Source organism: Leptosomus discolor, chromosome 4 (genome assembly GCF_034619465.1).
Source record: "Leptosomus discolor isolate bLepDis1 chromosome 4, bLepDis1.hap2, whole genome shotgun sequence".
Lineage (NCBI taxonomy): Eukaryota > Metazoa > Chordata > Aves > Leptosomiformes > Leptosomidae > Leptosomus > Leptosomus discolor.
This window is the reverse complement of record NC_141394.1, coordinates 14,935,904-15,080,082: the sequence shown is the minus strand read 5'-3', so window position 1 is coordinate 15,080,082 and position 144,179 is coordinate 14,935,904.

Below are 144,179 nucleotides of genomic sequence, written 5' to 3'. Positions count from 1 at the left end.
TGCTACAACGGGCACCTCCTGCCCCTGGGTGAGCAGCCGTGAGAGCAGCGATCGGCCTCACCCTTCCTCTGAAGACGGTAACGCCAGGCACAGCGCCCACCGAGCGGCATGGTTTTGCACACCGTGGTGTTTTGCACATAGCAGAACTTCAAATGAAAACCCGAAGAGGCTTACTGCTGAGAGAGTGTAACAAGATCGTGAAAACACCTCTTCAGAGCAGTTTTTTCATCCTCCTCACACGGTTTCTCACAGATAGGCTGCCCTTTATCTTCAAGGATACATCTTCTAACCCCTTTAAAAACGCAAGCAGCACATCCACCAGCACTATATGCAGTAGGTGTATTTAAGTAAATGGATTTGACCTTTTGCCCATTTTAACAGATGCTGCTCCTGACCATCCCAAAAAGCTTGTTTAAAGTTAACAACATTAAGCATTGGAGGTCACAAGGCCAATTCAAGGTCATTTTAATACTGGCTAAAGGTTAATTAGATCACTGCATTAAAGCAAGAATAGACTATACTCAACTTTACTCTAATGAGGATGGACAGGGTTGGGTTTTTTTTTTTTTTTTTATATACCTCTTAACTGCTCCCTTTATGATGAGGATATAGGGTATATATCAGGGAAAAAATCTTGCTATCAGTTCCACAAATCGGGTTACAGGAGCTCCTCTGGCTTTACACTGGTAAGGCATAAATGCAGCACTTGGTCCATTTTAATACTTTTTTCATTTGTGAGGTTGGGCATCTGGGTCTCCTGTTACTCTTTTCCCTGTCGTCCCTCCCCTGCAGAGAGCCTGGGGTTGCTCTGCTCCACTTTGAGGGACACCGGTCTCAATGTCTGAACGTGCACAATAGAGGTGTGATCATCGGAACCACCTGGACAGTGAGGCATTTGCCCGGGGGTGATACTCAGATGCCAGCTTACAGAGACAACAAGCCTCATTTGAAAAAAAATCACAATATTGTGCTTGCAAGTGCTGAACTAAATGGGAAAGTAGTTTCTGATCTGGCAAGTGTTACTGAGCTTTCATAATAAACCCTGCACGAGGGCAAATCCAATTTTTTTTGGAGAGTTTATTTAGGAAAAAAAAAAAAAAATCCAGATAGAAGAGTCCAAGGAAATGAGAGACTCTAGTCCAAGCCTGATTATCCGTTCTGAGGAAAAGCAAGGACCTCTACCTGTGTCTCCTTCCTCCCGAGCAAACCTCCTGCTGCTGGGCTGCAGATTGCTCTGGTGTGGACTTCTCTCTGGATGGAGCTGTTCAGCTTTGAGTCAGTAACTACATCAGAGCTGAGCAGAGGCCAGACATCCCTTTTTTTAGGTAAATACCCTCGCTGCTGGGCCTCTAGTTAAACACGACTCTTATTCCTCATCTCTTCCTAAACTGGATGTGTAATTCCAATCTCCTTTGGAGAAACTTGCTAGGGGAGAACTTAATCCAAATTACGGTTTCTAGAGGAAAGATGTGGCTTGACAGATATTTTTCCAGAAAAAATCTGTTTTGTAAGGAAAATTCCTAATCAGTTCAACATTTAAAATCATGCCATAACATCAGGCTAGAAATAAGGGTTCCTGTTGATTATTAGACTGTGGGTATTGGATGAACAACTGACACACAGGGATAATGGTCTAACTTACTTTCCCAATACTATTGGTCCACCAGAACAATTGCCCAAGGCCATCAGGGTTGGCCATGCTCTAAATCTCCCATGATTTGCTGCAGGACCGTGACTGGAGTCACTGGGAAAGGCAAGCCATCCCAGGGCTGAGAGATATGGAGACACAGCAAGGTGTTGATGTGCCAGGCAAGTCACTGGAGGGAAAGAAGCGAAGAAGACAGAGCTGGCAAATTTATGTGCCAGACAGAACAATGGTTCGCAGCATTCGGGCACTAACATTATTTTCAGCTTAACAGCAGGGACCGTGAACTGCACAATAATACCTAGTGAGGTACCCACAAAAGGAACAGCCTGAAAACAGCCCCTTCTTCACATACTTCTGGGTACTAAAGACATCTATTGAAATCTGGATCAGTTTGTTGGCTATTTATGATCAGTGAAAGGGCTACATTTATTGGATAATTTATTTATAATGAATAATTCAACGAGTTTAATGTGGAAGAGTTTCATTTGCTGGAGCTGTTCACTTGGGAGTCAGTGAGGCTGCATCACCACATGTTTTTCATAGAGACTTCACTTCCTAAATTTGTTTGTTCTGCTACTGAAGTTACCACACAATCACCAAGTTCAAAGCTATTTATCTTTTTTGTTTTGTTTTGTTTTTGGTCTCAATACAATGATTTCAGACACTCATGGCTTCCAGACCACAGCACAAAGCATCAGTAGGAGACAGAATTGCTCTTGTAGCATTTTTGAGTTTTGCCCTGTGTTTTTAAATGTATTGCTTTATTAAAACAGTATGATTCTCAGTACAGGCTGCTTGCCTCCTGCCACTACTGCATGCTACATCACTATTTCCTTGCGCTCTCCTCCAAAAAACACCCATTGGATCTCACCCTGAGACTGCCCGCACAGCCTGCAACTGTGTATAGACCCTTTGCAGAGCAGCATTAGCTCCTGACTTGGCCAGCCACTATCTTCCCCAGTACTTCCATCAGGACTACTTCAGATAAACACTTTCTCTTTCTGCTTTCCCTATAGTGCAGGTGGTTCAGCCATAAGCCACAGATTGCACCTTCACTGGACTTTCTCTCCCCAGTCGCCTTAGCTTATCAAGAAACTCACTTCAATATTTATTTTTTTAGTGATACCATGTTCCGAGGCAATGGCCCTCTGGAAGAGGAGCTCTGTGGACCATCTTCTTGCTCACAACCTGAGGAGGCACTTGTAGAAGACTATTACTCCATTTCTCTCTTGGTTTTAAGCACTTTTTTCACGGTGCATGCTTTTCCAAAACCTCACTAACTCCCATACTTTAAAAAAAATATGATAAAATTAATACTTATAATGGACAATTGTACAATACATTAACAAGCTAAGCAGTAACGAACCTGATTTTTTTTCTAGGAGAAACCACCCTTGCTTTGTCAGGTCACCTGCTGAGTATCTTGGCAAGTGTCCTCTCTCCAGGGCTGACAAGCTCCTAACCAGATACTCCCACAACATCTTTCTAATTCTGGCAGAACTGTGTCTTCCACTGTAAAAAAAAAAAAAAGCCCGTGTATGTAAAATAAACCTTTACCTATCTAGGCATATCCCCATATGCATCTTTATTTGAATAGCTGTTAATTGCTGACATTCCCCAAGGAGGCCACCAGAAAGAATGTCAGGGGCCCTGCTCATAACCCAGCTGAATACCTGACTATTTAAGGTACTCTGGAGCTACATGAATCAGAAGGAAAACAGCTCCCCCTACCCATTTTATTAGAAGGCAATAAAATCTGGTGGTGTCTCATTAAATTTAATGAGCCTTCATAAAATAACCATTACACTGTGGAGGTAATGAAAAGAATAACTGTGATGGTTAGTAAATAAACCAGCAAGGGTGATACTATTAGATATCCTGGATACCTACCAGGTATCAAACAGGTAAATGACTCTCAGAATTAATTACGCCACCTTACACCCCTTTGCACCCATTGATATCTTCTTCTATATTGGTTTTGAGGAATTTCTTTCCCCTCTTCACATATGACATCAGTGTGTTCGATGCAATGCCATTTGTTTTTATAGGGCTAGGCTGTATGGGTAAAACCCTGAACAAATCAGTGCATAGATAACCTTGACACTAGATGCAAATTTACATGAGTGGCCACAGGTTCTGTGTCTCCCCATTTCTGAAGTTTCTTTTAAACTAGCCATCACTTCTGAAAAGGTCACTGCAGAAGTTTCTGGGATGAAATCCTCATTTGGTATAAATCAGCACCATCCCATTCTCCACATGCTCTAATTGCAGCGACAGCTGCAGGCACTAAGATTTAAAAAGGTGGCCCAAAGTCGAAGTCTTTCTTACCTGGCTCATGTATGCCACAGAAATAAAAGAGTTAAGCTAATTATGGGATCAACTCCACTGAGAGTTTAAGATTGCCCACAAAAAAAACAAGATGAAAGACCGGGCAGAGGCTAGCATAAAACTCCAGAAGGTTGCTCTGGGAAATGCGACTTTTGCATTTCCCATTTCACCCGAAAGGGCACAAGGAAAGGTATCAGCACAGTGGGACTATTCATGGGAGCAAACAAGGAAGATCTGCAGGCTTATTTCTATACCCATGCTTCCTTCTGAGACTCCTCTTGCTCCTGCCAAGGTCACCTGTAGGATTATTACTACTTCAGTTGCTAAACAGACATTACATCTTGGTATGATGACTCAGAGCTATATTACAATATCCACAGTGTTTATTTCTGGATTTAATTGTGAAACCCAAATGCAAATACTGAAGCCTAATCTTTGTCTTAGTTTTTCTTTTTCTTTTTTTTTTTTTTTTTCCATGAATGCATCATACAGGATCCAAAAGAGGCTGAGTAATAACCGGGCAGAAGTTGTACTCTTCCATGTATACCATTTGTGGAGAGATGACCCATCCTGAAACTCACAGTTTTCACCTCCTGAAATGACTTAAAACATGTGTGTGTGCTTTTCTTTTGGGTCATGCCATGTACAAAACTGGACTGTGAGATTAGTAATTTTTATTTATTGCTATATTTTATTTCCTTAAACAAGCACAGTGGCCAACTTCCCAGATGTCTTCTAATCCAGAGATCTCGTACTGCTCTATGCAAATCAGGGGCAGTACACGTCTAACCCAAAAACTTCTTGAGAAGGTGATGTCCAAAACACTTCACTGGATCTTATTCCCCACCTCTGCCTGGCTGCTTCTCTCCTGCCCCAGCTGAAGGGAACACAAACCTTCCTTCGGTTGCTGTTTTGCCACTCCCTTACTGAAGAGAAAGATGAACAGAACTGGACTGTCCCATGGTCCTACTCTCTCTGCAGTCTTGCATGTGTGGCTGTCACTTGCTCTAGGGTGGGACTCAACATGGGAGTATAGCACCATACACCTCTGGGCACAGACTTGTCCTTTCTGAGAGGAGATCTTTGTACCAATGTGGTACATGGGAAGCGGTGACATGGAAAGTGTTCTTAACAGCAAGCCCTTTGGCTCACCCAGAAGCCATTTCTTACCAATTCACAGTCATTATTGTTATTTTATGGTAGAAGCAGTGCAATTTTTGTGGAATTATAAATATTTTTCCCTCCCCCATCTCCCCAGCAGTTCCCGAAGACATGTAAACCCATAGTGTGATTGCTCCCTAATCTAGTTGAGGTGATGAAACGGTGCCAAAACTCTCATTGCAATTTCATTAGCATATTCATGAGTCGCACTTTTGCAGTGTTGCAGAAACAACACAAATTGGTTTGTGAATTGTGAACTCCCCCTTCTTTGCCGTCGTCGTCGTCTTTTTCTTTAGAATCACAAATCACGGATTAGCAAGGCAAGTGTGCTTGGGTGACTTTGGGACTCGACCACTGAAGTTTGTTAATGTTCCTCTCTGGTTTTCACTGTAGTTCTCCCCCTTGTCTGGCATTCGTGTGTGTGCGCTCTGTTAACGGAGAAGTGAGAAGCAGGGCAGCCACAGGGTTGCTGGCTCTGCCATCCTGGCCAGCCTGCTTTGTTATTGTAGCTCCGTTTCCTCACCAATAACAGTGGTAACCAAGTTACTTGCAAAAAGGATTAAATGCAATGGGCAGTTCCAATTTTTGGATGAAAGGTACTAAAGAACACAAATTGTTCTTAACCAGTTTGAAAGTTAACGTGTCCTGCCTAAGAGTGCAGCAGGGTTGGCAGAACGCTCCCACAGCGAGGTCTCCCTCCCCTCCCCTGCCAGCTACTACAAATTTCTGAAGCTGTTGTTAGAAATGGTGTCAGCGTACTGGGAGAGATCCCCCCTTTCAAGTTTGAAAGGCAGGTGGGTACAGGTCCGTTATAAAGACAGCAGCTGTTGTGGAAAAGGCAGCGGTCTCTACAGGGCCATTGCTGGGCTCCTTGGAGCGATTACTCGGCACAGTCACCTCGTAGCTTCCGGAGGTGCGAATGTCTGTACTGGCCACCCGTTCACTATATGGGTGGTAGGACGCCACACAGGGGACGTGGTTTGAAATGAAAGTTACCTGAAGCAATGGGAAACATTATTCCACTTCACTCTAGGATTGTATAAAACAGTAACGAAAAAAACACATCATAAGAACACAAAGAGGTTGCATCAGATGAGGATGATTATGTCATCCTGTATGCAACATGATGTTAACAACACAGGAGATCCTGACTGGAATGAGAGCTTGAGAACCACATAGGGCACGGGGTGTTGCACACACCTCTGCCTCCGTCACTGCACATCTGTGACCGGCCCATCCTGAGAGCCTGGCACTAGCTGGGGCTACCAGAGCCCAGCAGCTGGGACGCGCTCCTGAAAGGTCTTCTCTGACCCCCCAGTAAGGTGTCTGACACTTAGGGGGCACATCTGCAGGTCACAGCTCATGGGAAGGTTTGTTCATAAACTGCAACAGAGCTTGAGGTATGGGTCTCCCTGTGGCTTGATGGCAGGTTTGGATGCTGTAACCTAAACATTGCCGGTTAGAGGGGGAAACATGTTTGCAGATGACACACCAGCCCCTGCCTCCCGCTGAGTCACTCCAGCAGTACAGTCACTAAAGCACATTGTAGTATGGCACCCACTCCCTGAGTATAGGTGCCTGCAGCTGAATTTCACAATAAGCCAGCAGCTTTTAAATAGGTTCCACTCTAACTAAACATCCAAAGAGACCTCTTCGTTTACTTAGCACAGGCTGTAATTACATCTCTTACAAGGATATCACTCCTGTATCCATGAGATGTTATTCTGGTACTGTGTTTGGAAAGCTCGAGGAGCTCCTGATCTCCATGGCTGGCCCTGGTGAGAAGGGGAAGTGGGAATGCTGTTTCTGGGGGGGGCTTCTCACAGCCAGTGGTCCTCTTCCGTGCAACCCAAACCTGTTATGAAATACATTTGAAATGGCAGACTTTCACATGGAGCTTGATTTAATTTTTCTGTGGAAAGACCACTTTAGACTCGCATTGTTCACATGAAATAATGAAATGTTACTGATTTAATTAGAGTTCAGTTTTTCAGTCTGTGCTTTCTATATTGTTGAAATTACATGTAGCATGGGACAAAACTATCAATAGATAAAGCAATTTAAAAGACACAGCTATAGAATATATTCTCTTCCCTTTTTCCTTTGCCAGTTTCAATTCATTGCTCAATTTAAGTATGGAAATAATGTTTGTCAAAGATTTCCTGACACATGAATTCCACCACAAAAAAAAAAAAAAAAAAAAAAAAAGGCAGAGAAAGAAAGATTAAAAAAAAAGATCAGGGCATCTGCTGCTTGTACTCCTAACCCATTTATGGTACAATATACAGATAATCCAATCTACTGCTGAAAACAAGGCTTGTGCAGTTATGCTCCACTACTTCACAATGCTTCACTTAAAACTTGATAGTTTTCTCATATTTTCGTTCTCCTTGAACCGACAAAGGGGATTGGGCAGGTCCTAGCTGACGGAAATAACTGTTGACTCCTGAGCATCAGCTGTCCAAGGTTTTACATGGGGGCTGTGAATTAATTTTAGGAAAAACAGGGGGGGGGCTTGTGAGATCACCACATGTCCCTGAGGGCAGGGCAGCAAGTCCTGCTGCTGGACCCCAGAGCCGGACAGTAATGGGTCAGGGGTCTGACAGCTGGGGTCCACTCGCTCCAGGCAACACTCCCACCGAAAAGCCAAATGAACACAATCAGAATCATGACCTCTGGCTTTTGCTTATTCAGGAAAAAGCCTAAAATACAGTTTTTGCCATTCAGTTAATGTCTAGTATTTTCATTGCTAGTGTAGGTGGGGAATAGCTGCAGTGCACTAGCAACCCAGGAATGGATGCTCAGCTCTGTGCTAAGACTGCTGGCAGCAGGGCCAGTGATTTCGACTCACAAGCCCTACCAGACAACCAAAACAATTCTGTCAATTTTGTAGCACGTATTTAGGCATAAAGTGTGTTACATCCTGATTTGAGGCACATGGGGTGAAAAACGGAAATTATCCCACTAACTTCACTAGTCTAATGTGAATAGTGAAGTGAGTCCAAATGAGGAAAAAAACCCAAGATGTAAAATCCTTGAAAACTTACACCTTTGATTCAAGAGTGTAATCTGGTCATATAGCACATCATCTACAGTGTCACTGCTGGCGAAGTCAGCTTGTTTTGACAATAATTTATCTTGATACCAGTATTTGTGCAAGAATGATGGCACCAGTTGTGTTTTGCTGGCAGAGCCACAGGATTTTTCTGTGGGCATCCAAAAGGATTAAGAGGAGTTTTCCCTAGAGTAAGGTTTTTTCCTTGTCTTGTTTGCAGTAAAGAAGCCTTTCCAAGCAAGCTGACATCGACCTTTAAATTACTTCCCCATGCAGAGTGTCTGTGTCTGTGCTGTATAGTAGGAGACTGCTCATTTCTCATATTGATTTACACAAGGCAGGGTAGTGAACATACAATTAATAGTTGACTTCATTGGAAGCCAGCTGTTAGCCCCATAATTTACAATGGGAACAGTTTAAGAATAAGAAGAATTATTCTTGTAGAAACTGTATTTCGGGGTTTTAAAGGTCAAGTCCATCTTCTACTAAGGTTCTGAGAGACCCTAATGGTCTGAAAATGATGTTATGTGCTGATGCGCAAAGCCATGGGTTTCACATCTTACTGAAATAATTACTTTTATGGGACACATGATCCTTAGCATAGGAACAGGTACCTTCTCCAGGCCAAATCAGAAATGGTACTGTCAAATCTGCACATCTGTGCAGCTTGCTCCTGAAATAGGTCTGAATTACCATGGCACCACTCCAAAAAAGTTTTCTTTCAGAAAAACACTGATGTCTACATCTAAATCCTGCTGGAGTTCAGCACCTGCTTAGCTGCTTCTGCTTTCCTGCAAGGAGAGCATGCAGGGGCATACCAGAGGAATGGTAATGGGAAACTCAGCAGTCCAATCTCTATCCGAACTGAGTTTCAGACATGTGACTTCATGCAAGAACAAAGTTGCAGAAACTTCTGTTCAGAGACAATGAGCAACTGCAAACAAGCAAAGCTCCTTCTTTTAACTTTTTCTTTTACAGGATCTAAGGGAAATATTTTTAAGAACATCCAGGTCTTGATGTAAACAACAGTCTCCCCAGATCTTCAGCACAGCTGAAAACCCTCTGCCCAGCTCTGGACTCCAGGCCAGGGTGTGAGGCTCCAGGTGCAGCATTGCTCCCTGCACTGCTGTTTCTGTAGGAAGAAACACGACACACGGGCCAGAAAGATGTTCATGGATCCCAGTGCAGAGGCTTCATCACCCAGCACCGCTCAGGCACCCCCTGTAAAAGCAGCATAATGACTTTTCAGTGACCTGTCAGTTAGAGTTGTCTATCCTTGGGTATAACTGAAATTCCACCCAGATGTGATACAAGTACTGTATTTTTGTGAAGAAACTTAAGTGCTAATTCTGCATTTCATTATTCTCACAATTATTTTTCCATATATGCAAAGAAATACTGAAATGTATCCTATGTACAGCAGAAGCTATATGTGTGTGCTTACACAAGCATGCATTTGTACGCTAACAAAGATATTTACATTCACATATGCATACCTACATACATGTACGCAAAAGAAACAAAGGGAGAAAATTTCAGGAAATTATTAGCAAGCACAGTAGAAATGGCTGGTTGAACACAGAATAGTGCCACGTGTGATGTCTCCATGCTGATCCCAAACCAAGACACAAGGTCAGACTCAGATGCCAAAGCGCTTTGCAAATACCAGCTACTAACTGTGAACATACTTACTGCAATAGGTAACTAGTATTATATTACGGTTTAGATAGATGCAGGCAGATGAAATGAGATTAAACACTATGCTTCCAAAGGTGTGCACATGAAGGTGTGCTCTTCAAACCCTCTCTTCAAGCCCTGCTTACAGGAGGAAGCAAGTTGGAGGCCTTGCTGGAAATACTGGGTATTCCTTTGCTGTCTGCACAACATAAGCAAATACTTCCCAACTATTAAAGCAAGATGTTTTGAGCGCTTCATTTCTGGGCTACTAAGCTAAAAGAATGCATACTTTGTATTGCTTCTGTTTAAATATTGTTTGTGTGTATGTGCTGAAATAAATCCATGCAACACACCTTAGCTTCACAACAGACAGATTAATTTATCGACAGAGCCTTCCTCAATAATATTGTGTCAAATATCAAACAGCATTTAATTCACTAATTTCCTTGAAGTGAAAACATTATTTCCATGTGTTGTCATATCAGGAATTCATCCTAGAGGATTAATACTTTCTGTATGTTTCGAACATGCCTTCTTCAGTCTCTGTAAACATAAGTGTTAGAAAGTTAAATGCTCTGCACTGCAAATAAACTGGTGTCTGTTCCCAGGTCTGATAACCTAAAGGGTGCCATTACTTCACACATTCTTTTTCCTGGTGTCACATACACTGCAGGGAATATTGAAAAGAAGATAAGAGAAGAATGCACCTTTTGCAGGACCGAAGGCAAACACCCTACACATAGGAAATGAAACCTGGGAGAGTTTCATGAGTTGGCAAAGAAAATCCAATGAACCCAAGTTACCTAACATAAAAAGCCTGTTCCTACACAACTTTTCACTCCAGGATTTTCAGCATGAAAGGTAGGATGTCTGCAACCTCCTGAAGGACCTGACATGCACAGCAGCGAATCAAGGTCAGGCTTTGATGTTCCCTGAAGCAGCTGGTTGTTTAAACAATTTCTTCGTGCGGCTATTTCTGGAGGTGGGTTGGGAAGAAGATGAAGCCCTGCCAAGGAGGACTGAGGAGCACCTGAAGATTTTTAGCCTTATGTGGTAGACTCAAAAGCACTGGAAATCTTGCAGGAGGTTGGGATCAGTGTCTGTGTTTCATGGCTCACCCAATCTAGGTTTGAACCCACGGGACATTGTTCGGCTTGTCCGTGGGCAGGTTGCCTCCAAGGGCAGCATTTGTTAGCAGTGTTGGGGGAGATGTCTACTCCCTTTTGTCTGCATGTACCATCAGATGTTTTCAGTACTAAACCGACTGCAGTGTTTTCCAGTTTGGACAGTTCTGGCCAGAGGGAAGTGATCAGAGCATTCGCTAATGTCCCTAGTTTGCACAGGAGAATTATGATCTCGTTATGGAAAAATCCCATCCTAACATCACTTATACAGGGTTTGTGGCAGCTGGTGCCAAGATTTATGACACCCAAAACTTTAGGGCCAGATTTAAATCGTACAGTTCTTCAGTAAGTGTCGCTCACAAGCCAGCTGAGGCTCTGAACATGCAGCGCCGCTGAGCTTTGTGGTGACTAACGCAGGGCTGGGAGTGTAACCCAGCTTCACAATTTATGCACTAGAAAATACAAAATGAGTAAGAGTGGTGCTTGTTTTGTACTCACCTGTTCTTCTGGATTTGTTTTTATAAACACCTACCACTGTTCACACAGCACCCAACCCAAACCACCCAACTCCTTTGCCATGGGCCACCACGCTGTTATCAGGCAGTGCTAAGTTTTGACAGCAGCCTGAACCGCATCAGTGACCCACCGCAGAGGAAAACGCTTTGTGAGAATGACTTCTCTCCAACATGTTTATTATTTCTGTAGCAGACTGAGAGATCCCTCCATTGCCCTTAGCCTGCAGTACAGCTCAGACAGGAGTTTAAAAACTGCAGCAGAAGGAACCCTGCAAACCCCCTTTGGTTCTGGGGAGGGGGACTGGGTGTTTACATGGGTGCCCTCCGCTGCTAACCGCCAGGATCCCGCAAAGCTGTGGGACAGCCAACGGAGCCAAGTGCAACAGTCAGAATAACAAACAGACATTCCACATGATTAAAAGAAAAGTTTCTCAGAGTTAATATTAGGATGAGCAGCACACTGGGTCACAGGCTGAATTAACCCAGGAAGAACGGGGTAGGATTTTAAATAACTTTTCCAGTGCCTGACTACAGCTGAATGCTGTTGCTATTCGGGTGAAAATATGTATGTTCTTACCATTTATGTTATTAATGTTGCATGTTTAACAGTGTTGCTCATTAGTTTAAACCTTGAGGCAATGGGGACAGCCAGTCTCTCCATTGACTTTGGCAGACTTTGTATCAACTAAGTTTGACGACAAAAGGTGCTGCTTGCTTACTAGCCCCATGCTTACAGCGTCAGTCTCCAGGAATGAGCACCATTACAGGATTACCTGTTAGGCTGCAGGGCCTGGTTGGAGAACAGGGAGGGCTGCAGCTAGATCATTACCCTTCTGCTATAGCCCTGAAAAAAATCAGCCCTACTTCTGCTTGCCAGATAGTAAGAACATGAGAAAAAATTATCTTTCATTGCCATGAAGGGTTTCTGTCAAGAAGAGGAAGCTGGACAGAAAAACAACCAGGTCTAGAAAGACCCTTTTCAATCCTTATGTCACCCTTTTCAGAGTTGCTTGATCTGGGGTACAGGGAAGAGACAGCAGAGCTGCTGTATCAACAGGAAATTTCTTGCTGCATCTAATGGATGCTGAACCAACTTCTGTTTGTGGGTTCATCTCAGAGAGGCTTCTCTTTGAGCAAGAAAATGAGAATTGTTCTGATTTTGCCTCTCCAAGCCAGTTAGAAGACTTTGCATGGGTTTTATAATCATAATGATTATTTTATAATCATTAATAATCATTAAAAGAATGATTATTTTATAATAATTGACAGCGAGAATGGGGGGATTAGCAAAGGAAAGGAAGTTCCTTGCAAATGAGATTAATAACATCAACTCAAACCAAGAATTTCTGCACTCCATTTTAAAGCCTGTGGCTCATTCTTTGGATGTATTCACCTGGTTAATGTAAAGCAGACTTTTGTTTAGAAAAGTATGAGCCAAACGCCAATGTTTTCGTACTTCTATTGTCATCCTTTATCTGGGGATTAGGTCCTTTTTCTAGAGCTGGAATCATGCTACTTGCTTTTTTTGCTGATTGTTTTAGGTTTTTTACTGATCTTACTCCAGATCCCGTTTTGGGGCTTTTGCATGATTTAAACAAACCAGTGATGTAAGACTGCTTCCTTTCAGAAGCTGAACCTAAGGTAGGGTGTATGGCTCTATTGGACAAGTCCTGTGATGGTTAAACTGCCGTTTTTCTGTAGAGAAGCAATGATGATTCACAGTACCACAAGGCTCATCACTGAAAGTCTCCCAGGTGCACAACGTTAGGGTATAAGGTAAAATTGCTCCAGTCATCCCTTACCTATACTGAGGAGAGGTACGCCTCTGCTCCACTAGTGGTTACTCAATTCAAGTGGACAAATTTTACCAGACTGGAAGAAATTTTAATTTCTGTGGCTATCACTCAGACAGTTGTGTGATCATCTCCTAACACTCCCTGATCTTGGCAGCGTTTCAAGGACCGTACTTTCAACAGACAAACTGTTCTTAAATAGCTTTCCCAACTGTATTAGGCACAAACAGTATTTGCTTCTATATTGGGCTTGCTAACCCTCATGGAAAGCCCTACATCATTTCATCCGAACGCGACCAGCAGAGTTGCACACGGGCTTTAAAGGGCTCCATAGAAAGCACTCAACACGATGGGGCATCTGATTTTTCAAAAACACCCTGTGATACAGTGGAGGGGTAAACATTTCACAGATTTCGACTACCCACATGCTGCATCCTCCTATCAGGGCTTGCCTCATGTGTTGGAGAGTAAAGCCCACAGCTGTGGCTGCAGGCTTGCTAACTCTATTCACATGCTTTCCAGACCTATGCTCTCTTTTCCAGCCAGGGGAAAGCAGGGCAAGATGAAGGAGAAAAGGCAAAGATACCCAAATAAAGCCAAATCCTATTGAAATCAATGTACATTCTGAATTAGAGGAACTGGAAGAATTCTGTAAGTGTGAAAACAGAGAGCCAGCACCTGCCCTAGCGCGAGGTGGTGCAACATTGGGGAGTGCAGCCAAGCAACACTGACTCACCACATCGGTGGGGAAACCTGGTCTGGGCCAGGGACTGGGTACCCAGCCCCAGGCAGAGGGAGAAGCACAGGTGACCCAGCCAGGGCTCCCACAGACATAGTAGTTCCTAAACCAGAGTCAGACAGGTATCTCAGAGGAATTTCCTTCATCAGAACAAAGCAGATTTTGCAAATCCCCCATGGACAGATAAGAGGCACAGACGTGAATAGCAGCAAGGGTAATCCCTATTAGGTATAAAGAGAAAATGCTTCATGACGGCTAGGGTCAAACAGGGGAAGAGGGGCCCAGAGAGGCTGTGGGATCTCCACCCACGGAGAGGCTACTGGACAGTATGAGGCCCCGAACAGTTCAGCCTGACTTTGATGGTAGCCTCCAGCTCTGAGCACAGCGATCAGCTGGGTGACCCCCAAAGATCCCTTTGACTAAATTGTTCCCTGATTGCAGCCAAATATTTCCTGAATCGATGTCAAGCTCACAGAAAAATTTTGGTTAACATTTGGTTAATATTTTTCAACATGCTCAATTTATTTTTCAACATGGTCATTTTTTTTTATATTTGGAAATATTTATTTCTTTAAAACATGTTTAATTTGATTACAAAAAGCCTGATAATGAATGAAATATTTAATTTTTGGTCAAGAAAAATGTTCTGTTCAATACCACAAGACTTTTGATGGATCTTTTCTCACCTCCTGAAAAATATAGTACCTTTGTTTTTGACTAATCCAAAATACACTTTTAATACTCTGCAGCACGGGGGAATTGAAGGAAGCCTACAATACTCCTGCAAACAGCCCTTCTCCAAGAGAAACTGAAGAGAGAAGTATTTTGCCCAAAGCTTTGTATTACACTATGTCAGACTTACTTGGCTTCTTTGAATTATTTTTTAACATGAATTTGAACTGCTTGCAGGCATACCTGCACATACCCACGTACGCCCCACCAACACTCATCACACAACCAAAATAATTTATGCTGGCTCCCCGTGCACGGTTGGTAAAGGACTAAATCCAAGTCACCTGCTGGGTAACGAAAACTAAATTGCAAACAACCTGACAAATGCAAAAATTATGGCAGGGCATTGGAGAGAAGCGAGATAAACATGGCCATCAACCCCTTTTGGGAGCGTGCCATAAAGAGAGCCGAGTGCTTACGTCCCCATTGTTAAGACAAAGGGCAGCACAGGCAGGGGCGCAGGCAGGACATACTAACAAGGGCAGTAATGACCTGGGAGCCGCTGCCTGCAAACTGTGCCGTGGATCATGCCGACAGTGCAGGAGTTTTCCCTGTCTCTCTCTTCCTTTTCAAGATTGATTTTCTTCTGATCGTTCAGTTGTTGTTCATATTACAGCATCAATGCTTTCCCCGTTGACTTACAATTGATTAGGGCGTATGCTCCCTCCTAACCCGGTGCTTTCTTTCTCCTCGGCATCCAACCTTTATCTTTGCATAACAGAAGAGAAATACCTGAAAAATTTACCTGGGGTTTTCTTAATCTTGTTTGCTTGTTTTGCTTTCTCCCCCAGCAACAAAAGAGTTGTCAAAAGAAATGTTTATAATAATTTAATGGATTATTTGCTTATTAGATATTAATCATTCTGCTGCGGCTGGCGTCCATGCTGGTGCTCCTCTACTAGAACAGCGATTCTGATCTCAATTAGATTATGTCTCTCTCCTTTACCTCCCCATAAATCATTCCAGCAAACTGAAATTAACAGCTACTGGAGCGCATTAATAATCTGCCTCACACATTGGAAAATGCATTAGCCGGAACCCTCCCATCACTCTGACTGTTAAGCACATCATTTTGTTTATGAAATATAAACATTTCATGGAAGAGCTCTCCCACATTTCTCTGGGCCTTGTGACAGCTAAAATGATTGCCCACAATTGCCAGTCAGTCAAGCGCCCAAATAAAGTTTGTTTAAAGCCATGGCTCTGTGACTGCCCTATTTTCTCAGGCATTAAAAAACCTGCATTTAAAATAAAATTCCTCTTTATCTGGGGAGAAAGGAAAAAGAATAGCTGAGTATCTGTCGGAGTTGTACGGAGACAGATGTACACTTTGCAAAGGCTCTGGGGTTTCAATATTTGGTTTTGCTTCATATAGGTGGAAGCGCTGCCAAATTCTTTGCAAAATAAAGCTCCAGAATAATTATTTTAAGGGTTATCTAATAAAAATATTTCATTTCTGACAAACTGACATTTTGATCATCATGCTGAGTAATGTTCCAGCTTGCATTTTAAAAGCTCAGTATCATATTATAAAGTATATTAAAATAAAATCTAAAAAACCCAAGAGTTTCATTTCAAAATGGAGTATGAAAATGCAGCATGTGAAGAACATCGCAGTGGCACGTTATGACAACACTGGGTTTTCTGGCGGTTTTCTTGATAAGCAAAAATGAGCCAATAATTCAATTGCTTCCAAGCCTGCTAGCTGCACAGCTCAGCAGCAACACTTCCACTGCAGTGCCTCTTCCACCCAGGTCTGATTTTCAGATTTGCCACCAACCAGGACTTCAGGATTTTATATTTCTCTGACGTGTGTATCTGGCACCTCAGGAACACAGGCAGACTCACAGTGATGGCAATTCTCCCTTTCTGGGAAGTGGTAAGTGGAAGTCTTTTTCGGATTGTAGATTGTTTTCATTTGATCTTGGATGAGTTTGCCCATCAATACAGCATCTTGAATATATTGATAATGACAGTGTCTTAACCAAAAGGTTTGATGCTCAGCTACTGCTAGGGTGAAGACCATATAGACTAAATTAAGCAGCAAAAACGAGAGAATGTACTATTGAAATATAACACTAGGTCTTACAGAGGCTTCAAATTGGTATCTGTAGTTTACAAGGAATTTATGTCCATCTACTTGCAACAACAAAACCAGGACAGCACCTGCTGTATAAATGAAGACTTCACACCTGACTCTACCTAGTAGTCAGAGGTAGTACTTGAAGATAAGCAAACTACTGGTATCAGCACCATCTTCACTTCCACCTTTGCCAAACTCTTGATTTGAAAATGAGCAATACTGTAATTAAAGCTCTGATTAAAATAATTAGGTACCTGTTACCACCCCTATTGGCTGGGAGGACTGCTGTCTGCATATTCTCTCATCTGTATCTGGGGAAGGAGTATTCAAGGCTCGGACTGAGCAAGCTTCTTGAAATGCGTGCCTGCTCTAAGCTTGGGCTTCTAGGAGTGTGCTGCCCTCCCAAAAGCCAGGCATGTGCTCATGCCCTTTGCTGAATCAGAGCTCATGTGAGTGCAGCTGCTCAGGTATTGGTATGAGAATCGAGTTTGCAGCTGTAAATTCCTGGGGGTACAGGCCGGGTCGTTCTTGCTGAGCTGCGGTTGACTATGCACTGATAAACAATAAATAATTGTAATGAATGGCAGTATTTTTTAAATACAGGAAGGAGCCCATTTAAGATTTAGCTGAGTTTTGTTTATTATTCTCAAAATGCATTTGCAGCATATAGAGTAATGTCTCTAGAGGGCTGTTCTGCCACGGAATATTATGCGACTCTCTATCAATAAATGACACAGCTTTTTACGTATTTTAAGTAAAAGAAATAATTGCTGCTCCTTGTGGAGTTAGGCAATTAATTGCCTAATTATTTTGTTAAGTGTCACTACTAAAAGAAAAACATTACTGGAGCTTTATGGGCAAATTCTCATCTGAACTGAGGGTGAAATTCTGGGAAAGAGCATATATGCTGTATATCTGCACCACACTGAAGTACTAAACTTCCAATAAAAATGTCTCTGACTTGAGGAAAGCTAAATTTGTTTCTTTATCAGTAGCTTGGTGTAATTTTTCCATACTTGTATTTCTGCTGCCTCATCATTTCTGATCTCTCCCAGGCTTCCTTTGTGATGCTGACATGCATCTCAGCAGAGCCAGGCTAGGAGAAAGGCAATGGTGACTTCTGCCACTTGCAGCATGCATTGAGCTGTTGTAAAGCATGGGGCCTTGGAGCCCCCCAGTTGTGTGCACAGGCTGTAAAACAGATGTTGTGATGAGGAGCAGGAATTTTAGCACCTGCAAGGTAAACAAGCATATAGCAGCTTTCCTAGCACAGATTTAATGCTGGAACCTGGAGTTTGGGGTGCTTGATAGCTCAGGGCAAGTCAGAGTGCTGCTATTACCTATTCACTCCCTGCAATGATGCTCTGCGTCACAGATCTCTCCCAAGTTACCAAATTAGGGATAAAAATGAAGGCGTGGTCTGATCGCTCATGATTGCTGCCAGTGATGGCAGCAGAGGCCCATCAGCCTCCAGGCACATAATTGCAAGCACAAGCCCAAACTACAAACTCCTTCTTCAGTGTGGCTGTTGTTCTTTCAGAAAGCACAAGTGACCCTGCTCGCCCAACAAAATAGGCTGGGATGAAAAAAAACGGAGGCAAATAACGCTACCTTCGCTTAAAGTTTGAGTTCCAGAGTAGCAACCTGTGCCTCTCACGACAGTATAAACCCATCTGGATTGGCCCTGACTGGTCCTGCCTGGGTCAGGAGTGTGGGCAAGGACCTCCGGCATCCCTGCCCACCTGCCTCCTCCTGCAGCAGGATTTTTCAATTGCTGAGAAAGGGAACTCAGAGGCTTTTGCCCCTTTCTCAGAAATTACAGCGTCAGGGTCACTTTTCATGGCCAGAGCGGTAGGCATCTCCCCATCTGCTGAGGATGACAGAGACGAGGGTCCTGGGTTAACAGGACCATGACCACAAGCCATGGCTGCCTGTATGTTTGTCCACTGATGGCTGCAGCTATGTGCAAAATGCCTCCAAGGAATCCAACAGGTTCATTTCCTGAGCAAGCAAGCAGAAAAGGAAAGCAGGGTCGACAGAAACGGAGATGCCTGTGAAGCTTTCCTGTAGTTCTCCTGGGAGCACCAACAGGAATTTTACATCTCATCTACAGACTCCATCAAAACCAACTTTCCCTGTGGGCACACTTCAAGCTGGAAGAGGCAGCAGGGCCCATGAACCCAGCCTGCAGTTATTGAGAGTGCTATGGAGGACTCTGTCATATAATTATCTTCATAAACCCATCAAGCTTCATCTTAAAGCTGGCCAGGGCTCAGTTGCTTCTTTTCCTGTTAGAAGGCTCTTCCAGAGTCTCATTCCTCTGTTGGTTAGAAATAATGTAATTGCTTAAATTTATTCACGGTCAGTTCAAAGCCATTTGCTCCTCTGCCAATATTGTTCTTTAGCTCAAACAGCTCTTCTCCGTTGCGCAACAGGCAGCAAATTTCAGTGTCTTTGAATCCAATGTTTGGAACGCTTAAGGATTAGGCAGGGGCCAGCTGCAGCAGATTCGGAGGTTACACAGCCAGATCTGGTTTGCTATACTATTGTGACTGTTAGCCCATGTTACCATGACTAAAGCTGGCTTAGCTCTATTTCCTAAAAGCCTCCAATGAAACAAGTTTCACCTGAAATTCTGGGGGAAATTTTAAGTTCAACGTCAGTGCAACAAGAGACTATTTACTCTAACAAGTCCACTGCTTACCCTCAGGATGAGCACTGGGGAAAGGTCACCACCGCTTGTAGCATTTAATCTGAAGCCCCATGCTTTAAACAACATAATATGGTTAGATGGGACAGAAACCAGCGCTTTATTCCATCCCCACCTAAACTGAAGTCAAATGTTTTTCTCCATGGTCTTCTACGTGCTGGATGTAAGACCGGCAGAAGCACAGCTTGCTGCAGTCTGTCCTGTCTAATGCCCACTCCCATCTACTTCTTCTTATAGTCAGCTTATAATTTAACAAGTAGCGCTTGCTTAGCATTTATTTTCCTTCTCCTTCTCCGAGATCTGTAGGAAGCTTTTTGAGAAATGGCTGGCACTTGATGTTTATCAATGTTTTTCTCTCACTATGTAGGAGAAAGTATGAGAAACATATTTCATGATGAAGTGGGTTTCTAGTTAACAGGACAAAATGAAAGCCAAGCCATAGATCAGCGTAATATGTCAAAAGAGGAAAGAGTTCGATTTATTGTAAATGATATCCAAGTTAGAAAAAGCTATGCTACAATGCTAGAAATCAAGATCCTGATTTAGGAAAGTACTCCAAGATGTGCTTAAAAATCAAGCATGTACTTAAGTCCTACTGAAGCTAAAGGATCTATTTTTTTTCTTCCAATAAAAAGATTACAAAAAGTATCTTTTATTTAGACATTTCTCTGGTGGTGTGCTTACCACTACATGTTATGTTAACAGACACAGTGTGGCTTTTTATCCCCTTGTAAAATATTCTGGAAACATCCAGGACAAAATGCAACTTTGTAAATGTTTTCTGGGCTGCATTAACAGCAGCATAGTAGGAGACGGGTTGTAGGGCTGCAATGTGCACAAGGAGCAGGGCTGAAACCCCAGCATGTAGTCAGGTTTTTATTGCCCGATTTGACCCTGAAAGGTTGAGGAGAGCTTTGTGCCTTCTGAAGTGAGCAAACACTGGGGTCACACAAGAACCGTGGTCATTGTGTTAGGTTTTACAAGGTAAGGGATTTTTCCCACAGGAAAAATTTCGTTTGGAAGTTTCACACTTCATCACTGCGCACGTCGTCTTTGTCAACCTGGGTATTTACTGCAGAAAATGCAGAGCACAATCTTCACAAACTATGTGTTGTATCACTTCTGCTATTTTTCAGATCTGCTGGGGGACTGAAGGTGTGGAAGACTTTAGTGGAAGTCCCCAACTAAAGACAACAGCTACTGAGAGCACATAGTAACTTTTAACCTGCTATTTGTAAACAAATACAACGATAAGCCTATGGATGGCAGTTGTAATTTAGTGCAAGTCTATTACTAACTGCATATACCAAAACAATTACATCTGCCATAGGAATAAATAGGATTTGATACAACTCCATGAGGACAGGGAATTCATAACAGTTCATCAGCAAACAGCAACATTATTTTGATTCACAATAAGAAGATAACTGAAGTAGGAAACAATTCTTCTAGCTCTACATACTACCCAAGGCCAGGATGGAGAACATCATTTGACACTGGCTTTCAAGAAACAAACCAAGTTACAGGCAGACTTCTTTTATCAGGCAACACTCTGAGCTGTGGGGTCATGTTTTCCAGGAGGACACGGTCAGAGGATGAAGGTGAATAGATAGAAAAGAATGGAAATGACTGACTCACAGGAGGTACCCACAGTACCACAAAAAAAAAAAAATTAAAAATCCATAAATCTTTTCACCACCTCTGTGGCAGCAGCAAAGGGTGTGATTCACACCCATTGATTTTTCAACTAAGTTGGACCAATATATAGCCATTGGCTACTACCTCCCTACCACAGCAGGATCTCCTCCAAACAATATATCCTCTCCCTTTAACACTGCTTAACAGTCATGGAACTGAATAGGACGGGAGAGGCAGTATCTGCACCAGGCTTAGATTGGCAAGGAAGGATCACACATGACTGCATTTTTGCCTGCAGCATGTTAGAGGAGAACAGCCTATATTCACAGTACAGACCATATGAGAGAACCATTGCAGTAATTCACGTCTCTAACATGGAAATATCTTCCCTACACTAGTTTCTGTGCTTTATAGAATAGAGACCTACAAAGCAAGATAAAAAAATTAATCCCAGCAACCTTCAAAGTGGATGCTGTCACATGGTGGGACTTGTGTCTGGTCCAGGCATCACCAGAGATGTGCATCAAGCAAGATGTTTGCGCAGAGACGTGGCAGAGGCATTTCGCCAGATGTCAGGGACCTGCACCACCTCCTGCCCAGCCCCAGGTGCTCAGCAGGCCTCTTCCTCTAGCTGTCCCCCAAATGAAGTACCATCAAAGCCTTCACTGCTTGGCTTTAGCAGCAGAACAACTTTGGGAGACCTCTCTAGGACCCTGCATTTCTTCAAACCTCCTGTCCTTCTCCTTCCCCCACAACTGCTCTGATTTATAGGCCTAGTTTGGCCTCATATGATTTAATGAGGATGGATTTTTTTTTAATTTATTGTCAGTGAGTAGGTGTCTCCTGACATTCAACCAAACAGTCCACATGCAGCCTGGGGTGGTGAAATAAGCTTGCTAAGTTGGAACGACGCTTTAGCACAGGGGTTCATTTAAAGCAAAGCAAGAAATCCATATTCCTACAGACAGAATTACACCAGCAACTACAATCACTACTGCAGTTCTGGCTTGAGAGACCTCCCTGAGACCTGGGAACACAAGAATGGATTTGGGACTTTGTGCGCAGTGGTGAAGGAGACTGATCCGGAGCTCCAGGGCTGCACTCGAAGTATTTCCTTACAGAATGGCAATCGGATATTTCCCATTTAACCTGCAGGCATTAGCTGATATGGACACAGACAACCCCGCCTCTGGGCACCAATAAATAACCTGACTTTGCTGTTAGTAGAAGCACTGGTGGTCTAACTGCTATGGAAACTGTCAGCCCACCTATGCCCAGGTCCATCAGTGCTTAGTGGGTGTAGCTGCAAAATTTCCGTAGTGTTGGGAAACCATAGCTTTGTCACAGGCTGTGTGTGTGTGTGCAGGCATGGCGAGCCATGCGGGGAGGTGTGCAATTGCACCAGCAGCTGTGCTCTATGCCGTCCCACTAAGCTTATTTTAGCTGCCATAAATAAAAACACGAGCAGAACAGTGCTGCGGAAGTATTTACAGAATAATTTTCAATTGCTGACACCGCCAGGCTAAGCACTGAATGCTAAGGTTTATGATGTGTAATGCCTTGGGCTACCACGGCCCCAATTTGGACAAACCTGCCATTAACACCCGTGTGGCAGTTATTTTACTGGGGGTGACAGATTGTGAGGTAGGGAGAGTAATTCAGACTATTACCCAGGTGAAGGCATGAAAGCTCAGTGATATATGAAGACCACTTAAATTCATTGTATCTTGTACATCACATCTTTGATAGATTATAGCTGTGGCATTAAAATGGAAATGGTTTCTCTGAGGCCTGACAGGGGCTGGGGTGACCCGTGACCTCCCTCTGAGGAATGTGACTGACCGAATTATCAGTTAAGAGAAAAATCTATGGGGAATAGACTCACAGTGATGGAGAATCCACCATGCATATATATTTTTTTTAACTTTTGCTTTGATTGAAAGCTGCTTTACTCAAGCATCCCCCCCGCCCTGCTCTCCCTGTCTCCCTGCCACCCCCAGCCAATCCCAGACTCCTCTGCTCTGGTTCCAGATCAGCCGGGCCCCTGATATTGATTGAAAAATTGTTATTAGAGATAGTAGGTCTTCCTGCATGCTGCCTACTGATTTAATTTGGAAAACATTTAATTTTATGAAGCGGTAAATGATAGTGGCACGCTCTCTCGTGTTAGGGAGCAGCTGGCTCTTTAGCTGTTCACCGTCACTACTCCCAGGTGTCCTCTTTGCAATCATGTGTTCCCTTCCCCTTTGCTTAACAAGTTATTTCAATTTCTAAACGAATGCTGAACAAGAGAAAGACAACATGCAAATTGAGATCCCAGCCGCCATTCACACATGAAAAAGTTCCCCTGGAATTCCCTCAACTCTGCCCGTCCCTCCCACCCTTCCTCTGCATCTGTCAGGAAAAAACAGAGCCCTTGTTCTCATCAGATTGTTTTTACCAATGACCTGACACCACCATCTATAATTAATTACATCATTTACATTAGACTATTGACTAAACAAATACATAAATCATAGGCAGAGTCAATAGACGCAGACATATTTAATCATGTTCTAAATAATGATTACTGCTCCCATAATGCAATAATTATTTTCAGCAGCTGACTTGAATTAATCTTCTGTCAAAGTGCCATCTGAAAAAAGAGAACAGACCACGACCAAGATGAAGGCGGCAGCCCTGGTGGTGGAAAAGCCGTCCTAGCACTTCGCCTTCACTCTCCCTTTCTCCCTGCCTGCCTCTCTGTCCCCATGAGGTCTGCAGGCGGTGGGTTTTGGGGGATGTTCAGCACTGCCCAGCCAGTGCCCCCACTTCCCACCCCCACCCCCCCAGCCCTCCTGGGCTGCCAGCAGCACACTGAGCATCCCATGAAGCTGGCCTCAGCCCCGACTCGACTCTCACATGACTCAAAGTTTCCAGCAGGCAAAAGATGACCCATTTACTCCACTGAGGTGCCTGCCACTGTCCCTCTGCCCCTTGTGTGATCGAGGCTCTGCTCAGGCACCTTTTCATCCATCCTCCCTCCTCTCCACACAAAGGAGCCTGGTTGCAAGGTACCGAACGTGTCTGAAAAGCAGTCTGACATGACCCTGCATAGACACTGCTCTCCATAGAGGCTAATGCAATTAAGGTGAATTTAACCGTCATTTACTTAAAAGCATTTCAAAAGGCATTTCATTAATTTGCAAAACACACATCTGGTCTATCGTGCTGATCCGCCTGGCACGCTTTGACCATGGCATGTTTTCAAAGGGTCTGGAGAATGGTGCTGTGCTCCTCCCCCTCGTTTCCACAGCAGCTGAAAGCGTCCTCCCAGCAAAGTCCATCCGAGCATCGAAGCGAACAGCAGGAAGACAGAGCCCTTGCTCCCCACAGGGTCCTGTCCCCAATGGTTCGCTTATGGTGCCATCATAATGGAAGCACAGTATTTTACTAGAGATAGAGGCTTAATCATTACAAGGGCTGCTACAGCTCTCAGTAGATATCCTCAGAGGACAAGAATAAGGGAAAATTCCCTATGCAGGATAAGTAGCATCAGAAAAAGATACCCTGGGTTTAAGGTCGGAAGTCCCCTAAGGAGGAACTGAGCCTGTCTTGACCACAGTCCCTGCTCAGAAACTCACACCTTGTGGGATGACAGCTCTATGTGAGAGCAGCAGGGAAAACGGTTTCTAACTGGGAGAAGTTTGGGTATTTTAGGGTGTTCTTACGTTGCAGCGGGCACAGGAGTGGTTTCACGCAGGGAGAAGAAACCTTTTAATAACTTTCCTCCTCCAACTATTGACTAGACTAACAACATTTTGGATAATGAGCTGTTTTGATAACCTGTAGTTTGATAAAGCAGGATTGCACTGCAGGTAACTGCAGCCATTACAGTCATTTCACCATATTGCTGTGCATTGGGACAGAAATTACTCTGCACCTGATGCCAGATGAGGATTTAACAGTTCTGGAAGAGACAAAATCTCCCACCTCAAGTGCTATCCAGCTTCTAACAGAAAAGAGTTAGCATGTCCCTAAACTGCTCACCACATATAGTTTTTTCCCATCTTCTTGCATTGTCAAGATACTACAGCCAGTAAGTTTGCTCCAGCAAAGCTCTTCTGCTCCTAAGGGTGAAGGAAGTGCAATAGCGAATAACAGAAAATTTAAGATATGGAACTGTCTAGGAAATTCAGTTGTAAAATCAAAGCCTCCATTGTTTTCCTAAAATTAAAACAAAAAGGCAAACCTCAACTCTCATTTTAATTTCCCAAGTAGGAGGTAATTATACCATAGGCTACTCAATAACACCATCATTATACATGTACAGCTGATTCTTCCTATTGGTATGTTTGTCATAACACAAACCTAAATCAACCAGAGGAGATGTAATGAACGGCACCTGGATGCATAGCTCAGTATTCATAGGACTTCACAACACAGCACTTTTGAACGCTTTTCTAAAATAGAAGAATTGGGCAGACTACACTGAAATATTCATGAAGGATAATGAAAAAACAGCCGTCAATGACAGTGTTATAGGTTGGTTAATATTGTATGATGAGTGGGTTATAACCATAAATAAACAATAAGTATAAATGATAGTGAATATAAATAATCATTAATACAAATAATAAATAATAAAGTATAGGCTCAAGAGGGTGATGTGATAGAATCAGGACAGGCATCAACTACTGAATGGTTTTCCCTCCTACTCCTTGGTCTCTCAAACAGCTTTCAGAGCCAATATTGTTATTCTCTGCTATCAAAACCAGAACAATGCAGTATGTTGTGCTTCTTTCCCGTTCAACATGCACTGACAGCATTGCAATGATATGCTATTGTAATAAAAAATAGCAAACTTGACCTTCTAGACAGTACAAAGCTTAAATGGGTACAAAAGGAATGAACCAGAAGAATGTATTGCCAATAATGTTATTTTCTTCCCTTGAACTGAAAGGAAGGAACTTGTGCGAGATCTGTAATTGCAGTTTGCTTAAATGCAACCTTCAGCCTCCGACATTAATTATTGGGGAAAAAATGCTAAAGTAGTTTTATTGGTTGTACAGGTAAAACATTAAATGCAGATACGAGGGCGAGAAATCTTCCAAAGAGAAAACAAACGAAGAAAATAAGAAATATAAATGTTCTTGTGGCTAAGAGCCTGAGCTGGATGGGGACATAAGAGGTGCAGATGCACTCTCTGGGTTTGGTACGCATCTTACACAAGAGAGGGGGCAAATAAACCAACTCTCCAAATCTCTTTTTCCAGCAGTATAATAGGAACAGAAAATGCATGATGTCTGCCTTGTCTCTCTACGTTACAAGCTTTAATAAGAAACAATTTAGCATCAATGAAGACAGCATAACCCAGCAGAAATGTTGCGCACAGCAGCAGTGCATGATGCTGGATCACTGTGGCAAAAATCAGCTTCAGTACTGTAACCCGATGGGACCGACCGAACACCTTTCCCCATAAACCTTTCTCGCCTCTAGTGTGTACAGAAACCAATGTCACCCTTGGGAAACTTTCTGAGGGTGCCCCCTCCTTAAACTGGTGCTCAGTATTAATTGGGCATTTTGGCAAGCAACCTGCAGGATGCTGGTGGAAGGCCATAACAAGTTGGAGAGCTTGAATGATTGCCCTAAAACTGCTCAGGTGCCTGCACATAGGGAAACAAGGAATACTCCCATCAAGGAATTCACATTCCATCCCTGTTTACATGATGCCTTAGCCTTCTGGATTTATCTTATCTAAGTAACCTGCTGTGTCACACCCAAAGGCCATACCTTAATTACCCCATTATGCCTGGGCCTTTGAACCCATTTGTTATCTTGGTCAATCTTCTGGTCCCCCTACCAACCTGAGTTTATTAGTGAACAGTAGACGGTTGTTGAGAGGCTGCAGTGCAGATGGAGACTTTCTCAGGGAGATGCCTTGTCTAAGGCAGCTGCTCAAAGCCTATTAATCAGAGCCATGACTGAATTCAGATGAGAACTGACCCATTTAGGAGCAAATTCTGCTATGGCACCCCACCCTTCCTTGCTAGCAGGCTTTCCCATGCCAGAAACAGGTAAAACCTACTAAAAAAAAAAAAAAGTCAGCAGCACATCAGTCACACTGTTTCATGCAGCACTACACAGCAGTCGGGTACTGTGTTAAAAAAATACTTTCTGCAGAACAGGAATCCCAGTGACACCAACTTCAACCAGATGTATGAGTTCTACACATCTTTTTCTGGCACTTCTCTTCTTGTACTCCTTTTTTGCTGTCAGGGTTAAAGCACTTATCTTTGCTTTCCAAGTCCTGTGCATAGCCCTGCCCTATTTCCCCACTAAGTTGCCATTTCAAGATGCCGATCTGCCTGCCACACCTGCCTGCCATCACCCCCCTGATTTCTTCCACAGTGATCCTTGAGCTGCCTGGAGTTGAATACTTTACTTTTATTACTCGATGTTGGAAGTACAGTTTCTATTTTACATGTGTTGTTGAAAGGACTGTCCACACTGTCTGGAGACTTTTCGCCCTAAACAAATCCTTAGTAATTTCTTTATAAACCTGGCTCTGCAATAATGTTTATTAGGGATCACTTCTCCTTGACGACTTCATTTGTTTGGCTTTACAACAACTAGATTTTTAAAGACTCCTCCATTGAGGTCTGGTTTTTCAAAGCCAGAAGAGAAGTCATGGCCAAGTTCCTGTTATTTGAGACAGTGGCCAAGAGTTGGAGAAATCTTTTTGCCTTCCCATCACTTGAACATAATCCTGGGGGAATGGCTGCCCGCTGGTGTAAACAGCAGCATGGATATGAGCTCATAGCCAGCCCCAAAATCTTTAATAAAGAAATAAGGCTCACTTATTACAGACAGAGGTAAGTAGCCAAGTGATACAGTTATTTATAAACTTTTGTTAAGTCTGTCATTTTTAGCTACACTTAAAAGCAACCTTTTAAAATGATGTTTCAGGAACACAGTCAACAGTAAGGCAAGCTGGTCTTTGGCTTGATTAGATTTTGCTCCCTTTACCTTGATGAAACGATGCCTTATTAGCATTCCAAAATGTGAGTGCGCTCTAAATGTAAGTGGATTTTAATACAATCTTTTTGAGGAAATGTCAAACTGCATTGGGTACGTCTCCTCCCTGCCCTGCTTCTCTTCTCCGAACAGCAGAGTTCAGCAAGGAACTGTGCCAAAATAATGAGTGAGGGACAGGAGGAATTTGAGTCAAGGTAAAAGATGAGAAATAAATTCTGCCAGCAGTAATGTCGCTGTGGGTCTGTTGCCATCTCCTTAATTCAATGCCTTTCCTTCGGTTTTGCACCGGCATGACCAATAAGGCTTTGACTTCGTGCATTTCTCATGACTCAATTAGTACTTAACACCACATACCAAAAGCTATAGGGTTTGCTGGTGTAAAGTGGTACTAACTGGCACAGTTACTTATATTGGCTAGAAAAGTCAACTCAAGCAGTTATCCTCTGTTGTGCCCCTTGGTTTATTTGGGATTACTGGAGCTGTGCATGCATGGGGCTTAGGAGGTTAAAGGACCCCTGAAAAATTGTCGCCCAAAGTTACTGAATTCTGGAATAAAAAAAGCCAAACAAACCCAAACCTCAAACAGGCAAAGCATACCTGCTTAAATTAAATTAAATATTAACATCCACTGCTTTAGAGTTGCACCGTGAACGTCATATGTGCACTGTTAATGAACCGCAATTTATTTACACCTCAAACAAAGAGTATCCTCACTGCCCTAAAGTAGTTAAATTGCCCTCTTCCTAGTGAAATTTATTGCCATTTAAACATGCCAAAAGGCCATTCTGCCGGTCATTACAATAATCTATCATTTCTGCAACTGCTGGTATCCTGTTCTGTGGTCAAATTCAATCTGAGAAGGGTCAACAGAATTTTTCCACCAAATGCTTCCCTCTTGCCTGTCATCAATTTACTTTTGTCAACAAAAAGGGCATTACTACCGAATGAAATAGAAGATCCTCTTAAGACCTCTGGCAAACAGCGAGAGCTGCTCTGATGTATTGCATCTTTTCTGCTTGCAGATATGTGTGTGAGTGTGTGTCCTAGGACCGTAACTGTACTGAATGCAAGAGCAGGAATTTTGTAGCTTGTCAAGCTCCTTTTACTCCAATAAGCATTCACATTTCTAAACTACTGTGGATAGTTGCACAATATTTTCAATCGTTCACTATGAAAATAGTTTGAAGAATATGTTTTCCATTAGGAAATTATGACTGTATTACTAACTCAGCTTTTTCTCACGTGGCTCTTCCGCCTTCATATATGCACATGGTCAGAGCGCACACCAAGACTTGTTTTACCTCACGTTGCATCTGTCTGGTAGTGATACAGTTCCAGCTAGACACACAGACAAGGACAATAGAGCTGCTGCTTAGAAAAGCCATCAGGCAGCACCCAAAAGTGTACTCTGCTACTTCATATTACTTTTGCTATTCCTCAAGTCAGAGCTGCTGCCATTTCAGCCAGTAAGGCAAAGTGAGTTACTCGCTGCACATGGTTGAGGCCATTAAGTGTCTCACACACACACACACACACAGGGTTAGGAAAACACAAAACGAAGTCCAACTCCGACCTGCCACTGAGTTTTGTAACCTTAAATGGCTAATGTCCTTGCTGGGAGCATCACACCGAAAACTGACTTCATTGTAAGTGCTGGGTAACTCTTGATTCCACTGAGAGGTGAGCTAGATTTTGGCTAGATATTGAAAAATCCTAGGGAACAGTCTAGTGCCATATAATAAAAATAATACTATTAATAAAACCACCACAATGGCCTTAAATGATATTTAATACAGCAGTGCCAGGAAATACAAATCCAAATTAAGTCAATTCGGTCACTACTGTTAATCAGCATCCTCTTCATGTAGCTGAAGGACCCCAACACTGTGCCCCGTTCTAGCATACTGTTAAACACTTTGGGGGTATTGTTATACCTAATCCTTCTCACAAAGAGCTAAGAGAATACCGAGAAATGAAAGGCAAGGAAGAGAGCCAAGTGTGTAGCTTTGAGGTTTCCTTGTAATGGGAATACTGTATTACCTCGGTGTGGTGGTTTGGTGTCTGGTGGGGTTTTGGTGAGGTTTTGGTAGTGGGGGAGGGGACTACAGAGGTGGCTCCTGTAAGAAGCTTCCGGAAGTTCCCCCGGCTCCAATTTCGGACCCGTCCCTGGCCAAGGCCAGGCCAATGGTGCCTCCGCAAATAACTATTTAAGAGTGAAAGAAGCGGCTGACTGCTGTCTTTGTTTTATTGGTTTGTGTTGGTGAGTGGGTGAGAGAAGGGGGATGGGAGAGAGACATCCCTGCGGACACCCCGGTCAGTGAGGCAGGAGAGGGGGAGCTGTGCCGGGGCAGGGGTTCCCCTGCGGCCCGCGGGGGGGTGGTGGCTGAGCCCCTGCAGCCCCTGGAGCCCAGCGGTGGCCCAGAGGTTGCCCTGCAAGTAATAGCTGGACACATGATTACCAGAATAAGGAAAAGCACGGGTGTGTAATTGGAGTAAGCAGAAAAGAACAAAACCACAAAGCCCCTGACAGCATGGAGTATCTAAAGCACTGCCTATTGCACTGGCTTCAAGCAACGCTGCTCAACAAGCCATTTCAGGACACAATTCATTCTAGACATACTTGCTTAGCACCAGAAGTACTGCTGCACTTTCAGATGGATCCAACTCATGTTCAGTTTGTCACCATTTAGCTGCAGGCATAAGCGGCATGACAGTGTATTCATACTATCTTATCTCTCCTCTGCTCTTTTTTTGGTGTGGACAACAAGTAGGTATCAATCCGTAGTGAGTTTTGGTGCTTTCTTCCCGTCTTTCACCTCTCTAGGGTGATCATCCAGGAGAAATCCGGTTGGTGGTGGTCCTTTTCCAATAGGAAATGGAAAGTACCATTTTGTTACCTATAACATCCCACAGAGCCAGATGTTTTGATGAGTCACTGTGCAGATTCAAACATCCACCTTTTTTCCGTAACTCAAGGAACCAAATTCACAGGTAGCAAAAAACATGGCTTCTCTTTCAGAGCAAAAAATAATCTCAGTACTCCATCCTCTGTTTTCCACATAATTTCTGTGGCCAAATGACAGTAGATTTTCCTTGGAAAAGCTCTAACTGATGTTGCATGTGGAGTTTTCCAAAGCCAAGAACTTTCCACATGCTATCACTAGAAGAGCATTCAGATGAAGCATTCAAGCTAATGTCCACACCAACTCACAAAGAAAGGTTGGTAAGAGGCAGAGAGAGAAACAGTAACAAGACAACATTTTTTTAGTGAAGAACTACCTGAGCTTTGTCCAGTTTTTTCTTCTTCAGACTGTTTTCCTGCATGTTGAATACTCAATGATCAAACGCTCCTTCTCAGGAGTGTCAGTTGGATGACAGTGAGGATTATGCAGATTTGGAAACCTAGTATGTCTCGTCACTTTGTTTTTGTACAGGAAGCCAGAGGTCTCAACAGGCACATTAAAAAAAAACCCCAAACCATCCATGCTTGGAGCCAAAAATTCACTCAAACACTTTTGTTTGAGCTCTGAAGCTAAAACCTCCTCTCAAAGAGTCTCCAAAATATTCGTGTCAAAGTTATACAAATGCTAACAATTTATTCCAAGAAAATGAAATCTGCTGAGGTGAGACTGGGAGGTGTTAAAACTTAATGAACATAAAAATATATAGCCCTGATTAAATGGAGCTGAATTTTCTTGAGCTGGCTACAGTCCTCAGCATTCCCTCTTCTGATTTTTAATCACTTGGAAATATCTATGTTATTTTTACTGTGCTGGAAAGATGATGAAAATTGTTCACCTGTTTGAATACGATGTAGGTCAGAAGAACGGCCTGTGACAGCTTATAGCAATTACTTCTCTTGACTTATAAGGAGAAAAGTTGGCCAGCAAAGCAACAGAGAGGAGAACAGATGTGAGGTCCCTCTCTCTTCAAATGATCTACAACTATCCTTTATCTCTGTGCTCAGGGCAACAGCTTGCATGTGGGCAGAGAAAAAGGTGAATGAACAGAGCTTTATCTCCACTAGCCCCACTGCATCAACCAGGAAATCTGTACTAATAAGCAGTAGCAGGAGGAATAAATGAGCCTGTTCTTAGTATAGGCCAAATTTGTATTTTTTTCCATTGTAAGAAGAGAGAAACCAGGAAAGCACCAAGATTCTCTAAATGTCTCTGTATGGCTCTGGACCTTCAGAAGAAACTGCTGCAACAGCCAGTATTTTACTGAGCAATATATGGATTTTCCACCTGGGATGGGGTAATCCTGCTCATACATACAAAATGGGGGATGAGAGGCTAGAGAGCAGCCCTATGGAAAGACAACTGGGGATTTGGGTTGATGGCAAGTAGAATATGAGCCAACAGTGTGTGTGCCCTGGCAGCCAAAAAGGCCAACCATGTCCTGGGGTGCATCAAGCACAGCATAGTGAGCCATCTGAGGGAAGTGATTGTCCCACCCTGCGTTGCACTGGTGTGGCCCCACCATGGCTACTGTGTGCAGTTTTGGGCACCTCAATATAAGAAGGACATCAAACTATTAGAGCGTGTCCAGAGAAGGGTGACAAAGATGGTGAAAGGTCTCAAGGGCAAGACTTATGAGGAGAGGCTGAGGCCACTTGTCTTGTTCAGTTTGGAAAAAAAAGCGCTCAGAGGTAACCTCATCACAGTCTACAACTGCCTTGAGGGGCAGGTGCTGATATCTCTCTGACGACCAGCAATAAGACACGAAGAAACAGACTGAAGCTGCATCAGGGGAAGTTGAGATTGGACATTAGGAAAAGGTTCTTCACCAAGAGGGTGGTTGGTTACTGGAACAGGCTGCCCAGGGAAGCACTCACAGCACCAAGCCTGTCAGAGTTCAAGGAGCATTTGGACAACACTCTTAGTCATATGGTTTAGCTTTAGGTAGTCATGTGAGAGGCAGGGAGTTGGACTTGATGATCCTTATGGGTCCATTCCAACTTGAGATATTCTATGATTCTATGAATACGCAGACCAGCCAGGTTGTCTGCTAAATCAGGGCCAGCACATGAGGTCTCCATGCCCACATCAGGGAGAGGTGGGCCAGGGCCCGTGTGACATTCAGATTACATGCTGAGGCTGTAGACCTTGTAGTTGCACAGAAGGCCATAGCTCCCTTAACAGCTACCAGTAGTTTTAATAAGAACAACAGAAACTTTTATTACTTCCAGAAGTCCCACTGCAAAAGGGGAACAAACCAACATAATAGTGTTTTTCATAGGAGAAAATTGCTGTAGCTTTCTGTATCTGTGGTAAAATAAACCGGTACTATCTGCTTCAACCCAGGAAACATCCAACGTTGCAGAATATTGCTCTGCCCTTTCCCTTGCTCTGCCTGTCCACAGAGCAAACAGCTGCAGCTTTTGGCTGCCCTTGCAACTGTTTGTTGCTACCTTCTGGAAGCGGCTGCAGCTCCACAGGAAGCTCAACTTGAGCCCACCACAAGTCCGGCTCCACAGCCAGGCGTTCTAGCATGACCCAGCTTCACCTCCCTGCGTGTCCTGTCCCCCCAGATTATGGGCTGGGGCTCAAGTCTGCTTCTAGTAACTCAACTGAGGCAGACGCTCCTGGTGAAAGGGCAATAACAGCTTCAGCTGGTGAAATCAGATCTGTCACAGCTCACCTGGCAGAGCCAGATTGACTTTGCAGGCTTTTTCTGTAGAGTTTTGCTACCAGGAATGTAACTTGGTTCTGGCTGGAGATTTTGCTCAGCTCAATCTCTGCTGCACTGGTTTGTATTGCATCTGCATGACAAATTTTGAAAGCTGAATTAATGTGAAAGGCAGAAAATTAAAAATATTATGAGAACTGAAGGCTAGCATGAAGAATTTTGTCTCTGTCAAATAGGAAGACCTCTTCCATGCTCATCCTTGCTTCAAACATGAGGCATGAGATGAATTTGGAAACAGATTTTCATGCCAGGACAAATTCTCAAGTAAGAGCACTTCATCCAAGAAGCAATTTGCTTCACCAGTAATTTTTCAGTTTTTCTTTTATCATTGTTAAAGATGTTTGTGTCTGAATACAAGTTTGCTTTTTCATGCAGCTCAGATTTGGTTTGGTTGTCAAGTGAGACCCTTAACTGTACATATGGGGCATCATTCTTAAACTACAAAATGAACAGGAACCTCAGAAGTTGATACTGAAACAGAGACTACAGAGTCAGAAGAGGATGGAAAGATAGACTGTGTGGAAGGGAAAAAAGCTTACATAAAACCAAATGTAGATGATAACTGGAAAATCATAGAGCTAATGATGGCCTTATCCAAAACTCACTGAAATCAGTTGAGAACATCCTTGCATATTCAAGGGTTCTGGGTCATGATTTGTGTCAATGAGTCTTATTTTACAAATTCTGTGGCTAAACAGATCTTGCATTATGTTTCACCTTTTTTTTTTGCTCCAAGGATGGTGGAGTGCTGAACAGTGTCTGCCAAACACAGCTCTTAGGCACTGATGTTCTGGGACAGTCTCCCAGCTGGACGAATGATCCAACGGTAGTACTGGGATTTCTTGCGTATCAAGAGGAGCCAGGAGAAGGAAGTGAGACATTGCCACAGTCACACAGATCGTGACAGTCTTTCAGTTTTAATCCGCTGAGTATGTTCAGTGTTGCCAGGTGATATAGTCCATTGACAATGGTTATTTTATACAAGTCTGTCTGTTTCTCGTAAAAAGCAAAAAGTCATGGCTTGGCCATAACAAAATTTAAACAATAATTGCAATTTTATTCAATAGGGAAAATAATGACCTACATCTCTCTGCTTAATATCAAAATGCCTGACTTGAAAAACTGAGTCAGATAAACCTATCATATTTTGCAAGAAAATATTTGAAATTGTTCCTCTGTGTTTAATAGTGTAAAAACATTAAACTAACCTGCTCTAGCACACCAACTGGACAGGGTCAAACCCACTAAAAATATCCTGCATCCAAGGGACTGACAAATAGCATCACTCTCTATGAAAATCCCATGCCTCATGTTTTTTGTCACTGCTGTCTAGGCTGTGATAAACATTGGGCCTCAGGCAAAAAATCACAAAACATTTCATATCATCAAAACGAGTCTGAGCTTTGCTTGACACTTTTCCAGGGAGGGATCACAGCTGATAGCTTATGGGCATACAGAATTATTGCTTGCCTAATGTTGAATAACATAAGTCCTCACAAATCAAGTCTTACTTTCCAGTATCCTAATAATTCACCATATAGTGACTTTCTTCCAATGTCTGTACACTAAGCCAGAGAAGGCAGGAGTAGTACTTGGAAGTGCTTGGCGTAAAACCACATCTGATACTGTTCTTATTAAATGTTTCTTTTGTTTCTTATGTGGATACCCAGCAGTTGTTAAGATCTTGATTCACAGCAGGCCTTGAAAGTAGACAAAGAGTGATCCAAAGGGGCACCTGGACAGTCAATGTCACCTAACTCTGCCTATTATTTTCCTACCACTGAGTCAAGAGCTGAGAACTTCAGTACGACGCAGCACAGCATCATAGCTTGTTACAATGCAAAAGACGGTATCTTATGTCTAAAAATGTGCAGGGCTCTGAGGCCTTCTGAAGTTCAAAAAGGTGCTCTGGGCACATGTAATGAGCACAAGATTAGCAACAGTTGCTTTCCAGGCAGCAGGCGTTTTCTGAGTTCAGTTTTTTGTTGGTGCTTCTCACGACGCATTGTGAAAGTGTGCACAACACAAACCCAATGGATATCAACTCATTAAAAAAGCCATCCTACCTTTCTGTGTCTTCCTCAGTTGTGAAGTTAAGTAGGGAAACATTTGTACAGTTTGTGATTCCTCAGGCTGGTCTCTACTTTCAATATGTACCTGTTGGGAACAGCCTTGCAACAGCTTCACTTACAGGTGAGATTTCCAGCTCTTCGCAAGTTTATAGATGCCTTTGTTTATAGCCTGCATTACCACAACGCCAACAAAGAACAGAAATGGTGCCCCATATACATAGGGAGAGGGAAGAAATGCAAGTCTTTTTCCCCCAAACAGACGGGTGAATGGAAGGCTAGTTTGTGGTTCAGACATGGTGACAGGTTATATTTAATCGTATCTATACACTACGTACACATAAATTATCCAAGACAGATCACTGTACGAGATACAAAGCTCTGACTGTGTAAGTTTTTTTCTCTCCTTGCCCTCAAACTAGTATTTATTTTGTTTAGTCTGACTTGGCAAGCTCTCATTGACACTTACTCTTGAATTGCTCTAATGCAACTATCATCATTTGAAGTCACGCTTTTGAAGTCAGGTTTTGGGACTGAATTCCCATCCAAGAAGCAATATCTAATAAAGGTGGAATGAATTGGTTTTCTGGAGACACTTCTTTCCCTCTGCTCCGGTTAGAGGCAGCCTAAACAGCAAGGTAAGCAACGTAGAGCAGAGAGTCTTTGGAGACGCTAAAGAGCAGCAAGAGAAAAAAACCCTTCCTTTATTTTTCAAGTAAGTTGGTGACAGGATAGTTGATCAGATGGACTGCCTGCTCTGATGAAATCTGGCAATTTCTACAATTTTATCTTCCTGCAGAACAGAAACACAGGCTGAACTGATACCGTCAGTCAAGACAGTTCCCTGAAACAGCCAAGGGAAACAAATCTCCAGTTATTGACACACCAACAAATTGTTAACCGTCCCCCCCCCCCCCCCGACTATATTAGTATTTTTCAAGAGGTAATTAAGTCAATAATTGAAAATATTCTCCTGTTTACTTTAGCTCACAAGCAGACTTTCCCATGCCAGGTGTAACTGCTTTTTGTCTGGCAGCGAGTTACAACCCAAGGAACCCTCTCCCTCTCTATTGGGAAAGCCAGGTTTTTCACGTGTTGTTCACTGAACTCCTCCTTTCTCTTTCTGCCTGCCACTATACTTGCTGTTGATGTCTCTGAAAGGTCACTCCTTTTCCTCCTCACTGGGCTGAGCACAACTTGAATCAAGTTCAGGAGCTCTACTATGAATGATTGTGGTGCCCATTCTCATCAGTGTTTGTCCTGCCTTCTTCAGGTAATTACATTTTGGAGCTAAGCAAGTTCCTGCAGTCCACTGTCTCTATTTCCCTGTGCATAGCTCTTAATTAAAAAAAAAATAATATATCGATATCTATTGAGTTAAGCGGTAAAGATCCGGCTGACAGACCTTGATGAAAAGTGATAGCTAGCAAAACCCAAAAATGTTTTTGAACTAAATTCTACTGTTCTGAACACAAGTGACTAGAAAGTTTTGTGGTTTTCCCCCCGCCCACAACACCCCCCCACCCAAGGTTATGTTGGATCAACTCTAAGAAAAGAAATTTGAAAGAGTTCCTTCTTCAACTCCGAGATCTTCCACAGGAAGGTGAACAGTAGAGCTCTGAAAAGGAACAGTGGTGAATGGGGCTGATTCTCTGCAGGTCAGCAGGGAGGACTGTACCCGGCTGAAAAGCTGGACCTATACACAGGCACTCAACTGGTCGTTTTTTTCCTTCAAAACAGGGTGGATCTAGAGCCTATTGGCCAGCTCACTGCTTGCAGTTGCACAGTATTTCTGTTACCCTTCTGTTTCTTTCTTCTGGCAATGCTTATAGTTATCGGAAAGTTCCTTTTAAACTGTGAGGTATTTTGGCACTACATCTCACTGCTGCCCCTCCCATACAGAGTTCTGCCATGGGCACTCACAGGTACAGGGAAAGAGAAACTCGTTACGTTTTGCAGTCCATTAAATGCCCAGAAACACCAAACATTCGTATGCATAAAACCTGTTTTTCAATATGTGCTTCTAGATACTGCTACTAGGTAAGCCTTATACTTGGAAACCAACAGAAATGAAACCTATGTTGTTAACAAGGCACAGATCTCCTTACAGACAACATCATTTAGAAGAAAAGTACTTTTAGGGTGAAAAAATAATTTAAAAAAAAAAAAAAGTCCTAAATTCACCCTTTAGTCTGTCCTCAGGACATGGCTATGCTGCCCCGGGAAGCGAGCAAGGAACAAATACATCACATGCACAGATTAAAATTAGTTGACTAAAGTGGGTATAAGACTGTCTAACAGAGTATCTCCTGCACAACAGGAATGATTGAACACTCATGAAACAGCTCCTAAGTGTCCAGTTTCAGCTTCAAGTTTCAAGGCATCAGTATGGGTTTGGCATAACACAATGGCCCATAAGCTGCAGCAGCTCAAAGCCACTTCTCCAGCAGGTCAGACCCCTGCCGTGTGGTGGCTCCCCTGTGGGTAGCAGCATTTGAATCACATGAGTTTAATCCAAGATCACAGGCACATGAGACCTCCAACTCACATGCTCTCCTTGCCTCCCTTCTGCTCTGTGACCAGAAGATGTTGCATTATGCCTCTGGGGAATGGGTTATGCCCAAGACCATACCGTGAAGCAATCATAAATCAAAGCTGGGGATCTGCCCTGAAGCATTTAGTAATGCCCCCAGCACCTCCTCCCTGCTTGCCCAAGGGATCAACAGGCAAACAGCCAGCACTTCTTCCCCAGGCCCAGCTCAGAAAGCTCTGAGAAGGTCCAAGGAGAACAGGAAAAGTTTTTTCTTCTCCTGTAATTCTGTGCAGCCAAAATGAAATTTTCAGCTTCATGTAGAGACCCTCTTGTCCACAAAGGCATGAGGAAGTCACAGCTTAGCTGCAGAGCTAAACCCAGCTGGTACAACCAGCTAGGACTTGTAAGGAGCCCTCCTCTGCTCACATGCCTGGATTTTTCCCCGACATCACTCGATCACTGAAGCACCAGTACCTTGGCTGACATGGCTGCGCACAGGCTAGACCTCCTGACACTCACATGCGCTGGAATGGGAACATGTCAGGAATACTCAAAGTATCTGTGGACGTACTCGTTCAGATGCAGGAAGAATGCAAACCACAGCAGCAAGGAGACCAGTGAGACCTGCTGTGCCTCTCTCACTGCTCTGCCATGTGTACACAGGTACCCATTGATAGAAACAGCAGCTTCCAGTATGGCTATGCAGAGACAACTCCTTTCTTGCTGCTGGGTTGAACATCAGTGTCCTCTTGTTTCTCCATTGATGTTCATTCCTAGGAAAGCACCAATTTACTATATATCCTTAGCAATGCTTGACTCTGATAGCTATATTTGATTTAGGGAAACAATATTTACTATAACATTTTGTGTTCGAAGCCAAAGATATTTGCTTTGAAGATCAGCTTACAAAATCTAATAACTTTTCAACACAAAATGAAATCCTAGAAACAATGCGTGCAGATGTAGTTCAAAACGTGAAAGCTTTCTACAAGGTCTCTCACCAAAATTCACAAACTCTTTTCTCCCAAGATCAGTTGTCTGACTACATAGAGAGCAGAATAAACCCCCTGTAATTCAGGAGGAAGCAGTTAAAGACCTGCTTGGCCACCTGGACATCCACAAGTCTATGGGGCTGGATGTACCAGAGAGTACTGAGGGAGCTGGCAGAGGAGCTGGCCAAACCACTCTCCATCATTTATCAGGAGTCCTGGTCAACAGGGGAGGTCCCAGACGACTGGAGACTTGTCAATGTGACACCATCTACAAGAAGGGCTGGAAGGAGGATCCGGAGCACTACAGGCCTGTCAGTCTGACCTCGGTGCTGGGGAACATTATAGAACTGTTCATCTTGAGGGCGCTCACATGGCAGGTGCAGGACAACCAGGGACTTGGGGCCAGCCAGCATGGGTTCATGAAGGGCAGGTCCTGTTTAACCAGCCTGATCTCCTTCTATGACCAGGTGACCCACCTAGTCAATGAGAGGAAGGCTGTGGATGTTATTTACTTGGACTTTGCTAGAGCCTTTGACACTGTCTCCTATAGCATTCTCCCAAGAAAGCTGGTGGCTCATGGCCTAGGCAGGTGCACACTAAGCTGGGTTAAAATCTGGCTGGATGGCGGAGCACAGAGTGGTGGTGAATGGAGTCAAATCCAGCTGGTGGTTGGTCACAAGTGGTGTCCCCTAGGGCTCAGTATAGGGGCTGGTCTTGTTTAACATCTTTATTGATGATCTAGATGCGGGGATCGAGTGCTCCCTCAGTAAGTTTGCAGATGACACTAAATTGGGTGGGATTGTTGTTCTGCTCGAGGGTAGGAAGGCTCTGCAGAGGGGTCTGGACAGGCTGGATCAATGGGCTGAGGCCAATGCTATGAGGTTTAACAAGGCCAAGTGTTGGGTCCTGCACTTGGGTCACAACAACCCCGTGTAGCGCTACAGGCTGGGGGATGGGTGGCTGGAAAGCTGCCCGGCAGAAAAGGATCTGGGGGTGCTGGTCGACAGGTGGCTGAACATGAGCCAGCAGTGTGCTCAGGTGGCCAAGAAGGCCAACAGCATTCTGGCCTGTATCAGCAATAGTGTGACCAGCAGGAGTAGGGGGATGATCGTGCCCCTGTACTTGGCACTGGTGAGGCCGCACCTCAAATACTGTGTGCAGTTTTGGGCCCCTCACTGCAAGAAAGACATTGAGGTGCTGGAGCGTGTCCAGAGAAGGGCAAGGAAACTGGAGAAGGGTCTGGAGAACAGGTCTTATGAGGAGCAGCTGAGGGAACTGAGGTTGTTTAGTTTGGAGAACAGCAGGCTGAGGGGAGACCTTATCACTCCGTACAGCTACCTGAAAGGAGGTTGTAGTGAAGTGGGGGTCAGTCTCTTTGCCTGCGTAACAAGCAACAGGACAAGAGGAAGTGGCCTCCAGTTGCACGAGGGGAGGTTTAGATTGGACATTAGGAAAAATTTCTTCCCTGAAAGGGTTGTCAAGCATTAGAAGAGGCTGCCCAGGGAAGTGGTGGAGTCACCATCCCTGGAGGTGTTCAAAGAACGTGTAGATATGGCACTTTGGGACATGGTTTAGTGGGCATGGTGGTATTAGCTCAATGGTTGGACTTGATGATCTCAGAGGTCCATGCCAACTTAATGATTCTATGATGATTCTATGATGACATAGGACAATGCTTGCCAAAGGCCAAAGAAATACTTACGGGAACACTCCCGACTTTCATAGCCCAAGATTTTCCTGCACACCATACCCAAGCTAGCCAACTCAGCCAAGGCAGAGACCCTTCCCAAGAACACAAACGCCACTGTCTGTACTACCATGTTATCAGAACAGCGCTGGCGAGTAGCTTGGTGAGTAATTAATACTTACTGAAATCTTTGTTGTCTAAAATGTTTTCACTCCTTGAGTGAGTTGACCTTTGTGTGTCCTGTCTTCAGGCCTTCTTATATCGTGCTCTTCCTTGAGTAACCGTTGGGCAAATATTTCTATACTGACTGACAAGACCATAACAGTGCCCATAACTGGTGGTTTACACACACATTACAAATGACATAATAAACCTTAAGTTCTGTAATTAATATCTGCAGTTTATTAGCTATAATTTAATCAAGTGCAACATATAATGAAGTTACCCATTAGCATGGTTTTTGAACTTTTGATTCAACTGTCACAACAAGGTGCTGTTTTGTAGGTTAGTTTAGATACATTATTCAACAAAAGCAGTAATTACAAGAGTAGATGAGGTATACAACTAATCCACTTAATTATGGTTGCTTCATATACCATTCTGTGTGTATATATATATATATAGGCAAATACTTGATCTACTACACTTTTTAGTAAAGGTCATTGTATTGTCATTTTTTTTCCTAATAATGTTAAATTGGCTTTGCAGATGAATCTCCCAAGATGGCCTCATTGTTTCCTATGAAATATTAATTTCCTTTGAGATATCTCTTTTTAAAACTGCTGCAGTGGTACTTACTGGAGTTCTTTGCAGAAAACCCAGAAGCAGCCTGTGTAATGCAATGAGGCTGTAGTCAGCAGCTCTGTCTTTATCTGCAGGAGGAAGCAGCTTTATGGCTTCTGACTCAGAGTTCCTGCAAAAATATGAAGTGACTCCTGGCATTTAATATCCTTGCCAGTTACCCATGTGGTTGATTCTGCCACATTCAGACACTTTTATAAACCAGAAGTGAGGATACTTGCCTAAGCTAAAGCTGGAATTTGATTGCATCAAATATGATTGCCCTGTTTCCAATTGTGTTTGATACAGCAGTCTCCAAGGTCTGAACCCGCCCGTCTTGAACACAAGCAGCAGTTAGAGGAAGCACATCTGAGATGACAACTCCATTGTATTTTAACAATGTCATCTTCCTTGCAGCATGCTGTGTTCAGGGCACTGCTGCAAGTGCATGACAGATGGGGGAATGGTATAGTGAACATATCACCCCAGTCATCACATAGCTTTTGGATGAATGCCACTCAAGATGAGTAGCAACGAAGATGAAATAGAAAGAAGATAGAGTGGTGGTGGCTACAAATACTGACATATACCTGCACCCCTCATTTTGAACACTGGCTTCAATTCTCGGAAGTGGGCGTAAAACTGCACTTGGATTGCTAATAAATGGCATCCAAAATGCAATCGTCATCTCAGCATTTTGCTATGCAGATAGGGTTGTGCCTTCTGAGCAAAGCAGCATGCTGCCCTCAACAGAAAGCCCTGTTTATCACTTGGAGATGCAATAAAAATAACAAATGTCCAGAGTAAACCTAATTCACTGTGCTACTTAGTATTTGAAATACATAAATATGTCAAGCAAAAGACCTCTAATAGACCCTTTTATCCTGGTAATAGTGTACATATAATTTTCCTCTCATTAGTACAAAAACTACCTAGGGAACTATCGGCCCATCCTTCATCCATTTAATCTGCATTAGTTTACTTTTACCTTGTGTTTAATCTGCTTTCCCTCAAGGTATTTTGAATAAATCAATAGGAATACATGATTGTTTAATGATTTTTAGAAGAGCTCCCTTCGACCACAGCTGCATGATTTAGAATGACTAATTCCACTTTTTACAATTGATCCTGCCACACACAGCCCATCCATTCCTGCCATGTCTGGCCAAAGGGACCAGGAGCTCCACAGTAAGGGGGGTCTTAAAGGGGCTGAGGAGGGTTCCTAACAGTTTAGGGGGAAAAACAAGTGAGGCAGAAGAAATGCTCTTAATTCTTGGCAACAGGCTCCAGCTCCCTAACAGAGCTCAGTGCTATCACCCGATCATGCCTCCCATATACTGGGCTTTGTGTGCATCACCACTCTTCAAAGTGCCCTAGGGCGACACAGGATTTTGCACGAGGCAGCAAAGAGAAGGCCCAGTTTGGATGCAGCAGGAGGGACTCCTAACATTGGGATTTTGGCCTTGAGTATGAATGCTTGCTGAAGCTCAGTGTACAACCAGAGCTTGCTTGCTTAGCAGAGGCAAAGCCCTCCTGATCTGATATGCAAAGGTCCAGTCACTTCTAGCTTCCACCTCTTTTTAGCCTCAAAGTCATTTTGACAGCGTGAATATACCAGTGAGGAAGAAATATCACTGAAAAGGGGCGTTATACCTGTTTATCCCATTCACCATGAAGAGGGTGTGGTGTACCATTAATAAAACTAGGGCTGGGAATAGGGCTGGGATCAAGAGAGTTCATAGCTACACGCACTTCTGCCATTGAGCTGTTGCCTGACAGGGGATGTATCCTCCTCAGCTCTGATTCTCACCTCACTAGTGGTCTCATCTTATTTAAGAAGGACATATATTTCCTTAAAAAACTCTAAACCTATATTAATGCATTTTAACAGAGCTCCAAGCACAGCAGAGCCCTGGTCTCTGTTAGAGGCTCTGGACACTTGATACAAACAGCAATAGCTACAGCACAATTTTATTGTGATCATTGAGAGAATAAACCAATTAGAAAGTGCCCAGCCTAGTGCCCCATGCCCTAACTACAGTCTTCTCCCAAGGGTGGAACTGATAACCCTTTACAGCAGCTTTTCAGTGTGCAGCTCTTTCCCAGCCCTGGCACGCTTTTCCAGTACCAGGATCAAACCTACTTCCCTCTCTTTGGAGATACTTAGCATGTAGTCCTTTCCATAAGTACAGAAACTATGGGTAGGAAGCTATCCGAAGTATAAAGGTATCCACACCACAGCTGAAGAGACAGCCAGCACCTATTACATACCCACATCACCTACAAAAGGACACAAGCTCCTACTGAGGTTGACATCTGTGGAAATCAAGATAAATAAAGACTGATCTAAATCCTAAGACTGGTGTGGTCCTCCTGGAGGTGGTCGTTGTCTTCTGCCAGCCCACTTTCTGCTGAGTCTTGCCCCACTGCCAGAAATGTCTCAATTTTGGGGGGGTGTTTTCAGCTGTTGGCATAGGGCACAGAGGTCTGGGAACTGCAAGAGAATTATCAGCAGTATCACTAACAAGCCTGACCTTTTAGACTGATGAATTCACAGGACATGGAAGTCCACAATACCTCTCCTCCCCCGACTCTCTCTCTTTTAAAACATTCTGGTTTAGGCCATACGTAAAATCCAACATTTCTGTTAAGACTAAATTCACCTTATTTCAATGGTGAAGCTACATGATATATGAGCACATTGGCAAAGAGACCAGCATTATATCAACACTCAAAGCTGACACTGCTACAGCACTAAAGGAAAAAATATTGGTAGTTAGCTCCAATAAGTTAGAAATCTTCTTTGATCAGGACACTGAAAGTGATTGAGAGAGGCTGTGTAAGAGTCCTTACAAAGTGGCAGGGCACAGATGACATTACAGTTTATGGTGAACAATCTATTGCTCTAGGGTTTATAAGCTGACTTTTGTTCAACAAAGACTGTCAAGAAGGCTGGCAGCTGACAACTAGTGTAGCATTTATTATTTATTCTACTATCAGTTTACTTAATCAGTTCCGAAAGCACTTTGCAAGACGGTAAGGACTTCCGGGGAGGCAGAGAGCTCTCATGTAAAGATCAGAATGGCATAATGCTGTGGAAACCAGAAATCCCCAGGGGTTCAACAGAGGTACCTACACTCTGCACTGGAAAAGTGTTCCACACAGAGGAGCATCCACAGGGTACAGGAGGAGGCAGAGAGCAGAAGCCACAGTCAGTCATTGTCACTGCTTACCCTCCTCAGCTTGTCCCCAAGAGGAAAAGGCAGCTTGAGGTTTTAGGAAGAGAAAGTAGATATTTGTGCCCACATGAAAGTTTTGCAAGCTGCTGAAAAGGTCCTTGATAGCAGGGGTGTGGGGGTGTGTTTGATAACTGCTGCCAAATGGTTAAAGCAGCATTCGAGAAATCTGCCAACTGACAAACATTTTCAAACAGTCCACCCTCAAGTGTCCCAGGACCATCCCTGGCATAACACAGCACATTTAATGATTGCATAGGGGAAAACTCTGTGGGACCGGAGCAGATGTTACTCAAGCCACCTACAGTGTCTCCCCTCCAGGCTCCCTGATCTGGCAGGCACAGCCGTCCCCTCCAGCAGACAGTGATCCCCTGCTACAAGTCAGCTCTGAATGCCACTGCAGATACAATACAACAGGAGCAACAAGAAAAATCAGCATTTCTGCTCCAGATACCCTACCTACAGGTCAAGGCCTCTGCCATAAGCAACAACATACCCAGTTCTACCTGTCACCTGGTAGCCAAAGCTTTAGGCCAAGGTTCCTCATTTACCCTAATAAATACCAGTGATGCTCTAACTGAAAGCTGTCTTGAACATCTCCCAGCCCAGTGCCACAATTGGCAGATTGGAAACTGGGTTACTGTACTGGCAGGATAATTCTCCCCATCCCCTAGGGTTTAACCACTGAACTCACAGAACCTGGCACTAGTAACAACGCACAGACCCTACAGGAGACTGAGTGAGGGTGTTTACAGATGAAAAGTAGAGGGAAAACTCTACTGGCATTGAAGAATTTTCATTTTTACACAGAGAAACGAAGTCCAGAGACTATTGCGCAGTGTCACACAGGAACATGAGAGATGTGAAAACTTAATACAGATATTCTGAGTTGCGGTTCTGTACATTAAATATAGTCCCACTCTTCCTCATGCATCTACTACCTCTACATTAAAAAAACAATTACTGAACAGGATGTAAGTATCTTACACCTCTAAACATGCATTTCACAAGCCTATGCATTTTCTCCTCTTATATTTAAAAAGAAAGTGTGTGGAGAAAATTACTTTACTTAGTGGTAGAGTGAAGTAACATCTTGCATATTTTGTTTACCAGCACACATTACTTTTTAGCTGTTTCAGAATATTACGTCAACCACCTCAGAGTGTCTTTTTCTTTTTTTAGCTTTCATGTAAGTAAAACATTTATATTTTACTGGTTGACCAAATGATAAAAGTCTGTTTATATCAGTAGAGCCAGCGTGGTCAACCTGCAGCTGGAAGGGAAGAAGGGAATGTCTTTGAGAACACAATACTTGAGAGCTGAAATGGAAAGAATGATTTTCTGTTTCTTTCCCTCTCCTCTTTTATCCTCTCTGTCCTCTAATGACTTGCTGAATTTTTCCCAACCTCATTTGGTTAATATTTCTTCTGAGCTTTTTATGCACCCTTGAACTAAACACAAACATCTTTCTCCTGTAGCACACCCTTGTAACAGGACCCTGGCATCAGCAGACGCTCCAGGCAGCCCCTGTAGCTGTAGCTCCTACCAGTTTTAAAGGGCCTCAAATCTTCATCAAGTGAAAATGTCAGCAACTTAGACTCTAAAAGTTCATCTGATTAAATTTGCACTAAAACAGGCACCATGTAAATTATTTCCCTGCTTCCCTAGTATTTTTCAATACCGCATCATCAGACCATTTCTACATCTGTTGTTTCTGTGTTAAGATAGAAGCGTGTTAAGATAGAAGTGTTTCAGAAGTTGACTAATTATAACAGCGTTCTTTTAACCAGTATAAAATACATGCCAGTGTTTGAGGTCCAGCTCCCTTATTAAAAGCAGAAACATTTAACCAGGGAAAGGTGTACCTATTTTCTGAAAAGCAGGCTTTTCCAAATAGCCCAACACATGCATCAAACCTGCTTGGCTACCAACTCTGAGCACAGAAACCAGCCTCACAGCCCCAAGCTGGGAGCTGCCTGCTGGCCCTTGAAAAACCCTGTCCTAACTGGGGTGCCCAAAAAGAAGCTGGCGAGTTCTTCACACAATTTAGGCATTTAATCAAACATAGCAAGTTAATCTGTCAAGCTTTTAGTGAAATACGCTTATATCCCTGGGTTAATAATATGTCAGAGGGGCTTTCAGTTTGTCTCCAGGATTGCAAATCCTTAAGACTATATATGCTTTTGCTTACACTGTCAGCTCTACGGAGCAGTGCTTGTTCTGGCTATGTGTGTGGGCAGCAGCAAGCACAGCACTGGTGCCACTAGGACGCAAGTGAATATTAATAACCACATGGAGTACGCCTGCATTCCCTCATTAGGGGCGAAATATGTTTGTGCTTGAATTGCAGTGACTGACGGAGCATTTGAGTCTTGCACCTAACGTCATCTCATGGCAAGCTTCAAGGAGCAAGTAAACTACTATTTCTCTGCTCACTCTATCATTGGTCACTTTCTCTACTCAAGCCCCAAATATTGGCAGTTTTAGAAGCTCAAATATCAGCCCTATGGTTTTGGACTTGCTAGAGAGTGCCAGAAACCAGAGACACAGAAGCTGGCACGTTATCTGCATTTGTGAACTGTGAAGCTAACTAGCCTACAAGCCTCAAATTGGGGAGACTGGTCTTTCTTAGCTGAAGTTAGAGATCATGTGACATTGAATTCAGAGGCACCAGTATAGTAAGCCTGGGTCACATCAGCACACTATGATGCTTCTTCTTCATCTTCCTCTCTGTGGATTTCTAACAGAGAAAACTTAGTATAGATCTGCCTGTATGGGCACTCCCTCAGTCACCATGATTATGCTTTTCTGTGGCTCACAAGTCTTGCATAAGTAATTTCCAGATGTGCATAGAGGAAAAAAAGCATTAATAAACAACTGTTTTCAACTCAAAGGACAGGGGTTCCCCCCTGCCTCATGCACAACAGGAAACATACATAAACTTCTGATCTTGGCAGCAAACCAGAAGCAACTCTTCTGACCTTACAACAGTACAGATATAGTAGCTAACCTTGCTTTGGGTCAAACCCCAAATATCATAAGATTCCCCCACTTGTTGCAAAGAACAGAGAGGAAACCATCCTGTTACTTTGCATTGCACCCTAGGGCAACACCCCACATAAGGCTGATGCGTCATTGACACACAAAATCAGGTGCTATGCTCCCGGGTTGTCTTGCCTGTGCTGGGAACCATTAATCCTGTTAATTGCATATAAAAAGTCTGGTAGCAATTCTACAAATGAGTAAACACCAAGATAAAAGTGTAATCGTACTAGTACAGCAAATTGGATTCAGGTCCTCATTGAACAATCCTGTTTCATTTCAGCAATTTTATTATCACTGTTACTGGAACAAATTACTTTATTAAACAGAAGGGGCTTTTGTAAAAGAATTTCTTCTTGTGGGCAATATCATGAAGCTCTGTAACACAAAACCAGCAATTACACTTGTCAGGGGATTTCTTTAAGCAATTCAGCTAATGGCTTGTGACAGGTAAGACTTGAAATGTTCGTTCAAACCCTCTCTCTGCTATATAGATATATTTCGTCAGCACAAAACAGCACTTTTAGTGAAATTAATGCTTTCGGCAGTGGCTTGGTTGAAATGCTGCAGAAGGCAAGACAGTTTGGAGTATGGATGCAGGATAAGGGGACTTGGTAGGACTCCTGGTTTAAATCGGGAATAAAGTCTGATGGCAGTTACACAGTAACTGAGACACACCAATATCTAGAGAAACCAAGACTAACCCCATTGCTGAAGGAAGTAGAACGGGAAAGATTGTTTTGCTGCAGCATTGATCTAAGCAGTAAGCCAAGGCAGTCTCCAGCTCTTGATGCTTTCACATCAAGACGGAAAGACAACCTGGATTTAGAAGATGTTTCCACCAAAGGCTCAGTGTGGACATAGTTGGATGACCTTTAATAGCCAGCATGTTGTTTTGGTTTTTTTAATGCAGTTCTGTAGGCTATTTATTATGCATAAACGGAGCGTTTGGAAAACTGCTGTCCTGATGAAGCATACTTTGACAAAGGGCTGCAGGATTTATGGAAGACAAGTGTCCTATAAACACCACCACCAAAAAGCTATTTTAATCAGTATTAAAGGCTTAAAAGGAGTGTCAAAGACAGAGCCAAGTGCCCAAACAACACTGAAACCTGTAGGCACTGAGGTCTGCCTTTATCAAAGCTATTAGAAAGCTGCTATCTCTGAGTAATTAGGGGCAGGGTGCCTCAATTGTATGATGGCTTTGACAGTGTCAACCAATAACGCTGTTTGTTCGTTGTGCTAAGACATTACACGTAATTTCCCCCTGTTTTGCAATTACTCTCGTCTCTGGTTCCCCTCCATGCTTCTGGAAAAAGGGCCGTGATTTGATTCTATCACTATGCAGAACGGATAAAGAACAGAAAATCGCAAATCACAGGCATAAATATGCCACCAGAAGTAAGAAAACCATACCCAGTTTTAGGCATCTCTTCTACTTCAGGGTTAATGCAAGAACAGAAGGGGCTCCCAGATGGCCAGCACACAAGGCAGTGCGACTATTTCAGACACTTCACCTTTGTTGTGCTTCACTCCGAGTTTCTCTCTTGTATATGTCATGAAGTCAAAAGTCCAGGAGAGTTAATATAAATCCTTACATTCTCATTCCCCATGTACATGGCTATTTGGAATCAATAGCTGGGGCTCCTAAGGACTGATGTGGAGCTGAGCTTGGAGATCTGTGCACAGCTCCATTCAGCCCTGGTGTCTTCTATCTATTCTTAAGCCCTTTAATTCCAAATGCAAACTTTTTCTTTTTTAAGGTCACCTCACCCCCCACCTCACTCTCACACACACAGAGTTCTTCAAAAAGGGAGGCCTGCGCTGGCCCTGTTTACTTAGAGCACAAACATATTCAAGCCAGCGATGTCAGATTAAAGGAAGAAAGGGGAGAGAAATCAAAGCCTCTAAACTGCACATAAAAGGCAATCGCTGGCAACCAATCTGTTCTACTTCCAACTCTTTGCACTTTATGAATAAAGGTCAAGCTGGTATTGGCACCCAAATGTTAATGTTCTTATAAGGGTTTAAGCTGCTTTAACAGCTGAATAAGTGAGAGTGATCCACAGGGCCACACCTAATCATGCCCTTACAGCAGGGAAGACCTCTGCTTCCCAGAGCTGGCTGCCCATGGGGGCGCAGGGAGAGCTACAAGAGTAAATTACTTACCAATTGCCTAAAGAAGACCTGAGGTTAACTAGCCCCTTCCCTGTTATTCTTCCATCTGCTCTGCCTGCTGGTTGCTCTTTTACCTTCACCTATGTCATGCTTGTTTGGCTTGTTGGGCTTCTTTCTGGTTCTGTAGCTGTGGTTTTCAGGGCATAACCCAGTGTACAGAAAAAACACTCTCAGATACTTCCCACCTCTGACTTGCAAGGAGTTCATCTGCCTTTCTTGTTTTTTAGAAGTCACATACCTATTTAACCACCTTTTTTTCCCATTTAAGGTTAACAAGGCACAACTGTCCATTCTTCTCTTCCACAACAAAAAGTTTTGAGCTAACTGGCAGCAGTCCTGATTCCCAGTTCTCTTTCAGAGTCCATGATGCTACCCTCATCCTATTTAAAAGGTAACACAGCTCTCATTTTACAGCCTTGCTCTAAGTGTAGTGGAAGTACCCAGCTCCCAAAAGCAGCTGGTAAATTCTCTCACCTAACTCTCCAGGCGGCAGCAGAGACCTAGCAACTTCATGTCCACATTTCCAAATGAGCAGCGCACTGAAAGAGCTTCACAGTGACTCAGTACCAACTTGCTGAACCATACAGAGGCCTCACTGGCCAAAGGAAAAAAGGTTTTACTGAAGAAAGAAAAAGTCGATATTTGGGATGTGTTTTCATAAAGTCAGGATGAGTACACTGCTAAATTAATTCATGTCTGACATTTACAAACAGTAACTTGATCTTTCAGCTGGTGCCCTTGCCAAGTCGAGCAGTTTTTAAAAATTAAATTTTTGTAAAGGTGAATTTAGTGCTAATGAAATTGAAAGACCAGTAGCAATAGCTTGCACAAAGCCCTGGCCTGCCAGGCTCTTCAGGAGCTTCCCTTCTTCTGCTGACAGGGCATCCAGATGCTGAGCTGTATAAAACTGGTTGCTCGAGTCCCAAGCTTCACCCCCTCTAGGACAGTCAGCTGGTCTTGCTTTTTGAACACACAGTGAGAGAAACCCAGTCATTTAATAGGCTACTTAAGGCAAGCTGCCCAGCACTGAGCAAGGTTACACATGACACTATTTGGAGTCCCAGCAGATGGGGAGTTACCAAATGGGTCATACTTTAACCTGGCACTTGGCTGTTTAACAGCTAGCACTCTTGCTATCCAGTATTACATTTCTGCAATACTATCTGAAAAGGGATGGAGATGAGTCCATCAGCAAGGGTTCAGTCAACATCTATAAACTAACTTGTGAACTGCTGAGGTTCAACGCGGATGCTTTCCTGAGACTGAGCAAATGCCTGAAGCCACAAGGGAAGCCACCCCTTTTACGATGCTGCTCTACTCCTCCTGTGGCCCTGCGCAAGGATAATGCTATCCAGGAGCTGCCTGATCTCAGCGGGCTGCACCTCCAAGCTAAACCCTACTAACCCCAAACAGCACTCTCCTGGTGTGCAGAGTCTCTCCCTCTGGCAAACACCCTCCTGGCACGTGAATTATTTTCTGTCAAGAGAGGATTAGGGAATATTATTTGAGACCGGTTAACTGGCCAAACTCCCAGTGAAAGCTTAGCTTTGCAGGTTAGGTCCTCCCTACTTCAAGAGGGCTGCTGCATGCAGTCAGCACTGGGCTGTTAGGGCTTTCAGAGTCACCCTCCGCACCACTGCACATCTTTGCGCAATTTGATTTGTTTCTGAGGCATTAGCTCTCCATAAAAGCTTATGTTCCCGGTTTTTTTTTTATTTGCACATTTATAGTAAAGAAATCCTCAGTCAGGAATACCCTGCTCTTGACTCTTCCTCGCACAAACTCAGCCAAGTCTCAGCGCCACTTGGTATCTGTTGAACTTGTTTTCCACATCATTAACTGCAATTACCTACCCAGCAAGGGGATTAAAAAACAAGCTCCAACTTCTGGCTCCGGCAGAGCCACAAAAAGGAGCGCTATTTGCATATTCCAGCTGCCTTTTCGTTACCGACTTTGCAGAGCTAAAGGCTGCAATTACAGACGTGTGAGGAGGAAAGCGCGGCAGCGAAAAGCAGGCGTACCGTTTGGATTCACACCCCCTCGAGAGAGACGGGGCTCACCCGGCTGCATCCAGCGGGCCCCGGAGCAGCGGCCCGTCACCCCCCGCCGTGTTTAAGGACCTCTTTTGCCCCCCATCACCCCGCGCTGTGTTTAAGCGCTCCCTCCCCGCCCCAGCGCTTCCCAAGCTGTGCTTTGGGCGGAGCTCCCGGATGGTGCCCAGGGCCCCCCACCCTGCGCCCCGGCGGCTCCCGGAGGGGCGGCTGGGCCCGGCTCCAGCGGGACCCCCGCACAGGGCAGCGCTTGCGGGGCTGCGGCCGGGCCGCCTCCCAACCGGGCTCCGGCGCCAGCATTTCCATTTTAAAGCCCCAAGTTGGTTAAACACACACACACCCGGCCCCCTCCTCCCCCTCCGCCTCCCCACCCCGGCGTTAAGAAATGCAAATATGGCCAATCCTATTTTATGTTAAAAAGCGAAAAACATTTCAATGTATTCTTGTCTTGTATGACTGGCTAAGAGCCTCTAAATCCCCACCATTTACCAAATTAAACTAATTGAAAGAGCTTCCAAAAGCCACATCTGTAGGCTGACGTCTGTCCCTGCCTTTCGCTTTAGGCTGGGGGAAACTGTTCTCCATCCCATTGATCCCTGAATAGTCACGCCTGTCAGGAAGCCACATCAACCATTATCATTCTAATTTTACTGCCTTTCTTGGTCCCTAATCTAATTTGCAATGATGCTTAAGCATTTCGCAAGGCCATAGCACTTTCTTCAGAATTTCAACAAGAGCATTAAACCCCCAATTTACATTAATGAAGTGCACATTTAATTAGGGGAGAGGGTAAATGGAGGGCTCTTCAAGAGCAGTTTGCGTGATATGATAGGCACTTGAAAAACGGAGATGTACCTGATAAAAGACTCTCGGTGCAGCCTTCGTGCCTTATTTCATTCCTCAGCTTCCTTCCCTCCCCGGCCAGCCTCCCTTCCTGCCCCAAAACCACTGACACCTAGTCCAAGAGAACAGGGCCGGGCAACGAGAGGGGGCAGCACCCCTCTAGGCCAGAGGGTCGACCAGTGTGTATCTCCCACAGACGGAAAGCTCTGGTCTCAGGGTTCTGCTGTGTTTCAGGCCCCATCCTGCACAAACTTGCATGGAATCCATATCGAGCCAACCCTGCACTTTCACACACTCAAAGCCATACACTTGCACCCTTGAAATAACATCCCTCTCTAGCTAAGGGTTTGCCTTCTCAAGGGCATCCAAATGCGTGCACAAACCCAGACCTCAGTGTCTGGAGGCAGAGGCTGCTTCTCACTGAAGGTTTTCCTACCATTTGACGCAACCAGACTCCGACTGGAGGTCAGGTTTCATGTGCTATAAAAGCACTGCTCATCCAGACACCACTCAGAAAAAGGAACAGAGGACAGGTTCCGGTTAAAGATTGATTCAGTACATGGTATAGCTGCAATTTTCTGCTGCTACACTCCTGTCCTGCTATACCTTTGAGTGGCAGAGAACTCAGATCTCCTTCTGAACCTTCTCCTCTGAAGTGGAGGTAGGAATGAAGAAATGAAGTGCCGCTGGAGCTGGCAGTGAGATGCTAGCTGGGCATCCCTCCCCTCAGCAGCTTATCAGGCAATCCTTCAAACCAGCCCTCCTTTGAGGGAGCTGGCAACTTCCCATGCTTCACCTCAACCCTGTGAGCTCAATCCAGTGCCACAGGGACTTCCCTGAGGTCCAGGCCCCTGCTCTGGGAACATCTCACTCGCTTCTCCTGCTGCTGCAGGCAAGCCATCTCAGGCTGAAACATCTCCCACAATGAGGCACTAACAGAGCACGGAGGCTCCAACTTGCATCTCCGTCATCACATTGAGCAGAGGAACTAACTCTAGAGGAAGGCTTGGCAAGTTACAGGGCATTTTTCTTGGCATTCCTGACAGAGGACAGCACAGATTTGATCCTCCTAAATCTCATGTTAGCAACAAGCACTTTCAGTACTGTGCCACTCCAGCTAGCCTCATCTCTCCTAGCACTTCAGTGTCCTCAGCACCCATGCTTTCAGTGCCAGTGCAGGCACAGGACCAGCAATGCAGCAACAGCCACCAAGAAAATGGGAGTTGGGAGAGCCTCTGTGCTGGTCTGCAGCTCAGCAAGAATTAAATACTTAAATACCTCCTTAACAGACCATGAGAAGCACTTTAATATAAAACAGTTAATAGAGAAGGCTTATGTGAAAGTTTTCTTCAAATTGAGGGCTGTTCTTTGAAAGTCCTATCAAGACTGCAAAATGTGACAGAAAAGAATGGCAGCAAAGATGATGTGTATACAACAGAAAAGGACCATGCAAAATCTCTTCTAGGAGATAACACAGTACATGCCGTAAAATAATCCCTGAGCCTCCGACAGAAATATTGTCAAAGAACCAGCAGGAGGGGAAAATGTAACAAAAGAGCACACAGAGACAGATATATTCCTGTACAAGCAGAGGAATCTGAGAAGTAAAATAAAGGAAGTGATTTAGAAATAAGTAAGTAGCTGACAGAGTGAGAGCAGAGTGATTTCTAGCAGCAACACAGCAGGAGATGAGCCTGAAGAAGGCGAGGATGAGGGCGAGGGTGAAGAGGTTAAGCAGCAGAGAATGAAGACATGAGAGAAACACGAGAGCAATGCCTCACAACTACACAAAGACTGTTATGTCAGCTGAGATACTTCGGGGAGCTACAGTTTAGCAGCAACAGCAACATGAACAAATATATTAATGCTGCAGACTACCGCCAAAAACTTTCCCACCAAATTATACACCCTCACCCTGATGCTTTTCCCTCCAACAAAGTTCTCTCGCCTCCAACTGCAGCATTGTGATGTTTCACTTTGGATTATCCCCTTGACTGAAGGCGGAAGCAGCAGCAGCCACTGTGAAGCATAGGATGGTCCCAGCCCCAGGGCTCTCTGGGGGAGCAGGGCCAGGTGGAGCTGGCATCTCTGCAGCCCCAGAGACCCTGCAGGGACCTTGATCAACCCCTGCACCAGGCCCTGTCTGCTGGAGTATGGGGTTAAGGTCACACATCTACTGTCTCTTCCACTTCCCCTTCTCCCAAAATTCTTGATCAGCAGCAACTCTGCCACCCAGAGATGCTGGAACTGAAGCCTAGGGTAGACAAGCCAGCCAAAAAGTGCAAAGCAAACCCAGCTGTGTTCAGAACAGTGCAGGAGCAACACAGCATGCACTTAGGCAAACCACACTTGTACATTGGCCATGCCAGAGCAAAGTAGTGCCAACATGGTCTCCAGGTGCCTCCATCACCTGATCTCACCACCCTGCTCCCTCACCAACCCCACTTACAGTTTGTTGTCATGCTGGGGAAAAAAAAAAAAAAAAAAAAAAAAAAAGAAAGAAGCCTGGACACAGACATGTCTCTTGCTGGGGAGCCCCATCTTGCCCAGGGAAACCTCACAGCCTGCCAGAGGCCCAAGTCTTCTTGCAGGCAGGTTGGGTCCCCTCCTGGCACTGGTGAAATAACCTCCAGGACCAGTCCCAGCCAAGCACCCTCCCTCAAGATGTGCCAGGTGCCTGTGATGAGCTGGTGAAGCAGGAAGGACACCCAGACCAGGGGAGAGCAGGGCTGGCCCCCAGCACAAGGCACAGCTGCGGCTCATGCCCTTGTGCCCTGGTGCAGCAGTATTGGCTGGGTACTATTAACCACCAAGCGGGGCATACCAGCTCAGGTGGGGGTCTGTCTGGCCTTCTCTGATGAGCGCCCAAATTTCACTTGCAGGCCAAAGTAGTACTTTTGTGGAAGAGATTGCACAGGGAAGGGTGGGAGGAATTTCTAGGGGAACAGGAAAAACCCAAGGCTGATGTGAGCCTGCTTCAAGGAGGTGCTGCAGCACAGCAGCGTCTTGCTTAGGCTGGCTAGGAATATCTGAGTTTCCAGACTTGGGTGTCAGAGGTCTACCGCTACAAGCAAGACCCTGTGTTTAAACACTTCCCCAGCAGATCAGGATTTGGTTTGTGGGCTTCTGGTGTTGCTTTTGTAAATCAGAATGGAGGAATCAATTCTTGTTTCCAGGAGTTTATTGTAAGCACAGTTATAGAGCGAGGGTCATTTGAACCCTCCCCTGGTTTGTTGACACTGGCGTTGTTTCTCCTGCATTACTAATCCAAGAGGGTTCACACCAGGTAATAAGATAAAGCAAAAGTACTTGGCTAAATTCTGATTCCCCTTCTCGCCGAGCTGTTATACAAACTAGAGGACAAGTGACATGGACACAGTGGATGTGGATAAACGAAACCGAGACCTGGTGCTGCCATTACCTTCTTTCTTAGGGTGGTTCTGCTTCACTATCCCCAGTCATCGTCCCTCTGTGGGTACTGGAAGGGAGTATCTGGGCTTGGACTGCCTTGCTCAACGGCACTGCAAATGAACCCTCCTCAGTCACACCATAAAAATACTCCTGTCTGACCTCTGGAACAGCCAGAGATGCAGGCGGCAGCAGCAGCAGCAGTACTCACCTTGGCTCCTCATTTCTCACAGCTGGGACGAAAAGAAGGGCTTAACATCACTGCCATTAAGTGTCATTGTCACTGCTATTCTGTGACCCGGAGGCAGGCTGCTGTTTGCATGGCGTGGGCGAGTGCTTAGAGTCTGCCAGCATCCGCCAGCACGGATCTGTGTGGCATCAATTGCCCCTGCCGGCACCATACTGGTAAACTGAGCAGCCCTGGAAGAGCTGTGAGGAGCAGCTAGTACCCAGCCCTGCCAAGGTCTTTGTTGCCTGTGTTCTTACTGCTTGCCCTTGGAAATTTGCCTCATTGGGCACCCTGTGGGGGATTTTTGGCCCAGGAGTTGGCAGAGTTTTTGCTTTATAAAGGACCATGCTATTGGGCCATGCCGCCATCCATCTGTGCATACAATGTGCTGCCTGTGGGTAAGGATGGAGATTTCTCATTGCTGGAAAGCAAAGATACTAGAGTGGCTTCTTTTTTCCCCTCACTTTGATTTCATGGCAAAGGGATTGCTTCTTTTCCAAAACTGTGAGCAAAAGGTACAACAATGTAAAAAACATGAAGCCTTTTTTCACTCTTTTCTTCCCCAAACAGTTCAGAGGGATTTTTTTCAGTTCACAGCAGAAGAATTTGGCCCAATTTCCTTGTAAATAAAATGCTGGCTTGAAAGCATGTTTGTGTCTCCACTCACAAGTAGCACACGAGCAGCAGGATCACAGGGTTGATATAGTATGGAATCCCATTTCTAAACAGAAAGAGTAGCATCCAGCAGAGTTGTTGAAGCCTAGATAAAAACAAACCATTAAGGTGGAATCAAGCAAATTAACACAGAGCAAGGATGCAAAAGCAATAATGAAAATAATTAATTGCTTATAAAGAGCCAGAATCTGGGAAACTGCTCGCTGTTTAAACATCATTATGCCTTTTTAGTCACTTGTTCACGTAATATGTTAACAAACTGAAACTGTTCTTTTTGGACGGCCATGTGAACTAGATCACATCATAGACAGCAGCTGTGCTAATTCATCCATGCCAGCAGCCTGTCTGCTGAGATGATAGCAAGCTTCCTTCAAAACTCCTACAGATGTGCTGGTTCTGCATAGGAACTTCAACAGAAGTCACACAAAAGGGAGAAGGAGGTGCCAGAGTTTTGTAGCCTTAAAAAAGTAAACAGAAATCTTCACCAAATAACTTCAAACACCAAATGATTCATGGTGCTATTTTCCATAGTGCGTTTATGAAGCATCTGGATGTTATACTAAAATAACAGTGCCCTTCCGGCACACCCAGAAGCTTTCTGAAGGCATAAGACCCTCTTATAGTTCTAATTCCTCTGTCTCAAAAACACTATGTCCAGTTAATAATGGTTTAACTTATTTGTTACCAAAATTTGTTTATATACCAGAGGAATGAACAAGACGTTTCAGATGCCTTAGTTTCCTTTTGGCAAACTTTTGGAAGGACTGTCAGTTATTAAAAATCATCAATTAGAGAAATTTACTTGAAAAATACTTTACTTTAAAAAATGCCCACTCCCCATTGTCTGTAGGACCACAGGAGCTGCTGACCTCCGGTAGTGCTGTTATAAACTTTGCAGATCTGAAATGGCTTCTATAAATTTAGCTTGTGACCTGAGGTTAACAAAATACTTGAAACACAATTTCAATACTCTGACAGTCCTGTTCCAGTGTCCTCCAGAACAGGGTGCATTTCCGCAGGTTACCGGAAGGCTACTGAGGCTGTGCATGGTGCCAAAATCAAAGTGATCAATAAAATGGAACGTCTGTAGACTTCATAACATCAGGCATAATTCAAGCATTTCCCATTCGGGGGGGTAGATGGAAAGTGCACTGATAGCATTTACCACATTTTACTGACACCCAGACCAGCTCTGTAGAGAACTCTAGTCTGGAGCCTGGAAGCAAAATAGTGGCAAGGGTCAGAGCCTTGCATATGCTAAGAAACCTGTATTTTCAACATCTTAATACTGTATACTTGGGAGTGATGGTCAATATCTAAACTCTTGGGCTCTCAGTTGCCTCTGGAAAATCCCCTTTTCCCCCTGAATTTATGGAAGACTTACTGTCTTCTGAGTTGCACCTGAATTGGTTCTTTAACACCAATGGATGAAGACCTCACTTGGAGAGCAGGTCAGCTCTCTGCACTGTACTGCCAGAAGCAGTATTACTCTGGCTGATTCTGCCATGCTGTGCACTCTGCATTTGTTCTGCGCTCACTCGTGGCACCTCCACCTCAGGCAGGAGATCTGAGTCACAAAGAGGCACTGCATTTTTAGCGTACCTTCTCCATGGTTCCATGGTGGGTCATGTTGTGGTACACATTTCACTGATTAATAGTTTTGTTGTATGGCCCTTTTCAGGTCAGCTACCTTTCAATGTTATCCAGCATTCAAAAATGTAAACAACAAAAGCAAAGGCAAAATGGTTGCAGTCTTGAGGATTTCCAGGGGCTGCAAGAAGACACTCAGCTTATTGGCTGTTCTGAATATTGCTCCAATGCAACAGCATAAGAGAAAGCAAGTGCTAGTGAGAGTGGGACCACCCCATCTGCAGGAAACCTCAGCCTGTGTTATGTTGAAAGGTGCAGACATTCATCGGGTTTCCCACCACTCTTTTGCCATTTATTTGCCCAGTGTTATGGAGGAGTTAACTCTAATATGAATCTTTGCCACGTAACATGGTGTAAGTGAATATAATGCCAAGTAACCATAAATGAGACTCCACATGATACTGCCTGTCACTAAATTGCCTGTGGAAATGAGACATGTATAATCACCAGAGAAGTATTCTACACAGTCATAAATAATGAAGACTAACCTGCCTTCTTCAGGCCACGGAAAGAAGATAATGTCATCTGGCTCAGGTTTGGGGAGTTTTCATTTCCCTTTGGTGTAGCTTCAAAAAGCCTTATAAATACATTGCACTGAAACAAACACCTGAGCATAACTCCAGCAAACAAACCAATTCTTACACCCGAGTCTCCCAGGCAGGAACTGTAATTAGGATAACAATCCGTGTGACAAAAAATTATATAGTAACAATTAGTAATTGCTCACTGGGAAGGACGTGGATTGGGAGACAAAGGAAGAGGATGAATGAATTGAATCCTTTAACGTTCAGAGAGGGTGGTGGGAGGATAAGAACAGAAACAGCAACACATTTATGATTCAGTTCTCAAAGGAGGCTGTAAGGGGTTTGTTAGCAGAAATGCACTCCCACTCGGCATGCTGCTGAAACCATACAAAACCTGGTGCACTTGCATTTTTCAGCGCACAATTGTCACTTGCAGTTACAGCCTCCTGATATGCTATTCCTAACTCTAGCATGTCAGAAAAACATTTCTGAGCATATGCTGGCATCTCTGAGTGTGCATCTGTTGCACACTCTTGAAACGCTGAAATCCCTGCAATGTAACATAGATATTTGTGAAAACTTTTCCACAGCACAACTGGGAAATGTGACCTTTTCAGATATACACATTCTACGATGCTGCAGCCAGCTGAGAAATTCTAGCAATTCCTGGATATTACCATATCAATTTAAAATCGAATATTTGTGTAGGTAGCTGGTTTTCTTTCCTTTCTTTTCCATTCTTATCTGCATATGCTCATCTGTCATTTCTTTTTGCCTTTTCCAACTTCCTGTTCCCAGACAATTCTAGCTTATGGTTTGTACAGCTTTACATGCACTCAAGGCTGTAAAACATTCACCACACCTTCAGGTGCCTGTAAATCTTACAGTGAAAGGCAATACTGAATATTTTATTGAAGACAACGTGTTCGATTTTTGTCTTTTGGTAAGCTACAGAACTCCATTCCTGTACAAGCACTTGCCCTCACTAACAAATAAAAGACAGATGACAAATGAACCTGTAGCCTTATCAAAAGTCCACTAGTGTCACTCAGAAGAGCTACGGGGAGCCGATGAAATGGTCGATTTTACATGGATTCCTGAGAGGAAGAAAAGAAGCCTGATGTGCCTGCAGAGCTGAACTTCACCTGATTATTTCTGCATATTTCCTCCTGCTTCTGCTTTCAGTTTCTCTTGCCCCTTTTTATTTTTTATGTTTCTCTCTGCTTCATGTTTCAAGTCTTGTTTTGGTTGAACGCTAGGTGTGAAGGAGCGCCAGGCTGATAACAGGACTGTGTATTTGTCAATCAATCACAAACTCTTTTGCTGAACAAAGCATTGAAATACTACAAGAAAATTAATGACAACATTCACTATTAGACGTCAAAGATGGGGTCATAATTATTATTTTGTTTACTGGAAACCTAAGAAGTAGGAAGAGTGATTTGACCTACACTTAATGCAGAGCATCAAGTGGTAGAAATTTGAGTTCAGTGCTCAATTAATCGGCAATTTTAGATTCACTGCAGCCCTTCCCTGACCCAAGGTTCCTATTTAAAATTTAGATACCACTTAAAATATTTCCCAGAGTTATGAGTTTTGATGTCCTTTCAGGAGTTAAGAATGCACTACCACCATGGGAATTTTTCCTTACCATGGCAGTGGCTGAAATGCAGCCTTGAGCTGCACCCATCAGATACTCTTCCTCTTACTCATTCCTGCTTCCTCCTACTTATTGCACACATTGCCATGCACTTGGCCTATCAGGAGCTCCTCTTCGAGAATTCCACCTCTACTTCCCCCAAATTCATGATACGTACAAATCTTCCTAGTCCAAATATTCTCATGTCTGCATCTCATGGTATCTTTGGTCTCTGCTAGCACAACTCCTTTTGTAGTGTTGATTTCCTCACAGTGAAGTTGAGCCTCATTCTGTGCTGTATAAATTGCAATTACTTAAAGCATGAGGGTGAAAAATACTTCTGTGTGTATTTGGGCTAAACTGCTGATTGCTGCACAGTCCTCAAATACCACAGTGGCAGCTGAGAATGCCCAAAACAGAAGATACAGTCTAAAAATGAGTGAAATATTTACTCTTTGAGGAAAGATCCCAGGTATTAACCAATTTGAGAAACAGTTTACCCTTCTCTCTTTCTGATTTCATTAGTTCTTTCATTTACAGTTAACACTAGGTTGATGTTTCTCTACAATACTGCAGTGCAAAAAAAAAAAAAAAAAGAAGTGAGTATAAGCTGAGTTTTCAGGCTTTTTCACTCTTCCCTGGTCTGGAAGACTTGTCTTGGTATGGGACAAGCTGCCTCCTGGATTGTTAGCATATACTAAGCATTTTAGACCAGCCACTCCATATGTAGGGAGCTCCACGTAGCCTCACCATGTCTGGCCAAGGCAGGTGAAGTCTTAGCAGAGCAAAGATCCAAATCAGACTCTTCCTGCAGCTTTTGTCATGGGACAGTAATTAACAGCATTAAAACAAACAAAACCCATTTTAACACTTACGACATATTACTTTTAGCCCAGGCACCTCATTAGCAACTAGTGAAAAAATTCTTTTATTCTTTTCCCAAAATCTACCCCCCCAACCTTTCCATTGCTTAGCATACTCTGAACTTGGTTCATTTGTTCTCTTTTGTCCTCATAGCCTTAGGCCAGAAAGGAAAAAAATACTCTATAGTCTGCTCAAGGAGGGTATTCCAGTGAAAATCAAGCTTGTGCACTTTGTTCTGAAATAAAGAACTAGGAGAGGTTTTTCAAATATTCATTTATGAGAACCATAGCCTGAGAGCCAAGGGAGAAATAGTTTAAAGGGTGTTATCATTCAGTGGCCTAGAAATAATCTACTATGCAGAAATCATTTGCTATGAGGTTATTTTAAGTTTGCTGATGAATTAGCAAATTTACTCTCATTTGATATACAGAAAACAAGCCTGACAGAGTTCTGGAGCCTCTGTTACAAGAACCCCCCCAAACCAACTGGAAGCACTCTCCAAACCAAATACTTTCTCTCCCTGTTCAGCGAAACACTACTTATTTCTAGGCTTGTAGTTATTTTAAAAAACCCAACAACGTAGGCTTTCAGTGAAGATCACAGACTTGGATTTCAGCTCTTGGATGCATCTGGGGAAGAGAAGAGAAAAAAATGGAGAACACAGAGGGGCCTGGCAGTTTGGGTGGTAAAAAAAAAAGTATTCAGGCAGAGTGTAGTGAGAATAGTGGCTCGAAAACACAGCCCTGAAGGAAGAGTCTCCAGAGAAACAATGGTAAAGGAATAAATAAAAAGAAAGTTATAAATTCATCTATTTGCTCTTCCCTGACCCTTGCTTTTACTCCTCTTCACAGCAACTACCCTGGGAAAGGCACAATGCTTTACCCTGTCACAATATTGAGAAAAATTGAAAAGGGGAAGAAAGACCACCAGATGCTTTATTGTCTTAGGCGTTTCCACATAATTAGCTGGGAATAAAGGTCCTCTGCATGGTTTCATTGCATTGAATGAACTTGGATATTGCTACACAGTAGTGTGTTTTATGATTCATGCTCTGTTATCCAGTGGCTTTTTGAAAACTGCCAGCTACTTTATCACTGACGGCCAAGCCTAGGCCTACAACTTAAAATGCAGCAATGCAAAGTTAACTGTGCATGACAGATGTCCATGAAATTGTTTAACACATGCACGCATGCACACGCCACCCACACACACACACACTCTCACAAAGCTGTCTCTTACCCTCCTACTCTCTTGCATCCCTCACTGCACGGTCAATGTCAGTTTTAAACATAGACAAAACCTGGGTACTGCAGAAGAAATTGCGAGTGCACGGTGAGGACCGCAAGTTGCTGCAGGAATCATGTGCTCTACCAGCAAACTTTCCAGAGAAGTTCTGAGAATTGTGAAGCCAGCTCCTCTGACTGCATTGAGTGGGGGTCCTCTCCTCTCCTTTCCCTCTACTCTCCCGCACACTCCCTCCTTGCAGCTCTCCTGCAGACGGAAAGCTTGGGGGTGAGGGCCCCACGATGTTGAAGTTCTTATTGGTTTTTCAAAACCACCAGGGTTTTACTTCAGGAGCCCTACTTCCAGAGGAGAGACTCACGGGGCATAATTTTCCTGCTGTTGCACCTTGTACCCAGTTGTCCATTGACCTACATGCTAGAGGATTAGGATCACAGGGTCTACAAAATCTTCACACGAGATGTTCCTCCTCTGAGAACGGTGGGTGCCCTTGGTGGAATTACTGCCTGCATAAACTGGGCCAAGAGAACCTGACTCTCAGAGAAGGACTAAGTTTTGGGCATGAAGAGAGGAGTTCACATGAGCTCTGTGCAGGGATCTGCCTGCTTCCTGGCATCCTCTCCTGGGAAGCGTGGGTCCGTCCCTGCTCCCCAGGCCACTTGTCAAGCACTGTGGCAGAGAGCAAGAGGGGGGCGAGCGTATCCCTCTGCTTTCTCTGCCTTCCATGAACAGCTCTATTGATTGCCATTGCGTTATTAGCATGGGAAGGTGGCACCCAGTGTGAATGCAAGTGACAGCAGCGAGCCAAAAGAAAGGAAATGGGGAATTGGCTCCCCTCAGAAGGAGAGGCGAGAAGTCCGCTGACCCTGCTTGGACTTACTTTGTATTCTGGAAGGGACGAGCCGTTTCCCCAAGGTTTACTGGCTGCTCTGACAGGCAGGAAATAAACCATGAGAAACCTTCCTAGTGCTCAGCAAATGGAGGCTGGGGGAACACAGAAGAGCATCAGATGAGTCTGTCACATCACAAAAAATTTCCACAACAAACTAATATGCAAGAACAAAACAGAGAGGTTTCCGTCCTCCTTTTCCTTATGTCTGAACAAACATTTGATTTGCTCCAGTTTAACTTCAAGGTATTTTGCAAGAAAAGCTATCATTCTGCTATAGGGAATATTGGGCCAAATTCTTTACCATCAGGTGAGCATACTTCTGTTTTCACAGAGGTGGCCCAACTTCTTCCGCTCAGTGATTTGGGCTTATGCCCCTGCTTTATGGACACTAAAAGCAGCATAAAGCTCAGTCTGCAGGATACTACACCCAAATCCAGACTGAAGAGGATGGTCATGATTCACAGCAGACCTTGATGTAACTTCTAGAAGGGATTTCAAATCGGGAACCAAGAGGCTGGAGTAACAGGCATCACTGCTGTAATTTGCCCATGAGGTTCCTTTTTAATGGGTATTTTTTCCCCTCTGATACCCACTAGCAATTCAGACTTATCTTCAATTGTGCAAGTATCCAGTTCTGTCTTTTATGTTCAGGGCTAAGTAAAGCTTATCTGATATAAGGCAGTCAAGATCCTCCAGAAACATCAAGAAAATGATGTGCTTTTTATCTATACTAGGGGAAATAAATGCCACGGCTCCCCGTCAAAGTTTTCGCTCCTTCAGCACAGCATAAAGCAACTCAGTGGGACGCCAATTAAACGCTGTGGGATGCTGTGTGTGTTTCTGTATGTCTGCATGCCTGCATGCCTGCCTGCGTGTGTGTGCGTGCGTGTGTGTGGCTGGTGGGTGGCCTGCTCAACATTTTGGTGGATGTTTCATTCCCACCCCTTTTACTACGACCCTGGTCAGACCACTTTTATGCCAGTGACAGCTTCATGAAGCACAAAACATGGAGCAATACATGGCATGAAATTGGCAACAAAGCCGAGCAAAAGAAGGAACAATTCTCTGGCAGGATGTGATCACAATATGGCTGATTGGATCTGGAAGCAGATGCCAGCAGCGGGTATTGTCCCAGTGACTGAAAAGACATGACCCCCGAGGTACAGAAGACAACGAGGCCCTCCTTATGAACCACAGGGGGAGGGGAGAAGAGGTGAAACCAATGAATAAATCAGGCGATGGAAACAGGGGAGAAAAGAAAATGCTAAAGAGGACTTTTATGGGGGACAGGGGCAGCTCAATATGCAGGAGCGTTGCCTCCCCAGCTAGCTGAACACTTGCTCAGACAATGGCTTTTTAACAGATGGGAGCCCTGCTGAAAGGGGCCAAGTTTTGTGCAGTTGAGAATCCCTGTTTGTTTAGTCTGCTGCTCAGGCAGGTGTCTGCAGAAAGGCAATCCAGCAGGTTAAGTGTCTCAGGGGCGGTTTAAGACAGGCAAGCCGGCGTATCAACGAGGACTGGTTTTATTGGCGGGGGACTGATCTTGTTAGACTTGTTTGTGAAGCCCTCGGGAAGGAGAGGAAAAAAGAGACCTCTTTTCTCCTTTCCTTCTAAGGACAGATTTTCTCGCTCTGGGCAATCATGCCCCAGTAATAAACTCTGCCAGAAAGGCTGCTTCATGTCACAGGTACCAACAGAGCACGAAATGCTGCAGCTTGCAATGTCACAACTCTGTGCTCCTACACACATTCTTTCTTTTCCTCCTTTCCTACGATACATTTGAAAATCCCGCTGTTTACACTACAGTTTTCTGAATGGGCTTCTTCATCTGTTTCGGCATTTACTAGAGATCATTGAAATTCGACTCACATGGCTCCTGACCCCAGCAATGTGCAATTCTTCTTTGCAGTAACAGAGATGCTGCAGTTCTCCTTGTTTAACAATGACATCGAGCTAAAAGTGCTGCTGGGGTTGATTTTTCTCCAGTCACATAAGCACACAGACACCAAACACCATGTACAGGATTGGGAGACCCCAGGTTTTAAGTGTGGGGAGTGTGTGGGACCAGCCCAGAGGAGGTGAAAGCCTCACTCACTCACAAGATACTGGTTTCCAGACTGGGTAAGAAAGCGAACGTTATGAGAAAGCCAGTGCCAGGTGATGCTGCTCTGATGACACCTCCAGCAGGGTTACAGCCCTAAGCAAGCCAGCAAACAGCAGCAGGCACAGCTTCTCCTCTCGCTGTAAGAAATGGCACTAACTGCAAAATCCTGAACTGAGCCTCGTGTGGGCAGGCAGCATAGAAAGCTGGCTGCTCGCACAGCCAATGTGCCTCTCTCCCTGACCATAAGCAGTCTCTGATAATGCCAGCGCCCCCAGTGTTTCACAGAAGAAACCGCCCTCTCTGTTGAACAAGAAAGCATTTGGTGAGATAATCGCCAGTGCCCAAGATGAGAAAATTTTCTTGCCCAAAATGGCAAACTTATAACAACATGGGTCATGCAAGGAACATGGGGAGAAGGGAAGGGAAGGACAATGCACGAACATCATGCCTGAGTGGCAATGGGAGCGTCACCTCTCCTCATGCTGGATCACGACAATCATGATAGCCCTGAATTTCAAACAACTCAAGGAAACACAAGGAGACACCCACATGAGTTGGACATAGTCTCACTTGGTCTTAAAGCAGTGCAGCTATGTTCTGGACAGACCCAGCTCCTGGCCCATGCTGTGCTGCACCCAGTGCAGCTCCAGTGCCATGCGTACCAGTGGCGTCACAGTGCCATGCAGGGCAGGCATGCAGCCATCAAATGAAATGTCCACCTTTAATTCCTACCTGTGCTATTGACTTGCTAGGTGACTTCAGACAAAGGTCACCAGTTCTCTGGGCTCCCATTCCCCTCTTGCCCTCCGTATCCTTTCTCTACTTAAAATGCAAGGGCAGTCAGTCTTGGTAAGAGTATGGATTTTGTATGCCCAACAAGACTTCCATCCTGATCCGGGTATTTCTAGCTATTCTTCCTCTCACGAGTGTGAGGTAGTGGCATTTCCTATGCTGTTTTACCTCTTTATTTGCTCTGAAACTTCTCTGTAGTCATGATTCACAATGGGAACAAAAACATTGCTCTAATTCTACCTAAGCAGCCCTCCAGAGGATAAACAGGGATCATTACTTTTAGGGGCTGGAAGCAGCACCATGGTTCCATGAATAAATCAGTGCCTTTCTGCCCCAGGCCCCTCTCACAATCTCTCCTCCACCTCCAGATCTGTTTTGAGAAGAGGGAGGTGAAAGCTTGTTTGTTATATATACTGCGTTGCAGATCTGCAAAACAATGTGAAAGCAGTACTTGCTATATGGAAAGCTTCCTCTTCCCCTTTTCTACTTTTCTTTAAAAAAAAAGCCAAACCTTTCTCTGGCTGGATTGGGTTAAACAGCATAAAATATTAACCTCCACACACAGTTGCACATGCAATTGCATCTTTGATAACCATTTTCTGGCGTAAAAAACTTGGGTCTTGAACTAGCAACCTAGACACAAAGGCTTTGCTAGTTACCTTCCAGCTTGCAAAGCCTCTTATTTTAATATTTTTGATACAATTTAAACATTTTTCTTCAAAGCACTGAAGGACAATGCTAATGCTTTTTCTGAATATGTCTCTTCCCGTTTAGTTATCTTGGTACTACTCATTTTTAGAGGCTTAAAGCAGAGTTTATGCAGCATTAGTATTCATAGGCACATGCTAATTTACTCTTATGTTCAGATATGTAAGTGGGTTTTTTCAGATGAAACAGAGGGGATTAGATCTAGATCACTTGCTCTGAAGAAAAGTTGTAGCATGCCTCAACTTTCTGTTCTTTTCAACACAGCATTAATTACTAAAACTAGACTTTTATTCCTAAAAAAAATATAATGTATCTGCTGCAGTCTCGGAAAGAGAAAAAATATTGTATCCCGGTATGAGAAAGTCACAAAGTCCCCATCCCCTCCCTCCTCCCTCCTCCTTTCTCCACAGGGACAAGGGTTTATCACCACTGATCCCTAATGCCACTCTTGGTTCCTCAGCTTTGCGCTGTTGTGGAGGCTCCGGTTGCGCTCCAGGCCCCCTGGCTGCAGCCACCGCAGCCTGGGGAGGTGGGCTGGCCAGCTGACCACCGAGACACCAGACCCAAAGGCTGTGCTCTGGCTGTCGATTGTTAGCTGTTGCAGCGGGAGGGAAGGCAGTGGTTTGGGTCTGCCCCAGCCCGCCAGCACTCGGCAGGGGGGCACGCTGTAAGGTCAGCATGTCTCTTGCCTAGGTTTCACAGCCGTAGAAATTTGCTTCGATCTACAAACATGGTTGAAGGAGAAACACATAACAAAAGCTTTTTCTAAGTGTTCAAAAGCATATGGCTGGAGAGGAAACACACTGCCTTTTTGATTCTGTGTTCACTTTATAATTCAGATTTTAAAAATTATTGCTGTTAAGCATATTGACATTTGAAAGCAAACCCAAATTTTCATCACTTTTCCCTGTGTTTTCTGTTGGGAAACAAGAGAATTACCTCCCTAAAATCCATTTACGTTGTGAATTTGATTTGGAATATGTAATCCTCCATGAGTCGATAATGCAGTTAGAGGGATATGAGCAAATGCCCTCCCGGGCAGCTGTAGGGCGGTACGGACCCAGCCCTCCCACTGCACCCCGCAGAGCCTGCCTTTGGCCCTGCACAAAGAGTCACTCCTGGACCAGCTTTGATGTTGCGTTTCTTTCTGATGCCCTCCAGTGGCCAAGGCAACCTGCTGCCAGGTTTGGTGGGCTGCAGTGGACCAAGGGAGCGCTTAAGCAGGTGGGGTAGATGGGGCAGAAGAGGCAGGCAGTTCAGCAAGGTCTTCTTCAGACCACTGTACAGGAATGGCTAGGGAGGAAAAGGTTTAATTCCAGGCACACTTTTTTTCCAGTCACAAGTATTCACTATTAAGGCATATTTGGGATTTTCTTTCCCCCCTTAGAAATGAGGAGGAGTTCAAACTATCTCAAGACGTCAGAATTTGCTGTGGGGTAAAAACTAGGAGGTCAACTGAGTAACTGTAGCTATATGCCATTACTCGAAATGTGTGAACATAAACTACTCATGAACTTACGAGAGTATATCAAAACCATTTGGTGGTGCTAGATACCTGACACCATACCTGAGGTCCAGTATGGCCTGGCTATTTTATATTTTGCCCTAGCTGCGACGCTAATTTGCATCAATATAGCACATAAGCACACAGAAAGGTATTCCAGACAATAAACTACTTCAGTAAGTCAACCAAAGAAATGTAACATCTTCACTGAAGCTAAGGGATGACTGCCTGGCCAGACCACCGGGACCTGGATCAATTAAACACCAAGATTACATCAAGATGAGTGCACGAAGCAATGAGAGGACACAGTCTTGGGCACGAGAATGTAGTTGTCCACCCCAACAAACAGCTATGACTTTCCCTGATGCTGTTTTGGTCCATGCTAACCAGCACCTTCTTAAAAAGATGCCCGGTTGCAATTCCAGAGGGTGTGCATCCGTACCCAAGATTCCTCACAATAAGCAGTGTGTGTGCTTCACCCTGCCCTGGAAGCTAAGAGGATTTACAAGCAAAGCTGCAAGCCGTTCCTCACCGCTGGCCTCTGTGCATGGGAACATCCCAGGGCATGTTTAATTGTGTTGTCTTGTGTAACCCAAATGTCCATTTTCCCCCGGGACTCTGAAACTATAGCTGTTGCTTGGCATCAAAATTTAAGGACATTGCACTGCTTGGTTTATATCTAGTTGCAATACAATTTATTATATAACGCACACAAAAGTAGGGATTGGAAAGAGAGGAAATTTTGGTTTTAAAGCTGCACAGACAAATTCTGATGCAACCTTTAATCTACATCAGTACCTGAGCCGTTCACAAGCGTTACTGAATTCACTTCTGTAAGTCTTCATGAAAGCAGTATTTTTAGTGCACTCATTTCATATATGGGAAACAGGCACTGGGAGATTCAGATGAAGACTACTTGTTCTTTCATTTTTTTATCAATTTGAAATATTTCTGCTTGCTTTTTCTAGGTACGAAAATTGTCCAGTTTTAGCTCTGTATACATTCAAAGCACAGTTTCCTGTTGACTTCAGCTATTGAACTTACTATAGGGCAATTCTATCAGAAGCATTACATCCCACCTCAGGCCCCAGTTCCCCTTGCTCTTTTCTTTTTCTTGGTGGCTCCAAGAAACCCACTGTCCTCCTCCCTGTCCCAGCTCCCACTCACTTGCTTGCCAGAGCAGTTCATGCATAGTCCTGATACCAACCTCCTTCTCTTGCGTCTTCTTGAAGTCTCAGTCTCTTCACTGCCAGCTTCTTGTTACTGTCTGCTGCTTCCCTTGGCTGTTCCTTACACAGGTCACGGGGTGCTGAAGGCACCAAATGCATAGGGGATGTACATTACCTGCTCCAGGATGCTGTGCCCAGATGGGAATAGCAAGCAAAGGGAAACCTTTGCTCTTACTTTCATTTACATTTAGTCTTGGACTCAAGCCCAGGAAGGACAGATACCACAATGAAATCTGATTTTCTATTAACTGTATAAAATATATTTTTCACCCATCTTTCCCCTAGAAATGTACAATCTGCTTAGGTTGAAACTTCACATGGTATTCAGGCATCTAACATAGAAGAGCTGCTTTAGGGCAGGTGGGTGCAGAGAAAAAGCTAGTTCTGAGAGCCTTCACAATGGCCCCACTCCTTCCAGGATTTCTCTGCAATAGCTGGGATTTGCTTGTAGCCAGTGAAGCGCGCTTTCAGGAACAAACTAGGAAAAGTTGCTCCACTTGTTTAGGCAAAAAAGGCCCTGGCTGGAGTAAAATAAAGCATACAGAAGGTAAAAAATTGTAAGGAAAAAAAAAATAAAAAGTGCCATTTAATGTTGCTGAAACTACAGTCCTGCCAGCCTCCCTGCCCTCCCATTTTACTGTGAGTTTCATGAAATACTCTAGTTAATGAAATACTGCAGCAGAGGCACTACACAAATGCCTCAAGTCTTCTGTGGAAGAACAAAATAGGATATCTCAGTCCTTCATGCAGCAGAGAGAAGTTTGAAATCACTGCTCCCAGGCACAGGAACAGCTTCTACACCAAAAGGCCCTTTCTCCATTTCCAATTTGTGATTTCTGAAAAACTTGCCATTTATAAACCAGCTTTGTATTGCTTTGGTTTTCGCTTGTGCAAGGCTTGGAGCTGCAGATCCAAGGGGGGACCCGCTGTCATGGCACTTTGCATATGATTTATATGCATATTTCTGCTCATGAACCTGTTCACAAGCGAGTGGGAGCTTAAGCCCCCAGAAATCGGTGCAGCACATCCTAGCGGACACAGCAAGCCTCCCCGGCTGACCTCCTCTGGGCTGGGAAAGCTCATCTCCTCAGACATCCAGGGCCCAGTCTGCCTGGGGTAACAATGTCTGCTGACTGGTGTTGAAGCGCAGAATGGACTGAACATATTGTCCTCTGTGTAAACTGGTTTAAGTGGACAGGGTTCTTGATGGACTGGGGCTTCCAGCTCTGCTTGTTTAGCAAGGAACGCTCTCTTAATTTCTTATCGTGGCACACAAGATTTAGTGCAGATCCTTTAATTTAAATGTCAGAAAGTGAGCAGTAATTTATTTCCATAAAACGAAAAGCAATAAAGTCAAATATATTAAGCTCTGGCTGTGAGAGCTCAGATTATACAATTTATAATTGTACAAAACATAAACAGCAAAAAACTACCCCACAAAGGATGAGTTATTATCACTCACTTAAGCAGTTGATTCAGGGCTGGTGAAAGCAGTTGCAAGAAAACAAAGCCAAAACCAAAAAAAAAAAAAAAAAAAAAGAAAAAAGAAAAAAAAAGGAGAAGCCAAAGCATGTGGGACACTGAAAGGCCCTTAGTGATAGCTGAGAAGTGGTGAGCAGGAGCAGCCGAGGTGTCCCTACACCTGCTGGCCTTCCCAAGTGCTCCTCTGCTGCTCCTCAACTACTTTAAACTCTGAGGCTTACTCTCACCTCCCATTTTCATATTGTGGGACTGATTCTTGGTTACACCCCGCCAATTTGCATATGTCATTACACCTCTAAAATTACACTGCCTGACAAATGATAACATATGCAAGGAAATAGGACGCTTTATTCTTTGCAGCAAGGACCAGCTTTTTTCAACAGTCAGCACCTGGGATAGCTGAAACCTGGTCCTCGGTAAGACCTTGTCAGACACCAGTGACAACACATCTCACAAACACAACCATGGAATCAATCACAGGATCACAGAGAGGTTTGGGTTGGAAGGGACCTTAAAGATCATCTAGTTCTAACACTCCCACCATGCGCAGGGACCCCTTCCACTAGACCAGGTTGCTCAAAGCCCCATCCAACCTGGCCTTGAACACTTCCAGGGAGGGGGCAGCCACAGCTTCTCCGGGCAACCTGTTCCAGTGTTTTGCCACCCTACAATAGTGAATTTTTCCTAATATCTAATCTAAACTTACCCTCTTTCAGTTTAAAACTGACATGGGAATTCAGATGACGATTAGCTAAGCCAATTTAGTATGACTCGATGTACAAATAAAGTTAAATTGTGAAAATGCATCTCTCTGAAAAGAGTGTCAGTATTTCAGCTGGTACTCGCACCAGAACTTCTCTGGGAATCTGAACTCTGATCCCTATTCTGTCAATCTAAGCTATCCATAACATGACCATCAAGAAATCAGGAATATCTAAATTATTCTGGCGAAACCTATTACTTGGAGGAAGCATGTGAACGTCAAAGAGCACAGTTAAAATGTACAATAGGTAAAACAGCCTCACTATTGGAATTTAAGTGACAGACGAGAGCCAGAACTGAGGTACAAAACCACCAGAAATGCCATTCAGAAACTGCTTTATACCACAGTTCAAACTATTACAAAAGCCACTGAAGCAGAACTACAGAAACAAAAATCTTGTGGCCACAAACCACCGGCCAAACATCTCCGCTTTCATGGCTGGTGCTTACACTATGTGCTGTGGACAGGCTAAGGACAAATTTGCCCTGTGCACCTTTTCTGGAGAGCAACCTGCAGACCCTCCCAGGTCCACACAGTCATTGGGGCTGGCATGTGCTGCTGCACATTTATTTTTTTTCCCTTTTCCAGCAGAGGCTGGAAAAGATGTAGTTGTTCCAGGAAGGTCACAGAATCATAGAATCATTTAGCTTGGAAAAGACATTTAAGATCACTAGGTCCAACCATAAACCCTACACTGCCAAATCCACCACTAAACCATGTCACTGAGTGCCATGTCTACACATCTTTTAAATACCTCCAGGGATGGTGACTCCACCACTTCCCTGGGCAGCCTGTTCCAATGCTTGACCATCCTTTCAGGGAAGAAATTTTTGCTAATATCCAATCTAAACCTCCCCTGGCGCAACTGGAGGCTGTTTTCTCTCATCCTATCACTTGTTACTTGGGAAAAGAGACCAACACTCACCTCACTACAACCTCCTTTCAGGCAGCTGTAGAGAGCAATAAGGCCTCCCCTCAGCCTCCTCTTCTCCAGACTAAACAACCCCAGTGCCCTCAGCTGCTCCTCATAAGACCTGTTCTCCAGACCCTTCTCCAGTTTCCTTGCCCTTCTCTGGACACGCTCCAGCACCTCAATGTCGTTCTTGTAATGAGGGGCCCAAAACTGCACACAGGATTCGAGGTGTGGCCTCACCAGTGCCGAGTACAGGGGCACGATCACCTCCCTGCTCCTGCTGGCCATGCTATTGCTGATACAGGCCAGGATGCTGTTGGCCTTCTTGGCCACCTGGGCACACTGCTGGCTCATGTTCAGCCGGCTGTTGACCAGCACCCCCAGGTCCTTTTCTGCCGGGCAGCTTTCCAGCCACTCATCCCCCAGCCTGTAGCGCTGCATGGGGTGGCTGTGACCCAAGTGCAGGACCCGGCACTTGGCCTTGTTGAGCCTCACAGCATTGGCCTCGGCCCATCGATCCAGCCTGTCCAGTTCCCCCTGTAGAGCTTCCCTACCCTGAAACAGATTGACGCTCCTGGCCAGCCTGGGGTCACCTGCAAACTTACTGAGGGTGCACTTGATCCCCTTGTCCAGATCATTGACAAAGATACTAAACAGAACTGGCCCCAATACTGAGCCCTGGGGAACACCACTTGTGATTGGCCACCAACTGGATTGAACTCCATTCACCACCACTCTTTAGGCCTGGCCATCCAGCCAGTTTTTTACCCAGCAAAGAGTGCACCCACCCAGGCCATAAGCAGCCAGTTTCTCGAGGAGAATGAGCTTCCTTGGCAAAATGCATCTCTTGTGCTTTTTGAGATGGGAAGGGTACGATCTGACAACTGTAGCATGTGTGAGGACTTATCAGGACCAGGAGGACAGGGCGCTAGATTTTGGGACCTACATGATTTCCTTGCTGTTTCTACTTGCAATAGGCCAGAGAGCTATCAGTGGAGCTCTTCCAGCACCACTTAATGCCATCACTTGCAGGCTTCACTGAAGCCTGAGGAAATACCGATTAACAGTATTCATCCTGGACTGGGGCTTAGGCACTCCCCTCCTTTTTGCTAACCCTTAATGTATTCATTGCCTTATTTTCATACATGCTGATTGAACAGCGATTTATTCCTCCGGTGCTAGGCTAGTCCCCCCATACTAAATGTGAAATCTTTATTCTAACCAATGTCTAAATCATTGTTTTCTGGCGGCGCAGATCATGTGGCACAGATTATTAATAGCTCTGGTCTCTACACCACTTGACACGGCGCTCCAGCTGTCATTCTGCTCCCTGGCTCGTATGATTCTTGCACTGGTGAAGTGCCAGGCCTGGGCCGAGCCCATCAGTCACTGTCACCCAGCACCCAGTGATGAATAGCCCCGTGAGCGCCGTGGCGAGGCCCCGGCTCCCATTCACACGCGCCTGACTTTTACCGACTCCAGCATGCCAGCTGAGGCCGGTCCCCGCCAAGGTGGGCTGAGGCGACCTGGAAAGACCACCCCCCCGTGCCCCAGATTAGTTAAAAATGAAACAAATCCTAATGCGATCATGTCACTAATTATGCATTTAATTCAGTTATAAGGAGCTAATGGCTCCCTCAGTGACAGCTTTTACTGCTAAAAGGCAATTCATTCCTGAAACTGAGAAATCTAATTACACAAAATGCTTCGTCCTAATCCTTTCAAAGAATAATCTTATTTGTAGACATTAACATCCCAGATGCTGCTGCTGTTTGTCCATTATGACAGTGTTTGTCCTGAATAATGTATAAATAGCTCTTTCTGGACAGTTGCATGTCACTAAATCAATACAATTTGCTGCCTTCTGTTACATTAAGTCAGCCTGGGCAAGCTGGAGAAAATTAACCTTTTGTTTCCCACTCAAAAGGGTCTTTGAAATTCGAACCAAGAAAGGGTTGGAAGGCCTATGGGAATCATGAGGTGGTTTTTTTTTTTCAGCCCACAAAATATTCAGCAGATCCGCAGGGCTGGTGATGGATATATCTTCAGAAAAATTCGCAAAACATTTCCAGGCAGCGGGGAAAGGCAAAATTGTGTTCTCCTTTCTTGTCTCTTCCTTAAATGTTTCAAGTTTCTTCTACTGAAGCAGCTTAATTGTAGTAAATTCTTGCTGTAGTGTTTTGTTGTCAAGGGAACGGTACTGCTGCTAAGATGTTCCCCAGTGGTTGTGATAGCTCCCACTGCTAGCGAGGTAGGAAATATCCCCATGGAGTTGCTCTCTACACAAAAAGACCTTCAAACACACAGAAAACCTGAAAGAATAGAAAGTCTTTCCCTCATGCAGTATATAAGTGAAAAGATGAGCTGAGGGCACGTAGCTTCAAACAGAAATACCACCAAATGCGGAGCTGGGTTTCAATGTTTTTGCCTATTTATCTTATGTATTAAGAAACAGCTGCCTGTGTCTATTACTGTGTTAAAGTAACAAGCTCTTCCCTCGTTTTAGTAGGAGAGTCCAAATTTCTGTGTGATGTCCTGGCAGTATCCCAAAGGACACTCATAGGATTCCCCAGATGTCACTCACATTTTTGAAAGCCTTTCAGAGACTTTTTTTTAACCATAAACTCAAGCCTTGCTGAAAGCTCTCTGCCTTTGCCAGGGACCAAGAGTGCAACTGAGCAGTGCTCAGCATGGAGAACAGAACATGGCTCTGACTGAAAAGGAAAACATAGCTCCTACCAAACCCATACCTCAACCACAAGTAAGGATGGAGGATAGTACTCAATGTTCCACTATAAAGTCATTAGGAAGCTAACTTATTGGAAAAAATCCAGCGCTGAGAAATTATGTTCAAGCTCCTCATAGAGCAGAAGTGACACCTTCAGCTCTTATTCTGTCCCCAGCCTCCATGCATCTTTTGTGAGCTTACTAGCAATGTCCCTAATTGTGCTGGCTTCTTGAAACAGCACAGAGGGAGCTCTGCAGACGGAAGGATTGGGGGAAAATTAAGAAGTAATCTGCTGTTCAAAAAGTGCGAACTACATTTTAGAAAATGCCAAGTTTTCCCATTGTGATTTGGGTTTTGACTTAGTAGGAACAGCCTCCATGGGCAATCTTCAGGGCACTGTAGGTGATAAAAAAGGGAAAACAGATCACAGTTTTGCTAGCACAGAGGCACATACCTGTCCCTCAGATGCTGGCTTGCACAGAAGTGCAGAAACACACCCGTTGCAAGCACACAGCTCTAACAGACACTAATGGCAAAAGGAGAAATCAAAAGCTTGCTCTTGGAACAAAAAATCAACTAAGAGTCTATTTACCCACAAAAGTAACAGTACAGTAAAGCATTCGCACCTGCCATCCTGTGAGAGGATAAACGAGGGAGCTCCCTGATGTTGCACACTCACTGCATAGCATTAGGGAAAATCCCTTGCATGGTGACAGGGGCTATTCTGGCTGCTTCCCATACAGATAAACCACATATAGTGGTATTACTGATTTTACTGTGATTTCAAAAGCATTCTCTCCCTGTTTCATCATTTTGCAGAAGATTATTTCTTTTCTACACCCACCTGAGTTGCTTCATTTTACCCTTAAAGAAAGTCTTATGGCAGGTTTCTCCTGTGAAGGCTGCAATTCAGCTCTCCAGGGCTTTTTACCATTCGTAGCTTCCTGGACTAACTGATGGCAGCTGCTTTGCTAAACTGAGCTTCTCTTTGCTTCCTCATCCTACCAAGAGAGTGGATCCAGAGACCTACCTGCACAGCTTCTTTCACTGCCCCACACTGCCAAATTTTCATTGCTTTCCATGGAGATGGTCAGATTTACAGGGGCTGGGGTCTGTCACTTTTGGGATCCACTCATGAGAGCAGTGATTAACCTGCAACGTCACAGATTTCTTCTGGAAACACATGCCTGTGAGACACATGCAAAGGTGGCCTCACAGAGAGCCCTACAAAGCCTATTTGCCCTGTGCCAGCAGCAACAACCTCTTATCCTAACCACTTGCTCTGGCACCATACTGAAGCAGGGGCTGGGAATGGTGTGTGGCAATGGTTTTAAACTGATTGCACTGCTACAGAAAATGTGAAACCACTTCTCTGGACTGCCTGCTGTTACTGTTCTGTGGCTAGAAGGACATAGATATGTAGTTATGTCAGGTCAGCACTAAATGTACTAAATGTATTTAAAATATTCAATGTATCCATTTGAATATTTTTAGGGGGATTAATTGTTCAAATTGAAAAAGTTTATGCCACTCTAATGGACTACTAATGGAAGAAGCTTTTAAAAAAATCTCTGCATTGTTCTGAGACCAGACTGTGACCTAGCCACCAGGTATAATATGTACCAATATCTATCTTACACTGTGAAATTTAGATTGCAAATCCATTATGATAGAGTCTGTGTCTTTATGTATTGTGCGCTGCTGAGCAAGCTCACAGAGCTCAATAAATAATAAATGGTAAGAACTTGACCTTGAATATTAAACATGATCTGAACGATTCTTCATCCATGAATTCGGTTTCATTTTCCCCAGAAGCTTTATCTTGGGGACTGAGGTGCAGCTGTGACAGAAAAGCAAAGCTAGAACTGTCTTTTGGCTGGGCTGGGTCTGATTTTGAGTCCCAGCTGTATTCTTTACTGACAGAAGCAGGCAGACAGCACTGCCTGTCCCAGCCACCGGCAGGGTATGCCAGCTCAGATGATCCATGATTGCCCACCTCACCCATAGAGTCCCCAGGTACCTTTCTGGACAGCAGGTCAGAGGTGAGCTCATCTGGGGCGGGAAATGCATTTTCTCACAACATGGCTTTCAGATCCCTAGGCCAAACCAATCTGTTGCATTCTGGCAAGCAAACAAAATTAGTAAAGCTGATTTGCAGTGTAAAACCCAGATCTCACACCCCTTAACCAGAGAAAAAAGGCTAATATTTCAAATATTCCTGGAAAACAGACTATTTACCTTTCATCAACTCAGAAATAATTCCTGTATTGCTTAAAGAAAGACAGAGATAAAACACAGAAATACTATCTCCTGACCACAGTGGTTTTGAGTGGGTGCGTGGAACTTCATTTAGTTATCAGCATACCATGAGATTACTAATTTATTGCTGTTAGCGAGAAGGCCACGTAGAAAGGGCTGTCTTACAGTTCTCATGATAAAAAATGGTTCTTTCCTGCTTAGTCAGTAACTATTGCTTAGTGGTGGGTTTAGTTTTCATTTAATTAAACAAATTGGACATCACCTCTGATTATCTGTAAGGAAAGAACACAGAAACTGGAAGATGCAGAGTCAGGAGGGTGGGGAAAGAAAATTATGATGTATTTTCCTTCCCAAAGGAGTCATGGGTCTTCAGAAAGGCCTTTTTACCCCTCATTGCATGCCTTGCTACTGTTTTTTTGCTGTGGAAAACATTGCTGCAGAGAAGAATCATAGAATGGTTTGAGTTGGAAGGGACCTTAAAGATCATCTAGTTCCACCCTGCCCTGCCATGGGCAGGGACACCTTCCACTAGAGCAGGTTGCTCAAAGCCCCATCCAGCCTGGCCTTGAGCACTGCTGGGGGGGGGCGGCCACAGCTTCTCTGGGCAACCTGTACCAGTGTCTCGCCATGCCCAGACGAAATAAGAACCATGTCTGCTACAGGATGAGTTGAATTAGAGGTCTGGAGCAGAAAGGCAGGCAGTAAGTGGTACATCAAGAACTGATAATGTCTCCTGGTTAAAGAGTACATTACAACTAAACTAGCGGGCAAGATGAGGGAACCTCCTTTAATTATGTGAGTCTTGTGAGCTTTTGGGTGTGTTTTCAGAGCCCATGGAGCCAAGGCAAAGCCCACCCTGTCAAAGGGGAATGAACAAACTGGTGTCCTTTCAGGGGCGCACATGTGCCCAGGGATAGCCTCAGGAAAAAAACAAGGTGGGAGGAAAGAAAGGGAATGGATGAGCTCCTGACTTTTCCTTCAAAGTTGTTGTTCTTTTGTTTCCAACATGAGAGAGAATTTGATTGAGAGTGGTGTCTGAGTGTACACCTGGTATTATCATCATGCATCTGAAATAGGAATTAATATTACAAAACATTTCCTATTCCACGTGCTGTGGAATATCATCCAAAAGGAAAATCTATCGCAATGTCATTTGGGAGGGAAGCGAATAATATCTTTATTCTCCCTGAAAATACACCTAGAGAAATTGGATAGGTACTGGCTACAACATATGGCATCCTTTCCAGCTGTACTTTCATGTATTCTAGGATCCTTTGCTGCTTAGACTGTTGTAACAATCAGTGAGGAACACAAAGAAGGTCACCATGTGCTCAACATCTCTTGCCAGGATGGGATGAACAGCATCAGTTTCAGAGCTATCGCAAAACTATTGATTCATGTAAGAAGTACTTTTAAAATGTAAAATAATAAATGTCATGTTATTGTTTACCAAACAATCAGAGCAGCAACATTTTCATTCGAGCTGAAAACAGCAAGATGATCCATGCACAGTATTGAAAGGCTTTGTCCCTTGGGACACGACTTGCACCGTACACCCAAAATATCAGAGTTATCTTAAAGGTCTTTTGAGCAGCATCTGAAGGCAGCAAAAGAAAAAGGAAAAGCAGTGTCTAGCAGACCACCATTAGCTGTGCTTTGCCACTTGGTTCATTGGAAAGTTTGTGTCTGCCTGAACAGACCTGTGTGGTCAGGCAGAAAACACAGCTGAGCAGCAGGGCTTAGGCACCCCTCCATCACTGTCAATAAGTGAAATAGAGGGCCCTTACATCATTTCATTTACTATTTCAATGATTACATAGATCATTGCCTTCTCATTGTTTCAGTGATAGATTTAATTAACTTCTAATTAATCACAGAGGGTGATATTTAATGCTCAGCCCTGCACCGAGCACAGTGTCACAGACCAAAGAATATATTTTGAAGGCTTCAGTAATCAAGAGGTCATGGAAGATAGATGTTCTTCACCAAAAGAGAGAGAGAGAAGATAAATTTGTGTGTCCACTCTGGTCTGGCTAACTGTTTTAGGATAATTGTTTCACATCCGAATTATAACTTTCCAAAAGGTCCATCCGTGCACAAAGCTAGATAAAAGGGAGGAAGGGGGGCAGGTAATAGGGTCATGTATAGAGACTTCATAGGGCTGTAATTCCCATCTGCAGGCAGCAATGATGTTTGCAGATGCAGTGGTTAAGGCCCTGACAAATGGTCAGAAAGAAATCTCCTGTAAAGATACTTCCATTTAGACAGAATGTCTTAAAAAACCAAACCCGAATCAATGACAAAAAGGAGAGTTTCATTACACTAAGGGTGATTACATGCACTGCAAACCTTACATCTCATCTGCTGCCTTTCTGGGAGCAGGGTGTCAACGTCAGGGCATCTGCTGGTGGCCTTTTTCAAAAGGTTCAAAAGATTTCCCTTAGAAAAAAATGCCCTATCATTTTAGGCAGAAACATTTAATTGATAGCATTTTCCTGATATATCTAGTGAACATACTTGGGGTGCCTGTGTCACTTAAGAGAAAATTAGATGGTATGTATAACAGATGTTTTAGACATTAAAAGCAATTATATTTCTTTTTACTCTTTGACAACATTCACGTCAGGCGTTCACCTGAGACAGTGCCCAAAGGTACCACTGTATTACAAACAGTGACTGAGTGACAAAGGCTGAGAACCCTCCAAGTTGGATCTCTGTTTACTGGGCAACATCTGATCAATTCCAAAACTTCTGGCTCTGCAAGCTGGGGGATGTGCTCAGTAAGGCCAGGGCTTGCAGCATGTCAGCTCTGCCCTGCGAGCCAGCTCACTAGTTCATAACTTCCCACATAGCCAACATGCCCCAAAACCCCTGCAAGCACAATACTGGTGCCTTAGAAGACTGATTATTTGGTCTGAAAGAAAGGATGATAGCACTGAAATAGGAGGATAAGGAGAACCCACAGAAGCTGGAAGGACCAGGAAGGAAGAGGAGACAGTTGTGAAGAGAGAGAGCACTGGGCTCTGGTCTGAAGGGGCCAGAGCATTTGTGACAATAGCCACGAGACATTTCAAGAAGTCCCTGAAGAAATGGATGCTTTAGTACCTCTATCTTGCCAGAGCTGGTAAAGTAGACTGATGCAGCAAAGAGTGTATGCACTGAACTTGCCCTGAGCATGTGGTTGGGCTGACCTGGTCCATTCTTGGTTGCTCAGTCATGCTTTCTTTCTGGCCTGTAACAAGCAAACCTAAATCCATCCTGTCTGGGGAAGACTTCTGCAGTCTGTAGTGTAAAAGCAAATACAATGAGAAAGAAAGGAGTGAGTCTGTGCTTGCTGAGAAATCTTCCCATAAGGATTTCTCCTATGGTGGCAGTCGGGGTTAACCTGACATTGTGACAGTAAATTCAGCTGCGTGCATGTGTGTGCATGTGTGAGCGGGATGGAAAGATAGCAGGAAACCTTCTAACGAGTGCAGAGTATAATTCTTCCCTTTCCTTTCCTATGGCTAATCTCTGAGTGCAAAGTAATTATCTTTCTCATGACTTTAAATCTCTCTCTCTGGTATATTCTTGCCTGTCATGTCCAACATGACTTTACAACTCCTTCATCTGGCACACAGCTGGCATGCCTCACGGTGGATTCCTCTAAAGAGTGATTTAAAGTTGCTTTCCATCAGTGTAAAAGTAATGAACAAGAAACATCTTGACACATGGTAACTGTAAGCAACACACTTGGTCAGCTGCATATGAGAAAGGCACCCTCACTTAAGGCTTTACAACTGTTCTCTTACAAGCACTCACAAGGCTCAAAGCCCAGGATGCTTATTTATTATTAGTATCTTCACTTACCCAGGTGTCTCTTCTCAGATAGACATTCCACACTTCTAATGCAGCTTCCCATCTGGAAGTACTACTTCTCTCTCCCTCTGTTTCTAGAGATGCACTGGAACCTATCAGAGTTTTAAATCACAGACATGCTCACTATTTTCAGGGTTCTTTTTTTTTTTTTTAAATTAACCTAATGCTTTTTCTGTGGCTCACAGCACCATAACATCTCAGCACCTTGTCGCAGCAGCATGAAAGCAGCCAGCCTGCTAGCTTGACTGCTGTGATCCCAGATTTACCTCGGCTGAACTGAAAGTAGTGTGAAATTATTTCAGATTTACCAGGCATACGTAAGAAGAGAGTTTTGACCCCATCTAATTTATCTTCATTTTTCCCCTGCGAAACAGAGAAGCCTGAGCAGGAATGAAACCTTGGGCCAGCATTTTCTTACACAAATAACCAAAGTGAGACTCCAAGCAGTTTCAAACCTCTAAAGGAAAGCATCGCCATTTACTTTAATTTAATCTAAATAACTGCTGGTTGTGAGGAGTTTCAAGAATTCAGCTCAGTGGAAAATCAGCTTCTTTATTTAGTACCTGGATGTGATTTTGTGGTTGCTTTTAAAAAACATGAATACAACCATGGTGACATATACTCACCCACTACTGGAACTATCTAACACTTGAGTGTGTGCAACTCTGTGCTTCAGGAGCCGAATTTTTCATAGCCAGAATTTAAAAAATCTTGCCCATAACACATCCTTAATACTAAATCATCTGCAGGGAGAGAATATCTTCTCCTCAGATGTGTGTAAGACCACTAGGCAAATAACAGCAGAGTCATAGGAGTATCTTAGGACATAGTACTGTCTTACTTGAATACATGTAAAGCAAGGTTTGTAGAGATGTTCTTGTGGGAAACAAATAAAGCAAAACAGAAAAAAAGCCTTTGCTCACAAAAGGTTTGAGGATAAACTGAAGAAGAACTTTTGTGTCTGAAAGTTTGTCTGTTCTTTCCAAAACATAACAGACTTCCTGGGAAGAGGCTTACAAGCCTGGAAGACTACACATCCAGCAGGCCAACATTACCAAACTACTACCAAACTCAAGCATTTTCTTTAAAATACTGGAATTTATTAGTCTTTACCTTACTGTGCACTTTCAACCTTCCTTCCCAAAGCATCCTGAACCTTAATTACTAACAAATGCTTTCACCTCTGCTCTTTGTGAACTCATGGAGCTACCTATTTGTTCAAAAAAAATTTTAAAAAATTCTGCAAGCTCTGCGGGCACCAAAAGTTGTCTCCTCTGCCGTGAGGCTGAGATGGAAACATCCACAAGATGCTGTAATGTGCATTAAAGGATGTAAATGGTAAAACTAAAAGAAACTGGCAATACAGAGAGAAGAACAGACACAAAGGAGGGTCATGCCTTTGAACGTCTCTCTGCTAGACCAGCTGAGAAGGCAGATCACATTGCAGAGACCAATAGTCTTAAACAAATTGGGGAAGATGTTACTAGGAACAGGGAAATTATTTCCATAGTATTTCCACTCCTCCCAAAATGATCCACTCCAGGTCTACTGAAAATAGATGGGCTCAGGACTGTGAAGTTTGAGTGGCCTTTTCCTAACATCCCTCTCTTGGAGATGCCAGCAATTTCCTATTAGCTTTGTTAATGTGTGAGGAGATCTGCAACTTGTCTAGTTTTCTGCTTTCTCCCTGCTCCCTGAAGGCTATTTCCAATTCCCAAACTGAACTCCCTGCCTCTCAGGTCTGTACAAAACTTCAGCAAATGGGGCATCCTCTGTGCTCCCCTAACACCATGGGAAAAATGCTCTCTCCATCCCTTGTATAAGGTATGGAGCCGACTGCAGAAAGCAGTGACTTGTAATTATGTTTAAACTTCTCCCACCCTGTAACATCTTAGTCTACACGCCAACTACAGCACTCAACAGAACACTGCCAAAGAAAAATAAACATAGATCAGTCCCTCTTGCATTCCAGCCCTTCTGCCCCATTACAAGAGCACAGTATGAGCACTTCTGAAAAAGAGACTCCATCAGCACCAAGCAGACATTAAACATGGAAAGAGAGAGATCTCACACACACGAGTGTGTGGGCATGCACGTTTGAGCACCACACTGTCCATGAGTGTCCCCTTGTCAGTGTACTACTGACTATAGGAGGGAGGTCTAGCAGCAAGCCTGGAGTGGAGGAGTATCTTTCACTTGTTACTTCTATTATTTTTTGCAGAAGCAAACGCAGCCCCAGGCCACCTGGCCAGGTGGGAGAGCTGAGTGTGCCTGGGGCTCTGGCATCTGTTGCTGTCCCAAGGAGACACGACCAAATCAAACACAAGTGGAGAAAAAGAAACACAGGAAAGTGGTGCAGCATGATGAAGCCACCTCCTCACTTGGCAAGTCTGTGATCAGGCTGAATATAAATACCTAGGATTTCCAGTGTCCTGTCCCTCTGAACTATTAAATATAAGAATGTAAAGGCACTTCTGTTAGGACTCAAAAGTACCTTCCACACTGACACACCAAGATACTCCAAGAACAAATCAGATTCTGTTAGGTACTTTCCTACAAAGCTAAGCCACTGCTTGCTAAAAGACTGGGCAAGCCAGAGAAGTTATTCATATTTTGTACAACGCTACTACCTAGCTTTCTGAACAGCAGCATTACCTAGGAACAACAGTATTCCCTGGAGGCTGGGTATCCCCTGTGCTTGGCAGCATGCAGGCACTTCCAAACAGAGAAGGCTGAGCATTGTGGAAAGGAAGATCCAGGTGTGTAGCAACATCGAGACGTGTCCACATGTATCTAAACAAAGGTACAAAGAAATTGCTGATTTTCCAAAGTCATGAAAGCAGCCTGTGGCCAGAGTCTTCCCTGAGTCCCATTCCAATGCCTTCAACTCAGCACCCACCTGCTTCTCATTCCCTTCTGCAGACAGGACAAGGAGCAACCACACAGCCAAAGCAGAAAACATGATTTTGGACTTATTTAAAGAAGCAGTACTGGATTTTGGATGTGCCTCAGCTTTAAGTGAAGGCAGACACAGGGACCTGCTGTACTCAGTGCAGTTCAAGAGCACCACGGTGGGAGGTGCTTGTTTCAAAGAACTACCCAGCCCTGTGCTAAGCCTGAGTTAGATGGGTTTATTTCTTGAAACTGGATAGGGTCCTTCTCTGATTAACTTTCATTTTTCTCTGGCCCAGAGACCTGCAGAGTGTGTAGGGATAAATCCAGGTCACGCTCCCTGAAGGCAGATCGATAACTCAATCAGAAACGGGGAAGATCTGCGTTTGACACACACATTGTCAGTGATGAAATTTGTCGATGGAACCGGCACACTCTTAGAGTGACCAAGGGTGGCAGTGAGGGCCCAGAGAGCCGTGGCACACAGACATACATCCTTGCTCTGAATACAGCCAAACCTTCCCAACAAACATTTCTCAGAAGGCCTGGGATGGATGTGGAACCTAGAATTACTTGTATTGACACCAATACGGACAGACTGCCAGTTGGCAGTTAAACAATGCCACTGCGCTGTGTCCCACAATGACAGAAACAACCTTGACAAAGAAGAGTTCTCTTTCTGCCTCCAGCTTATATAAAATGACATTTAGAAAAAACTTGCTGTCTGAACTTGGCCCCTGATGATAGCTGTGAATTGTTTGGGTGGCCCTTCCCCAAAAGTTACAAAAATTAGGGGCAAAATCCTATTTGCAGTATAATCGTGCCCTGTAGAGCTTGCTGAAAGTCTTGCTTCTTCCTTGAAACTATCTGGTACTGGCTGCTGCTAACACTGGAAAAGATGGTCAGATTCAAGGCAATTCTGAATCTTTCCATCTGTCTATCTCTCCATTTACCGTCCAAGGTTATAAAACACCCAGGGTTTGAGGAAGACAGCCCTGGAGCTGAAGGCTCCTGGAGATGCAGGCAGTGAGGATAGTGAGAAGTGACTTAAGTCCTAAGCAGCTGGACCACAATAACCTGGAGAGTTTAGGTTTAAATCTTTCTCTCTCTTTCTCTGCAGATACTGGAAACTACTTATTCTTTGGGTGAATAATTGCTCTCCATTAGTAGTTACACCTCCTGAAACCAGAGAGAGCAGGCTACAGTATTCCCTCTTTTTTTTCAATATGATCATGTCAGGGGTGGACACTGGCTCCGCAGCACGCAGGCAAGGGCACCATGTGCGAAATGAGCATGTCTGCCCCTTTCCAGCCGCATTTTTCTGTTCCTTGCAAACTGCGGGTACAAATTGCATGGGGACAAAGTCCAGGTGCCATAATCAGTTGAGGGGATTTTGTTTATTTCAGGGACTTCATAAGAGGACTGTCTATCTGAACGAAGTAAAAGTTCAGACAGGACGTCAGGACAGAAGAAATGAAAAAAGAAAAAAAAAGGTTTCAATCCTTTAGGAAAGGAGAGATCACTTTACGTGTCCAGTAGTGGAAAAACATTTTGGAAATGGATCCTTAACCTGCCTAATTGGCACCGATTCTCAGCTCATTAGAGATGTCCCCACAGACCCTGCTCATGGAGGTCACACCTGGGCTGCCCCATGACACCCCTTGCCTGTCACAGGGATTTGGTCAGTATCAGCTAGATCTCCACTGCATCTGTGGGGAGCGCAGATGAACCCACAGTTTAGATATGCCCATACCAGCCCCAACCACATGGGCTTCCTCTGCTCTGGACCTCCCTTCTAGTTCCCCAAAACCCACTTCATTTCCATATAGCTGACGGCATTTTTACAGTGGTCTACATTACTGAGATGGAATTTTTCAATATCCCCATAACATTAGTGTAGTTTCCTTGTAGTCTTCATAAGGTGCAGTTTTGCTTGGCTGCACCTTGTAACTCTACTGTAACTCTACCTTTTACATCGGCACATTTATGGTAACAGAAAAGCAATATATATCTATATAATTATGTGGCCAACCCCCCTAGCAAATAACAAACAAGTTAAGAGGGCATCTGTCGACATGGTGTCTTGATGGATTTCAGTCTTGCAACCTCTGCGTCTCTGCCTCTGACTGCATCAGCTTATTTGGCCTAATTAACCTGAGTTTTCCTTGCTCAACAGAAATCATCCCCATGAAAAAGACGTAGCTTGCAGATTCTGAGAAAGGTTTTTCTATTTTGAAATATGAACAAGAACATGCTCCAGGCCATCTGGTGCTGGCCTTAGTAAATTCCAAAATGGATTTATTACAAATTAAAAAGGAATTTTGGAAGTATATTTTTTTTTTTTCAGCTCATTCTAGTGTTTACATATAGATTGAAACTGCAAAACTGTGGTGATGTGCAGTCAATATTTGAATTGTTCGTTCCCCACTCCGCCCCTCCCCCCCAGTCTTTCTCCACTTCTGCTGATTAACCCTAACCCTAAGGGCTGGGATATTGGTGTCGGTGTGGAGGGGTGAATATCATGGCTTCTTAAAGACAGTGTTCTTCTCGCATTAAAACGAATGCTGTGGATAATGAATGTCCAGACAGCATTTGCTGTGTTTGAGTGGGGAACAGAAGTACCTATGGAAGAAGTCAGCAGGACCATTTGAACTTTACCTCAACTGCTTCTTGTCACACTGGTGACTGGGTGAAATACCAGCATGCTGCACACTTACTGTCACTGCCTATGGCTAAGATGCCACCATGCAATGTCCTGCAGTGGAGAGATACTTGATCTGTCACTAGCCAAAGCAACTGCAGAACTAGGAGCAGCATACCAAATGTGTGTTGGCTTAAAGGCAGGAATTATTAGCCTGAGCACCAAGAATGTTAATGCAATGGCACTGCTAATGAGACCTGAGCATGTACCACCATGTGATGACGTACCAAACTCTTTGGGGAGCTCAACAGTGCACATGACTGCACGGCATAGATATCCCTTGTTCGATGCTCCCAGGGCATTTGTTTCCTACAACAATTTGCTGGAAATCTGCTTGTTTCTTTGCAGCTCAGTGATACTCATCTGCCAATCTAGCAGCAGGCACTGGGTGTTATCATCTAACTGAAGAATGAGAGCAGATATGTTTCTCTGCCTACTTGTCAGATGGGAGCAGAATTTGGCCTTTTGAGCATAAAGGAGAGAAATAAAGATAATGGGAAACTGACCCTCAGATACTCCGTTGCTGCAGGAGTGAGAGCTTTAAGTGGCAATTTTAAAAGCATAGCACTGCTAAATAAATAATCCAAGAAATAGGGAAAGATGATTTTCTAGTCAAAGAACAAACTCATTTCTGAGTAGTTTCATTCACTTGGGAATAGTGCATATTTAATAGAAAAGAAATATCTACAAAAGCCCAGATGCAAGATCTACATTCAGCTGAATGACAAAGGATACTGAAAAGAATTGCTACATTTTGGTGGAAATCTTTAGCTTTCAGCATTTGTGAATTTAGGAATACTTTCATTTTAAAAAAAGCTTTCACTGAAGCATGGTTATCCCTAAAAAAAATGAAAAAGCAAACTTGCTGAAAAAATTAATTTCCAGTGGCTCTGTTCTATTCCCTCAGGTCTTTAAAAATCTCAGATTGAAATGGATGAATATGCAAGTGCCACTTATTGACGGCCTCCCACAAGCAGTGAAATCCTTTGAAATCATTGTGGAGGTAATTGTAAAAGAAGTTATATGCATAAAATTACTTCTCCGGTGCAATACGGATCATAAATCAGTTCACAATCAATCTATCCACAATTATTTCAATCTAGAATATTTAAAAATATATATCTATACATAGAAACCCAAAGTTAAACGACCAGTAACAGAGATGTATGATTGAAAGATTTATTTCTCTCTTGATGCAATGCAGCACATAGGAGCTACAGAATATTTTCATATTCATTGGATTTAGCACAGAAACTCACTGGCTGACGGTTTTTGTGTTACTTAATTACACCAACAACATGGTGAAAAAGTTTTGTTAACCCTAGTCGCAGCAGTTACTGCACTATGTAAAAGAAAATATAAGGTGAGCATGAGCAACTGGACACAAAGATCCCCAGATTTTGTCATCTTCTCTTCCCATGGCCAGGTTAATGCTGGCCAGATCTAGATTTCTGCCTTGCTCCTTGTCCAGAGCAGATGTCAGCTGCTTCATCACACACAGGATTACAAACATGGCCAAACCTGCAGGCAGTGCTAATCCATGTTTTGAGTACTTCTGCTAACAAAGTTGGATAAGGTTGGGGCTTTCTTTTGTTCCTGTCAGATTCTACTTCTGGGTAAGCTCAGAGGTATAACACAGTATTCTTTTATTTTTCCCTTAAATCTCTTTGAAAGTCAACGCACAGAAGCACAAGGGCTCTCACTGCTGCTTTACCTGGTCATTCAGTGTAATGCTGTAATCGGTCTTAAGGAGCTGGTTTACAGGTGAGCAAAAAGGGAAGGCATCATCTGCAGTTGAATTGGACAACCTTGGTGATGAGGGGAAAGCTGAGTTTTGCCAAAGAAGTTGACAAGCTACACTTCACAAACAGCACTGATATGGGGGTTAAGGCTACTTTCCAGTTAATTTGTTAAATATATAAATATTTGAAAAGATTAGGCTCCATTTAACAGACCCTGCACTTCAAAACACAAGGATTTTTTAAAATTCACAAGAAGGAACAGTGGGGTGGGCTGAGATGGAATGTGGAGCAGCTATCTCCCCTCAGGTCCACACTCAAATTTTATTTCCTCCTCAGGAAAAAAACTTTATCGCAATCCCCTAGATCAATTGCTTCATTTTATAAGCAGAAAAATATTTGAAAATGTGAAATAAATATGTTCAATGGACCCTGTGCTTAGCAGAGGAAGAGACTCTGCAAAAGGGTATTTCCAAAGGACAACATGAGCAGGCATTGAGTAGATTCTGACTGTGTTCACATACTTACAATAACAGTAGGTGAAATACATTATTAGACATGGTTGATGTTGACTTTTACATTTTCCAAGGGTAAGGTTTATGACTAATGAGTCCCATAGTAGCTGCATGTTACAAGAAATAACACCATTATAATATCAAAGCAGCAACCAGAGTGCAGAGAAGACTGCAATATAAAGCTGGAATGGAATCACGCTTACACTGTGGGTTTTCTCCCCTCTGCTTTAAAGAGATTGGTTTTAAATAAAAAATGAGGACAGTAGCTTTTCACCTCAAAAATTATTTTGAAAATTACATTTGGCCTACTTAAATTTCCTTGTCCTATTTGCGGAGCAGAAAAATGTTGCTTCCCTTTGTCTCGCAACCTGCCAGGCAGCACCTCTCTGCACCACTAAACAGATGCCACACTGTGTGCTGGAGCAGTTGCAGTCTCTGAGGCACAGGGAGCTGGGCTCACATCTCTGCTCCAAGTCAATGACAGGATCTAGGTCATTTGGCTCCCTGGCCAGCACTTTTAGAACTGGATGCTGTCCTTCTGCTCAAAAATAGCTGGTCGCTGCTTCTGGATTCTCAGATTAAATATAAAAGAATCCTACCACCTGACCATGGGTTTGCATGAATTTCTTGCACTTCCCCTTTCCAGCAAACATCTCTTGACAGCTTCAAGAAACGTCGATGCCCTGGAGAGCTAAGGGTGAACGTTTACACGATGTACTCACAACATATCCTTCTAGAAAATGGATACCCAACTGTCTCAATAATTTTTAAGTTCTGCATTTACTTCTGTTCCAGGGGTCTCAACTTTTTTTAATACCTGTAAATTATTCCTGAACAATTGCTTCTGCTGACTTGAAAGGATAAAGGCTGTCCTCAGTCTCTTCCCCCCCATGCACACTCTTTTTTTATTTCTCCCTTTTATTTCTCTCTCTCTAGAATCTTTTTTTGTTTGTCGAAACTATCTTGACATTTAAAGAGCTAGTGTGGACAAAGAAGAAAATAAATAGCAATTCTCCTATGGTCAACTTTTGAGTGTTGAAGCAGTTCTGAAAATTACATATGTTATGGGTTAAATTATTGAAAATGTTGCATGAAGAAGCCTTTTTCCATTCTACTGCATGCAGTGTTAAAAAGGGAGGCAAAAGAGAAAAACCAAAGCCCGATCGATTGAAAGTTTTCAAAACCAAATTTTCCATTTTAATCAAAAGAGGCTTATCTGGTTGCATTGTAAAATTTCTTGTCGAGAGTAATCAAAATGACACATTCCTGTGAGAAATATAACTTTAAAATACAGTCCATAAAAATGGAGTATATAACACTACTGACATTGTGATAAAACACTCGCAGGAATGGTGAGATGCTCTTATATTTCTCTCAAGATTATCAACAAGCCTCCTATGATCTCCACGTCATGGGAAAGCTGAGAAGGATCATAATTAATTAGCTTTATGCTCTATTTACTTATCTTGCTGCTCTAACCAGGTCTGTTAGAAGTACAAATCATGCCTACAATTGACGTGACTATGACAGCAAACCTCAGAATCACACATGCCATTAAAAAAAAAGAAAGTCTCTTTGTTACTAGGACTTACTACTTACTCTTCACCCCTTCTTCAGTCTGTGGCATCTGAAGGTTTGTTGTTAGAGGTGCTGGGGCTGGCCATTTGCCAGCCTGGCTCTCCCCAGGCAAGCAGAAGTGCACACACCCTTGGTCTTGGGTGCAGCCCACATCTCAGAAGATGTCCAGAAGAGCAGATGCAGGGGTATTGTGCAGCACCAAACTGCTGAGCATGAGCTCGTGAACTAGACAGTAGAAAGGCAGCCAAAACTCAGTGCAATTTTACTGACAGAAACATCTTGCAGCATGTTACAAATGTTGGTGTTTTCCTTTAGAGCAGCTGAAGCATACAATAAACCCACACGTTTTGAAGTATAGGCTACGGCAACTTGGAAGCTTCTATTCCATCTTTCATAGTTGCACTTTTTGTTACTGTTTTTAAACAGCAACAGTCCTGCTGGCTTCAGCAAGTTAAGAAGTTCATACTTTTTCCACACACGCTCTTGTTTTAAAAAAGTGTTTGCATGAATATCCATGGCAATAAAATACACATGTCAAATCAAACAAAACCCCCAAGACAAGTAAATGCTTCCTAACTCCTTTGCTCCATCACCTGGGTGATGCTCCTTATGGCCACTCCACAAAATGTAGCCTTCCCCTCCTCAACTAACGTTACCATTGCTCAGCTGAATAAATAAATTCTTTCACCTCACTATTTTTATCTTGGGTCCATGTCCATTCCCAGAGATCATTCCTCCTCTTGCTACAGGGCTTTCACAACCTCTTTTTGCAGGAGGCCATCAGAGCCCTGCCCAGCCCACCCCAGCCTTTTCCAAGGGTTGCCCCTCTTTCTTACTTCTCAGAGCTGTCATCAGGAGAGTAGGGCAGGAAAATACATACAGCTGGTCAGGGCGGCACATCTTTTGCCCTATTTTCAACTGTTTACATTTCTTTTCCTCTACTATTTTAAGTTTCCAAACCAGTCATTACATCCACTTTAAAAAGCTCCTGGAAGCACATCAAAGCAGGACTTGACTGATTTGCATGATTTTCTCTTATTCCACCTCAGAGTCTACCTAATCAGATCAAAACTCTTCAGGAAGAAGCTGAAACTGCTGCTTAAACTTCTAGCACCCACAAGGGGATCAGATCAGACACCTCTGACAAAGTCAGTCAGTAACTGCCCCTTTATAGTGTGTCCTCTTCTGAGGTTTATCTCCTTGGCACAGGTTGAGAGGCCCCTACTTGCGAGCTCAAAGACCACATGATTTTTGATTTCAAAATATTAGTGCCTTAGCTACACAAGTAATGAGAACATGGGCATCTGACCAGCTTTCCAGTTCTCATCAGACACCTCTTTCCAGCAGCACCTCCCTTTCTCTTTCTCGTACCCACACACCAGCATTCAGGGTATATTTCTCCAACAGCTCCACACAAACCACAAAAAGCATGTAACTGCTTGGGCTGGGGGAGGAAGCAGGGCAACACTGAGCTGGTTTCATTCCCATGAAGGAGGCTGTCATTTTCAACAGCTGCAAATATCACAAGGAAATTAACAGGACAAATTAACTGAAATATCATGTGCAATTCATCTACCATTTCACTTGATTGACATGCATATCCACCCACTTACTATTACCCTAATGAAGATGACATAAAAACTCTTAGTTACTTAAAAGCCAGCAATTAGTACAGTTTAAGGAGGTATAAACTCAGGACCTGTCACACCATCCACCCAGTGGGGTAGCTATTAGTGAAATAGAAACAGGCAAGGCCTGGCATGCAAAACAGGGGCTGTGTGATCTGAATAATTCAGCTTTTGTGAGCAGTGGCACACGGCAGAGCCTGATGGATATTCCCATCAGCAAGGGACCCAGCCTCGTGCCTGCTTTTCCACTACAGTTTTATGCCAGATTTGGCTCTGCACAGACCCCACCTCTCTCAGCTGCCAATGGGGCAATCTAGAGGCATGGGCAAGGGGATTGTCTGGTGTGCTGGAATTGATGGAGCTCAGGCAAATTATGCTGTTTGAGACTTCAGCTTTGTGTCAGTGTGGATTTATAAGAATAACCTCTTTATCTTGACTGTTCTCTCTATTTCCAGACAAAACTGAGTTAAAAGCACCTGTCAGTAATCTGTGGGTAAGGATCTATGCAGGAGTGCTGATGCTTATCATGGGAACAGTCATCATCTCACCTAAAAAATTCAGAGTTAAAGCTTTCCATGAGAAACTGCCCTTTCACTAGCAGAACTTTCGAGGAAAGCAACTCCACTCCGGCTTGCCAAAAAAACCCCTCAAACTGTTCCTGGTTTTTCAGTGCAAAATTACTTTTTACTTTTCACTAGCATAGTGGGGACTTGTAGAGTAAAACCATTCCTATGAATCCTGCTCTGTTCACATAATGTGACAACTACACCACTGTGATAGTTTAATATATCGGATAAAATCACAAAGACAGACTGTTACACCGCAGCACACTAGGAGCAAGTTATCTATCACCCCTTGAAGAATTTTAGTTCATTGAACCAGATGGTGCTGTACTAATTTAGTCCACACATTTGGTTTACAAACAAAACCCGTAGCAGTTCTGAGACCACAAAAAGCTTGAAACACCAGATCACCTTGCCAACATGGGGTGATATGTTGGGAAACACCCAAGTGCAGCCTTCCTACACACCACAGGTGAGTGGCTGCTGTAATGCAAACTCACTGTCAACTTCACTGCAAATTCCAAAACAATGGTCAATATGAAATCTCTGTATCAGAATAGTCCTGAACGTTTGTAACATGGATCAGCATCTGAATTACTCAGCTGAGCTCATTCTCTTGTTCTCATCTACAAAAGCCACAGTATTCAGAAATGGTGCTTTTTTGAAATAGGTCAAAATGTGGTCCGTTGCCAAGTCAGTGTATTTGTTTTGATTTTTTTGTGGGGTGTTTTTTTTTTTTTTTTACTTGACTAATATGGAACCACAAAGATCTTGCAGAATAAACAAAAGAAAGGTTGGAGGTTTTTTAATGGCAAATTTCATAGTGATGATTAGCAGGCTGTGGAACTTTTACTTTACAAAGAGACACTAAAAAGGAAGTGGCTGTTTATCCAGTTCCTGGGAAAATAACTAAATGCTGGCTGGTATTTATTCAGCTGAATTATTAGAATAGCATTTGCTCCTATACTTAAAGTTGTGTCAGCATTTCCATTATGAAGCTTAGCACTTAAGAAAATCAACCCAGAATCAAATTGGTTAATAAATAAAAATAACCCAAATAAATCAAATTAGCTTTTTATAAAGTTAAAGTACTTTTTAAAATTCTGACTATTTAAAAAGATGTTGAAAAGAACAAAGAGATGTTAGGAACAAACTGTATCATACTGATAAATGCATAAAATGTCCATTGAGAAGCAGCTAATATTTTTTTTCAGTACATAACAGAATAAAGATAAAATTGGGAATTATTTCACAAACAGTTTTGTCACTTTGAATTTGTTTTCCCATGTAAGAACAAAAATAGACTCTTATTTTGAATTTCAGATCATTTTTGTATTTTTTATCATATTTTTATGAGGCTGGTTTCCCATTACAGAATTTCAGTGAACTGAATATCTTGATAAGGATTTTGACTAATATGATTAAAAAGCCTTTTCTCAATAATTACAAAGTACTGTTTCATTTGGAAGATATTGACACCCTCCCAAATATTTAAAAAATAATAATTTTCAGTCACTATAAAAAATTGCTGTGTGCTTCTACTCAGGCAGTATGTGTGTATCCACACTTTCAGTCCTATTAAATTAAGGCTACTCTGGTGTGCACAGTTATGCATTTGAACAGGCTTTTGAAAAATTTTTGTCGATTCCTTTTTCTGTAAGCAATAGCTACAAATCCCAAGTACTGAAATTGCTCAGTCTCAATGTACAGAAGGATCTTTGGCATTTTCCATGCCCACAAAACAACAGCACCCTAGCTAACCCAGGTGCAGAAGGCTTAGATTTAAAAATAGTAGAATTACATACGGAGCACAGCCCTGATAACCTAGTTGCTTCTTAAGTTGCCAGTTCATTCACTCCAGGCATCTTTGGCTAATCATGCAGCCTTCTCCCTCTTCCTTGGCCCCATGTCCCACCACCTCATCCTCATCAGTGGGAGGTAGCTTTTTCTTCTCTAGTATTCAGATAACTTATAATGTCCCTCAGCATGTCCCCTTAACGATATTCCTTCTTGTATTGATGCCAGTGCTTCTTTCACTCAGCATGAACCACCCACAGACTAGTCCGCAGGACGAGAGACGACCCATGGACGTCGCTGTGTCAGCATTCCTCATCACTCGCTCCACACCAAAGCACGAAAGCCCTAACACTTGTAGTTACAGAAAGGTTCACACACAGGACAAACTCATTGTGCTGCTTCAATATACACCCTGTTATTATTGATAACATTATTACGTACCCTAATGCAAAGCTCTACCTCACCATTCGTGAAAACTGCATTAACAAAAACATTCGTAACATTGGTCCTGACATCCTTGGGATTACATTTAATGTGTATGTGACCTGAAGTAACCTCCTGATACATGATCATGATGCTAAGCTGTTTATTTATTTATTCTTCCTTATTTCAAATGGTGAAGATGATTAATGCCGCTACCTTTACTGCATTGACCTCTGCTTTCTGGGGCCTGTCCTTGAAGGACATCCATTTAAAGAAAACGCTGATAAATCTAATCTCTCCTTGTCAGGCTATGCAAATGATGACTCTATTGGAACCTGTGAGCACCACTACTTCATAAGCGTGAAAAGCCACTGGAAGAGAATTAGAAACTCCAGTGGACACGGCAATAAATTTTATAAGAAAAAGAAAAGGCTCCTATAGCCAACAGTGGTGACGTAAAGCACTACAAGATTTAAGAATGATACAGCGCAGATCAGATCAGCTGATAGAGAAGTAAAACACAAGTGAGAACCTAGAAGTTTCAGGATGTTGTCTTTAAGATGAGAACGACCTGAGGAGCATTTCTGGGGAACACCAGCAAACCCACACATTTTACATAGGCAGTGCCTCCATATTTGATAGCTGTTACTGCAGGATCTAGAAGAGTATTTCATGTTAAACAATCAGGCACATTTCTCCATCTCCTGTCTCCACCCTCCAATTCTCAAGCAGATTACGATTTTCTTGGACAATATTCATCTGTCAGAATGATTCACCAGGCAGTTCCTGTGAACAACTCCTGGTCTCTACAGAGTTTCTCGGAAGCTTGGTTAAAGCTAGACTTGACAGTAGCCCATTTAAACATTTGTGGAAAGCATGTCTGAGGTTTCCCTTGGGATACTTTCTACCTTTACTGGCAGCCTCTGCTCCAGACTCTGAACACGCTTTTTGCAAAATCAATGCCGGCTGCAAAAGTGCCTAGATCTTTACCAAATATCCATTTGCAAAGTCATAATTTTGCTCTCAATGGGTTCATGGGATTGTATTTTAAGAAGCTTGTATTAATTTAATTCTTGTTTTCTATACAAATCCACACAGATGTGCTTAAGGTGAAAATGTAGCTACAGTGTGCTATCATTTTTGTGTTGGGAAGGCTTTTTCAAATAAAGGAGTTCAGTATAATCTGCAAAAAGCAGACAGACTAGATGAACTTGGTGATCTCTGGTAAACAGCAGCATGTACTAAAGGCTAAGTAGCAGTACTATTGTCACCGTGGTAGTCCAAGCATATAAATGAGGTGAAGGTATCAAAATGTAATATCTTTCCCAAGTATGACTGAAATTTGTCATTGCTTTTCCAAATGCATCCGTTGTTCTTAGGAAAGAATAATAAATAAAAATAGTCTCCCTGTTGCAAATCATGCCTTGCTTGTGGATGAGACCGCTCCCTGTACAGACAGGGCATAAAATGCCTTTTGCCTTTATTTCTCTCAACTATGAATAAGGCCAATGGTGGAAAAGGTGGGGACACAAGTTAATTGCTCCTCATTGACTGGGTCATGGTTACCTATGTAATGTAGCTTTATGCAGCATACCAGTTAGGATACGATATATAAGAAGGAGCTAGAACTACTAGCCAAAATTTTTTCCAACCCCAACAAATTTAATGCTGAATTGCATATTTGGTCGGCTAAATTATGTCTGTCTTTAATTTGCACATGCCTGTGTGTTTCTCTGAGTCAGCTGGACTAAGAAGTGAGACATTATACCACAAGCTTGCTTTTGTAGTATTCCCAGCTGAGTCAAAAGTAGGTAGCATCCAGACCTTCAGAAAAATCCACTGGGTGAGATTTCCCACTTGCTTTCCTTCCAGACTGAGGAGGTTCCAGATTCATAGATCCTTAGGTGAAATGAAAACAAGAACTTGACACCTGAGCCTAAAGTTCACTGACCCAAAGGGAAACAGCAGAGGTGAGCCCATGCTATGTGTCTGCTGTCTCAGAAGAGAGCTGCAGGGGGAGGGACCTGCTGGGGATGCTGTACGTCTGGGTCCCTGGCAGGACTGAATGTAACCCTGCACAAAGGGAACTGCTTGGCTCCTGTATTTGCCCCACAGTCCCATATAAGCCCTTTTCTGACTGATGTTGTGCACAGCTCTTGCATGAAGACCTCTGCACAGGGTTGAATGTCACATTTCAACCCGTGTGACTTCTGTCAGGGACACTTATACCAGCCTCCAGAGCGAGTGTTTTACCTCTCTGTTTCTTACAGATGTAGTTTCTGAGCAGCAAGTGTCATACTTTTGAGGCTTTGCTTTGTTATTTCAAGGAATGAAATTACCTGTCAGGGACATTTGCCATATAGTTTTACCACCACAGCAGAACTGTTTTAAATACTACTAGATTATTAAAGTTCTCCTTCAGGAATACTTCAGAAATAATTTTGCTGCCCTCTAGCCTACTGTTGAAATCTCTCTAGCATGCCAGCATTATCCTTCAGGAATGCTTCTGAAATAGCTTTACTCTCTTTACTGTCCTTTTCATTACTATTGAAATCCTTCCAGAATGCTAAAGTTAACCTTCAGCAAGATGCCAGAATAACTTTCACATTCTGGAAGGGTTTCAATACTGATTTAAAGGATATCAAAATGCAGTTTTATATCTCTTTTTTTTTTTTGTTTGTTTCAGAGTAAGGATTGTAGTGGTAAAAGAGAGATGTATGCACTTCACTATGTTGTGTTTCGTGTTTATATAAACACATATAACCACCCAGGCTGCAGTAATAGTGGTCCTGGAACCCAGAGAAAGTTATTTTTAAAAAGAGCTTCTAAAAATTGCCAAAGCATGAACTGAGGTGACAGCAGGGAATGTGGTTTTGTTTGCTTAATGGACCTGCAAGTGAATTCTGCTGATCTTACTCTGACAATGAAAGTTTTGAGGGCATGAGCCAACTTCTTTGATTAAAATGAGAAAGATCACAAACCTTTGCCCCAAACTCTGACTGAACCCGAATTAAATCTATTTTGAGGTGTGAAAAGTTCCTTTCATATTTTGTTGCTGTGTATGACTGGGTTCAGCAGGGGGAAACATTCAAATATTGCAACAAAGGCCATGCCTGTAACTTTTCCAGCTCAACAGAATCAGAAAATCCCAAACTCCTAGGAGACTTTCCTAACAAACTCATGCACACCTGAGATTATTTAGAATGTCCCCACGTATCTGATGCAGAGCAATGTCCATTCTCACCAATTCGCTTGATTCAGGTCTCTGTATTAAATCAGACAAAAATATATACTAGCCCAATATTCCCATGGCTGACCTACAAGCAAGAAGCAAACTTTTACTGTTTTTGCAAACAGAAAGAGACTCCTACTAGGTAGGGGATGTGGTGCAAGCAAAAAACCCAACACTTGTGTCTTTTGAATTGAGTGCTAGTGAAACAAGAACAGGAAGGAGCATTCTTTTCCATCTCAGAGTTGCCCTCAGAAAAGCAGGGGGTGTAAAGGCATCACACACCTTGGCACCTCCTCCCAGTTAGCATGTTAGTGCCTGGTCAGCTTGATGTCTTTTATGGGACTTATTCCCAGGCTTATCGTCTTTCCCAGGCATTGTGGCTAAAGAGAAAGTACCTTGTGGAGGTCTGTATGTATCCAAAGGCAAAAGGTAGTTCAGCACCTTTACTGAATCCAGCAGCTCCATAATAGGGCTATTATTTAGGAACAAATAATTCTGGTGGTTGCTGGGATTTTCATGCTCTGGCATGCAATCTTGGCCTTGCTCAAGTCTAAAGCTCTGACCCAAATCATAGAATGGTTTGGGTTGGAAGGGACCTTTAAAGGTCATCTAGTCCCTTGCAATGAGCAGGGATATCTTCAACTAGATCAGGTTGCTCAGAGCCCCATCCAACCGGACCTTGAATGTTTCCAGTGATGGGGCATCTACCACCTCTCTGGGCAACCTCTTCCAGTGTTTCACCACCTTCATTGTACAAAAGTACTTCCCCACATCCAGTCTCAATCTATCCTTTTTAGTCTAAAACCATTACACCTTTTCCTATCACTACAGGCCCTATTAAAAAGTTTGTCCCCATCTTTCTTGTAGGTCTCCTTTAAGTACTGAAAGGCCGCAACGAGGTCTCCCTGGAACCCTCTCTTCACCAGGCTGAACAGCTCCAACTCTCTCAGCCTGCCCTCATAGGAGAGGTGTTCCATCCCCCTGACCATCTTTGTGGCTCTCCTCTGGACCCACTCCAACAGGTCCATGTCTTTCCTGGGCTGAGAACTCCAGAGCTGAATGCAGCAGCCCAAGGTGGGATCTCACAAGAGTGGAGAGGCAGAATCACCTCCCGCTTCTTTTGATGCAGCCCAGGATACTGTTTGCTTTCTGGGCTGTGAGTGCACATTGCCTGCTCATGCCCAGTTTTTCATCCACCAGTACCCCCAAGTCCTCCTCTGCAGTGTTGCTCTCTATCCACTCATCCTCCAGCCTGTATTCACACCGGGGGTTGCCCCAACCCAGGTGCGGGACCTCGCACTTAGCCTTGTTGAATGTCATGAGGTTCACATGGGCCCACTTCTCAAACTTGTCCAGGTCCTTCTGGATGGCATCCCATCCCTCAGGTGTGTTAACCATACCACTCACCTTGATATCATCTACAAACTCGCTGAAGGTACACTTGATCCTACTATGTCATTGATGAAGATATTAAACAGTACTGGTTCCAATACAGACCCCTGAGGGACACCACTCATCACTGATTTCATCTAGACATTAAGCCGTTGATGACTACCCTCTGGATGCAACCATCCAATCAGTTCCCTATCCACCAAATAGTGCATTCATCAAATCTATATCTCTCCAATTTAGAGAGAAGGATGTCGTGGGGGACCATGGAGTCCTTCATTCACAAATAGCAAGTTTGGGGGACATCTTTCCTTGTTGGCTCACTGAGTACTTGTAACAAAAAGTTATTTTCCACAAACTTCAAGTATTTCTTTGACCTGCTTGTTACAACAGTATGATATTCCCAGTTGATGTCTGGGAAGTTGAAATCTCCCCTAAGGACAAGGGCTACTGATCCAGAGATTTCTCTCTATTGCCTATAGAATAACTCCTCGGTGATAGCATCCTAGCTGGGTGACTGGTAGTAGACACCCACTACATCACCTCCTTTGTTTTCCATCCCCCTAATCCTCATCCAGAGGCTTTAAAACACAACATCACTAACTGTAAGGGCTGTACAATCAAACCTCTCTCTTATGTATAATCTCCACCTCGCCTACCCTGCCTATTCCTCCTGAACAGCCTATAACCCTCCATCCTAACACTCCAGTTGTGGGACTCATTCCACCAAGTCTCACTAACACCAATGATATCATAGCTCTGGGAACTGACCAGGGCTTCCAGCCAGAGGCATTTGCAACCACAGCACCCGATAGCCCCTCTTAACCCTTCCCCTTCCCATGAGAAACTGGGGATGCTGTTGGGGGTGGAACATGGGGAGCGATCACATTCCCTCCTGGGATACCCCCAAACAGAAGGCCAGAGCCAGCAAACCCAGAGGGTCCTTAGCAGCCAACAGACATAACGGACCATGGCACCACCAGGACTGCAGCTTCCCCTGTGCAGTCTGTGTCCGTCCGTGTCGTGTCGTGTCCATATCCACCCCCGCCCCCCAACCCCCCCCCCCAACCCCCCCCCCCCCCCGGCGTTCTCTGGCTGCTTCAGCCTTTTGTCTGTCCCAAAATCTTCTATGCCCGAGGTAGGAACCAACTCTGACCCCTGCAGCCTGGGGATACCCTTGGGGGCAAGAGTGGAGATGACTACCAGCAATTGCTGCGCAGACTGTCTAGGCAGGAACAGCCCTTCCCCGCAGCCTCAGCACCCCCAGCAGGTATGGCATCTTCAGCATCCCCAGTATCCCCATGCCCCCAGCATTTTTGGCATGGGGGTTCAGTAATCCTGTCTGAGCGTCCCTGCCCTTGCTGGGGTGATGCATGCCCAGTAAACACAATTTGCAGGGAATTTCCCAAATGTTTGGGTCTATCTCTCCTGTTTCACCTCCTATAAGCAAGTCTCCTCCCTGATCTCCAGCCCCGTCGCACCAGCACAGAGCTGGGGGATATCGGTGATCAGGGCCAGCTCAGTAGGTACCCCTGGAGGGTGCTCCAGCTCAGCACATCTCCCTCTCACCCATGCAGGTCTGCAGATGGCTCCATAGGGCTGTTTCTTCAAGCCCCAGGTCTCCTGTATCCAGCGGACAAGCACCAACGTGCCTCCACCAGCCACCTCCACATTCAGCTATACCGTCGCATCTCTGCCAGATGCTGCTCTATGAGGCCTCTGGGGCTATGTGACCCTCCTGGGCTAGGCAGCCCCTGGTACCCCCCAGGGCCAGCCACAACACTTAGCACCCTTCAACCTTCAGGGGAGAGCAGTGGCCCTAGCCCCCCTGGTGCTGCCACTATCCTTCCCCAGCTGCCAGGACATGAACAGGCAGTTTGCACAGCTCAGCCTTTCTGACATGGCCACCCCCATGGAGGCAGCCCTGGGCAGCAACATCCGCCAGGGCAGCAATGTCCTCTGCTGCTATGCTGCCCCCCCCCCCATCCAAACTGTTGGGGACCCAGCAGGCGACCTTCCCCTGCCAAAGGAGATGCTACTGGATTGCTTCTTGGTCAGCTGGGACAGTCCCAGCAGCATCCACATGCCTAGGTGCCCTGGTGGCACAAGCAGAGCCATCCCCCACGGCAACATCAGCTCACTCTCACTGCCTGCAGAGCCTCTCAGCCCCGACTACAGCATTCCAGAGACCTCCAACACAGTCCTGAGCCTTGAGCAATTCAACGTCATCAGGACAGGGCCCCACGAGCCATGGTGGGATGCGAGGACAGACTTGCCACCTGCCCAGCCTGACATGCCCGAAAAGCAGGGGGAAAAGCAGAAAAGCACCTTTCCAAACCCACCCAGAAAGCGCAGGCCTCTTGCGATCAGCACTAGGGTGGGAAACTGGGATTAAAACCAGAGCAGGGATGAGATTGGGGTGGGGGGAGGGGTAGGAAGTGGTGGTGTAGTTGCGAGGGTGTGTTGTTATAATTTAACATACATACATTTATTTCATGACACCTTTGCTCATTTTTTTATGTAGCATGCTAAACAACAGAATAAAAAAAAAATTACGAATGCCTAAGCACTCACTGACTGTTTCTTTGCCGCCTCCTGTTCAAACAGATTTTTGTCCATCACGTGTTTTTCCATTTTTCTGTGCAATTACAACCACAACTAGTGGAGTTCAGCTAGGACTGTGGGGTTACTTGCCTTTCTCAGCAGGAAGTCCAAAGAGTTTTGATTTAAAACAAAATCTTCTGAAAAGTTTTCCTACTATGTCAATAAAAAGTCTTATTAAACTTTCATAAGGTATCCAGTGATATTTTTAAAATGGTTTGTCATGAATGGAAGCCTGTAGCTAAAGCAATATACAAATGCATTGATGTCACTCTTCCTGTAGACCTTATATGAATATTTGTAACAATACTACTACATGGCTTAGAAATACAAATTTGAGGAACCTGATCACTTTTCTTCTTTCTGTCTTGGAATAAAACCAAGACTGTATATTCTGCACAGACAGTCAACATCCTTATGATCCTTTAAAAACCTACAGGCAACAAGTTTTTTGCCCCTGTATGAAGGTCAATCTCAGGCACAGTGTTGCCTGCTGAATAGCCAACTGCTCTCAAAAAAACCCCAGCTGTGCCTGTCTCCAGTATGATTGTGCTTTGAGGCAATGAGCTCATTTTAACCGAGAACACGCTTGCATGCAGGCAAAGGCAACACCTACAGTAGTGTCCAATAGCAGAGGTTTCAGTACAGCTATCAAGGTCCTGCTACTGCAAAAGTCTTGAATACAAACTGAATGCTAAGCACATGAGTGAGACCTGGGGATTAAAGTGAGAAAAAGTCTCATCTTCACACAAGTGCTTTGCAGGATTAAGGTCTACTCAGATGATATAAATCAGTGACAGGTTCTCCTCTCCAGATCATGAAACTGCCTCTTGGATTCAAAGAGAACGTGCAATTGTTTGCTTTATTTCATAGCAAGTTTATCTAACTATTGGAGGCAAAACCATTTAATCCTTTCCTTGTTCAGTACTGCATCCCTGATTAGGTTTTTTTTCACAGCACTGTTGCTGGAAAATGTAGAGTACAATGGTAAACGCAGTCTTGACCATATTCCCCACCCTGACACACTCTTTCCCAAATTTCCAGTTGTGAATCCCAGCTATTCCTCATCACAAGGAGACCTTTACTACAACAAAATATTATTTTAAAACCATACTAACAGTAATTAAAGGCAATTGAGTTTTATCAACTAACACAAACTGTGGGATTTCAGACTTGGATTTCAGCTGGTATTTTAATGAAGTGTGCGCTAACAACACAAAATCTTCTGTCACTCCAGCAGCTGAGTTTCATATACAGACCTTTGATAGGGAGACCATGTGTTAACACTCAGATGGTTCCAGCACATGAGCGTACACACCAGCAGGCCATAGATCCATCACTCAGGTCAATTTTCTACCCCCCTTCCCCACCTCAGTGAATGACCTGATGTGGCGGGTACAAGCTCTTGTTCAGGCACTAGAAAAGCTGATTGCAAAACCCCACCTTTTCTGTTCCAGCCCATACGTCTGCATTCCTGGTGCGGCACCCAGTAGTTTCCCCTAGTGTGTAAGCACATTATAAACGCTGTCATTTGCTGTGGACATCAGTCACACTGGGGCTGATCCTATGTCCGTGAAAGCAGAGGAAAATTTTTCTACTAACTGAAGTGGGTGACTGGATCCTGTCCCTCACATTAGCACTGCAGAGGAGACAGAGTTCCAGACCTTCATCAGCCTACGGTGTCTTTTAGATTTCAAGCTACTTGGATTAAATCTGTCAATCAACCTGATTTTAGTCTGCTACATAATGTTTGATAACAAACTTTCTACTGGTTAGAAATATTTCACTGTGGGGGCTTCACGGAAAATCCTTCAAGGTACCACGCAGCCACCTTAATAGGAAGCAGATATTTAAACTCAGAGTACCTAGAGGAAAGGGTCAGGAATGGACAAAGCTCTCATTAATACTTAGCAGGCTTCTGCACTGAAGATGAAAAGAAAATGTTCTGAGCTTCTGTGAAGAATGCCTGTAATTTTGTGCAAACATTTAAAGGTATATTCATGATGACTTTTGCTTCCCTTCCAGTTAAACAGATGATTTCATATCATGCTTTATGCATTCTCAAAAAAATTCAAAGCATGTATGATCACATAATCTTTTTTCTCTGTTGGTGAAACAACTGGTTAATAAATTAAGTCTGGAAAGAATAACAGTGAAATTATATTTCACTAAAGCAAAAAGTTTCACATATTCCTTAGAAAGGCATCAGAAAGCACATAGGCTCCTTTAGATGGGTCTGTTTCTTTACCGAGCATGAATTTTACCATTCAACTTCAATTTCTCTCTTCTAAACCTTGTCTTGACCCAAATCACAAAAACTAACTAGACTACAATTTTGATGAAGATAAGGCTTTATTTTTTAAGCAGCTGACCATAAATGATCTTATGAACTAGAAATTGAAGATGAACTACCAAGCTCATTGGTACAACAATTTGATTAACTTGGAATTCATTATCTGTAGTACTGCTATTTGAATAATTGCAAATTATGCCAGAGAAAAGCAATATGACTTTGCTCAAGTTTAAGCTTTGCTTTTTATAAATGTGAGATTGGTGCTGAAGATGAGGTACTCAATTGAATTACATTGTAATCTGATTAGCCTAGAACACACACCTACTGTATCAGCTCTCTCAATAAGCATAAACAAGGCATGAAAAATACCCTTTTATTTCTTTTGATGCCTAGTGTCCCAACATGTTTTAGGCTGAGATATCTTTCTCTTACTTTAACAAAGCAGCAAATGTTTTTCCTAACATGTGTTGTGGTTGATGCTGAAAAGTAACTCCACTCTTTAGACCTCTCTTGCTGACTGGATCAGCTGTAGAGAAGGTGATAGTCCAGAGATCAAAGCAAGGAGGACTTTGGAAAAGAGAAAAACGGTCCTTCTTGCATAGCCCAGCAGTACGACAGCAGGGAACAGGTACCATTTACAGAAAAGGTAGACCAATATTTCAGCTGAATCTGGCATTTAGTACAATAAGGCCTGCATGCACACTCAGGACAGGTTGTCATTCAGGTTGGAAACACAGAAGCAAAATTCTAACTATCAGAAGAGCATGGTTCTGGAGCAACCTTCCATGAGGGAGACTGGCAGCTGATTAACTAATTTATTTTACATGACAGCTTGATGAAGGTATGCCTAGGACTATTGGATGCATAACCTGTAACAGCCATACTTAGATGCAATGGCATGTGAGGGCTCTTACAGCATGATGCTTCAGTCCTCACTACTGAAGGACATAAGACAAAATGATTAATAATGTTTTAAAAAGACAGACCAAGTGTGGCCTAAGGGCTCAACAGTGAGAGTTGATTTACAAGTTACCCAATTAGCTGGCCTCAAGATTCTTAGGTGTGCTTTCAGGACAGACACAAATGAAAACAGACAAATGAATACAGACTAACAGTGTAAGTTTTCTCAGGCTGCAGGTTCTCCTGCCTCTGACACAAGAAATCTTGAGAGTATTTCAGGTATCAGCTTGCAGAAATTATGGCCAAATACATTTTGAACCTTTATTACCACCGCATCCGTGCAATAGGAAAACATCACTGAGAACTATGTCGTTCCACTGCTTTCCTTCCCAAACATATGTAGGAAGAAGGAAAGTTATTCTCATGCAAATGCAGGCATGCACAGATCAAGCTGGATGCCTGCCTTCCTACAAGAAGAATTTGGAAGATCAAAGAATTCAGATCAGTATTTCCCAAGAACAGGGAGATGTTCAAACTTAAGTGGGTGGATAGAAAAATTTGAGGAAGCATGAACTTTTGCTGAGAAAATTTAACAACTGAGAGATGGCTGGAGAGATGGTACAAACGTACAAGTACAAATACTCAACGCAAACAAGTATTTCCGGCTGAAGGCCGGACTAGATGATCACAATAGCCTCTTTTTGTATCATAATCTGCAAGCCATTTGTATGCATGCAAATACAGGATTTGCATGTATGAAGATGGTTACATGAATGTATAAACCAGACTCTGTAACAGTGCATAGTTTAGCTGATTTCTAATGCTTTTATTTTCTGTGTGGTGTTCACAAAAATACAACGTGTGGCTGAGTATTTCAAATGTAGTCAGAGGAAATTATCTTAGGACTATATGTTGCTATTTTTAGTGCCTTTTCCCATCAACCAGGAACCATTCAGTACTGGTTGGGATACAGTGGGATACCTTAACACTTAACAGTCACAGTACAGCGGTCAGCTGTCTTCAGCCTCTTTCACAGTGACCATATCTGTGCCAGGAAGAATATACTAGATGATACTTAAACGACAACAATTATTTCACAATAAATAACTTCTAATAACTTGTATTTTTTCTTCTCGTGATTGCACGGTGAGTTTTTCTAATTGTTCAAAACCAGCTGATGAAATTATTTCTTGAACATCAGTGACTGTAACATGGTATGCAAGCAGCACTGGTAAAATGAAGTTGGTCCTTTAAATCACATCATCTTGTTTCTTTCTGAATCACTGTAGCTCTTTTGAGTAGGTTCTTCTGTGAGTCAGAGCCACGTGAAGAAAGGGAAATGTTTCAGAAGGATTTCAAGATTTCTGAAATTTGTTTTGTTCCGAGCTGGAAAAGATGTCAAAATGTTTCTAAAATTCCACATAGGAAAACAGTAACTGCGAATTAGTTTAGGGCTGTCCAGTGAGATTTTTGCCTCAATAAGTTACATTACCTGAATTTACTTCCTAAGTGTGGAAAAACTAAATTTCCATTCCAACTTCTCCTCATCCAAAGCTCAAAAGGAGGAAAGGAAGGAGGATATTTGCTACAACCTGTATATATCCCTGCAGATGAGGACGATGCAGGAGATATGATTTTAACGTAGATAAGCAAGGGCAGATGCATTTCAGAGACTGTCCTGTAAGAAGTACAGGTCAAAATAAGATGACAGCAAGAAATGGGTTTAAATTACAAGCTGTCCATGTTATTTCACATGGCAGAGCTTTATGTTGCATGGCTTTCTACATACCAGCATCAGAAGCATGTAACCGCTGACAGCGGTAGAAAGGCCTTCCAAAAGAAGAACAAAGATGCCTCTCCACGGCTTTGAAACCTCTCCATCTCTTTTAGAAAATCATGTTATTTACTGATTACATGGTGAAATTTTTTATGGGTACCTGGATGTAGGTGACAGATTTCTTAAAGGGATGCTTTAAAAGACTGACAAGAAGAAAGACTGCAAACTGCTTAGGTAGATATTAGATATTACCTTCTGGTCTTTCTAAAGCAAACGCCTACGTGGACTTTACTCACAAAACAACTAAAGTCTCCAAAAATAAATTGATCAAGAGAAAGAAAACAGAAACAGGAAACAGCCCTGTAAATATACATTATCAACTCTTCCCCACCGGACTTTTGGAACATTTATGATAGCAAGAGCATCAAGTTTCTAATATCTTACTTGACGTAATGATAACAAAGGTACAGTAAGCAAAAATACATGCACTTAAAGAATTAAATTCTTTTGTTTTAAAAAAATTATAAGTCCATTGTAAAAAGAAAAAAAAAAAAAAGAGTCAGAACTTAAGGAAATGAAAATAAAAACTAGGCTAAAATAAATGCAAAGGTCACAATAAAAAGGAGCAAACATTTTACAGAACAGCCACAAAATGGTTATGACTGGTAACTAATAAGCTTATGACAAAGTCATTCTTTTCTGTTGCAGAAAAAATACTCATTAATGAAGAATAATGTCCTGAAAATGTGATGTAAATGCAGAAAAGTGGTGTTTATCTTTGGCTTGTGATGCTGACATCAACAATAGAGTGCTCATATTAACCCACTGCCCTTAAAAATAAACAGAAGTGCACTTTAATCTTGGTGTTTCTACTTTTATCTGAGATTAGTCCTTCTGCTTTGTTGAACTACAATTAAAGGGGGAGAAAACATGTAGAAATTGAGCAAAAATTATGAGTACTTTTTAGAGTACAAGAATTTTATTAAATCCTAGTTTAGGCTGTTATGTCAAAACATTTCTAAGATGCATGAAGCCCCTGCGCCATTCCAGCTTTATAGCAACAATCATTTGTGTTAAACATCTTTAAAAGTATTTATGTTCCCAGTGTTAAATATTAGTCCTTGCAAACACAGGTCTGGATGCTTGCTCCTCCACAGTTCCCATGTATTTTTGTTATTGGAGTTTCAAAGTGGGGCAGCCCCCAGACACATTGACTTCTTCAGGCCTCCATCCAGTGCTACAGAAATTGCTGCAAGTTATGCCTGTGATTTCAACTGGAAATGGATCAAGGCCTTAATTTGGTGATTAAATGAGTGCTCAGTTTTTGCAAAGCTCTCCCTCAGAGTGAAATTCTCTAAAGGGCAAAGGGTGACAGGAAGGCCTGAGCATGGCAGCACAGGTCCCATGTCAGCTCTCCCAGCAGTGTTTACAGGCACCCTTGTGGCTGTACATTGCAGCACTCCCATATGGTATTGAGCTGTTCCCATCCCTAAAGAAGAAATGACATTTTTCTGAATGTCTCTCTTTGCCAAATACCCATCTATCCTTTTGTTAGGCTTGAAGTCCCAGTTTCTTCAGTCCAGCAAAGAACAGGCAGAAGCCAAGGAGAGATTAGATGGAGACTGAGATGACCCAAAATACGGCCATCAATGGAAACAAAGAAAAGCAGCAACACGTGCTGTGCCTGGATTACAAGCAGGGTGACACAAACTGACACAAACTCCTGGGTTGTCATTATTTCAGTTACAGGCCTGGCTTGAGTGCTTTGCTCATCTGCCTGTCCTTCCTGGGTGCAGTGCTTAGCATCTTTGGTTGTTGCAATGGAGATTTGCCCTGCCTACCTGGTTGGTATGCACTTTACCCTGAGTGGCGGTGGCCAGAAGTTTGCTCTAAAACATTGCTGTGAGTCCTTCAATTTAAGAACTTGTGATTGCTTTGCTCTGAAGAGACTCTTGAGGAAGAAAGGTCATTTTTCTGTGCAGAGCTGCTCTAGCACCAAACGCATCACACAAAGCACTGAAACACAAACAAGTTAGAATAAGCAAGAGTGAACTTGTCAAGAAGGGATGACGATGTCATGAAAAGTTTAAGCCTGAAATCTCCAGATAACACTCTAATTCTACGAAAATGCTCCACTGATATCTCTACCTTTTGAAACGTGGGGAAAAATAAGAACAAAATGAAAGAATGACTTCTTCAGTTACTCTAAACATGCAGAAAAAAGAAACAACCCTTTCAATCCAAACAAAAGAATCTGAAAAACATGCACTTCAGTTAATAAACTCTTTTATATCTGTTTATACCTATTCACAACTTTTGGACCACTTTAAGTGCAGCCTTTTCCTCTCTGCAACTGCTGCATATTAGACTGTCTAGGTGCTGTTGTAAAACAGTGTGTATACCAGTTTGTGTGTGAAGGCAGTGAAAAAGAGAAGACCACCAAATTCTATCCTGCCAGATCATTACAACTGGAGAATGTCCCTTTACTTTTTTTCCAAGTTATTCAGTGTCCAGGCCTTTTTTAAAATTCACTCTGCTTTGTTTTACCAGAACACAAATGCCAAAACTCAGAATGACTGCTGTACCTGGGAGGTTTCAGAGGTGAGAGAGCAGCAAGTTGAACACTGGTTTGAAAACACATGTTGATCCTCTTTAGAGAAGCAGGGTGGCAGAGAACACAGAAAGACAAAGTTTCCTCCCAGCAGCATGTGTGTCAAACATACAAGCACCTTTCTAGGGTGTTTTGCCTTCACACAGCTCCATCCACAGAGTAAGATGAGATTTAAGGAAATCCACCTAAGAACAGCACATGTTCACCACACTAACACTGCCAGTAAGACAGAAAACAGCAGTCAAATAAAGAACAAGATGGCAAATGCAGATGATTATTTTAAGCCACCTGTTGAAAGGAGGAAGGAAGGAAAACAGGAAAAATCTGTCCTTTCACAGGTGCAGAGTAAATCCGGGATGTACACAAAGGGAGAGACTTGTTGTGTACTTTTGTGATTTTTTCTTGAGGGCTGGAGTAAAGAGGTGTGATCTTCAACATCAAAACAAGTTATTTTAAGATGGATTTAACTAAGAATAGCCCACATGTTTGTAATGTTGATGCACTTGAAATATCGAGTAAAATTTGAGCAAGATACTCCCGTCTAGATAAGATTTAGTTAAAACAAGCCTGGAGGAAAGCACGTGCAGTGATAACTGTAAAGAGCTTCCTCCATCCTTTTCTGCTCTGCAAGGACAAGATCCACAGCATGGTGTGCAGTACACATCAAACTCAGGCTTTTTGCAAAGTATGGCTTGTAAGTCATGAACTCCAGGAACCATCCTGGCAGGTTTGAGGAGTTGTGCTTTATTCTTGCTCTGGAAAGCTGGTAGTCACATGGGATCCACTTCTCCAGCAGTTCTAACATACCATCCATTGATTTCATTCGGCCGGCTTTAGAGAGAAGGGCCTGGCTCCAGTGAAGAGCACATTCCACACTCCTCGCTGAACATTTTGGGAACCTTTCTTCACTGCAGGGCTGCCCATGCCCTGCCAGGACTGTAGGTTACTCCCTTGCGCTTAGTTTACTCACATGGTATTAGCTCATGGGGCCTATACAAAGATACATTATTCCCCAGATAGCCTGGTTCTTAGTATGTGCTTGTTTTTGGTAATTTCCTATTGCTCTTTACATTTATCTGTTGAGGAGGCGGGCACCCTCTAAAAGATCTGTCTTTTCCCATAAGCCTGCAAAACTCTGGAGATGAAAATATAACAGAGAAAAGATGTATCATCTCCCGTCAGCTAAAGCAGGAGGTTTACGGCCTACTGGAACTCTTCTTCCTATATGCTCAGTCATCTCTTGAGAGTTCAGAAAGCTGTGCATGAATATGTAGGTATGCGCAAGACAAGCAAAGCAGATGTTGCACTTATCTCTTCTGGGACATCTTAGATCACAGAAGCTAACCTATGGCATCTTTTCCAGCTGCCAATTTAAGCATCCCCTCCTCCCCTTGAAAACGCAGAGCTCTCCCCTGCTGCAAGACTGAACAGCTTGAGCTTAAGGAGTCAGCTGTGCTGACAGGGCCTATCACTGTGGCTTTCTGTGTATCTGTGCAACAGCTTCTGGGAGGGCAGTTCTACACCACTAGCCCACCACAGCTGTCACGTGAGCATCCCCACCTCCAGAGCTAAGACATTCGCTTAGCCCTGAGCCTCTCAAATGAGGCTGCTGCTACTAAGCCATATACCTCACTTGGATTACACTGAGTTTACCCATTAATTCTACATACAGGGTGCAGGAGAATTATAAGGTGTCAAAACCTTCTAAATTAATAAGCTACAACTACAAGAGTTGTAGTTACTGTCAGTGCCGCACCTCTCTACCTCCATGTCAGCAAGATTTCAAGAAATAGCTAAACCACTTCCCATGCTGTTTCACTGGTAGGGAAGAGTCATCCGCTTTCTATGTTGGCCAAGGCAGGACTTGGCCCCAAGTCTCACCATATTTCATATCAGCCCTCTCCCTGGCCCAGCCACTAAGTGGGCAAGCCCAGGGCAGTTTAGAAGGGACCTGCACTGTTGTGTTGGCAGAGAGGAATTGCTGAGCTTGTTAGTACCAGGGGAAATGCAGCTGAAGAAGGGAAGGATGAAGGTTGCTGGCTACAGAAGGGTCAGCTCATATCCCTGTCAACTCCTACAGATAGTACTCACTTCCCTGTAAAAGCAGATTACATTACTGTCAAAGCCAGAAACCACCACAGATTTTAGTAAAATGGTTTCTCACCATTTACAATACATCACTCCTATCCTCATTCCTATTAATAAAAGCAAAAATATTTTCAACAAAACCGAAGTGCAAGTAGCCCACTGAAAGCAAGAGTCAATCATAGAATGGTTTGAGTTGAAAGAGACCTTAAAGATCATCTATAGTTCCAACCCCCCTGCCAGTGACAAGGACACCTTCCATTAGACCAGGTTGCTCAAAGCCCCATCCAACCTCGTCTTGAACACTTCCAGGGAGGGAGCATCCACAGCTCCCCCAGGCAACCTGTTCCAGTGTTTCATCACCCTCACAGTAAAGAATTTCGTCCTAATAGCCAGTTTAAACCTACCCTCTTCCAGTCTGAAACTACTTAATGTCAGAAAGCATCACTGAGCTAGCACTGGAAATGCAATGAGTATACAGCCTGATGAGATCCCTGTATATTAAACAGCCTTTTAAGCCATGAGATGAGGAGGACAACTCTGTCGCTTTGCTCCGTGAGACACAGAGACAGGCATGTCTTTGATAGCTCAGTGAAGAAAAACGTTTCATTCTTCTGTAACAGGGACGTAAGAAAAATCTGACAGCAGGTAGTGGCTTGTACAAACTGCTGCCCTGACACTGTTCTCTGGCTGATGATGCTGGCTAATGATAACTGTGCAACTTAAGAAGGACGAAATCAGTCAAGATGTAGAAACCACTGAAAACAAAGTCAAAGATCAATATAGACTTCCACATATCTTAATATTTGTATACACATCTCCATCACACAACATGAATAAGCTCATGAAGGAAAGCATGGGGAGTCAGACCTGGAAAACACTGGGAGCTAACTGCAATTCCTTTCTGCTCAAAGATGAGCACTCAGCCCTTTCAGACTCCTCTGAAAATCTCAGCTTCCATTTAGACGTGTGCTTGGTCATTGTTCTGTTCAACCACAGTTACTAACGAGATCATGTTTTATGCTTCAGCCTAAGCTTTAGAAAAAATGAATAGAATAAATGGAGAATTATATTGTCTCTTTTCAGCACAGGACACAAAAGAAACAGTTTAGTACCTTCTGCTAGCAGTTTCCTCTGTCGGTTCCTTTGGGGGCATTTTTGCAGCAGAGATGACTGACCACATACAACTATGCCAGACACTTGTGTTTCTGTTCCTTTCTGTCTGGTTCATGTAAGAGCTTACAAGCCTACAGGTGTTCACAAGCTAAGAGAAGCAATGAGGTAGCTCAAGCTGGGAGACTTAACGTTTCCCAATGCAAAAGTCCCAGAGTTATTTCCCAAGGATGATCTACCTTATGAAAACTACATGATAGTCCTGACTGGCATTATACTAATCAGCCCTTGGGCATGCAAACAGGCAAAAGAGTCAGCAGTCAGCAAGAATGCTTCCTCCTGTGCTGTGTTCTAATGGAAAGATAGAGACTCTCAATGTTTCCCTCTGATTTGCCTGCATAACATCCACAGCTATTGCCTTGTGTTCTCTTTTGTGCTTCTTCCAGGGAGAGACTGTGAGGCTTACTAGGCCCTGTCCTCCCACCTGCCCTCACACCTTGTCAGCAGGCTTCTTATCTAGGGAAACCATGTGGCTACCTCCAGATCTGGCTGACCTATACACTGTAGACTCTGTCTCCCCAGGTCTTTAAAAACACCATCATATTTGTTCAATTTCAAATGCAGCACGTTACTCGAGTGAGAACTTTACTGCAATTATATACTGCACTGTTGCTGGGGTTTGCCCAGAAACCTCTCCTTCTCCCGTCTGTCCTGTGTACACAAGGTGGTAAAAACTGCTTAGTGCTAAGTTCTAGGCATGAAATTCAATGCCACTGAAATGAGAAGGAAGAAATCCAATTACTTCAGTGCAGCAGACCACCTCACTCTACTCAGGAAAGCACCCGCAAAAATAATTGCTTGGACGATTTTGTTTCTTTCTAAAAAAGACAGAAAGAGCCACAAGGCTAGGTTTCTCCAAACAAACCACACAAGCATATCTGCAAGGACATGTCTGTCTGAATCTGCAATGTCTCTTTTGTATCCAGTGTCCACTGAAAGTAACAAATAGATTATAGTTTTTTTCTACCAGGGCTAAGTCAGAGAAGCTAATAATTCGAGAAGCTGGCATTTTGTGACTCACTTAGCCCAACCGAGGCAGGCATAAACTGTGCACTAATGCAGATGTTTCAAGGGGGAAAGAACCGTATTTTCTCTGGGAGAGAACAAGGAAGTGACAGCCATTGAGATTTAAATGACAGTGTGTGGCATTAGGAGCCCCAAATAAAAGTCATTACAGGCTTCACAGTAACAAATTATCATTGCATGCTACTCCATCAGGAAAACAGTAACAAATTAATAGATAGACCAGTGGCTTAAGTCAGGTGGGAGAAAAGACCAGAAGAGGGAAAAAAAAAAAAAAAAAAAAAAAAAAAAAAGAAACAACTCCTCTCTGATCTAAAGTGATTTGAAAAGAAAGAAGAAGATTTCTAGACAGCTGCAAGTGCAACCTGGGTAGTGCTAACACACCTAACCCAGCAAAGACGGGTGCGGGCTGAGCAGTGGGCAAGTTCACCTGACATTCAATGTATTTCTTCCAAGGCAAACTCAGAGTTCAAAATAGCATGGAGAAGCTATGTACCCCTCCCCACTGTTTCAGAAATGATGGATCTATCTTCCATCTGCATATTAAAACTTACTGCATCTAGTCCACATTCAGGGAAATCTCCCTAAAATCTCCTTTGGAAGAATCCATAGTGCAGGGCTGGGAGAAAGCCTCGAGCTCTTTCACCATTTTTTGTACATGCACTCTTAAGTGTCTTTGCGCAAGGACTTTACAGAAAACTGTACAGCTTTGGCCAGGGCAAAGTATCAAGAGACAAATCACAGCATGTGGAAAATGTAGTTCTGGATATATTGATAGCTGTTTGATAAAGCTCACAATAATATAATTTAGCTAAGTGCTGTTCTTTCTCATTTTGTCATTTCCAGGTCTGGAAGCAAGTAATTCTAGAGCAAGAGAAGTCTTATTCCTTTACACGTGTCCAACTACTTGGCATAATATATAATGAGAACGATAATAAGAATCATTATCAAGGCTCTGAGTAATTTAGTAATGTGAATCATACTGGTTTCGTATCCTTGGGAGGTTGATGTGGTGTTTTTACTGTCTGAAAGTAACCCTTCAGTGAATAAGGAGAACACAGGTATCTCCCTGTAATGTTGGAGACAGAGACTGTGAGCCCCTGGATGGCTGACACCAGCCTGGCATTCAATCCCACATCAGTGATCTGAAAGTTTGCATCTGGAAGCGATGACAAGTTACTCCCATTGCTGGCTGAGCTGCATGGGTGGGCTCTGCTCAGTCTCTAAGTCTAAGCCTCTGCTGGGGGCAGGGAAATAAATAAAAAAAAATAAAATAAAAAAAAATAAAAAGACTGAGCACATCCAGGGACTGAATATCACCAAGACTAGAGCTGTTACATCCTGGCTGTGCCTGAACAGAGGCCCTTTTCATATATGGGTGTGAAAATCTCTTGCCTAGAGAGCAAAAGACTGTTTAAAAAGGAAATAGAACAGCAGATGTAGCTTCTTGCTAGCAGTTGGTATCCAACCTTTTTTTCTGCCAGTTGTTATGTTTTCTTTCTCTTCACTGATCAATCTGAGTTACCACACTACTAAAAACAAATGCTGCTGTGTCAGAATCTGACACACAAACTCCTTGAATGCTGTAAGCAACTACTGATACAAAGCATGATAAGTATTTGTAAAGAGACAAAAGCATGAATTAATTTGTTTCAAAATTACAGATTTAAATTATTATTTTATATACCCGAAGAGCTCCCAGCAGCTCCTTAAGAAATGGGAGCCTTGCAGTGACAGGTGAGTTAGATTCTTTCACCCAAATTTAAGATGATTAAAGGTCTGATATCCAAATAAAAACTAATCACAAATCACAGCAGGTTGCCTTTCTATTCTGTACAGGAATTTCTAGCAAGCATGTTTATTTAATCTCAAAATAGGATGTTGATTGGAAAACCCAAATTCATTCTGTACACTGTCTATAAACGCGGCCCTAAACAGCCACCTCATGTGAAAACACCTCTGTGGCAGATATGAGAAAGCCACCCAGGCATATCACGCAAGGCAGTTCTTCCCCGAAGAACTTATCCTTTGCACACACACATCCCCAGAGTGAGAAAAGGAGCACTGTGCCTAGTCCAGCTCACACACAACACCCGTGCTCTCATTCTCCAGGGCATGCACTATGCCTGAGACTGTACTTTTTAACCCATTGACCTGACATCAACGTATTTGCCAGTAGGTCACCGCACTGCAAAACCTTCCTTGGGGAAAAAAAAAAACCCTATTGGTCAAGAAGCTCAGGAGTGGACCCTTGAATTTCTCATGACTCAGTGTACAGAGATCTTTCATTACATACAGAATGGATGCTCAGAGGACTTCACAGAAAAAGAAGAACTTACAGTACTCACCACTCCTTCACACTCACATAGCCACAGTCTGTCAAATAAGCATGTGCAGAAAATTGCAAAACATTGTTATGAGCAGCTCCCAATTTTTGTTCCATTTTTTTCATACAGTTTAGCTGTTGTATTAATTGTGTATTGCTCCAATCAGCCCTTGTGTCACCAAATCACTTCCACAGAGCCAGCAGTTTCCCTCTTTTTCAATATATAATCAAAACCAGCAAATGTAATAACAATATATAGGTCTAATATGATACTAATATGATATCACACCTAGGAAACAGTGGCTTTACTGGAACTATTATTAAAGTATTTTAAAAGTCATGAAAAAAAGAAGTAGGACCTTACAGCCAGATGAAAGCAGTTGATGTAATCAGAAATAATAATTAGAACATGATTACATGATGATTATAACATGTCCTAAAATACCAGTAGAAAAAGAACTTAACAGGTGTTTTAATAGCAGGAGTAGTGAAAGACCTGTACTGACAAAAAGCCTAAGTTATGTCATCATAAACTGAAACAGTGTAATGATAAATCAAATTCAAACCTCTAACTTTGTGTAGGAAAATACCTTTGCACATTGCAGAGGCGCAATTATTTTAATTTCTCTTATTACTGCATACCATGACTTCTTCTAATTTTTTGTATTTATAAAACAGTTTGATGCAGAATGGCTCACTCATTTTCTAGGGGATGAGCTGCTTCTACAGAGGCAGTAGTGTCTTTCCACACAAGTAAGTATGTGTTTGTACCACTGATACTCTCATCTTTATATATCTGGTCTTCATTGGAATAAAATGGGGTGTGCAGGGATCAAATACAGCCTAGCAAGCCATACAGAAGGCTAAATGAGCAGGGCAAGATTTGAGAAAAGCTGGCAGTCTACTGAATGATTTGCTGAACTCTACTGCTGGATTTTGTACTTACGGGGACCTGAAATACTTCCCCTTGCTAACTCACTTGTGGATGTACCATGAGTGGAACAATTCCTGTGCCACCAGCGTGTTTGTACAGCCATTTGCTGAGAGAATCTCTTCACTCTCCTATCACAGGCAGCCTATAGAGCACTCCAGTAAAACATAGTCTCCAGACCAGGGGCAAGCCTCCAGCACAGCAACATCTGGAGGAGAAAAAAAATAATAAAAAGAATAACATTTTTTTCTTTTCCCCCTTGAAAGCTGTTTCATTCTCAGAAAACTGAGCCTGGCAAAACCTCCTGTCCTTGTCCCTTCCCAGTTCCTCCCCCTAGCTCCCATCATTCACACCCAATGTATTTATTCTTTTTATCAGATCAGAGAGCAGCATTTGGATTATTTCAAACAGCTAACATTAATCATCAAGACAGAACCTGTAGTTTTTACATGGTGGGTCTGTGCCGAGCTGTGAAGCACTTCTGCAGGCTTCTAGTTGTGAGGAATAGGCTGAGCAAAAGCAAGATCATCAAAGCCCAGGCTAATGTCACAAAGACGACTGCTCAGTCTGAGATTCCTATGGCCCTTCCTTTTCATCTTTGTTTAAACCAGAGATGCTAAGACAGAAACATCTCTCTTGAGCCATTCAACACATCCTCAATCACACAACGGGGTGTCAATAAATACAAAATGTATTCCCCCACTATTCAAAGGAATTGTTACGCTATAGTGATATAGTTACGTAGGTATCAGGCTATTTTCTACATGCTGCATATCAAAGTATAATTTTGCACTTTGGTAAGGGGCATTTCCTTGCCAGTTTGAGATGGCTTTTCATTACTGAGTTATTCGTATGTAGTGTAATCTCCTACAGAAACATTCCTCTCCCTTCTTCCTTCCCTATTTCTAAACTAAAGGTTACGCTGACTGAAAGAGCATTTGTTTGCCAAAGGAAAAAAACAATGCTTGAACTGAAACCAGGCTCCCTGAGACAACTTTCCCTAACATGGAGCCATTCATTTGCTCTTTGCAGTAATCACATCATTATATCTCTCTGTCTTTCAAGCTGCTCTTTGTTTTGAGTGGTCATCGTTTAGAAGCAAGCTTCAGAGCACCAGGTGGTCTGATATAATATTTATGGATTTCAACTTTTTCACTAGCTACTCTTCTGTACCAAACTACATATAATAAACACAAGTTTGCTCAGGAAAACAAATTGAAACTTTAAACAAATGTAGCCTACATCATACAAGGGGGTCAGAGAAGGTGTACATAACAGTTGCTTCTTGCCTGAAAAATCTAGGAATCTATAAATTTCAAAACAACTGCATAAAATACTACACTCCAACCCTAAATTTTACAGAAAACCTTTTCAAATATTAATGAGAAGCTGTGCAGCTGAAAGAGGATGGTGCCCTTAGATCCTTGGCTAAGGGATGTTTGCCAACCTGTCCTGAAGAAAAACACCTTTTAGTCTCTGAATTAACAGGAGTAACTGCCTTACATGCTGGAGTAGTGAGTAATGAATGTATTAGCTCATTAAAAGATCATCATCGTCATCTGCACCACCACAAAACAACCAGGACACGTTATAGTCTGAGTTACCTACAAAGAAATTAATTAAAAAGCATAGGTGACAACCTCTGAGGTTGCTAAGGCCTCTGTTTGTTTGCTGCCCCAGTGTTTTTTCTAGGTGTCACGTATGGGTGGAAGATTAGCAACTTGGTATCAGCAATGGTGCTCTCTTTCTCAAAACTCTACGTGTAGTAACAGATCACATAAGCCTGGACTCACACAGACACTAACCAGCAGGGCATGCAAGACCTGTAGCACAGACTAACAGAAGTGCAGGCCAGTCATTCCCGCTAATTCTAAAGCTCTACCCTAGTCCAGCCTGGAGTTGGGAATGCTACCACAACAGCAGGTGAGACCATAAGAACCACAGCAGCACTGGCCACAAGTCCTCTCTCAGTTGTAGTTGTGCCAGTCAAAGAAGTTACTGCTCCTCAACTACTTCCCACTGAGCTGCCACTTCAACAGCTTTCTGCCCTGTGCTGGCTACTGTGAAGGACTTTAAAAAAACCTTCTTTGCTATTTAGGGTGAAAACAATTAGTGGGCTCTTATGGCAGGGAGAACTGGACTTGAGGATGCAGTACCCACCAGGAGGAGGGCAGGTATGGACAACTGGAAACCAGATGAGGGCAGGTGCCTCTTCCTGCAGGATGGATGTAGCTGTTGCATACAAACATTGCAGAAACCCAGCCTTGCACATGCAGCCAGCCTACTCTCACAGCCCAGGAACAGAACGGTGAACACAAATGCACAGCCTCCTGATACAAAATAGCTACCATCCAGGAGCAAATAGGAATGTCTTCCCATATTTAGTTGGATTATGCAAGAAGAGTCTTCTCTAGGTATGTTTTGTTGACCCTGCTTTCGTTTCTGTGTATTCCCAGATATAATATTTATGGCAATATATTTCTGTCTCTACCCACCTATACATATAGCAGAGAGCTTCCATACAGCAAGACTCTGCCATCCCAGGTACTGCTGTAAACCCTTGGTGAGGTTGTATTTGTCATGGTCCACTCAGTGGACTCATGATGGTTGAGACAATACTGTTTTCGGACCGACTCTTAAAGTATTTTAGCACTGTATGTGCCTTATCTCTCCCCTGTGAAGGTTGTCTTCCTAGCCTAACTCAGGGCACCAAGTGGTTTAAAACATCTAGGGGAGCCAGAGAATATATCATTGTCTTAATGACAGCAGTTACTTGCCTTCTGGCAGGGAGAAGAAAGGAGAGACAGATGGCAAGGGCTTGAAGAGTAGCTTCTTCCAACAACCCTCTTCTTTTATGGAGGTCACAGGCCTCCTGACCACAAGTGAAGGTCAACATGACAGAAACCACATAGGACCGTGAGGAACTAGGCTGAGGTGCATGCCACTCTTCAAATGTACTGGTGTAAATCAGGGCTGTTTACTCTGCGGAGCTGCTTGGTTCTGGAATAGGCTGTTGTCTAGTTCCCATGGCTGAACCAACATTGCACATCTGATAGACATGCACACAATAATCTGTGTCTCCTCTTTGAAACATGTCAGGAGGGTTTGTCATTGTACATATGGAGTCTGGGCAGATAAAATCTGCTGAGCTAAATTCTGCCCCTGGTTCTTTTGGTGACATGCTAGAGGGACTTGAGTCACTGGTGTTTGCTAAGGCTCTTTGTTCTTGGAGAGGAGGTTTACTTTAGAAGTTGAGCATAAACAAACCAAAACTACAAAAATAGCAGCAGCAGCAGATGCCACCATCTAAGAGTTCCTTCGCATTTGGCTCGACCACATTTGAGCTAGGCAAACATGGAACAAACATGTCACACAAACCACCAAAAAAGCAACTTAGTCCACAGAAGTTTACATGGTGGCTTTGCTGGGCAGCCCCCAGAGAAGTAGAAAGGACTCCTGAAGTGGCCTTGCAACCTCGGAGAATCTTTGTCAGCTCATACAAGGCTGACACAGGTAATTCCCTTCCCTAAAGACAAGAAGGTGTCTGCTGGGAAGGCTCCCAGCTCAGACACAGACAGATCCAACAAGTGAAAGTTCTTCCCCTGCCACCCCTGCACATTTGTGTTGTAGCCATGTACACAATGACGTGAGCTGTCAGACTGCTTGAGTGGGCTTGCTATTAAAATGGCCTTAAAGAGGGTAGCCAAGAAGCATAGTAACATTATTTAAAGGACTTTTACAATTGAACCCTCCCTTGTTGCTTCACTTTTGGCTAACACTCAGCTATGGGGAAAAAAAGTACAACGTCACATTTCTTAGTGAATATTTCTTAGCAACTTAAAACCCTTTAGGGAACAATACCTCCCAATTTCCTGAAACAATTTAGAACAATAGTGAGATTAACATTTCTGAGGACGTGTGTAAGCGGAATGAGAAAAGTCTTTTAAAAAACTTTAAAACAACAGGGCAGCAATTGTCCCCACAGTGAGTCTAAAATTGTCTTTCCACCATGAAAGCATAGAAAATCTCCTTTCCACATACGATCTCCAGAGCTTGATTCTTCTTCCCACTGTTTGTCTTATTTGTGTAGGGGGCCACACACAGCCAAACTGCTGTGTCATCTGAGACTGAGCTGCTGGCACAGCCCTGCATGAAGGGTTACTTTTGAAAACTCTGTGTATACAACGCTACGTGTGGATTTAAACCTTCTTTGGGATTTCTGAAGCAGTGAGCATTCACCTACCTATTTCCACAAGCTGTTTTGAAAACTGACTTTCTCAGAGCAGCTGGTGGGGAAAAAAAGCACAAATAAAAATAGTGCTGCAGGCAGACACTTTATCTACATATCACATATTCAGTGTTCAAGGCTTGATCAAGAGCAGTGGTGGACTACAGGGAGGAATAATTTTACTTTCACAGAAATTGCATGAGAGGGTTTTTTTCCTCCTTCATCAAGCAATCCGTTTCTTTTCATTTTATCCAATTCACTTGTCCTTTTCCTTAACACCCTTTAGAAACAGAGTGAAGTCTCAGCTAACAATAGTGACAAAGATCTTGCTGGCTTCACTGTGCTGAGGATTTTGTCTACGCTCCTGGCAAACAACCATGGCAGCCCTCCCCACGCCACTCCAGCTCTATCTATGACAACATGTTGCCTGAAGTTCTGAAAAGGGAAGTTTGAGGTGATGTGGCATGGCCTTAGACAACATACAGATAGTATTGTTATTACAATCTCACTCGTTTCTCATAAAAAATTATTTAAATGAAAGAAAAATAAGATAAAAGCTGATCTGGACAGGGTACAAGCAAAGAGTGTTCACTGCAATACAGAAGTTATGCAAAGAAGAGTGCTGAATGGTACTGATTGTGTCCCCACACAATACCTGGAAGATCCTGTAATAAGTGAACCTCCACCACTCACCTGCCTGCAGGGGTGGCTCCATCTAAAATAACTGTGTGGTAACTAAGACTTCTTAGAGGTCTCCAGTTATTTACTTATTCTTTACATTGCCTAGTGCCCAGCATCCACTGTAACAGTTATTGTGCAAATACAGGGCAGAAAAACCTTCCCTGCCAAACGGCTCACAGAACAAGCCCAGAAGCCATCACACACTAGTAGCCTCTATACAAAAAGTCTGAGGAGTTCTCAAATTTGTAGATGCAAAGAAAACTTAGTTATGTTGAGCACCACTAGGAAATGTTTCCTTTAATGGGAAAATAATTATCAGTGCATTTGTCTCTTAAAATTCTGCATGAAAAATTTCAAAACAAGAGGCCTACGATGCAATATATGGGATCCACTGCCAGGTATGACAAGATTGTCAGAGGTCCTTTGGTGTTAGAAACCATTTATGCTGAGCCATTGAAAAGTGCAAACTGATTGCTTGTTTCCTGAAGGACAGAGTAAAAAGCCAAATCTTAGAACTTCAAAACAACACGGAGGTGGGACATTTGTATCTGTGTTCCCAAATGCATTTAAAAAAAAAAAAATCAGACTGGTCATATATTAGGTAGTTGCAGTGCATCTGCACTTCTCTTTCATCCAGCATGAGTCCTAGGACCCAATTCACTCGGTCTTCAAATGCTTGCCGTAAAAATGAGACTTCATGGATGGTTGGAAAGACATCTGTTGGGCTTTGTATGTGTGTGTCTCGCTCTAAATCTTGTTCTAAATACATACATAAACACAGAGTGGTATGCACGTGCAAAAAAATCCATGAAAACATGTGCTGATAAAAGGAATTTAGATGGCATGAGCTGGGGATTACTGCTTTGGCCACAGTAGGGAGGTTTCTCTTCCTCCCTCTCCTCCCCCACCCTACCCCCAAACATTGCCGTGTCACAGGAAAAGAGCAGAGCAGGCGAAAAATAGATGAGGCATTGGCATCTCAGCTGGAACCATAAACGTAATGGGAGAAGGGAGAAAGAGTCAAGGTTAGTGGAAGTCAGTCACACATTCCTGCGGCTCCTAGCCTCCTACCTCAGCAAGGGAAACAGCATGGGCTCTGTGTTATCTGGCAATACTTCTAAGGCTGGAAAAAGTAGCGCATCTACTGTATTCAAATTTGAACACATCCTACAGCTCTCTATGATAGATTCTCCACTAACATCATCAGCTGCACACACTGCTAATTGTAGAGGCTGCTAATCCATCTGAGAAGCCAAAATGATATTAGCTTTCAACAGGATTTACATACATTCAGTCTCATTTCTGCATCAGCTAGCAATTACAGTTTAAACTGTTGAACATGCAGCTTGCTGTAGGCCTAAGTAATATTTAATGGCATTAACAACACACTTCCCAATAAGCCTCCAGATCTCTTTACAGGCTTATCGATTCACTGGCCTTGCTGCACAACACCACAGCCATTTGCTGTCATCCCAGCAGCTCCCTGAGGAGGTACTGCCACAGGAAGCACAGCCCATGTGCCTGCTGCCCCAGCCCAGCCCAGCCAGAAAAACTTGGTGTCAGTCCTCTAGTAAAAGGGGCATCTGTATGTCAAAAGTGCAGGCTTTTGCAGCAAGCAGACTCACTGGAAGAAGAAAGCGCTAACAGTGTGATAAACACAAATGCTCAGGAGATGGTAGCAGCAACAGCCCGAGGAGAAGAGAGGGCTGTACGTTCTCTAGTGAAGTAGCTGCTTTCACAGCACATTGGTTGAGGTCAGCTGGGCTATGGGATCACACCCAGCAACGAGATTTCACTGCCAGGGTCCACCCTCTGAGCGTTGCACCAGAGAAGGTTCAAGGAATCCCCCCTGACTGAGAAACATGCTTTTTCTCTTCCCAGTGCTGTTGTCTGGTGAGCTTAGGAGCACTGATAGGCCAAACACACCCCTTGAGACTTTCATTATCTGCTGATGGCTCCATGGCACACAGCATTTTATTTCCATTCAGAAGCTGATAAATTAGGGATGGAAACACCATCTGGATTGCATGGATGATATGCCTGTACCTGCTGTCATCAGAACAAGTCGCAAAGCTTTCATTTTCTTGACATGGAACAAAAGTTGATGTGACTTAAAGGTAGGCTTAAAACTAGGCAGAAACACAAATGCTTCTCTGAAGCTGAGCCAGAACCGGGCTGCCCATGCAAAACATGCAACAAATACAAAATATGTTCTTAATGAGTATTCCGGCCTATAAATCCTTTTGCTAGCATTTTCATAGAAATGGAGCATGAAAGGTTACATATTTGTTCACAAGGAGCCCATAAGTAGATTAATCAGATGACTCTGAATGACCATTCATTAATTCTTGTGCAGTATTCACACTGCTCTATCAAGAAGTCATTACCAGGAAGATTTAACACAGTTGATCTGTAGTAACATAGTAATCCATTATTGTATCATTCACACTTTGTTTTCATTGTCTTGGCAGCAGAAAACAGATCGCTCTCTTTTTTTAAAGTATTTTATATATTTTATTTATTATTATATAAAATATTGGATGAGAAAGAAAATCCAACTTTACAATAGTGTTGTCAGCACTGCTTTACCTTGGTTTTCTACCTCTGTGATGTACTCAATTAACTTCAAGTAAAATCAAGTCAATTCAACTCGAGATTAAGTAGTCAGTTAGGGAGACAGGCAAGTAACAGGCACATATGCATACATCCAGGCTAATATGGAGAGAGGTATAAGGAAGCACTCAATCACATAAAAAAAGCCCCCACCAAACAACAGAGAAGTCAACATGTATTGATTTGCTGTAATACATAGCAGTACTTAGATACCATAAGAATATTTTCCAGCCAAAGATCTCACAGCACATTACAAAAGATCATATGGTCTCATAGGTGGGGAAACTGAGGCACAAAGAAATGAAACAATTATTTCAAATTTATGAAGCCAGCAGCAGAGATGAGAACTGTACCCAGTTCTTGTGTCTCCAAGCCCCAGGGGATACTGAGTGAGAGCGTGAAAGAGGGACAGGTAACAGTTATAGGAATTATTTTGTCATCGTAGCTAGAAGCTCTGGCTTAGCCACTTTTTTCAATATGCTTTTAGAGATCAGTTAGGGACTGGCTGAACTCTGAGTGGGAGAGATAAGATGACAAGGCTTTCCAAGGAAAAGGAGCAAGAGCAAGAAACTAGAAGATCATTGGTGGGCATTTTTTTGTCCTTCATCAGAAATTACCGGGCTGAATGAAACAGTTCTTCAGGTTTACGCAAGTTTCTGCTCCAATGCAGGGGGACTCCAGTGTGAAAAGATGCTATGAGGACACTGATTTATCCAAACCAGATAAGAACTTGTCTACAGAACAAGTCATCATGGCTGCCACTCTATTGCTGGGATCCCCTGCAGACATGACTATGCTCTACTGGGACTCCGCTGGCATTAGACTGTAGAACAAAAAAATCCTCTGAGACCTGACTACACTGCTGCGGAAGATGATGGCACCAAAAAAGAAGCCCTTAGAAATTACAGTAACCTTCATAATTGAAACAACTTTGGCACCTTCTTTTCCTCCTGAGCAGAACTGTGCTGTCTTGTTTTGTTCCCCCTGTTATTTTATGAGTAGCAGTTATGAGAGTAATTTTTTATAGTATTTTTAGCAGTTTAAAAGAGATTACTCACAGAGACAAAATGCCTATCACCATCCTGTTACACAATTTACTTTGTTAGTAGATGTTCAAGTACCTTGCTGATGGATCCCCAGTCTCAATCAGTGTGGCTGGGAACATTTGCCCTAAGATCCACAACAGGTAAGTCCAACATGCAGCTATAATCAGGGCCATCTTGCCACTGCATGTCTATGAAGCCTCCCTTCCTAACATCTATCTGATTTCTGGCAGGTCTCATGGCCAGGCAAAAACAGTACTGGGGCTTGAACTTAGGTACTGGAACTACTGCATCTTATAGTGGCCAAGGGCCTAGCTCTCAAAGAACAAAACTCTCTTTTTGCCCTGCATGTGTTTACACAAAAGCAGATTTATATGTAGTTTTGGGCAATGCAAGCTAGATACAAGCAGACCTCAGAGTTTAGGAAAAATAAAAAGCAAATAAATGGCTTTCTCTGTGTTTCTTCTTGGCTGTATTCAGTCAGGCTCCAAGAGCTTGTCACTTCTATACAAGGATGACTTAATAAACTGATTGGCACCTTATCACTGTCTCAAAGTCACTCCACTTTTAGGGATGTACAAACAGATTAAATACCAAAACCAAACATGAAGGGCAGTTCAGTGAGCTGCAGCTAATGTCAAGTTCAAAGAGAGGGTTTACAGATAGTCCTTGGGTTCACCTGAAGACGCAACTTGGGGAGAAGTTAGGAAAACAAAATCTGATAAAAAACATTCAGCAAATTTGAGCCCATAAAAAGCAAATATTTTTCTGCAATGGAAAGACAACAGGCCCCCCACCCTACATAAAACATTCGTGCAACTGCATCACATCATTAAAGAAAACTAGGTGCAATTAAGGGAGGAAAAAAAAAAGTCAGTTATGAACAGAAGAGGAAAAGGTTGGAAATCTGAGAAAATGACAGGCTTGTATTTTACAGCAGCAGACACATAAAGCCAAGGGTTATAAGGTGTGGGTGCATAAAATAAAATTATATACTTTTGAGTGAATAAGGCAAGAAAGGGATCAAATTACAACACTATCTAGCCTTGCAAATCTGTACTGGTGCCAGTAGCTATATCAATCTGTTACAAAGGCAGTATCATCACAGCTGTATTTGTACTGAGTACTTTTTTGCCTCTTCAGGATTTTCATTGAAGACTGGTGGGACTACCCACATGGTACCAGCTTTACAGCTAAAGCCACTGATGTTAAATACATTAGAGTGGTATTTTGCATCAAGGGGCTTGGTCTTGAAAAGCATCAAGCATTCTGGCCCCAGCAGGGCTCAACTACTGAAGGAAGAGGTAAACAAGCACACGAATTTTCCCCTCTTACATGACCAGCATGTCAGACTATCATGTTAGCTCTGGTCTTGAACCCCTGCGTGCATCTGAACTCTCTGGTCACCCATTTTGCCTAGGCCTTGCTTGTGACTCTGGTTCCTCCCTGGCCTGAGCTTACTCCATGTTTGTAAGGGGATCCAAGTTCTGGTGGGCCAGGTTTCCACTCCATCCCTGTAAGATCAATGGACACATCTAGCTCTCAGCCCTGGTATCTCCTGCACAGCTATAAAAGGCACAGAAGATGTAGATACTCCACCAACATGCACCATATTAGATGCATATTCCAGAGCCAGTCTGGACCAGGGCTAGAGAACATGCCTCTACGGCATGCGTTGTAAATGACAAAGCAGAGCTTCAAAACCCCTGAGCTGCTGTTAACTTCAGTAGCAATGGCTTTGCTTGCTCAGAAGTTTTTTAAAAGCAGAGGTGTCTATCCCTTAGGCACCCACTGGTGAAGGTGCTAGGCCTTTAGGAAAGTTATCCATTAATCCTTGAAGCGTCCTGAAATCGAGGCAGTAAAACTGCAAAGTCTGACCGTGTTCCAATTAAAAATGGTGGGATATAATGGGAACAGGTTTGGTTTTGCCACTAAACCTTCCTCTGGTGGAAGGGGGGGCAGGCAGGAAGAGAGTATTATTGAAAGTATCAATAAATGCTCGAAGCTGTACTCAAGTCTGCTTTTTATAAAGTAAATTAGTAACATTTATATGGAAGTAAATTAGTAGAAAATATGTACTGTATATACTGAACATAATATTATGAGATTCTATGGCTAACTGTCTTTTTCTACGGACGTCTCCATTTATAGAAGTAGAAACCAACTTGGAGCCCCTGTGCTAAGGCTCAGATCATTTGTGAGGCACAGAAAAGCCTCTATAAGCTTTACTAAAAATCAGACATTATTTGAGGTGCTATACTACTAAACACATACACTCCTGAGACCTAGTGCTTGCAGTCTGGCAAGGATTTCTTTCTAACAATACCTTTGGGCAGACTGCAATATACAGAAGATTCACACAAACTCTAGCATATACTACAGGACATGAGGTCAACACATTTGGCATAGGATAAAAAGATTCTTCATCACAGGTCAGTGACTTTAATGGGCTCTGGATAAGGCCCTATGTAGACTGGCAGATGTACAGGTCAGACTTGCATCTAAGCAGGTCTTCCAACCTGCACAAAATAACTCTTCTGAAAAAACCCATAGTGTTTAAAAGCCACAGACTGGAAAAGTTGACTCTCATTTGCCTGGTGTTAAAGACTGTAATCCTAGAAAATAATTCATACATCAAAAATTAAGACAGACTCTGATGTTGCAAATCTGCAGTGGTAAGATATGCTTTTAAAAAGCACACTGTAGAATACACACTAAAAGTACTCTGAATGGTGGCAATTTATACACAGAAATAATGATAGTTTTTAAGTGATGAGTGCTAAAGCAAGCCATAGCAGAAAACCTCCCTGGCTTAATGCTGGTGGGGAAAAAAAAAAAAAAAGGAAGAAATTATTCACATAATTTAGGATACCTTCATCTGGTATTTACTGCAAAATTACTGTAACACTCTGTACGGAGTGTGTGTTACAGGATGTGCTGGAGGCAGTATAGCAAGTTTGGCTTGGAAAAGGAGAGAGCTGCTTTTCTGAGAAAGCCATCCCCAGTCATCTGCCTTCTCAAGCTGTAAACCTTCCTGACTGTCTGTCAATGTAGACACTGAACTGCTCCAGCAAGGTGACTGAATTCAGGGCTGCTATGAGGCTCATGAAAGCACAGAAACCCATCAAGGGAATCCAGTGCTGCTTTTCACTTGGCAGCAGTTCAGTTACTTTGTCATCATCTGACTGGGCACCTGTCTCATCTGATTAATCTACTTTTTTTTTTTTTTTTTTTTTTTTTTTTTTTTCACAAAACCAACTCTTTATCTTCAACTGTGAAATTTGAGGAAGTTTCTGCTGCGTATCCTGCTTACCACTAAATGCCTGTGACGTCTGCCTGTGACCTCTGGCAAGGCTGTAGGTGCTCCAGCAGCTGCAGTGGTGTGAAGAGACTGCCAGGAGATGGCAGTGTTTCGGGAGTCTTTTGCTCTGCCTGGACAGACACGGGTCCAGACACATGCTGGTTTAGGGTTAAAACCCAGAAATAATTCAGTGCTTTGGAAAAAAATAAAAGACCTCCAGAGAACTCGAAAAGAAAAAAAGAGGACAGGCAGTGCAATTTTCTGTTATTTAAATGTGGTTGTTCAAGCAAAATTGCGTTGTCATTTGCCTCACATTTCTCATTGTAATGGTCACTTCATTTTCATTCCTTTCTTTTTCAGACTTGGTGTCAGTGAGCTTCGCCTGAAGCCATGTTATATTGCAAGCATGTTTGAGATGATTGGAGCTGCTGTTCTCTCTAGATAACATTGTCAGAGCTGAACATGTTCAAGCTGAAGGTGAATGACAAAGCTTTTGTAACAGCATATTTTTACAACTGTAAATGATCCCAAGTAATTTAGAGAACATGGGCAAATGCCTGCCTTTAATCAAGAGGGTGAGGTGTAGGCAATTGAACTATGCCAGGTCATCACCTGGCATTAGAGCTTTTCTGCAGTTGCATTTTAGAGTAGTCCAGGCTGAGGGGAGCTATTTGCCTCTTGTATTTGCAAATTTTGCTCTGCCCTCCTATCAGAGAGAAGGACTGGGTACATCCTGCTGGTTAACTGACAAGGCCTTTGTTTGCGCTCTCCCACCACAGTAGTGTTACGTCTGAATCCAAGTTTCCAAAAGCCTGTCCATTTAATCAACAGTGCACTGTATGAAACGAAAAAGCAGTCCAAACAAGGCCTGATTGCAACCCCTTTTCTAAGTGTTTATCAGTAAAATATTTTATTTGAATCGGTTTTGGACCTTTTATTTTGGATGAAAGAAAATATTCCAGATAGCCCTTAGGAGAGATTATGCAGTTCTGGGAACCTTATGCCATTGTTTGGATTCAATGTTGATTAGTCAGCTTACCTGCTCTGCTTTTCTTCAGCTGGGGGCAATTTTTGTTCCCTGGAAAGGAGTAAAACCAGAGTGCTGTCTCCTCTGCCTTTAGTCACCATAGAGAAAAGAGCTTGAGATGTCCAAGCCCAAAAGTATACCAATCAGTCCAAAGACAAAACACACTAAACAACAAATACTGAAAAGGCCAGGCTCTTCTAAATGCAAGGGGACTGAAGCAATACCCTCTGAAGTCCATGGACAGACTAATAGATGATCCTGTAGATTCTAACAGCCCAATCTTTATTGTTGCTGATGTGTGAGCCAAAAGAAACACAGTTTAACTTTCAGCTTCCAGGGAGACTGTGCACTGCTGACAGTTAGGAAAACCATTGGACTGCTTGTAGCTAAGACCTTTGATATGAAATTTCTGGAAGAGGAGGGCCACAAAATTACATAGTACTGTTTTTAAAGTTGCTTTTCAGAGTTAGACCTGCAGTGCTAAACATGCAGGATTTTGCTTTTCTGTCTGTGTATTAAAGCTACAAAATCTATGGCTTTTCTGTTTTCAGCTTCCTATAAAATTAGTGTCTTTTCTTGTGTCAAGTGTACCAGCTAATTGATACACTTCTACTGGTACCAGTGAGCTTCAAAAATGCCCTTTCATCATCATGGCTGTTGGGCAGTTTGCCATTAAAAATAAATGTAAACAGCATAGTCAAAGCTCTTACTTCCTACCTGCCTTTCTGTCAAGCCCTTTTGCATTCAAAGGCTTTAGATTCTTTCCATTATTACCCAACTTTTCCATTTATGCTTGAATTGTTTAGTAGAATGCATGACATACATATTAAACTCATAGCAAACACAGAGCATGTATATTCAATAACTATAAACCAGATCCTTTCCTGCATATGAGCTCATTGCTTATGCTTGTCTGGTATATTAAAACATGCATTTCTGGGAAGCTGCAATAAAATAAAGTTTAGTAAAACATACTTCATCACAGTGATAAAGAAATAAAGTTGCATCTGGACTGAAAGCCAACTCCAAGTAGTAACAGAGATGATTATATCTTGCCTGCTGGGACAGCCAGGGAAGTTTAGGCACAGTGTTTACCCTGAGTATTTGTATAGCATTTCAGAAAAATAAGGTCCAAATTCTTTTTGCAAGACAAGAACCATTTTGGCAGAAGTATTTTTGCTTCCTGCCTCTTCTGCCCCTCCCCATAAAGGAAAAGGTAAGCACCCTCATAGCTGTATAGCCTTTTTGGAGTGATGTCCATAAGGGCTTGGCCAACTGAAATGTACATCCTAGTCCATTACTGTATATCATACCTTCATATATATGTAAAAACCACTGTCTTTCCTATGACCCTGCCTTCTCCCTGACCCCACCAGGCACAGACAGCTAGGGACAGACCATATCCACAAACACCCTATTACATTTTTAAATAGCACAGGATGAAGCCTAGCTGGCTGATAAAAATATTTATCACTACAGAGTGGTTAGAGAACGGGCCTAGGACTGGAACTACATGGTTCTACTGCTAAACACTGTCCACAGCATGAAGGCCCTGGAAAGGCCCAGGTCTGACTGACGCTTGGTTCACATTGCTGCAACTGCGCTGAAGTTAGCATTCTGGATTTACTCCATATTTCCAATAGGGTTGTGGAGTCAGGCCTTGATCCTCCCATAACATCTTCCTGCCTCAATGCCCTGCCATTATTACCTAGCACTGTACTTCACCTGCCAATCCTCAAATCGGATGTGCTTTTCCTAAAGAAATAATATATTTATCTGTCATACTGCATGTAGTCTATTTCTATTAGTGCTAAGTTCTGTCCCAAGCTAGAATAGCACATTTCTTCTCATTGTATCACTCAGTCTCGGTTCTTTGGGGTAACTGCTACATGCAGCACACTGAGCCCACTGCTGATGCTGTGCAAAAGCAGGCAGTACAGACTGCTAGCATGAACACTGGCATTCCCTCCTGGGGACCCCTGCTTCTCATAAAAGAGACGTATTACGTTTTGGTACAGAAAATTAAATTTACCTCTAATTTGCCCCACTTCAGCCTCTGTTTCTCATTTTCTCTTCTTTTGAAATCCGGTGCTTCGCAGTGGCCTGTCACCATGTCACTGTCAGGATGAAATCTATGCTTCACAGTCGCCTGTTGCTGGTTTGTTCTGTGGGTCTCATTTCTGGATAGATATGAGCACTTTTTGGAAAGAGATAAGCACAGATATCATCAGGTAGCTAATCCCATTGAGTATTTAAGTTATTTGGCTTAAATGAGCTGACATTGCTGGTGGAAAGATAAAAATGCTAAAAAGATGAGCATAATATCAAACCGGCTTCATGTAGCTTGGGCAATGTAAATGTTCACACCAATTGTAGAAGTGACAAAGCTGCAGTGCCCCTCTATAAGCTAACCTTTCCACATTGCTGTTATAAAGTAGCATCACATTCTTACTAATTATGTCCCTTACCCTGACAGAGTTGGAGATGCTGAGGAAGAAACCACCTTTTAAAGTGAGCTCTTCAATCTAGCCATTAACTGGGTCACTACAAAGACCTAAGATGAATCTGATTGAATACTGAAGCGAAATGTATCTCATTACTAGTCTTATGCTCCAAGTCCTGCAATTTTCTTTGAATGACCATTCTCAAACTGCAGGATACAGGCAGTAATAAGGTGGTATGTTTGAGGCAGCATCAGCACAAGAGTCCTTTATAACTATATTAGCTAAAGTTACAGTCATGCTTTACCAAGCCTATTGGAGTTTAACTTGCAGTATATGAGTACGTCTTTGCAAATCCTTGTTTGCAAGTTTGCTTTCTGAAGTTTAACTGTGCCACTACAGTTAGCTTTCAAAAAGCCATTCAAAGTGGCAAGTGCTTATTTCTGGCTTTGTGTTTTATTTACACATGAACATAAAAAATCCCCGTCTAGAAATCTGAAGAATTACTCTAAATGTTTATGGATACCAGTAAACTGAAAAATAAAGCAAGACACATCTGTCAATGAAAGTGCTTTTCCTACTTTTATAATGATAATCTTAAAACCTTTTATTAAGCTAGAAAATTCTGTCTGAACATATTTGAAGTTGTAGTTTCTGGAAAAATCTACTAAAAAATAAGAAGAGCCTAACAGAAAATGTCTTCTAAGATACCTTGAGTAACCTCAAACAAAATTTCTGTTCCCAGACCTAGCACATGGCACTTGTGTTAGGCCTTTAAACTGCCATGCAAGTAGGACATCTAGGCACCAAATTACAGCCACATATAAATTCACTAAAATTAAAAAAAAAATAAATAAAAAGAAGAAAAGTAAATTAGCAGCAACCTAGGAGAGCCATTGACGTTGGCTCACTCCAGGCTGCAACACAAAAAAAGCCAACTTGCTTCTGTACCCACAATACCAGGAGACACAACCCTGGGGCTGGACCCCTGCATAACATGAAATATATCTACAGCCAAAGAACTCCCAGAAACACAAATACATGCAGATAAGTTGGAAGTTTATTCCTTTGTACGTTTCTTTGGGAAATAAGGTGCTTTTGGGATTCTTTGGGACTAAAAGGCAATTGAATGACCTCTGAGGTAACTACTTGAATCCAGTTCTGAATTATTTTGTTGTTTTAGATTATTCATGTGATTCACAGGAAAACTTTATGAAATTGTCATTCCCATTCTGTTTTTGAAAGCTGTCCTTCACCACAGCTTTGGGAGAGTGTTCCCCTGTAATGGGTCTGCGTGGCAAGGTTTTGGTAGCAGTGGGGTTACAGGGGTGGCTTCTGTACAAAGCTGCTCGAAGTTTCCCCTATGTCGGATATAGCCAATGCCAGACGGCTTTAAGACGGACCCGCCGCTGGCCAAGGCCGAGTCCATCAGCGACAGCGGTTTTCGCCTCTGTGATAACGTATTTAAGAGAGTGAAAAAGTTGTTGGGCAGCAGTAATTGCAGCGAGTGAGAGGAGTGAGAATATGTGAGAGAAACATCCTGCAGACACCAAGGTCAGTGAAGAAGGAGGGGGAGGAGATGCTCCAGGCACCGGAACAGCGATTCCCCTGCGGCCTGTGGTGAAGACCATGGTGAGGCAGGCTGTGCCCCTGCAGCCCATGGGCGGTGGAGCAGATGACTGCCTACACCCCGTGGAGGGCCCCCACGCCGGAGTAGGTGGATCCCTGAAGGAAGCTGTGACCCCGTGGGAAGCCTGCACTGGAGCAGGCTCCTGGCAGGTCCTGTGGCCCGTGGAGAGAGAGAAGCCCACGCTGGAGCAGGTTTGCTGCCAGAGACCCCGTGAGGGGGCTCACGCTGGAGCAGTCGGTTCCTGAAGGACTGCACACCATGGAGGAGACCCACGTTGGAGCAGTTCATGAAGGACTGAATCCATGGGAAGACTCACGTTGGAGAAGTCATGGAGGACTTTCTCCTGTGAGGGGGACCCCACATTGGAGCAGGGGAAACGTGTGAGGAGTCCTCCCCCTGAGGAGGAAGAAGCGGCAGAAAACAACAGAGTGATGAACTGACCCCAACCCCCATTCCCTGTTTCCCTCCCTGTGCCACTGTGGGGGGAGGAGGGAGAGAAAATCAGGATCAAAGTTAACCCCGGGAAAGAAGGGAGGAGTGGGGGGAAGGTGTTTTAAGATTTGGTTTTATTTCTCATTACTCCTCTCTGAGTTAATTGGTAACAAATTACATTTTCCTTTAGTCGAGTCTGTTTTGCCTGTGACGGTAAATGTTGAGTGATCTCCCTGTCCTTATCTCAACCCCACAAGCCTGTTATTATTTTTTTTTCCTCTCCCCTGTCCAGTTAAGGAGGGGGAGTGATAGAGCGGCTTTGGTGGGCACCTGGCATTTTGGCCAGGGTCAACCCACCACATCCCCTTAGAGCATCCCCTGGATATCAGCACACCTGGTTTACAGGGTACTTTGCAATTAATATGTCATACAAACAAATTACATTGTAGAGCACAATATGGCATCCTCCATAATCCTCCTCCTACAGAAAGATGTCTCTTAGGTTTAGATGGAAAGATTTAGACCATGCAGCAGAGCGGAAACATGAGGAACCCCTTAGAGTACAGCTGCCATGGGACACTACTGTGACATTTCAGAGTAATAAACATATTTTGAACTTCATATCTTAAATATCGAAAATTATGATTTCCCCACATCCCCACCCACAAAAAAGTCTATTTCTACAAGGAGGAAGATGAGAAGGGAAATATTTTAATACAGCTTCATGTAGAAAGATTTAATTCCCAGCAGTGCTATCAAGACTGGATGTTTAATTTCATTTTTCCTTTATAATTTTCTAAATGTCATAAATATCATCATCTCTGTTTCTGCCATCAGGAAACTGTAAAGTTAGGCTCTCAACCATTTGTGTTTACTTTTTTCTCCTCCATCAGAAGATTTTTCAGCTTGCTTCCCATATTTACAGTGAAGATGGTGCCTTCCTGCCACCACTGAACAGAAATAGTAAGTGCCTGACAGCGTGAATGCCACACTGCTTATGAAGACTGCTTTCGTTGAATAGCAGTTTGGAGCAACATATTTTACAATTATTAACACAGCATTCCAACAAAAGATATTCTTCTTTCTGCTTTCAGAGTACACAGCAGTAACACCATCATCATAATAGTTAAAACATTACCCTGCCCTGACAGAATCACGTGCTCACAATCTGCAATGCTGAATTGAAATGTTCCTTCTATTCCCACATACTGTACAGGTTGTTTATGTTTAATTTAGCTTTGGATTCATAAACTGTAACCACACTGACACTATCCCCGTCTTTCCTCCCTCCTCCTTATACCTCTTTGTGCACGAACATTGGTTACCATCTTCCTACCCTAACCACAGTAGGCTTTAAGCATCTTTTGTGCTATTACTGCTACAGGGCAGGAGAGCAGCCATCTCCTGCATTTGCCAGCCTACTACAGGGGAGACTATGGACTTCTGCTCTCCCTGTTCCCAGCAGGCACTTGCTGGTGCATGAAATCTCAAAGCAACAGGACTCAGGTTAGAGTATCCTTGTTGTTAAGCCTTGCTCTGTTACTCCATTTTACAAGCAAAAAGACCACAGCCATGGAGGCAATTATTGCACCTCTTTCTGTGGCCTTAGGCAGGGGATTTATATATCCCAAATATAGCAAGTCACAATCAAATCATGCCTTTCATTTTGGAAAGGAAAATTGTGGAGGTGCTACAGCACTGAGGTGAGGCTAGATGATGAAGCCGACTGTAGGGGATCTGAGCTTGACTTCCACAACTACTACATTTTCCTCAGTAACGCACAGACAGCTGGTCAGTGCGATGCCGAGGGACAGCACCCACCCATTCACCGACACTTGCCCAGTTTCTGTGTTTAGACTAAGAGCCTCAGATACTCTCTATGCATATATGGAGCCCCTACTACAAAAGAGGCTTTGATCCTCTGATCCAAATTAGACTCTGGTCTTGGTTAGGGCTCATAGGTGCAAATGCTGGAGAAATAATAACAGATGGAATATCACAGTGATATATTAATTACCATATAGAGCTAATAGGGGAGCATTTCTGGGCAAAGATCTCATAAATAAACCAAATGCGAATGCATAAATAAGTAGAATGCAAACACATAGGGCCATTATAAGGGCAAATGTGTGAAACTTTTTTTTGTCTGTATGTTAAGCAGTCCTTGACATCTCTTTTAAAATTTATATATTTACACTGGCAAAAGAACAATCCTTTCTACCTAAACTACAGAGAGAAACCAAAAACATGCTGGACAGCTTTACAATTCAGATCTATTTTGTCTTTCTTTTCAAGTATAATCAAATTCCTTCCCACGCCTACCTGCCCATTACATTTCTGAAGAACTATGTATTGGAGCCTGAGGAAGGTATTTGAAATCATACGCATGCACTGAAGGTAAGGAACCAAATCCAAGTAATGTCTTCCTGGAAGGAGGCATTATAAATCTTACTGGAAAAAAAGAGAGACACAGGGCTTTCTAAGGCTTGTATATTTTTCTCACTACTTGTTTCATATCAGAGGCTCAAGGGACAGTATTTTAAAGATCAGATGGAGAAGCAGCAGCACATGGTATCCACCACAGAAGTAGCAAGGACTGACCAGACACCATCAGTTCCTGTGCCAGGAAGGCACAGAGTGCAAGATGGGGCCAGGGGAACTACAGCAAAAGTACCAGGATAGAGGATCCAACTCATTTCACATAACAAGCTCCATATACCTTAAGAGAAGAAAAGTACTAGAGAAACCTTGGCCCCTTGACTCCTTTTCCCCTCACCTCTCTCTGTCCTGGGGTTGGGGTGATCACCTCTGCCACAGCTCTCCTGAGGCTGGCTGGCCAAGATCTCACCCTCAAAGCAAAGGGCTACTTGTGAGGAGTCTGATCCCTCTGAAGCATTAAAGGCAGATGGTTATCCCAGGGAGGTTTGGTCCCCAGCAGTGACAGCACCTAGTGCTGCTGAGACCCCCCCACACAGTAAAGCCGCTTGGGTAAGCCATCCCCATCACCCTGCTCCTGCTCTCCCCTCAAGAATTAATAGTTTCAAGCTCCCTCCCACTCAGCATGGATCTGCCAGGTAAGTGGTGGTGCAAACATGAACATCAAAAATTTCTCCTAAAAATCAATTAGTATTCACAGTCATACAAACCTAAGGGCTAGGCTATCGTGTATTTAACTAATGTACATTTCACAAGGCAGGCTTTTCCCCAATATTCTAGAGCAATAAGCTCCTCCAAATGAATTGCAAAGTATATTTTATAATCTTTTTAAAAGAGAATTTCATTTAAACTCTGTAATATAGCTTGCAGGGTACTACTAATAGCTATTTCAACCCTGGCAAAGGATTTCCATTATAACTGCTTGTCCTCTATTGCTTGTAATGTTCCTTAAGTTTCAACACTCAGGCTGACATTTTCCAAGCTTGAAGGCTGCTCAAAAAGAGAATTTTTTTGAAAGCTGAAGAAACTTGCCCTTCAGTTCCGTGGTGCAGTTTTAACAAGGATCCCTCACACAAGCCTGGTAAAACTTGCCTCACTGGAACCAAAACTAACACACATTTTGATGCCTATTGCTGCAGTCACGATGCAGAGACAGGACAAAAGAATTATTCAGCCTAAGTAAGACTGTTTGACCCAGTAGGCTAAATTCTTCCATGGCCTAAGCCTTTGCAGCGTCCTCAAAGCCAATAGGATTACATTGATTTACACCCAGGCTAAGTGAAGCCTGCTCTCTTCCTCTGAGTGAGCAGCTCAGACTTTTTCTCATTGGTCTCCATGTTATTTAAAGATTTGGTTTTTGCAGCTGGCAGACTCTCCCTTTGAAGTGTTCGATCCACAGAGATTTCCCCTGTTGCGAGTTTAAAATGCTTTTGTGCCACACAGGCTGCCGGTCCCTCCATGCGGGCCTCCTGTCCCCCTACAACTCCTTCCTCCCACTTGCACATCTTGATTCAGGCCTCACCACTCTTTTCTCCATTCCCACCATCGCACAACCTCAGGCAGAGCAGTTGTCTGTCTGTCTCTGCAGCTGCCAGCAGTACAGAAAATGAAGCGTAATTTTGGGAAGGAATGAAAGGAGTGGGGGTGGAGGGCAATATAAATGCTATTTAGAAAACTACACAGATGTAAAAGAAAGATTAAAGGAAGAGGAACACCATCCTCATCATCACAGAACAAGCCTTAACTGCTCTAAGAGCTGTGTGAAAACCAAGTGTCATAAATGAAACAAAAGCAGTGGAAAAGCAGGATTTTAAAGGCAGGTCATGAGAGGTCTGAGCAGAACTAGGAACACACCTAAAATCAGAGGTGCTCTGGTGGTCTCCCCAGAGGAGCCACAGACACCAGCCCTGTCCTGCAGACCTGCCCCAGCTGAGACAGCCCCTAAAGCCCCAGCCCTGCCAGCCTTCACCTTGGCCTGCTGTGGGCAAGGACAGCCCACCTCTTCCCTTCCACTCTTGCCAGTGCTGCAGAAAGCTGGCTGAAAGAAAAACCCAAGCCCTTATTGGGTTCACCACTAAGGAGGAGTCAGGACCAAGGAGAAGCACTGGTGGGAGTATCTCTCAGCCCTGGAAGACTTTCTGGGGAACATGCTCTGTTTTAGCACACCAGAAAGAATTGTTCTCTCGTACCATAGCTCACTGCACAAGCACCTGTAAACACAGGAGAGCTGCTCCTGTTTTTCAGTACTGGAAAGGCAGGGGGACTGACAGCAAGTCCTCAAGTCTGACAGGATCTCAAAGGGCAACTAGAAAGGAGATATTCTCTCACAAGCAACGTGAATGCAACACCCTTTTGTTTATCTGAAGTAAGAGGGACCTCAGGTGGCCCTGCTGTCAGGAGGAAGACCCTGTGCAGGGAGGGTATGGCTCCCACAGACATTCAGGAGGATTATTAAAAAGTGGTTGGGCTTTTATTTCTATCTCCTTTCCTCTGTACCTTTTTTGGTAATGAGCCATGTTTCACAAGGAGTAGCCCTTCCTCCCTCAGAGACCTCTGTGCTCTTTGCTTAGATCCTCATGACAAGGCTCCTGGTCAGAGGCAGCCTGTAGAAAGAGCTGTACAAGGTCCACCTACCCTGGGGGAGCTCTGCTCCTGGAGGTCTCGAGGGTCCTGAAGCGCCATGTCCATTGAGATGGGTTTATGAGCCCTCCACTGGCTCTAGTGGTCAGCTGTCATCCCCTGTCCCCAGGTCTACAGGGTCATGTCCTGGCTCCTACATCTACAGGGGTTTTTGTCTCAGGAAAACAGGTAAAGAGCCCTTCTTGTGCCAGAAGTTTCATCAGGAGGGGCCCGAGTGCTTGCACACCCCACTCCCATCCTCCACTCCCCCAAAGAAGACATCTCAGACATCTCTCCAAAGATACTCAAAAACAGATTGATAGAAATACCTGAAAGAAGTAAGAGGACAAATTTTACTGGCCCTGAACAAGACTCCTGACCTTCAATTCCTGAGCAGATTTTTTTTTTTTTTGTCTTCTTTTTTTCATAAAAAGTACTCCCCCTGCTAGTACTTGTTCAAGTGAAAATCACCACCTTGCCATGTTTAGAGGAACAGACTCTTTACAGCTATTAATTATCTGCCCTTTAAACAGAAGTCTTCACCCAAATGTGTGTTTGCCCTGTGGGAAGCGTGCCTTTTTGCACACCTCTCATTGTAAACCAGGCACCAACTCAGCTGACAACAGACAACGGTGAAAACCACCTGCTCTTATTCAACAAGGTATATCACCACAACGCCCCCTTCTAACAACCCTGCTGGACAAATAAGAAATAAGGTTCCTATGTATCTATTTACTGAAGTAAAAACATGCACCAAAAACTAAACACGAAGAAAAAACACCACCCTACAAACTTCAAGATTAATAAAAATGATTACTCACCCTTTTCCAGCAAATTCAACCCACACTGGCAAACAAAATCCCTCTTTGTCACAGGGAGAAAATGGTTCTGTCAGTTATGCATATGGTATAGTGATCCCACTTGACACTTTGAAAAGAAGTTAAGCAATTAACACCAGGTTTATTGCGCAGTATTTTTTGCTCAGTATTCTACTTTGAACTGTCCCCCATTTGGGGTGAAGATCAGGATGAACACTGTTAAAAATAATTACCTTGGTCATCCTGGACCCAGTCAATTTACTTAGGGACGCAACTGTGAAGAAGAGGATGTTAATAAACAATCAAGTATTTTCCCACACGGGAGCCCTCACTTCAGACTCTCAAGAAAAATTGAAAGTAAACAACAGGAGTTAACTCAAAATTAGAATATTTCTCCTTTTCCATGAAAAACACTGGTTGTTTTGCTCGCAGAAAGATTATATTATCAGATTCCATAATTAGGAATAAAAAAATTGTGACCAATGCATCCCCATTGCAAATCTCCTGGAGCTATTGGTGAGCTCTCTGGTGCCCGCTGGAGCAAGCAGCACCTTCTGAGCTGCAGAAGGGCTCAGCAGCCACCAGGTGACACGAGAAGGGAATTGCAGCAATAGGAAAGTTCAGAGAGACAAGGAAATAACTCCATCACACTGGAGGGCTTAGGTTTTTTTTGAAAGTGCATAATAGGTACATAGGAGGGTGTGCATACAAGGAAACCACTGAGGTGTCAGTGCCCTTATCAGGGAGAGTGTGTATGCTAGAGGGATTGGTGCAAACTGAAAAATCCCCTTCAGACTGTATTGGTAATGGTAATCTGTTCTATACTGGTAGTGCTTTTTCATAGAATCATAGAATGGTTTGGGTTGGAAGGAACCTTTAAAGGCCATCTGGTCTAACACCCTGCAATGAGCAGGGACATCTTCAACTAGATCAGGTTGCTCAGAGCCCTGTCTAACCTGACCTTGAATGTTTCCAGGGATGGGGCATCCACCACACCTCTCTGGGCAACCTGTTCCAGTGTTTCACCCCATTGTGAAGAACATCTTCACTGTATCTAGTCAGAATCTACCATTTGGTTTAAAATCATTACCCCTTGTGCTATTGCTACAGGCCCTACTAGAAAATCTGTCCCCCTTTAGAAGTACTGAAAGGCTGCAATGAGGTTGCCTCAGAACCTTCTCTTCTCCAGGCTGAACAACACCAACTCTCTCAGCCTCTCCTCATAGGAGAGGTGTTCCATCCCCCTTGATCATCTTTGTGGCCCTCCTCTGGACCAGGTCGAGCAGGTCCACGTCTTTCCTGTACTGAGGACTCCAGAGCTGGATGAAGTACTCCAGGTGGGATCTCATTTTGTTTGTTTGTTTTTAATGGCTCCAAGTTCTTAGATTTCTTCCTATGACTAAGGATAATTTTGCCAAGTTTTAGGAACAAATCCTTTAGAATTCCTAAGGCTTCAAGAATTCCCTGAAACAAGGTAACTTCTTATGCGTGTTGCCCTTACATTTTAGATACTGACACTGATGGCCTTTTTGATAACTCTTCCACATTAGTTGTATATGCATATCATCCCCATATCATGCCTTCAGAGCAGAGATCTTCCACCTATCTAGATTTTTTCTTTTTCTTTTTTTTTTTAATTTTTTTCCTATTTGTTTGCCTTAATTATTTTCATGCTGGTGTTCAAGGCAACAATTTTGGTCAAAGGAGTTACATCTGTGGAGCCTAGAAAGCAAATGCACAATGAGAGTCTGAACAGACTGGAACTCTTCAGCCTGGAAAGGAGATGACTGAGGTATATGACAAGGCTGACGAACACGAGAAAGTGGTCTGGAGAAGGTGTATAGGATCAACCATTTCTTCCAACACAAGAACTTAGAACTGAAAAGTGAAGGTAGGAGTCAAGTTCAAATCAGTCAGAAAGAAATGGCTCTCCACACAGTAAGCTGGA